At 36.4% G+C, this 124,842-nt stretch overlaps 2 protein-coding genes across 18 annotated transcripts; one reads left to right on the forward strand and one right to left on the reverse strand.

The window, feature by feature from the left end:
• Positions 1–361: 361 nt before the first annotated feature.
• On the forward strand, positions 362–51,715 carry CCDC66 (coiled-coil domain containing 66). Of its 9 annotated transcripts, XM_060631357.3 has the most exons (20): positions 2,091–2,155; positions 2,807–2,832; positions 4,772–4,817; positions 11,978–12,122; positions 12,203–12,422; positions 14,014–14,179; positions 14,359–14,466; positions 16,237–16,372; positions 16,969–17,070; positions 28,517–28,648; positions 29,263–29,513; positions 29,732–29,816; positions 30,889–31,050; positions 33,930–34,074; positions 34,825–34,911; positions 45,563–46,050; positions 46,884–46,924; positions 47,693–47,934; positions 48,123–48,247; positions 49,846–51,715. In XM_060631357.3, exons 5-20 carry the CDS (start codon positions 12,311–12,313, stop codon positions 49,930–49,932), a joined length of 2,469 nt encoding a protein of 822 aa, XP_060487340.3. In that variant the 5' UTR covers positions 2,091–2,155; positions 2,807–2,832; positions 4,772–4,817; positions 11,978–12,122; positions 12,203–12,310; the 3' UTR covers positions 49,933–51,715. The 9 variants fall into 9 exon arrangements, with proteins under 9 accessions (XP_060487332.3, XP_060487334.3, XP_060487333.3 ...); XM_060631349.3 differs by lacking the exon at positions 4,772–4,817 and adding an exon at positions 362–464 and having other exon boundaries at positions 11,978–12,422; XM_060631351.3 differs by lacking the exon at positions 4,772–4,817 and adding an exon at positions 362–464 and having other exon boundaries at positions 11,978–12,422; positions 29,326–29,513.
• On the reverse strand, positions 48,797–101,763 carry TASOR (transcription activation suppressor). 9 transcript variants are annotated; one of them, XM_060631340.3, is made up of 24 exons: positions 100,971–101,763; positions 92,662–92,807; positions 91,398–91,490; positions 90,641–90,713; positions 90,091–90,182; positions 89,279–89,413; positions 86,491–86,615; positions 84,337–84,368; positions 83,496–83,601; positions 82,624–82,727; positions 82,441–82,544; positions 71,818–71,890; positions 71,643–71,714; positions 69,534–70,235; positions 65,850–66,256; positions 64,357–64,498; positions 63,030–63,089; positions 58,769–59,580; positions 56,568–56,690; positions 55,626–55,785; positions 54,745–54,853; positions 53,081–53,259; positions 52,750–52,914; positions 48,797–51,871 (listed from the first exon to the last, which is right to left on the reverse strand). In XM_060631340.3, the coding sequence occupies exons 1-24, from the start codon at positions 101,296–101,298 to the stop codon at positions 51,339–51,341; spliced, it is 4,875 nt and encodes a 1,624-aa protein (XP_060487323.1). In that variant the 5' UTR covers positions 101,299–101,763; the 3' UTR covers positions 48,797–51,338. The 9 variants fall into 9 exon arrangements, with proteins under 9 accessions (XP_060487323.1, XP_060487331.1, XP_060487320.1 ...); XM_060631348.3 differs by lacking the exon at positions 58,769–59,580 and adding an exon at positions 59,636–59,703; XM_060631337.3 differs by having other exon boundaries at positions 58,769–59,703.
• Between the last annotated feature and the right edge of the window lie 23,079 nt (positions 101,764–124,842).

Raw genomic sequence — 124,842 nt, forward strand, 5'->3', positions numbered from 1 at the left:
CTCCCCAGGTCCCCACTCCCAATTTATTTCATACCCGAATAACCCTCTCTTACAAATATGAAATACGGGAAATGTTCATTTCCTAAAAAGCTTATACTTTTAGTTTTTCCATATTTTTGCCACCTCCACCTGAGCTGAGGCACTTCTCTGGGGGCTTCGAGTGAACTAGGGGCCGAGGGAGGGGGGGTGGTGTGCCTACAACTCCAACGAACGAAGATCCCCACTACCCAAGAACGAGGGCTAAGCGCCTGAGGCCAGGCTAACCCAGCGGGTCTCCCCAGTGGCTTCTCCCCGGTAGAGAGAGCACCCTCCAGCACGACTAATTCTGATTGGTCTGTTGTCCCAGCTCGCCGGCATCACCGTATCCAATGGGCGTAGCGCTTGTTGAGCGGCGGAGGCAACCGGCATACACAGGGGACCTGAGTGTTCGTGGAGAGAGCGAGAGGTCAGGCCATGAACCTAGGGTAAGCTGGGGCGAGAAGGGTGGTCTCTAGCGGAGACGGGGTGAAGCTAGGTTGGCCCTTGGAATCCTTCGTGGAACACCTTCCCGGCTTGCGCCGCCTCATACGGTATTGTTCGGCTGCCTGTGGCGGAGAGGGGACCAGAGGCCCGGGACGGCGTTTGTCGCCGCCGCCGCTTTTGCACAACGTTACTCGCTGTAAACCTGCCCGGGACCTCCTTTCCGCCCTCTCATTAACCTCACGGTGGTGAGGGAAGAGAGGCGGAAAGCAGTAAGGGCAGATGGAGAGATAAAGTTTAGTGGCTTTCCGGGGAGAAATCCTGGCCCCGGCCCTGGTTTTTTGCGCCTTGGGCGTCTCTGCAGGTTGTCGGAGCGCCCAGAGGCGTTTAACGCCCGTAATGCGGAGAACCGAGTCTTGAGCAACCGATGCATTGCCAGTGCTTGGCCCCTAATAGGCCCTCATTAAGTTTGTTGAGTAAAAGGGACTGTTGCAGGGAAGTGATGGTGAAGTTCATGTTTTAAGAAGATGAAAAGTTACCAAACTCAGACAACACATCATTTAGCAAATGAATTTTGTATCCTAGAATCTGTAGAGAGAAAAATAAATAAGACAGGCTGCCCCTAAAGGAGTTTACAGTGCAGTAATACTGAACAGACGTACTTTTCGGTTTCATTCTTTTATTTGTTGAGTTTCACGAACGTGTAAACATGGAGTATTCTAACCCTGCAACAGGGAAACTTTTAAAGTCCGTTTTCCCCCACTGTTTTAATAAAACAGGGTATTTTGATTTCCTCTACTTACCAACACTACAGTTTCGTGTTCCCAATGAGACTTTTTTTCAACCTTTTTTTTCCTTGGCTGATCCCGCTGGATTTAATTTTGTCTCTTAGACATCACATTTGTCCCCGTTGATGTTTATTGACCTACACTTATTCCTCCCTCACTTTTAGGAAACAGTGAATTAAATGTGGACTATTTTTATTTTCAGTGGAATTTTTATTAGGACCTTGATTTGTACAAGTTACCTTGGTAGTGTCTATTGTTAACTTTGTGCTCTTGCATAGGACATGCACAAATAAATTATAACAGCCAAAACTTATTACAGATTTATTGTTGTTATAGTAACAAAGTGTCAGTGTGCTCAAAAAGTAACAGTGGTGGCAATGTTACAGGCCACTTTCAGATTAATGATGTAGCAGGCCATAGAATGTATTAGTCATGAACAAATAGTAGTTAGATATGTTTTGCTACTTTAACTTAGGTGGAGAGTTTTGGTAACAGCATTTTTTCCAGTCTGGATTTATAAGAGTTAAATAATGGCATGATAATTGAATTCATTGCTTACCAGTAAAATACGAAGTTTCATGTTAAAGGTAATAAAAGAATTTATTTTTAATTAATATATTAATTAATAATTATTAATTATTTCCAAATAAGTTTCAGGAATTTTCTGAGTGTTTAGTTTTATCTTGGATTGAAAAATGATTTTAATTAAAAGAATGGTTTAATATTTACAATTCTTGTATAAATTGGGAAGAACGTATATATTTTCAAGATTCAAATGAGCATTTCATTTCTCTTTAAAACTTTGCTGTTTCTTAAAAATGACAACTTTCTTTTATTTTTCAGAGATGGTTTAAAGCTTGAAACTGAATTATTGGATGGAAAAACCAAGTTAATATTGTCTCCATATGGTATGCTGTGTTACTGGAAACCTAAAATGTTAACTTTTATATTCCTACCTAAAATTTATATGAGTTTAATGTACTTTTTGCTTATAATACAGTAATATTTAAATGATTCTTTGTAAAAAGCTGTTTTCACTTTTTCAGATTTATTTTTAGCCAAGTAAAGTCAGATTACATCACTGCTTACCACTCTCAGTATTTATTCATAAAACTTAATGTCCCAGTATATTTTAAGGTTTAGTATGTTGCCTAATGGATAATCTGGGTAAAGTTTGTGTAATTATGTTCTGTGTATATAAAGAATGTTGTTTGAGAAAATTAAATTTGTAGTAAGACCACAGTTGCTAAAATCATTTTTAGTATTAGTTTTAAAACTCAGTAAACTTTGGTAGTCCGCTCATTCGTATTCCTATTTTTTTTTTTTTTTTTTTTCTGATCTGTTTATAGCTTTATCTTGGAAAATAAATAGAAGTGAAATAGAAATTCTTGAACTATTCTGTAAAAGTTAGAACACTCAGACAGGACCTAAAGTTAATGCTTTTGGAGTTAATATTTCTATTAAATACCTTCTTAAAACAATGCTAATTAAAATTTATTTTGTGACTGCCTTAGTGTGTTTTTGTTTGATGGCCCAGTAATTATTTTTTTCTTTTGTAGAATGTAAATCAAAATATTCTGTGAAGGTAAGCCAAATGACCTGACCTGTATTTGAATGTAAAATGTGGTTTTCTTTACAGTGGTTTGAAAAGAATTCCTGTGAAATTATCATAATGGGTTTGGGATAATGATGAGGAGTTATTGTTCTCTTGCTTTCAGGCTGGTCCTTTCACAGAAATGGGATCATAATTTTTCAGTTTAAAAAGGTGTATAGAACATTTTTCCTCTACATCAGTGCTGCCTAGTAAATCTTTTTGTGATGATGGAAATATTCTAAGATCATTGTTTTCTAACATAGTAGTCAGCAACTAGTCATGGGTGGTTATTTAGCACTTAAAATGTGGCTAGTATGACTAAGGAAGTGAATTTTTAATTTTATTTAATTTTGAATGCAAATTTAATAGTTAGTACACTGGACAGTGCAGTTCCTAAGATCTTTAAAAATACATATTCTTTAAAATGAGAATATTTTTCTTTTCATATTCAGATTCCATTTTCCCACATCAAAACGGTGTATCTGATTCACAGACTCTTACATGCATTTTGCCTTCTCCTTTAAGAGATCATACTTGAGCTTAATGATAATTTTCCTTTTAAATTTTTATCAGGAACCCATAGTGACTTTTTCTACAAAATACAGTACCACTTTCAGTTTTTTGATATCATACTTTTCTTGTTCCCTATTTTTTTCCATGTTTAGATTAATATGAGCAGAAATTTTATCTCTTCCATAATTCACTGTAGCCCTCCTTTTTCCTTTATCATTGCAGCATCTTAAAGTCTTTGTGTTTCTGTGAATAGAGCTCAATTTGGATGATGTGGCACTTTTCAACTCTGAGCTCTTGATGGCTTTGCTCTTTTTTCCAGGTTTGATCAAGGTGAAGTTCCTTGAGTACCGAGCATAATAATCACTTCATAAATGGGTGATGATAATCAGTAATTCCACATGTTACCAGTAAAAATTATCTCTCTAAATATGGTATATTAGTTGTATACCTTGTGTGCTTTTTTAAAATCACAGAATACAAATTATATATTTTTTCCTGGTCCTGCTCTGTTAAAATATTGCAACTAATTATTTTTAAAAAAAATTTTTTTTTTAATGTTTATTTTTTATTTTTGAGACAGAGAGAGACAGAGCGTGAACAGGGGAGGGGCAGAGAGAGAGGGAGACACAGAATCTGAAACAGGCTCCAGGCTCTGAGCTGTCAGCACAGAGCCCGACGCGGGGCTCGAACTCACGGACCGTGAGATCATGACCTGAGCCGAAGTCGGACGCTTAACCGACCAAGCCACCCAGGCGCCCCTGCAACTAATTATTTTATTTGAGTCACATTAACAACTACAGCACCCCTTTTTTAGCTTTAGATAAAAAGCTGCTTGTAATAGTTGGTTTCCATCTTCCCTTGACCTCTGTTTTCTTTCACCTGTTTCTTCTTCCATCAATGTCCTTAATGGATTTGCTTCAGTCACCACATTTTGTGAAGACATTTCATTGTCTTTTTAACCAGCCTAGAACATATGGAGATCTCCTTTCATGCCTATAATAAAATTACTAGTCTTGGACTTTTGATAGAATCATCACAAGATTCTGTTATCAATCTAAAAATATTTTATTCTAGGATTCTTTTTTTTCCAGAGTAACTATGTCTCAGTCGATGTTGATCTTAAATTATTATTTACTGTCTTGGAGCAAATTGTTTGATTTTATTCCTCTTGCTTTTGAGACTTCAAAATACTGATGATGGTAACTATATAAGGTGATGGATATGTTAATTCACTTGATTGTGGTGACTATTTCACAGTGTATGCATTTATCAAATCATCTAGTTGTATGCCTTAAATATATACAGTTTTTAATTGTCAATTATACCTTAATAAAGCTGGGGAAAAAATTCTAATGAAACCTAAGTCTCCCTTCTAGATTGATTTTACTTGAAGGAGCTTCTCTTCCCTTATTTATAGGGGTTGCTGAGATCTTCCTCATTTCTTTCTTTGCTCCTCACAGAAGGTAAAATACAAAGATAGTAGTACTTATCTTTTTTTTTTTTTTTTGCTTAAATCTGTTTTTAATTTCCCAAATCTCATTCAGCTTTATGTTGGATTCTCTTTCCCATAAGTTATTCATGAATTCTCTCTTCATAGTGTTTTTCTTCTACTGGGAGAAGCTCCTGAGTGACTACAACACCTACCTACAGTTCTGGTTTTCCCTTTCCTCATAGGTTGAATTACTGTCATTGTCATAGTGTGCTCTTTAAACACAGCTGAACTGTCATCTTGTCATGATTAAGTTTAACACCTCTGTGGTCCGAGTACTTTTTAAATTTTTCAAAATCCCTTCTGCATTTTTTTAAATCCGTGGTAAGGAATATGAAGTTAAAGATGGTTACCAGTTTAATTTCTTAAGCTTTTAGGAAGAGAAATGAAAGAAATGTTAATGATTCAGTGTCATGAGTAATTTATAAATTCTAAACTCTTCTACTCGGGCACCTGGGTGGCTCAGTTGATTAAATGTCTGACTCTTTGGCTCAAGTCATGATCTCATGATTCGTAGGATTGAGCCCTGCGTTGGGCTCTGCACTGACAGTGTGGAACCTGGTTAGGATTCTCTTTCTTTCACTCTCTCTGCCCCTCCCCTGCTCTCCCTCAAAATAAATGAATAAACTTCTAAACTCTTACACTTAAAATTGTCACTTGGGGGGCGCCTGGGTGGCTCAGTCGGTTGAGCGTCCGACTTCGGCCCAGGTCATGATCTCGCGGTCCGTGGGTTCAAGCCCCGCATCGGGCTCTGTGCTGACAGCTTGGAGCCCGGAGCCTGTTTCGGATTCTGTGTCTCCCTCTCTCTCAGACCCTCCCCTGTTCATGCTCTGTCTCTCTCTGTCTCAAAAATAAAAAATGAACATTAAAATCAGCTGAAGAGCTTAAAAAAAAAAAAAATTGTTACTTGGGCGCCTGGGTGGCTCTGTTGGTTAAGTGTCTGACTTTGGCTCAGGCCATTATCTTGAGGTTTATGAGTTCGAACCCCAGGTCAGGCTCTGTACTGACAGCTCATAGCCTAGAGCCTGCTTCAGGTTCTGTGTCTTGCTCTCTGTCTGCCCCTACCCTGCTTGCACTTTGTCTCTCTTTCTCTCAAAACCAAACATTAAAAAAAAATTGTCACACATATTAGTTGAAATGTAAAACATTTAAAAATTTTTTTCATAGGTATTTCTACATGTGAGAAGCAGAATAGTGTCATGCTAAAGGATATACACAATATTAGTGTTAAGTAGCACATTTTATATTTTAAAATGTTACTTTTCTCTGATTCTTTCTAGCTTTGGCATCCTGGCCCCATATAAATGATAAAGTCAGCCAGTACTAAACAAATTCATTGGACATTGTATTATGAAAAATATTGATAGAATTAAAACTAGTTAAAAAACAATTTGGCTATGTAAAAATTTTGACATGAAGACTTGATCTATTTTGATCTATTAAAATTCACATAATCCAGTAAACACTTGGAATTATTTGGTCTAGATTGCTTTTTCTTAATAAGTAACCTGAACATAATTGAATATTTATTTGGTAGTTCATGATCTTTTGCTGCTTCCATTTATTGGTTTTGTTTTTTTTTTTTTTTTTCTCCCCTGCCATTTAGCTACAAAAGATAATCAGAATTGAGCTGAGTATATATTGACCTCATGCCACATCATTGCCCTTCCTGCCCACCCCCCTACCCCCATTTTGTTAAATATTTTTAGAAGATTTTTTGGTCTGGTTTTTTTTTTTTTTTTGTAAGTGAAATTTTGCAGGATAATTCTATTTAAATTAGATCGTCAATTAGTAAGTTTTTATTTAACAAGGATTTACTGAAGATGTAAAATTCTAGTAGAGTGCCATTCTTGGCTTTATTTCTTCTGTGATTGAAAGAAAGGAAATGAGCAAAACCTGGTCCTTGTGTTTTGGAAGTGAGGGTGTCAGGTAAATAACTCTATATTACAAGCAGAATATGATGTGTACTATAGTAGGATAATGTATACCACAGTAGGGTTGTAAAAGGCAGACAACACTGCAAAGAGCAGCCCTTTGTGGTTTGAGGAGACCAGGGAATGCTTCATAAACGAGGTGACATTTTAATTAGAACTTAAAAGATGAGGCAGATATTTATAGGTAAAGAGGTAGGGGAGTGTATTCTAAGTTCAGAGAAAATACTGGGCACAATACCAAGATAGAAAGCCTAATTTGCATTTGGGGAATAGTGTGTATCTCGGGGAAGTTTAGAACATAAAGCTTAGGGGAGGGTTTAGTCTTAAAGAGTTTAATTTTTTTTTTTAAATTTATTTATTTTGAGAGCATGAGTAGGGGAGGGGCAGAGAGAGAGGGAGAGAATCCCAAGCAGGCTCTGCGCCATCAGTGCAAGAGTCTGATGCAGAGCCCGATCTCAAGAACTGAGATCGTGACCTGAGCTGAAATCAGGAGTCAGACGCTTAACAGACTGAGACAGCCAGGCACCCTTTAAAGAGTTTAAATATATACTTAAAGAATTTGAACTTCCTTGATTTGTATGTAGGGAGCATTAAAGAATTTTTGAAAAGTGGAGTAGATACGGTATAATTTGTGTTGTAGGATAGGGCTTCGGACAGCCCTACAAAGGACAGATTGTAACTGAGAGACCATAGTTATGGGCCAAATATAGTCCAGGGAGAGTCATAAGTTCTTGAACATGGGTGGTGGCTAGTGAAATGGAAAGAAGGGGACAGAAATGACTTCAAGATATGTTAATGGCATGCACTGCACTTAGTTTGAATGAGCAACTGATTAGAGAAACAAAATGCTCAACTATTAGTGACCAAAAAAAGGCCCATATGAGTCAAAGAAGGGTGAGAAAGTAGGAGCTGTAGTTGGAGTCTGAAGTGGTAGGGCTCAGCTCTGTAAGCTACATGCAGTCTGCTAATAATTTGCTTATTCTACACAATGGTTTTCAAAAACTAGAGTGAATTGCCAGTATCTAAACATTGGAGAGTTTAATGTAAAATCTGTCATTTTTGGTTCTCTTGAAATACTGGATTCCTGTTTGGCAGTGTAGGCTGGTTCTGATGGTGACTGCCTCCTTTAGGTGGAAAAATGCTTTCAACTCATCTTGTTTCCTACCTAGCCTAATTTACAGTATGTATTCGAGTTTGCCATTTCTCACTTAGAGAATTAGTTATATTAAAGTAGCCACAGGGATGAGAGGATAAAAGGCATTTTACATTGTGGTACCAATTACATTGGTATTATCAAAAGCCTGAAGCTAGGAACAAATAGGATTTGGATGAGGTGAAGAGAATAACAAACAGATCTGTGGCTGATACTACAGGTACATTTTGAAAAGTCAGGTGAAATGTGAATGGCTACTTGGTCTAAGTGTGGTTGTATATTATATAAGTTACTGAAAGACCAGGAGAGTTGGGATATGATAAGCCGGGTGAAAGTCGTGGGGCATCTACCCTACTGTTTGACAGCAAATATCTTCTTCATTTTTACACCTCTAGTGCTTTTCTGTATTGGTGAGCACATAAAAAGCAACAATTAATAGTGATTAAATGGGTGTTGAATTACTTTCGGTTAATTGGGTTTACTGAAATGTATAATGGATTAATAGAGGAAAGGTATGAATTAGGCAGACTGTAATCTAGTAGTGTGGTAATGAAAACCTGAATTTAGGCTTATCATCGTGTAAATGGTGAGAAAAAGATATTTGAAAGGAAGAAATGACCAATACTTGTTCATAAGCCAAAGAAGACCATGAAAGAGGATAAAGTTAAAGATGACTCCATGCTTACTGGTCTGAGAGATTAGGACAACAGTGCCACAGAAAAAGGATATTTTGCAAAGGGGAATAAATATGGGGGAGAGAGATAATTCAGTCTTTAAAATAGTGTAGTTGAGGGTAGTCAACAAAAAATTCACTTAACACCTATTTTGTTCCACTCATTGTTCTGTACTGGAGCTATACAGTGGACAAAGTATAAAAAATCTCTGCCCTAGGGAGTTTACATTGGAAACAAATAGAGGCACTTGGGGTGGCTCAGTCAGTTAAGCGTGCAACTTCAGCTCAGGTCATAATCTCACAGTTCGTGGGTTCAAGTGCTGCTTCGGGCTCTGTGCTGACAGCACGGAGCCTGGAACCTGCTTCTGGTTCTGTCTCCCTGTCTCTCTGCCCCTCCCCTGCTCATGCTCTGTCTCAAAAATAAACAAACATTAAAAAAAAGAAGATTGAGTTGAATGGGCATACAGTAAGCAAAATATACAATGTCACAAGATGAAAAGTGCTATAGGGAAAAAGAGAAAGGGAAGAGGCACAGTCACTTTAGGGGCACAGCAGTCTTTGGAAAAGGGAGTGCTAGGTAGGTGAGAGTGTGAGGGAGAACAGGAAACCTGCAAATTTAAATCAGTTGTTCAGAGAAGACCTCACTGAGCCAGTGATGTTGGAGCAAAGATTTGAAGGAGGTGAGTACATAAACCATGAGGGAAGAATGGCCCAGGTAGAGGGATTGACTAATGCTAAGGCCTGAAATTAAGAGTCTTATTCAAGGAATAAGAAGCCCACGTGTCTGGAGGCTAAGACAAAATGAGATCAGAGAGATCAGGTAAGGGGATAAAATGTGAAGCATGCACAGATCATTAGGTCAGAGTAAGAAGTTCAGTTTTCTTCCTAAGTAAGATAGGAAGGCCTTAGAAGCTTTTGAAAAAAGTGACATGATGTGACTTTATCTACTAAGGTACCCTGTGGCTGCTGTGCTGAGCACAGACTGGGAAGTGAAGGCAGAAGTAGGAAAAGCAGGCTTTTAGAAATTCAGGCAAGAGCATTATAATGACTTGGAGTAGAGGGCACAAGAAATGTTCAGGAGTGGTCAGATTCAGGACATATTTTGAAGGTGGAGCAAAACAAGGTTTAATGATAAGTGTGGCATATGAGAGATAATTCCAAAATTTTTGGCATGGGTAGCTTCCTCTGAAAGGAGGAAGTTATTTAGGGGCATGTGGGAGATCAAGAGTTTGATTTGGGGCTTGCTGAGGCTTTTTTTTTTTTTTTGTGATTAAAGACAATTTTATTCGATCCTATCCAATCTGTGTGTGCACATACATATACACAGTCCATAGCAGACTTTGCAGGAATGTATATATTTCATTAAATGATAAATATGAGAACGTTTGGAAGTCCTGTGTATAATGTACTTTTGTCACTGTGAATTCTTTTCATAGGTTATATGGGGCATGCTGAGTTTTAAATGGCTATTAGAAACCCAGTGGAAGTGTTTGGATAGGCAGATGGAACCTTAAGCTAGGGGAGAGTTCCATCCTGGAGACAAATTTGGGAGTCCTCAGTATATGGATAGTAGTTAGAGCCAAAAGGGTAAATGAAATTAGCAAGTGAATGAGGTAACTTAGAGAAGAGATCCTGGGACTGAGCAACTTTAAGAGGTCTGGGGGAAAGGAGCAGCAAGAACCAGGATTGTGGAGTCCTGGAAGTGAAGTAGAGAAAGTGATTCAAAGTGGAAGGAGTTGGGGCCCCTGGGTGGCTCAGTTGGCTGAGCATCAGACTTCAGCTCATGATCTCACAGTTTGTGAATTTGAGCCCCATGTCGGACTCTGTGCTGACAGATCAGAGCCTGGAGCCTGCTTCGGTCTCTCCTCTCTCTGCTTCTCCCCTACTCATGCTCTGTGTCTCTCAAAAATAAATATTAAATTTTTTTTTTTAAGTATTCAAAATAGAAGGAATAATCAACTGTGTCACATGCTGATAATATGTTAGGATGAGGATCTGAGAATCAGTCACTGGATTTGCAACATAAAAGTTATTAGTGACCTTGATGAGTTTTAGTGGAGTCGTGTGGGTGAAAGTTTGTTGGGAATGGGATTATGGGAGATGAGAGGAGAAAGTGGAATCATGTATTTTTTAAGGTGATAAAAAATGATGTGATCCAGCAGAAAAGAAACAGTTGATTCAGGAGAAAGCAAAGAATTGCTGGAGAAAGATCCCTGAGAACGGGTTATATGAATATGTATGAATAACAGGAGTACAAGCAGGTTTGTATGACTCTTGATGCTGGTACAGATTTGGTGGTAGAAATTTCTTGAAGTTTTTTCAGAATGCTTCTCTGTAAGATTTTTAGTGAAATATTGATCAAGATTTTCAGCTGAGAATAAGTTATGAAAGAGAAAGTGTTAGGAATTTGGGAAAGAGGAGAAAGTTGAAATTGTTAAGAGTAAATGAATTTGGGAAATGTTTGACTGTAGGGTAGCATGTTGTTTGGGCTATGTATTTAAGGTGAAACTAAATATTGTGGCTTGGTATTTTTCTTCCTGAGTAGTGCAGGCACAGAGTAGGTGATGAAGAGTTAGATTTTACCAGTTTGGGGATTTGCAAAGTGTATGTCAGAGCAGGAGTTGGGAATGGAAGGCAATGGTGGTTTTGGTTGATTGTGGAATTTAAGGAAGGAAATGAGGACAAGAGGAAGGTAGTAGAATCAATAGATTATAGATCCCAGATGAGTTAAAGAATTATCAGAATTGGGATATGCAAGGAGAGTGTTGGTCATTGTGCCGTGATTGAAATTGAGACTATGGAGGGATTGCAAGTTAGGAGTAACAAGGTCACTATAAGATATCACTATGGGAATGAGTAACCGAGGTGGCTTGGAGGACAAGAGTAGAAGAGCAGAGTTCAAGGAAATGAGAGGCCAGGGAATTGGAAAAATGATCTATGTGGATATGAAAGCACTAATAATTAAGACAGGAGTTACGCTAGAGGGATGTCGACCCACAAGTTAAGTTATTCAAGGCATAACTGACCTAAGTTACTAATGCACAGGTCTATAGATACCTATAAAGAAAATTGGTAGTATGAGTGGTATAATCATGACATGAGATTCCAAGCTGGAGTAGAATGGAGATGTTCTACAACAGCTAGAATGAAAATTCTTCTGTATTCATTATCTTGAAATAAAGTAATTTCCGGTTGTTGATGAAGCTTTCAAGTAGATTTGCAAAGGTTAAATGTTATTTTCTCATGGATATAATCTTTTAACAGCAAAATGGAAAAAAAATTTAGAGGCCTGACATCACAGACAATATAAATAAAGATAATTGTTTGATTTTTCATGGGCTGTTATAAAGTATAAATTTCTGGTATTTTAACAGATGGGAAATAAGACCAAGATTGCAAAATGTCCATTAAGAACAAAACAAACTGGATACATTCTAAAATCAACACAAAATACTTGTATCAAGAGTGGAAAACTTTTGCAAAAGAAGAGAATGGGTTCAGAAACTTCACAGGCAAAAGGTGAAAAAAATAGTATGACTTTTTCACCCACTAAGGATTTATGCAAGCAGTATGTAGATAAAGACTGTCTTTATGTCCAGAAAGAGATTTCACCTGCCACCCCCAATATACAGAAGACTAGAAACACCATAAATACATCTATAGTATCTGAAGAGAAGCTTTGCCAAAAACACATCACAGCTGCAAATATGAAGAGCAGTTTGGTGTGTCTAACACAAGACCAACTACAACAGATTTTGATGACTGTGAACCAAGGGAATGGATCTATTTCCCTGATTGAAAATGGAAAGGAGGAAACATGTAAGGTTTTTTTTGAAGTTTTAATTAATATTAACTTTACCAATATGTACTTGTTTTCGAATTTCTCATTCATTGGATTTGATATAACTGTGCCTCTTAAATTCTAAGTTACTGTGTAACAATCTTTTAAAATAATTATTCTTTTAGAGAACAGTTTTCTCATGCAGAATTACCAATTCTGTGGACTCTAGAGTAAAAAAGCTATTGTACTTACTTTAGAATATAGAAGGCTCTACTTACATTAAAAATAATTATATTAAATGTTTTTTTTTTTTTTAATTTTTTTTAACGTTTATTTATTTTTGAGACAGAGAGAGACACAGCATGAATGGTTGAGGGGCAGAGAGAGAGGGAGACACAGAATCGGAAGCAAGCTCCAGGCTCCGAGCCATCAGCCCAGACTCCGACGCGGGGCTCGAACTCGCAGACTGCGAGATTGTGACCTGAGCTGAAGTCGGACGCTTAACCGACTGAGCCACCCAGGCGCCCCTATATTAAATGTTTTAAAAGACCACTATAGAATTTCTAGTGAAAATTGAGGGAAGCTTTACTTTGAATATTTGACTTGAGTTGCTGAAAAGATTTTTTTCCTGGCTCCTGCATTTTGCCTTCTTTGACCCTTAATCTACATTGAGGATTGGCAGCACTATCTTTTTAATCAATGTAAAACATAGATTTGGAAGGAGTAGTAGAGTGTTACATGTCTTCTGTTTCATTAGGGCATTGTGTTATGTTTTTAAAAGCCTTCCAGTTTCAGCTTTGAGCTAAGGAATTAATATGAGTAGAAATATTAAAATTTTGTTAGGCGATAATGAAATAAATTAAAATTAACAGTCACTAGAAAGAGGCCCCACAACTGATTTGGGGACAAGTTGGAGTAATTTACCTTCTCTTGGCCTAGATTGTTCTTTGTAAAATGAGGGAGCTGGGTCTTTAGAGGCTAGAATTGTAGCCTAGAGAACAAAAAATAAAAACTTACTATGCATAGTGAGAGATAACGTCAACAAAGTTGAAGGCAGAATTTGTCTAATCATGTATTGACCTGCATATTAAATATGCTTTCTCTTCACTGGGAAAACTAGCACATTGAGGTAGAATTAGAACAGTGTTTGAGCCAAGCATAGGAACCTGTATAAAACATTTGTAACAGGTATAACAGAGGCGTAGAGACAGTGGTCCATAATAAAGTTTTCCATTGATTTCCCAGCTAAATGAGAAGAATAAGGACAAGGTAATGAGTTTTTCATAAAGCTATTTGCATTTATTCTCCTTTAAGTTGTGATTTGTATTATATTATTTGTAAAAATATTATCAACAAGAGTAAATGGAGGGTTTTTGTTGTTGTTGCTTGTTTGTTTTCATATTTGACACAAGAGATTATATAGATGTTCTGGACCATTTAACCGCTGGGCTCAGTTTCCTTTTTTGACAAAAGGGAACGATAATACCTACTGAAGGATTGCTGTGAGAGGTAATTACTTTGGTAATGTTAAGGCAGTGTTTTTAAAGTGTGTAGCAGTATGCCAAGATAAGGTATTGTAATATGTGTAATTTTAGTGTTAATTTTAAAACATGCATTTTTACTCCGTAGGTCGGGGCAGTCTACATTTAAACAATATTTCTAATCAGCCAAATGACGAAAACGTTATGGGAGTACTCCAAAAAACTGAGGCTCTTTCATCTGTCCTAGATGAAAGTAAATCTGTTTTAAATAAAAATCAAGAGACATCTAAGCAGTATGAACAGAAAATTGCCATGTATGTAACTCCTATATGTTATTGTGGGGTCATCTGGTGAAAATGGTTCTGCTTTTCCTTGACTTGCATGTGAAATATTTACTGTGAAGACTGTGAGCTGTTTAAAAGTTTATTACTTAACATTTATGGGTAACTTGTATAGAAACATATAATAAGGTTTCTGTTATTTTTTGTGTTAGAGAGAATGCATGGAAACCAGCTGACATATTCAGTACCCTGGGGGAAAGAGAACGTGATAGAAGTTTGTTGGAAGCAAAAAAAGCCCAGTGGAGGAAAGAGCTTGGTAGGTAATTATTATACCTGTTATTATTATAGATTAGGTTGTGTCTTTTTGTCTACTCGGTGTGCACCAAAAGACCAGAGGTGAGCGATGAGCATTAATATCATTAGTATCATTCTGGAGCTCAAAGATTCCTAAACTTTTCTCAGTTCCTGAGAATCCATTTTCATATTTTTCTATTGTAGAAATCCTATGCATTTAATGGTTTTATTTAAAAATAATTGGGTTCGGAGCACCTGGGTGACTCAGTCGGTTAGGCGTCTGACTTTGGCTCAGGGCATGATCTCATAGTCCATGAGTTCGAGCCCCGCGTCGGGCTCTGTGCTGACAGCTCAGAGCCTGGAGCCTGCTTTGGATTCTGTGTCTGTCTGTCTGTCTCTCTCTCTCTCTCTCTCTCTCTCTTTCTCTCTCTCTCTTTCTCTCTCTCTCTTTCTCTCTCTCTCTCTCTGCCCCTCCCCTGCTTGCACTCTGTCTGTCTGTCACTCTCAAAATAAATAAACATTAAAAAAAAAAATTAAAAGAAAAGTAAAAGCATAGAGATGGGCTTCATCTTCCACTCAACTAGAGAGTCCTGTGAGGCAGTCATATCGCTGATGAGACAGGTGATATAGAAAAAGAGATAAGCAGAAGAAATTGGGAATGAATTATTTATGTTGGAAGTCAAAGTAGCAGAAGTTTGAAGAAATTAAATGTATGCTAACAGTATCTGAAAGTTTGGAGATTCGTTGTGTCTTTATATCATAATTTCAGCTTTAAATATTTTCTTTCAATACACATTTTGCTTATCAGACTGTAACACCAAACTTCTGAAGTAAGATGGAACTGCTTGGAAATGACTAATGTGTTTTATGTTTTATTACCTAAAAAGAGTTTACTTTCTTCTGTTAAGAAAGCACCTTTCTCTTTGCTAAAGTCCTGCTTTCATTAATTTTCTTGAAATTTAGATTTATACATCTCTGAATCTTTTTAAAGTTTATTTTTAAGAGAGAGACAACATGAATGGGGAGGGGCAGAGAGAGAGGGAGACAGAGAATCCCAAGTAGGCTCTGCACTGTCAGTGTGGAGCCTGACGTGGGGCTTGAACTCGTGAGACCATGAGACCATGACCTGAGCCAAAACCAAGAGTCGTGTGTTTAACCGACTGAGCCACCCAGGTGCCCCTATACATCTCTGAATTTTTAAGAACTATTGATTTGGGACCTTGTTGTTATATTAGTTTGTTAGATACAAGATTTTGCTTTTTCACTTTTCAGCGGTTATGAATAATAATGGCATTTATTACATACTTAATTTGTGCTAGGTCCTGTACTGAAATAGGCACTATTCTCATTTTACAAAAGAAGAAACTGAGTTTTACAAAGGTGAACAGCGATTTGCCCCGTTACACAGATAGGAAGTGGTTGAACTAGGATTCGATTACAGGGTTCTCTGAATCCAGAGGTCTCACTTTTCAATCTCTTTGTAATACCTGAGTGAACATTACAGGAAAGTAGAACTTCAGAATAATTAGCATGTTATAAAATACGTTCTGAAAAAATTGCTTTTTATTGCCAATTGTGATAAACATTTTTACATCCATCTGTGCCATACATAAGTTTGGTTCTGGTTAAATGTTTTCTTTTATTCCATATTTCTTAAAATTCTTCTCTGTTTTGTGAGGTAATCTCCCTAAAAAACAGTTTTGATTAGATCTGTGTTGGAATCTGCACTCTTTAAGAAGGTCATGATTTGTTTACATGATTTTTTTTTACAGTTTTTATACATTTTTTTAAAAAAGGACATTATTTACAGATGAACAGGTTGCTTTAAAGAAGAAAGAAAAAGAAGCTTCTGAAAAATGGAACAATCCTTGGAAAAAATTTGAAAGTGATAAAAGAATATGGGAAAAATTTCAAATTCTTGACCAGTCTAAGGTAAGAGTATAAAAATGAAGCATTTATAGAATATAGGACATCTTAATTTTACTTTTTTAAATTCTAAGCCATGTTCATATCATAAAGGTTTTTAAAAAAAATTATTTTTCATGTTATTTTATCTCATTCATTCATTCATTCATTCTGTTAGTAGGCTTCATGCACAGCATGGAGCCCAATGTGGGGCTTGAACTCACAAGAGTTCAAGATCTGAGCTAAGACCTGAGCTAAGATTAAGAGTTGGATGCTTAACTGACTGAGCCATCCAGGCACCTCTCATATCTTATTTTAGAACAATTTTATTTTGAATTTAATTATGACCTCAGCTAGGTTCTATTTGCATTCTGTAAATTGTCTTACTATATAGATGAGTGTAGAGGCCTGAGGCACCTCCTTCAGGCTCCTGTAAAAGAGCTCTGCCTTTTTTTAGGTGACCACAAAACACTGCCAGTGACCATGTGGTATTCACCACAAGGTTATATCAAACATAAGTATATACCAGGTGTCCCTTAAGTAGTGTTTTAGTGACCTTTAAATTTTGCCTAGGTTTAATATTATATAAAGAAAGTGTCCTTGTGTTTTCTCTTTGTTTTTAGACTTGTGCTAGCTCTTCTAGCATCCTGTCACAGTCTCCTTGTCAGGTAACAGTGGTCCAGGTTGATGGGCACCCACTAATTAGAGTTGGTCAAATTTTAGAGGTAAGTGCCATTACTTTGAATATATAAGCCTTTTAGTACTTGATCTCTATTTTCCTTGAAGGAGTGAATCTAAGTATTTTTATTTTATTTTAATTAACAGTTAATTTTTACTGAGTGCATTATGCTCCTTACATTTAAAAAAATATGAACTTTTCTTTTTTATATATATATAATAATTTTTCTTTCCTAGTGAACGTTTACAGTTTAACAAATGTGTTCTGAAAATAATGCAGTAACCTAAAGGGATGATTCTGGTGGTAGATGTTTTCAGCACTGGTAGATTTCTTATAGAACCCCTCCAGGTTAGATTGTGTGGCTTCCATGGCTGTTTGTTCTGCTCCATATAGGGCTGACTTGCCTACATCAAAGAGTTCTATAGTTGTTGATAATTTTACATTAACAAAAGGAATGAAATCTGAATTGTATTTTTCCACATTCCCAAAAGTACTTTGACTATTGAAAGGCAATAAATTAGTCTTGATAGAAGGCATTTTACAAAAATCTTAGTTTTGAAGCATAATTTTAAGTGTAAAGTTAAAGTGTAAAGTTTAAAAATTGATACATGCAGGGGCGCCTGGGTGGCTCAGTTGGTTGAGTGTCCGACTCTAGGTTTTGGCTCAGGTCACAATTTCCTGGTTTGTGAGCTGACAGCACATAGCCTGCTTGGGATTTTCTCTCTTTCGCTCTCTCTCAGCCCCTCCCCAACTTGTGTGTGCACTCTCTCTCAAAAACAAAATACTTTGATGCATGCAGATACTACTAAAAACTACAACTAAAACTGTTCATGAAGTTGGTAAGAATTAGTTGTTAGCTATTTACAGTTCAACATTAGGATTGAAGTATCTTTAATACTAAAAATGATAAGGTATTTTCAGTTACCAAAAAAATTTAGATTGAAATGTTAGTATATCATTTCTTACTGCTTAATTTTTACTATTTTTAGGTCATTTATTATCTGAGAGTAATTTATACTATGATTATTTTCTTAAATTTTTTTTAATGTTTATTTATTTTTGAGAGAGAAAGACAAAGCATGAATGGCAGAGGGGCAGAGAGAGAGGGAGACACAGAATCCGAAGCAGGCTCCAGGCTCTGAGCTGTCAGCACAAGCCCGATGCGGTGGTTGAACTCACAAACCGTGAGATTATGACCTGAGCTGAAGTCAGATGCTTAACCGACTGAGCCACCCAGGCATCCCTATACTATGATTATTAATGCAAATAAATAATTAGCCATTCGAGGTGACTTTTAGGTGTTTTTACATTTCGTATGTATTTTTAAATGACAGCGTGTGTCTTTTTTTTTATAATCCAAAAAACCAATAAAATTATTTATACTGTGGAGTCAGAGATGGGAATTGGGGTGGGAGAAGAACTAGAAAGTAAAACACACACTAAATGTAAGGCTGGACAACCAAGGCTTAAAGGGTATCATTATTCTCTTTTTTTTTTTTTTTTTACTGTTTAAATGCAGTTTTTATGCACTTATGTGTATGCATGTGGTAGGATATTGGAGAGATGCTGTTGAGGGGAAATGAATTAACTGTGTAATTTTAAAAAACCCTTCTTAAATATCTGAAAGCAGTTGGCTTCAGAAATCCATCCCATAGCCAGACTGTTTTACTATTAAGTTAACCTTTTTGTGTAATTAAGAGGAGCAAAAATTTGGTTGCAAGTAGAGTCACCAAGGCCAATTTTGTTAAAACATAAGGTAATGCATATAAAGTGCTTATTAGAACATTGGCTGACAAATAGCAAACACTCAATGAAAGTTTACTCTGTTTGTAACTTAAAAAGCATATCTTTTTGGAGTCCAAGGCTGTTTGGTGTCAGTTCTCTCACCAGCTTCCCTTCTTCTTTTTTTTAAGTTTATTTATTTTGTGAGAAAGAGCAGAGGGGCAGAGAGAGAGAATCCCAAGTAGGCTTTGCACTGCCAGTGCTGAGCCTGACTAGGGGCTCGAACTCATGAACCGTGAGATTATGAGATCATGAATCATCCAATCATGAGATCAGACACTTGGAACTGAGCCACCCAGTTGCCCCTACACTGTGTAATTTTAAACTGTTGTGTTTCTAAGAAATTTACTTCTAGCCTCAACTTTTTTGAGAACATCTCACCTCCATGCAGACTTGGCTTTCCCTAATCACTACTCCTTGCTGGGAAACCTATTAAGTGAAGGAAGTATATTCAAATGCATTCTTTAACATGGGGAAGAAAGGGAGGTTATCACTCTGCTAAGTTTCTTAATGCTACCACCATACTATAGTTCTGCATTTGGCCAATAAAAAATTACATGTTTTTTCCTTTTTAACCTTTTTTTTTTGTGGTAAAATACACAAAACATAGAATTTACCATTTTAATCATTTTTAAGTGTACATGTAGAGGGATTTAGTACATTCATTTTGTCAGTCAACCATCGCCACTGTCCACCTCCAGAATTTTTTCATCATTCCAAACTGAAACTATCCATTAAACAGTCACTCCCCATTTTTCCCTCCCCCTAGCCCCTGGCAGCCATTCTAATTTGTCTATGAATTTGACTATTCTAGATACTTTAAGTGGAATCACGTAATATTTGCTCTTTTGTGTCTGACATACTTCATTTATGCTGTTTTCAGGGTTCATCCGTGTTACAGCATGTATCAGAGTCTCATTCCTTTTTAAGGCTAAATAATATTTCATTGTATTTATAATACTGCATTTTGTTCATCCGTCCAAATGTTGATGGATATTTGAATTGTTACCCCTTTTTGGCTATTGTGGAATAATGCTGCAATGAACATTGGTATACAGACAATCTCTTTGAGGCTCTACTCTCAGTTCTTTTGGGTACATACCCATATGTGGAATTGCTGCATTGTATGATAATCTTATATTTAATTTTTTGTTAGGTTTTACCAATTTTAATTTGGTAACTTTATGTTTAACTATATTGTTTGCCATAGTTGTTCTACCATTGCACATTTCCATCAGCAGTGCACAAGGATTCTAATTTCTCCACATCCTCACCGACGTTTTTGTAATAACTGACCTAATAGGTGTGAAGTGGTAACTCATTGTAATTTTGGTTTACATTTCCTTAATGATTAGTGATGTTGAACATTTTTTTCATATGCTTATTGGCCATCTGTGTATCTTCTTTGGAGGGATGTCAAGTTTTGTGCCCATTTTTGAATTGGGTTTTTGTTGTCGTTGAGTTGTAGGCATTCTTTATTCTGGGTATTAATACCTGATCCGATGTATAATTTGCAGATATTTTGTACCATTCTTTATGTTGCCTTTTCACTTTCTTGATAGAGCCTTTTGATGCACAAAAGTTTTTAATTTTGATTAACTCCATTTTATCTGTTTTTTTTCCTTTGTTGCCTGTGCTTTTTGTCCCCTATCCGAGAAACCATTGCCAAATCTGATACAGAACTTTTCCCCTATGTTTTCTTCTAAGATTTTTGTAGTTTCAGTTCTTATGTTTAGGTCTTTGATTTACTTGGAGTTAATTTTTGTATATAGTGTAAGATAAAGGTCCAATTTTATTCTTTCACATATTTTGCATTGGTATCCAGTTTTCTCAGCACCATTTATTTGAAAAGATTGTCCTTGATGGTCAATCATGATGACTCAATGATGGTCAAAAATCATGTGACTGTATATGTGAGAGTTTAATTCTGGGCACTCCATTCCATTGTTCTGTATGTCTCTTTACGTCACTGTCTCACTCTTTTAATTGTCCAATCTTTGTAGTAGGTTTTGAAAGCATGAAGTATGAATTCTCCAGTTTTGTTCGTTTTTAAGATTGTTGTAGCTCTTCAGGCTTTCTTGAGATACCATAGGAATCTTAGGGTAGATTTTTCTATTTCTGCAAAATGCATCAAGTTTTTCATAGAGGTTGTGTTGAATCTGTAGATCACTTTAGGTAATTTTGACAATATTAAGTTTTCTGATTCATGAACACAGAGTATCTTTCCATTTATTTGTGCCTTCTTTAATTTCCTTCAGCAGTGTTTTACAGTTTTCAGTGTACACATCTTTTGCCTTCTTATTCCTAGGTATTTTATTTTTGGTGCTATTATACATGGAATTGTTTTCTGTCTTTCTTTCTTTCTTTCTTTCTTTCTTTCTTTCTTTCTTTCTTTCTTTCTTTCAAGTTTCTTTGCTTATTTTGAGAGAGAGAGACAACATGTGGGAGGGGCAGAGAGAGAGAGAATCCCAGGCATCATCACAGAGCTGAGCCCGTGCTTGTAAGAACAGCAAGTTGGTCCTAAGTAACATATATCAGGTGCCTTGTCCAACAGTTGGGAAATATTTTTCTCAGGCACACATGGATATTTACAAAAAGTGATTTGTGTTAGGCCATGAAGAAAGGCTCAGATAAAATTTAAATAGCTATTTTGCAGTGATCTCTGACTACAAGTAACTTAGAAGTTTTAGAGATTTAAAAAAAGGTTTTTTTTTTTTTTTTTAACATTTATTCATTTTTGAGAGACAGCAAGCATGAGTGGGGAAAGGGCAGGGAGAGGGAGACACAAAATTCGAAGCAGGCTCCAGGCTCCGAGCTGTCAGCAGCAGAGCCCGACCCGGGGCTCAAACTCACTAACTGCAAGATCATGACCTGAGCCAAAGTCAGACACTCAACCGACTGAGCCACCCAGGCTCCCGTGCAAAAAGAGATTTTTAAGTACTACATACGTATTTGGAAATTAAAAATCACCCTACTGAATAACTTGAGTAAAAAAATCATAGTGGAAATCACAAATACTTGGAACAGAATTACAGTGTATACGCACACATCAGAAACACATCATAAATTCAAGAGAAAGTGTATTAGAAAAGAAAATCTTTAAATGCTAGGTGTCTAAAGAAGTTAGAAAAAGAACAACAGAATAAATTTTTTTTTTTATGTGTATTTTTGAGAGAGAGGGTGTGCATGTGCACATATGCACAAGTGGGGGAGGGGCAAAGGGAGAGGGAGACACAGAATCTGAAGCAGGCTCCAGGCTCTGAGCTGTCAGTACAGAGCCCAACGCGGGGCTCGAACTCACGAACTGTGAGATCATGACCTGAACTGAGGTTGGACACTTACCCAACTGAGCCACCTAGGCGCCCTAAGAACAACAGAATAAATTAGAAGAAATCATGAAAATAAGGATACCAGTCCTAACCTAAAGCTGAAAGTTGCCTGTTTGGAAAGAAGTAATAAATCTCTAGGAAAGATGATCAAGAAGATAAAAATTATGAGTGGCATAATTACAGAGAGTAATCAGTAGTGAATATCTTATGCCAACAATTCTGAAAACCTTGGTGAAATGGAGAAATTACTATAAAAATTATAACTTAAAGGAACTGACTTAAAAGGAAACAGAAAGCTTGAATAATCCTGTTACTGTTAATGGTAGATCTAGTTAGAAAGATTTTCCCACAAGAGATGCAAAATGCCCAAGTGGTTTTACTAACAGTTTCTACCAAACTCTATTCACATGATCAGGCAGTAAAAATATGGAATAGCTCCCAATTCATTCTATAAGACTGTGTAAACTTGGTATTAAAGCCAGAAAAATACAAAACAAAAAAGGAAAATAAAGTTTATTTTGTTCAGGAATATATACCCAAAAATTCTAAAGAAAATATTCCCAATTAAAATTTAGTAATATACAGAAAGGCGATAATATATCATGACTAAGGCAGATTTTTACTAGGTAGTTAAGGAAATATTTTAAAATCCACAATAGGGAAGAGAGAGAGGGAGGGAAGCAAACCATAAGAGACTCTTTAAAGATAGAGAACAAACTGAGGGTTGATGGAGGGGCAGGGGGGAATGGGCTAAATGGGTGATGGGCATTAAGGAGGGCACTTGTTATGATGAGTACTGGGTGTTACATGTAAGTGATAAATCACTAGTTTTTACCCCTGAAACCAATATTATGCTATATTTTAACTAAAGTCTAAATAAAAATTTGGAGAAAAAAAATCCATTTTCTTATAGACTCCAAAATAAAATAAAATCCAGAAGTATATTATACGATTTTAATAACAAAAGAAAACATTTCAATAGGTGCAGAAAAAGCACTTGATAACATTTAACCCCAGTTAAGGAATTTCCAATTGAGTATTTAAAAAAACAAATCAAAACACTACCACATGTTGGAAAAACTGGATAGCTACATGCAAAAGAATGAAAGTGGACCACTTTCTTACACCATACACAAAAATAAACTCAAAATGGATTAAGGACCCAAACTTGAGACTTGAAACCGTAAAAATCCTAGAAAGGAGCGCAGGCAGTAATTTCTGTGACATTGGCCATAGCAACATTTTTTTTTTTTTTTTAGATTTCATCTCAGGCAAGAGAAATAAAAGCAAAAACAAACTATTGGGACTTCCTCAAAGTAAAAAGCTTCTGTATAGTAAAGGAGATAATCAACCAAACTAAAAGACAACCTACTGAGTGGGAGAGGATATTTGCAAATGACAAAACTGATAAAGGTTTAGTGTCCAAAATAGATAAAGCACTTATGCAAGTTCAACACCAAAAAAACCCAAATAATGCAATTCAAAAATGAGCAGAAGACATGAACAGACATTTCTCCAAAGAAGACATACAGATTGCCAAAAGACATATGAAAAGATACTCAGCATCACTTATCATCAGGGAAATGCAAATCAAAAACAGAAACGAGCATTGGTGAAGATGTGGAGAAAAAGGAACTCTCACGCACTGTTGGTGGGAATGCAAACTGGTGCCGCCACTGTGGAAAACAGTATGCTCCAAAAATTAAAGGCAGAACTACTATATGATCCAGAAATCGCATTACAGGGTGTTTACCCAAAGAATATGAAAACACTAATTTTTTTTTTTTAAATTTTTTTTTTTTTCAACGTTTTTTATTTATTTTTGGGACAGAGAGAGACACAGCATGAACGGGGGAGGGGCAGAGAGAGAGGGAGACACAGAATTGGAAACAGGCTCCAGGCTCCGGGCCATCAGCCCAGAGCCCGACGCGGGGCTCGAACTCACGGACCGCGAGATCGTGACCTGGCTGAAGTCGGACGCTTAACCGACTGTGCCACCCAGGCGCCCCTGAAAACACTAATTTGAAAGGATATATGCATTCCAGTGTTCCATTGCAGCATTATTACAATAGCTGAATTATGGAAGCAGGCCCAAGTATCCATTGATAGATGAATGGATAAAGAAGATGTGTTATATATGTACAGTGGAATGTTACTCAGCCATAAAAAAGAATGTAATCTTGCCATTTGCAACAACATGGATGGAGCTAGAGAGTATAATGCTAAGTGAAATAAATCAGAGAATGACAAATACCATATGATTTTACCCAAATGTGAATATAAGAAACCAACAAAGAAAAAAAAAGACAAACTGAAAAATAGACTCTTAATTATAGAGAACAAACTAGTGGTTACCAGAGGGGGGATGGGTGAAATAGGTGGAGGGGATTAAGAGTATACTTGATGAGCACTGAGTAATGTGTAGAATTGTTGAATCACTATATTGTACATCTGAAACTAGTAGAACATTGTATGTTAACTATACTGGAGTTAAAAAACAAAACCCTAAAGCTAACATCCTAAGTGAGAAATTTTAGAAGTATTCCATAAAGAGATAAGATGTTCAAATTATTATTTGTTATTGATTGGTCCTAGCCAGTATAGCAAGACAAGGGGACAAAATTAAGTCATAAGAACTGGAAAAGAAAAAATAAAATTGTAATGATTTTTCATTTATATAGAAATAAAACCTAAAACATCTATGGACAAAAAGCGAGGATTAATAATTTGAAAGGCCATAAAATTTTAACAAATTTCATAGGTTCAGATTACACAGAATATGTTACCTGATCACAGTGGAATTAAGCTAGCTATCAGTAACAAATAGTAAAAAGAAAATTTCCAAATGTTTAATATTTAAGCAATATAGTTCTGTATGAATGAAAAACAAAGTATATGAACTCTGAAAATGAAAATATTGCTTATAAAAACATGGGTTTTCTGTGCTTAGAGGTAAGTTTATAGACTTAAATGCATTTCTCGAAAAAGGAAGACTGGAAGACAAAACATTAATGATCTAAGTAATTCATTCAAGAAGTTAGAGAAAGAACAGCAAAAATTATACCCAAAACAAGTAGAAGGAGGGAAATAAGATCAGAGGGGATATTAGTAAAATTGAAAAAAAATATACAGAATTAAGAGATCAACAGTAGTCCTTTATAAAGGTGTTTAAATTGGTAAACCCCTTGTGAAGACTGGCATGAGTGAAAAAGGGGATACCACTAAAGGGTCTATGGACATTAAAAAGGTAAGAATGGGAGCACCTGGTAGCTCAGTTGGTTGAGCATCTGATTTCAGCTTAGGTCATGGTCTCACGGATCGTGAGTTTGACCCCCACATTGGGCTCCCTGCTGCCAGTATGGAGCTTGCTTCAGATCCTCTGTCCCCCTCTCCCTCTACCCCTCCTAAGCTTGTGCTCACTCTTTCTCAAAAATAAGCTTAAAAAAAAGGTAAGAGAATACATGAACTTTTGTCAGTACGTTAGAGAATTTATGAAAATGGACAAAATATTAGAAAAAACAAATTACTAAAATTGACACATGAAATGGAAAATCTTGGTGAACCTATTTATTAAAGAGCTGGAATCCATCATTAAAAATCTCACAAAATAAACCCAAGGCCCAGACATTTTTATTGGTGAATTCTTCCACATAATTAAAGTAGAAGAGAAAGCTTTTCAAGGTTTATGAGAGTGGAATAAACAAAACCTGATACTCAAAGCTGACAAGACAAATATTTTGATATGAAAACTTGACAGTACAAGAAAGAGAAGAATTTTAAATGGCACATCATGATGAGTTGGGTTTATTCAAGGAACACAGGCTGGGTTTAACATTCAGAAGTCAATGATACTCCCTTGTATTTTGAGGAATGACAGGTAGATTTAATCAAAGGGTTAAGATATAAAAATATGCTGACATCAAGGACACAACACTGGTGGCCCAAATGTCCACCAACTGATGAATGGATAAAGAAGGTGTGGTATATATTTATACATACACACACAATGGAATGCTACTTGGTGATGAAAAGTAATGGAACCTTGCTGTTTGCAACAATGTGGGTAGAACTGGAGAGTATTATGATAAGCGAAATAAGTCAATCAGAGAAAGATATCCTATGATTTCACTCATGTGCAATTTGAGAAACTCAACAGATGAGCATAGGGGAAGGGAAGGAAAAATAAGATAAAAACAAAGAGGGAGGCAAACCATAAGAGACTCTTAAATACAGAGAACAAAACTGAGGGTTGCTGGGGCGGGGTGGGAGGGTGGCAGTGGGTTAAATGGGTGATGGGCATTAAGGACGGTACTTTTGGGATGAGCACTGGGTGTCATATGTAAGAGATGAATCACTGGGCTCTACTGAAGCCAAGACTATATGTTAACTAACTTGAAAATAAATTTAAAAAGTTCTCTTTGGGGGCACCTGGGTGGCTTAGTTGGTTAAGTGTCTGACTTTGGCTCAGGTCACGATCTCAGGGTTTGTGGGTTTGCGCTTTCTCTCTCTCTCTCTCAAACTTTAAAAAGTACTCTGCGAATATTACTGTTAGATTATAAAATACATGGAGAAAATATTTGCAAATTACCTGATAAAGGGCTGTATCTAGACTATATCTTTTAAAACCCCGAAAATTTAGTAATTTTTAAAATTTCTTTAAGTTTATTTTGAGAGAGAGTGTGAGCAGGGGAGGGGCAGAGAGAGAATCCCAAGCAGGTTCTGTGCCATTAGCATAGAGCCTGACATGGGACTCAAACCCGTGAACCGTGAGATCATGACCTGAGCTGAAATTAAGAGTTGGATGCTCAACCGACTGAGCCACCCAGGTGCCCCAAGAGAAAATAATAATTTTAAGTGTTTCCTAGTAAGTTAGAGAAGTAAAACGAATTATTCAAGTGGTAAGGAAGTTATAAGACATCCTTGAGTAGGAAGTGGAAGACTGAATTAAAAACTGATTTTTTAAAAATTATTTTTTAATTTACATCCAAATTAGCATATAGTACAACAGTGATTTCAGGAGTAGATTCCTTAATGCCCCTTACCCATTTAGCCCATCCCTCCTCCCCCAGCCCATCCAGCAACCCTCTCTTTGTTCTCTATATTTAAGAGAAATGAACTCATTAAGTTTTCCATAGGGTTGTAAAGACACGTATACAAAACATTTTGTGAGTGGTTTTAGGAATTTTCAAGGGTAATTTTGACTTGTACCTAAAGTGAATAATTTGTAACTCGACTGAAATTTGAAACCACGTCTAGTTAAATCAGACTTAAACAGATGACAGAGTCTAAAATGATTGAGTGCCATGTTGAGAAAGTCTTGTAAGGAGGTAAAAAGGGACATTTGCTTCTTTTCCATTTTGATCTTCAAAATCATATTTCTACAAATAGAATTGTTGAATTACTTGAAGATAATGCTTCTTTTGAAGTGACTCTTTTAGGCTTAAGGAAATGTGACGGTTTTTATCTCTTTAAAACATGTAAGAATACATGAGATACTAAAATTTTTTCTTGTTGTATAAATATTTCCTTCCTTTAACTAAAGCAGTTTGTCAATTGCCATTGTTTCTGTTAAAAACAAAGGTAGAAAGTAGCATTATGAGATATATTGTGAGTGTAGTAGTCTATCAAGCTGTTTTTTTTAATTATGTCCTGCAGTTATTTCGTGTAACAGTACGTTTGTTACTTAGCTGGTGCATTTCAGGACAGTTTGAGTAGTATATATTATTTTCTTTTTGTTAGAGTATCCTAAATTTTCATAGATTAAGAAGCAACAACAAATTTTTATGCTACTATTTTAATTTTTGTTTTTTTCTTAGAATTCAAGGACTTAACCTAGACACAATATGTTTATCTTATTGAAACGTCATCTACTGTGATAAGGCTGTAGCAGTATAAATGGAAAAGAGGGATCTCTAGAGAGACATTGTGATTCAATAGAGAAAGCCTCTGGTACTCATATCTTCCTGGCTCTTGGTCCAGAGGCAGTATTTCCTGTGTTCTGAAGCCAGATGTAAAACAGTATTTTACATCTAACTTAAATGATCAGTAACTCCTTTCAAAGTCTAAATGAGACTATTAGGAAAAACTTTTAAAAATCTTATAATTATTTTAGAAAAAGAATTTTTTATTATAAAATTACTTTTTTTACATTTAGTTACCTTACTGTGTTCTCTACTTCTGTATGTTACAAGTATGATTCTAGAAATTGGAATAGATCTATTTAATTGTATAACTCAAATTTTTTTCTTTAAAATTATTGCTCCTCTTAGAGATCAGTGCCTTTCTGCTTAAATCTATATAAATTCTTGGCAAGATTTATAAATATAAAGTGGTTACAAAAAGAGAAGCGAACTTCAGCTAGTATCGATGACTCTTGTTTAGGAAGCAGTACCACTGGAGCACTCTTTCAATGCTGTGAAACAAGAACAGCAGAGAAAATGGATCGAAGATTTGAACAAACAAACAGAGGATGATCGGCAAAGAAAAACAGAGGAAAAAATTACATCTTCAAAGGTAAGGTGGCAAATATATGTGGATATAAAGGTGAAAAAAATAATTTCAAAGTCTTTAATCATAAACCTAAAAATATCCTGAAACTATTTGACAAGACTACACTATACAAATTCTTACACAGTTTTTCTTCTGAAACTTTTATCAAACACATTTAGTAAGTGTGATTTTGCATAGCTTCTTAAAACTAACTTCTTAGGAATTTCCTAATTCTTTGAATTTCTCATGTTCTTGAAGCTAGTTACCGAAATGTATATGGAATCAATAAAGAATGTAGTTTCATTAATTTTATTCTTATTCTGTTCTGTGGTAACTTTTAAAAATCGTGTATGAGGGGCGCCTAGGTGGCTCAGTCGGTTAAGGATCCGACTCTTGATTTCGGCTCAGGTCAAACCATGATCTCATGGTTTGTGGGTTTGAGCCCTGCATCGTGCTGTGCACTGACAGTGTGGAACCAGCTTGGGATTCTCTCTCTCCCTCTCTCTGCAACCCCCCTCCCCTACAGAATAAACAAATAAACATTAAAAATTTTTTTTTTTAATTGTGTTTGTTGTATAGGACTTTATACATGTGAACAATTGGAAAAATTCTTAGTAATTCTTACTTATCATGATTAGGGTGAGGAACATGACAGATGGACAATGCATTTTGGTTCATTAAAGAACTATCCTGCTTCTCAGTCTCAACTCTCCTCTCGGTCAACATACAACCAACCAGAGTACTTCTGTGTCTCTCCGGAGACTCAGGAACTGGCTGATATCAACAGTGTTTATACACCTATGAGTGGAAGCCACGTTGAACCTTCAGAGGAGGAACATATAGCAAAACCCCTTAGAGATACAACTATGGCAAACAGTCAGAAAACGAAGTAAGTTTATTCTTCAGTATTGATTGATGTTTAAGAAAGTCTGTGCTTTATTAAAAGAGCTGTTGTTATATTTATAATATGTCTTAATTGATTTTAGGTTTGGTATTTTTGTTTAAAGTATAAATGAATAGTGGATATATCTGAAACAAAAGTGATTTAGCACCTTGTTAAACCCACCTTTTGGGGGTTTTGAATAGCTAAAGTGTCTGTCTTGCCAGTTTTCTCCGTTCTATGACTGCTCTCTTGGACCCAGCTCAGATTGAAGAACGTGACAGGCGACGACAAAAACAGTTAGAACATCAGGTATTGCACTGTAAAATATTGTACTTTGCCTTAATAAATAATAGTCATAGCCAGTGGATGCCTAAATAAATGGCAGTTAAAATTTCAGTGTAAATGTGTAGCACAGGCCCTGTCCAATCCTGTGATAAATCTAATTCTTACTTCAACTGGCATTATATTAAAATTACATTCATGCTAAGAACTAGACAGTATCATGTAGTACAGCCAGCCACCTGCCTGCCAGAAGAGGTCTTTAATATGTAAGTTGCACATATGAAATGGCACTAAGTCTTAAGTTAGTATTGGTTATTTTTTTTCATTGGTTTAGTTCTCCTGAATTCTGCTCAGGATAAGAATTAGTTCTTTGTAAGGGAATTATATAGGGCATTGAAGTAGAATTCTGATTGAGAAATCTAGCAGACAACGTAAGAAAGGAGACTAAGATTTAATTTCTCTTCTAATTTTAGTCTAACACTAAAGGGACTTAAAATTCTGAATAATTCTTTAAAATCACTGATACATGAAGAATTCAGTTTAATTAAAAATGTTACTCTTGGGGCGTGTGGATGGCTCAGTCGATTGAGCGTCTGACTTTGGCTCAGGTTATGATGTCAGGGTTTGTGAGTTTGAGTCCTGCGTCGGGCTCTGTGCTGACAGCTCAGAGCCTGGAGCCTGCTTCAGATTCTGTGTCTCCCTCGCTGTCTGCCCCTCCCCCACTTGTGCTCTTTCTCTCTCTCTCAAAAATAAGTATTACAAACTTTTTTTAATAATGTTACTCTTAGTTTAGTGAACAGACATTTATAGAGTATCTGTTGCTTACCAGGCATTATGCTAAGCACTAAGCACTCAGCTGTTTCTGGATTAGTTCTTCTAACAGCCCTCCTGGGGTTAAAGAAAAAGCATATGTAGAACTTGACAGATGAGATGGGAGAAATAGATTGGGAATTTGACAATTTAACTTTACTTATATATGTAATGCTGTATTGTGTATCATCTGATACTGATAAGCTTATTTTAGGAATATAAACAAATGCTAAAAATGGATTTTTTAAATTTGTAACAGTAATTTGTGTCATTTATGATTTATGACCAGAAAGCTATCACTGCTCAGGTAGAGGAGAAACGCAGGAAGAAACAGCTGGAAGAACAGCAAAGAAAGAAGGAAGAACAAGAAGAGGAGTGTCGCTTAGCACGGGAGCGAGAAGAAATGCAGAAGCAGTATGAAGAAGACATACTTAAGCAAAAACAAAAGGAAGTAAGTATTTATATATTAAAAAAATTTTTTTATTGAAATACAGTTGACACACAATGGTAGTTTCAGCTATACAAAATAGTAATTCAGCAGTCCTGTATGTTATGTGTGTTCACAAGTGTAGCTACCGTCTGTCATCATACACACTATTAGGGTACCATTGACTATATTCCCTATGTTGTAGCTTTCATCCCCATGACTTATTCGTTACATAACTGGAAGCCTGTACCTTCCACTCCTCTTCACCCGTTTACTGACTCCATCCTACTACCAGTTTGTGGGGCTGTTTTTGTGTTTGTGTGGGGTTTTTTGTTTTGCTTTTCATTTAATATTTTTTAGATTCCACATGTAAGTGACTTCATATGGTATTTGTCTTTCCCATCTGACTTATTTTGCTTAGCATGATACCCTCTAGGTCCATGCATGTTAGTGCAAATGTCAAGATCTCATTCTTTCTTATGGTCGAATAAAATATAGAATATGTATACACCACATCTTCTTTATCCATTCATCTACCTATGGATACTTCGGTTGCTTCCATATTTTAGCTGTTGTAAATAATGCTGCAATAAACATAGGAGTGCATATCTCTCTTGTTTCCTCAGGCAGATACTCAGTAGTGGAATTATTGGATTGTATGGTAGTGCTATTTTTAGTTTTTTGAGGAAAGTTCATACTGTTCCGCAATGGCTGTACCGATTTCCATTCTCACCAACAGTGTATGAAAGTTCCCTTTTCTCTACATCCTCACCAACACTTGTTATTTCTTGTCTTTTTGATATTAACCAGTCTGACCAATGTGAGATGGTATAATTATGGTTTTGATTTGCATTTCCCTGTCGTTGAGCATCTTTTCCTGTGTTTGTTGGTCATCTGTGTCTTTGGAAAAACCTCTATTTGAATCTTCTGCCCTTTTTTTAAAAAATCAAGTTATTTGAGGTTTAGGTTGTTGTAGTATAACTTCTTTATGTATTTTGGATATTAACTCTTTTTCACATACATTGTTTATAGATAACCTTCGCATTCAGTAAGTTGCCTTTTGTGGATGGTCAGAAGTATTTTATTTTGATGTAATCCCAACAGTTTATTTTTACTTTTGTTTCTGTAGCTTGAGGAGACATATCTAGAAAATTGTTGCTAAGGCCAGTGTCCAAAAGGTTACTACCTATGTTTCTTTAAGGAGTTTTATGGTTTTAGGTCTCACAATTTAGATCTGTAATCCATTTTGAGTTTATTTTTGTGTATGGTGAAGGAAGTGGTCCAGTTTCATTCTTGTGCTTGTAACTGTCCAGTTTTCCCAGCACTATTTGTTGAAGTGACTTCTTTTTCCCATTGCATATTCTTGCCTCTGTTGTAGATTAGTTGACCATATTAAGCATGGTTTTATTCCTGGGCGCTCTATCCTCTTTGATCTCTGTCTGTTTTGTGCCATTACTATCCTATTTTGATTACTAAAGCTTTGTAGTATATATACTTCAAATCTGAGATTGTGATACCTTTAGTTTTGTTCTTCTTTCTCAAATTACATTGGCTATTTGGGATCCTTTGTGGTTCCATACAAGTTTTAGGATTATTTGTTCTAGTTCTGGGAAAAATACTATTGGTGTTTTGATAGGGACTGCATTGAATCTGTAGATTGCTTTGGATAGAATGGACTTTTAGCAGTGTTAATTCTTCCAGTCCATGAACATGGTAAAATTTACATTATAAATAATATTTTAGAGTAAAAAATGGATTTTTTTAAGCTTATTTATTTTGAGAAAGAAATCATGTTTGAGTGGGGGAGGGGCAGAAAGAAGGGGAGAGAGCAGCCCAAGCAGGCTCCATAAGCAGCGCAGAGCCTGATGTAGGGCTTGATCTCACACTGGTAAGATCATGACCTGAACCAAAATCAGGAGTCCGATGCTTAACTAACTGAGCCACCCAGGTGCCCCAGTGTCTTTTCAAAAAGAGTAGCTCTCTGGTTAGCTAGGAAAACATCTCTGTTAAGTGGCACAGACAGCATAGGTATGGTTGTGTCAAGTACCATGTCATACAGTGACATTTGATTGCCAAGGATTTGGGAGGTTTAGAGAAGAGCCTTAGAGCCTTTTCTCTGGAGCTGGGAGATGGGTCTAAGAGCCTGCATTTTCTTGATTTTTCCCATTTGCAGCCTTCACTCCACACTTAGCTGATGAAACAGCATATGGTCGGGGTTCTAATTTGATTACGTTGAATAGGCTGAGCTAACTACTCCTATGAAATAACTGTATACATGAAAAAAATCTAAGTATCGCGTGCTTGAATTGCAAGAAATGGCCATAAACCTTATAGGTTTTTTTTGTTTTTATTTTAAAAAAGTTTTTTAATGTTTATTTAGTATTGAGAGAGAGAGAGAGAGGGACAGCACAAGCAGAGGAGGGCAGAGAGAGAGAGAGGGAGACAGAATCCAAAGCAGGCTCTAGGGTCCGAGCTGACAGCACAGAGCCTGCCTGATGTGGAGCTCAAACTCACAAACTGTGAGATCATGACCTGAGCCAGAGTCGCTTAACCGACTAAGCCCCCCAGGCGCCCCGTATAAACCTTGTGTTCTACATCTTAATCTATTTTTACTCTTAATGGAATTCTGATGGAATTGACCATTGGTTTTAGAAGCTTTCAAAACTTTATTATAAATTTGAGTGGGTAAAAGTGTTCTTAAATTTGTGATCTAATACAGATAAAAAGATATTAAATACAGAGAAAAGATACTAAAATGTGAGCTTCAAAAGGGAAGGAACTTTGCCCAGACTGTTCTCCCAATATCTTGAATAGTGTCTGACACATAGTAGCTTATCTACTCAGAATTGTCAAGTCTGTACGTGTTTGATAATTGTATTTAATACCTTTGTGCACCTCAATAGGAAATCATGGCTCTCAAGACAAATGAGCTATTCCAGACAATGCAAAGAGCACAAGAGCTAGCACAGAGACTGAAACAGGAACAGAGAATCCGAGAATTGGCTCAAAAGGGACATGACACTTCTGGATTGATTAAAAATCTTGGCGGTAAGCGCTTCACTAGTATTTTACTTATGGGGTGCCTGGGTGTCTCAGTTGGTTGAGAGTCCATCCAACTCTTGATCTCGCTTTACCCCATGACTCACATTTCATGGAATTGAACCCTGTGCTGGGCTCGGTATTCTTTCTCTCTCTCTCTCTCTCTCTCTCTCTGCCTCTCCCCTGCTCATGCACCATGCTCTCTCTAAATAAATAAACTTAAAAATAATAAAATAATTAAAAAGAATTTTACTTACAGTATCTTTTGAAGATGCTTTTAAGTAATTTCTTATTTTTAGTGCCTAACACACCTATTAACTAAATGTTTTTTAAGGAATTTCAGACTTGGAGCTATTGGAACTCTATAATGCTTTTTTTACTTGAGAAATCACCTTAAGAGTATACTAAATGTTACATTTTCTAGTAATCTTAAATTCTCTTTATGTTTTGCTCGCAGTAGGGAAAACGTTTGCTTTTTTACCCAGTTTTTGGAGAAAAATATTAAGTGATCTCCCTAAAATTCAATAACAGATAAAAATGCAGGTAAGTTTTTGTAAGAAACTTTAGGATAGCCCTTTTAAATTTGTATTGCAGTGTTCACACTTCCTGATTACACCAAACGTCTTCTTTGTATTTAGTTGCTGCTATACATAATTTCTGTTAATATTTCTGAAGTGTCATTATGTTGGATAACATATTTCTCTTGTCAGTTAATACAAGTGGAATATAATGAATCTACTAAAAACATTTCAAATTTAGGACATGGCTTGGATGATGTCAGTGATAAAATGAATATATGTATCAACTCTACAACCTCTCCCAAAAAGGACACTGCTGTGCAAACAGGTATTTGTTTAAAAGTTGTGATTTGGTTTAAGATATACTTAAAATTAACATCACAGTTAGAATTAAGCTCAATTTAAAATTGAGCTCAATTTAAAATTCATTTAAAAAAATGAAAGGAATTCAAGGTTTTCAGTAAAAATAAGAAAATAAAGGGATCTCTTGGCTTTTCATTTCTTTGTAACAGCTTTATTGAGATAGAACTCAGATAACATAAAATTACCTCTTTTAAAGAATACAATGCAATGTGTTTTTTCTAGAGTACAATTAGAGTATATTTAGAGTTGTGCAACCATCTCCACAATTTTAGAACACTTTTATAACTCCAGAAAGAATCTCTGTATTCATCAGCAGCTTTTGTCCACTTCCTCCCTCCTCTCTAGTCATAGGCAACCACTAATCTACTTTCTGTTACTCTAGATTTGTCTGTCCTAGACATTTCACATAATTGGAATCATACCATATGTGGTGTTTTGTGTCTGGATTATTTCTTTGCATAATGTTTTAAGGTTCAGCATGTTATAGCGTGTACTTCATTCTTTTTTATCATTGAATAATATCCCATTTTGTGCATATACCACATTTTGTTTATTCCTTCATCAGTTGATGGACTTTTTGGTTAATTACACTTTTTAATTACAGATATGCTATGAACACTCATGCAGAACTTACGTAGACCTGTATTTTCAGGTTTCCTGGGAGAAAAGAGTAACATTGCTGAGTCATATATAACCAACTTTATGTTTAGCATTTGAGGAACTACAAAACCATTTTCCAAACAACTGTATCATTTTATATTTCCATCAGCAGTGTATGAAGGTTTCAGTTTTTCTGCATGTTCCCCTGCACTTATTTTCATGGTAGTGAAGTGGTATGTCATTGTGGTTTTGATCTGCATTTCCCCAGTGACTAATGATGTTGAACATCTTTGTTATGTGTTCATTTTAAATTTTAAAAAGTTGATAAGGTAATATCCATGTTGGATATTATTATCAGAGATCTCCATGCTTACTGTGAATCCTTTCCTCTTTATTTATCTTTCTAGGAAAAATTTTTTTTATATAATTTTTTTAATGTTTAATTTTGGGAGAGAGAGAGAGTGTGCACGGGAGCATGCGCGGGGGAGGGGCAGAGAGAGCGGGAGACACAGAATCCAAAGCAGGTTCTGGGGTCTGAGCTGCCAGCACAGAACCCAACATGGGGCTCGAACTCACTAACTGTGCGATCATGACCTGAGCCGAAGTCAGACACTTAAGCGAGTGAGCCACCCAGGCGTCCCTCTTCCTGGGAATTTTTTATGAACTTGCAGGAAACCCCTTTATCTTTTCACCTTTTTAAATTGAGATATAGTTGACATATAACATTTTTTCAGTTGTACAATAGTGATTCTATATTTGTATATGTTGAAAAATGATCACAGTAAGTCTAATTAGCAGTTTCACCATCGATTACAGAATTTTTTCTTGTGATGAGAACTTTTAAGATTTACTCGCAACTTTCAAATATAGAATTATTTTTAACTATAGTCACTGTGTTGTACATTACATCCCAAGACATATAACTGGAGTTTGTACCTTTTGACCGTTCACCCATTTTGCCCTTCCTTTTACCCCAACTGCTGCTCTTGGCAACAGTATCTGTACCTATGAGCTTCTGGATATATATATATATATTTTTTTTTTTGACTATGCGTGGTTTTTTAAGATTCCACATAGAAGTAAGATCATTATGCTATTTGTCTTTCTCTTTTTTCACTTAGCATAATACTCTCAGGGTCCATCCATGTTGTCACAAATGGCAAGATTTCATTTGGTTTTATGGCCTGATAATATTCGTGTGTGTGTGTGTGTGTGTGTGTGTGTGTGTGTGTACACACACTACATTTTCTTTATATTTGTCCGACACTTAATGTTGCTTCCTTGTCTTCACTATTGTAAATAATGCTGCAGTGAACATGGGAGTATATATATCTTTTTGAGTTAGTGTTTTTGTTTCTTTCAGTTAAATACCCTGAAGTGGAATTGCTGGATCATGTGGTAGTTCTACTTTTAATTTTTTGAGAAACCTTTGTACTGTTTTCCATAGTAGAAATGTACCAATTTATAATTCTCACAGTGCATGAAAATTCCCTTTTCTCCGCATCTTTGCCAACTCTGGTCATTTCTTGTCTTTTTGGTACTCCCATTCTGATTGGTTAAAGGCCATGTCTCATTGTGGTTTTTATTTCCTGATGGTCAGTGGTGTTGAGTATCTTTTCATGTAGCTGTTGGCCATCAGTAGGTTGTCTTTGGAAAATCATTCAGATCTTCTGCCCATTATTTATTTATTTATTTGTTATTGTTTCATTAAAAAAAATGTTAATGTTTATTCTTGAGAGAGAGACAGACAGAGACAGAGTGTGGGTGGGGGAGGGTCGGAGAGAGAGGGAGACACAGAATCTGAAGCAGGCTCCAGGCTCTGAGCTGTCAGCACAGAGCCTGACGCGGAGCTCGAACTCACAAACTGTGAGATCATGACCTGAGCTGAAGTCAGACGCCTAACCGACTGAGCCTCCCAGGTGCCCCTGTCCATTTTAAATCAGATTATGTTTTTGCTTTTGCTATTGCATTGTATGAGTTCTTTGTATTTTGGATATTAACCTCTTATCAGATTCATTGTTTGCAAATATTTTCTTCCTTCAGTAGGTTGCCTTTTCAGTGTTTTGATGGTTTCTTTTGCCCTTTGCTATGAAGAATGTTTTTAGTTTGATGTAGTCTTGTTTACTTTTACTTTTGTTGCCTTTGCTTTTGGACTCAGATTCAAAAAATCATCGCCAAGACCAGTGTCAAGGAGTTTATTGCCTGTGTTTTTATTTTTAGGAGTTTTATAGTTTTAGGTCATACATTCAAGTTTTTAATCCATTTTGAATTAATTTTTGTGTATAGTGTAAGATAGTGGTCTGGTTTCATTATTTTGCAATTGACTGTCCAGTTTTCCCAGCACTATTCATTGAAGAGACTGTCCTTTCCCTATTATGTATTTTTTGGCTCCTTTGTTGTCAATTAAATGACTGTATAAGCATGGGTTTATTTCTGGGCGCCCAGTTCTTTTGATCTGTATCTGTTTTTATGTCAGTACCTTACTCTTTTGATGACTATAGCTTTGTAATATAATTTGAAATCAGGTGGTGTGATGCCTCCACCGTATTCTTTTTCAAGCTTACTTTGGCTATTTGGGGTGCTTTTGTAGTTCCATAGAAATTTTGGCATTGTTTATTTCTGTGAAACATGCCATTGGAATTTTGATAGGGATTGCACTGAATTTGCAGATTGCTTTGGACAGTACAGACATTTTAAGAATGTTATTAATTCTTCCAGTGAGTATGGAATATCTTTTCCATTTTTGTGTTCTTCAGTTTCTTTTAGTAACATCTTATAGTTTTCAGTGTGCAGGTCTTTCACCTCCTTGGTTGAATTTATTCCTAGGTATTTATTTTTGATGCAATTGCAAATGGGATTGGTTTCTTAATTTCTCTAATAGTATTAGTGTATAGAAATGCAACACATTTTTGTATATTAATTTTATGTCCTGCACCTTACAGAATTTGTATTTTTCTGACAGATTTTGGTAGAGTCTTTAGGATTTTCTGTGTATAATATGTCATCTGCAAATAGTGACAGTTTTACTTCTTCTTTTCCAGTTTGGATGCCTTTTATTTTGTTTTTCTTGCCTAATTGCAATGACTTGGATTTCCAGTACTATGTTGAATAACAGTGGGGAGAGTAGACATCCTTATCTTGTTCTTTATCTTAGAAAAAACTTTCATCTTTTCACTGCTGAGTGTGATGTTAGCTGTTTACTTGACATATATGGCCTTATTATGTTGAAGTGTATTCCCTTTATACTCTCTGTATAAGAGTTTTTATCATAAATGGATGTTGAGTTTTGCTTTTTCTGCATCCATTGAGATGATCATATGATCTTTATCTTTCATTTTGTTAATATGTTGTATCTCATTGATTTATTTGCAGATGTTGGAACATCCTTGCATCCCTGGAATAAATCCTACTTGATCATGGTGTATGATCCTTTTAATGTATTGTTGAATTCTGTTTGCTGATATTTTGTTGAGTTTTTTGCATCTATATTTGTCACGGGTATTGGCCTATAATTTTCTTGTGGCATTCTTCTCTGATTTTGGTATTGGGGTGATGCTGGTCCCATAAAATGAGTTTGGAAGTGTTCCCTCTTCTGTTTTTTGGAATAGTTTGAGGATTGGTTATTAATTCTTCTTTGAATGCAGGGTAGAATTCACTAGTGATTCCATCTGGTCCTGGACTTTTGTTTATAGGGAGGTTTTTTTTTTTGTTTTGTTTTGTTTTGTTTTTTTATTACGGATTCTCCTTACTAGTAATAGGTCTGTTCACATTTTCTATTTCTGCATCATTTAGTCTCGATAGGTTGTATGTTTCTAGGAATTTATCCATTTGTTCTAGGTTGTCAAATTTGTTGGTGTGTAGTTGTTCATAGTATTATGATCCTTTGTATTTCTGTGGTGTCAGTTGTAATGTCTCCTCTTTCATTCTGATTTTTGAATCCTCATTTTTCTTGATGATTCTAGCAAAAGTTTGTCAGTTTTGTTTATCTTTTCCAAAAATCAGCTCTTAGTTTCACTGATACTGTCTATTGTTTTTATAGTCTCCACTTCCTTTTTTCCCCCCTCTGATCTTTGTTATTTCCTTCCTTGTACTGAATTTGGTTGGTCTTCTTTTTCCTTGAGATTTAAAGTTATGTTGCTTATTTTTCTTGTTTCTTGATGTAGGCATTTATCACGATGAACTTCACTTCCCTCTTAGAACTGCTTTTACTGCATCCCATAAGTTTTAATGTTGTATTTCCATTTTAATTTGTCTCGACATTGTTTTATTTCTCTTTTGGTGTTTGGACTCCTTAATTTAATCTCCACAGAATTATGAATTTTCCAGTTTTCTTCATGTAATTATTAATTTCTCGTTTCATATCATTGTGGTTGGGAAAACTGTGTGTAGATATTAATTGAAATTTCATGAATTTATTTTATTAAGACTTGTCTTGTGGCCTAACATGATCTAGCCTGGAGAATATTCTATGTGTACTTGTGAAGAATGTGTTTTCTGTTGCTTTTTATATCGAATGTTCTGAATATATGTGTGAAGTTCATCTAGTCTAACATTTAAGGCCTTTATTTTTTTACTTTCTGTTTGGATGATCTATTCAGATATATGTGGGGTTTTAAAGTTTCCTGTTGTTGTACTGCTGTTTATGCCTGTTAATACTTGCTTTATATATATACATGTATTTAGGTGCTCATGTGTTGAGTGTATAAATATTTACAAATGTTACATTCTCTTGTGGATTGACCTCTATCAGTATGTAATGCCCTTCTTTGTCTCTTTATTGTAGTCTTTGTTTTAAAGTCCATTTTGTTTGATATAAGTGTGGCTACCTTCAATTTCTTTTATTGTCCATTTGCATGGAACATCTTTTCTCATCCCTTATTTTCAATCTGTGTCCTTCTGAAGGGAGTCTCTTTACAGGCAGCATTTAGTTAGGTCTTATTTTTTTTTTTTTTTATCCATTCACCCATTCCATATCTTTTGATCTGGAAAATTTAGTACATTTACATTGAAAGGAATTATTGGCAGGTGTATATATATTGCCATTTTTTTCATTGTTTTCTAGTTCCTTTTTGCTTCTCTTCCTTTGTTTTGATGACTTTAATGGTATTGTTAGATTCTTTTCTTGATCTTTTGTGACTCTGTCCTTTGTGTATCTACTGTAGGTTTTTACTTTGTGGTTAACATTAGGTTTACATACAGTGTAACTTAGAACAGTGTGTTTTAAGTTGGTAACAATTTAAGTTTTAACATATTCTAAAGCTCTACATTTTTACCCCCCTCCCTCATATTTTGTTTCTGGTGGCACATTTTGCATCTTTTTATCTTTTGTATCCCTAACTAGTTATTCCAGTTATGGTGATTTTTACTACTTCAGTGTTTTTAAATTTTTTTTTTTAATGTTTATTCATTGTTGAGAGAGAGAGAGAGAGAGAGAGAGAGAGGGCAGAGAGAGGAGACACAGAATCTGAAGCAGGCTCCAGGCTCCGAGCTGTCAGCACAGAGCCCAATGTGGGGCCTGAACTCATGAACTGTGAGATCATGACCTCAGCCGAAGTTGGATGCTTAACCTACTGAGCCACCCAGGCGCTCCTATTGTTTCAGGGTTTCAGCCTTTAGACTGGTCTTATAAATGATTAAGCTACTACTTTTATTTTGTATTAATGTTTACTAGTGAGATTTTTAGTTTTCCATTTGTTGTTGATTAGTGTTTCTTTTACATTCCTTTTAAGTCTGGTTTAGTGGTGATGAACTTTTATGTTTTGCTTGTCTAGAAAGTAAATTCTTTAATTCTGAATGATAACTTTGCCACGTACATTATTCCTGGTTGGAAGTTTTTTCTTTTGGCACTTTGAATATATTGAGTCACTGCCTTCTGGCCTACAGAATTTCTGCTGAAAAATTTCATGTAGTCTTTAGGAAGGTTCCTTGTATGTAACAAGTTGTTTTCTCACCATTTTTAAGATTTGCTCCTTGTCTTAAAGTTTTAACATTTCAATTATAATGTATCTTTGTGATGGTTTCTTTGTTTTTATCTAATTTTGAATTCTCTGGGCTTCCTGTATCTGTATATCTATTTCTTCTCCAGGTTAGGAGATGTTTTTTTCTCCTAGAAGTTTTCTGCCCCTTTCTCTTCTTCCAGGATTCCATCATATAATGTGAATATTAGTCTGTTTGATGTTGTCCCATAAGTTCCTTGAGCTATCTTCACTTTTATTTGTTTTTGGGTTCACTGATCTTTTTTTCTGCTTCATCTTGTCTGCTGTACCCTTCTAGTGTATGTTTCAGTACAGTTATTCCTCAGCTCTGTGACTTCTGTTTGGTACTTTGATACTTACATTTATTTTCTTTTTGAAGTTTTCCTTGCTTATCCATTCTTTTGAGTTCTGTGAGCATCTTTATCATTACTTTGAACTCTATCAGGTAAATTACTTCTTTTTTTTTTTTTTTAAGTTTGTTTATTTTGAGGGGCACCTGGGTGGCTCATTAAGTTGGGCATCTGACTTTGGCTCAGGTCATGAACACAGGTCTGTGCTGGCAGCTCAGAGCCTGGAGCCTGCTTCAGATTCAGTCTCCAGCTCTCTCTGCCCCTCTCCCGCTCATGCTCTGTCTCTCTCTTGCTCTCAAAATATAAACAAACATTAAAGAAAATTTTTTTAAGTTTATATTTTGAGAGAGAGAACCTGTGGGGGAGGGGCAGAGAGAGGGGACAGAGGATATGAAGCAGGCTCTTTGCTGAAAGCAGTGAGTTTGACCCCTGTGTCAGGCTCTGTGCTGACAGCTTGGAGCCTGGAGCCTGCTTCAAATTCTCTGTCTCCCTCTCTCACTGCCCCTAGCCTGTTCATGCTCTCTCTCTCAAAAATAAATAAACATTAAAAAAAAGGGGGGGGGGATTGAGTGTGCCAAGACCGGGTCAGTGCCCTAGAGGGGAATATCTCAGTCAGCACCTAGATTCAGGCTGAGTGGAAGCCAGACCTTCACGCATCAGCTTTTAACGTATAAAAGCATATACAGTCCCAATAGGACCACAAGCAGAGGCGCACCTGGCCTCCAGAGCCAGGTGATCAAGGGGCACCCTGCACATAGCAGCTGCAGAAACCAGGGCACAAAACATAGAATCCCAGGCAACAGACATGTATAAGGAGATATTGGGACCGTGGAACAGGACAGAGGAAGAACGTGAAGATGATACCTGCTGGTTGGAGTGAGGTAGACAGGAGTGGATGGACAGGAGTGGATGGAGGAAGGTCTCTAAAGATAGCATCTGCCAGGGGTGCAGGGGATACCTAGAGTTTTAAATGAAGGTAATACTTGCCAGCCTCAGTTCCCTGGAACAGTATCCCAGCAGGTCCCTAGATGTGTGTTAAGTTAGATGCCTGCCCCTCACTTTATGTGAAAGAGGCTCATCTACTTATATTACACTCTGGGCACTATTGGCTATCTCTGCACTGGGCCTTGGGGCAAGTGAGTCTACACAACAACCCTTTAAAAGCCATTTCTTCCCTCCACTATAGCTTGGTGGGTCTCATGGGCATGAGCCTGTTGGCTTTCAAAGCAAGATGTTTTGGGGGCTCATTTCTCAAGTGCAGGTCTTAAAAGTTGGAGTGCCTGATGTAGGGTTCAAACCCATCGCACCTTAGGGAGCTGCTCTGGGTTACTAACTTACCTACTTAAGCCACTTGCTTACTTAAAATTATTCTGCTTATGAGCTCTTGGTATTTTTTGATACTTCACTCTTAAGCTTGAAGAATCTGGTTCAGTCCCATCCCTAGGTCCAGATAAATTACTAAGTTATATAAATCCTACACATTAAGGGAAAGTGAAAATAAGTTTTTAAAATAATGGAATTATGTGTCTTTTCACTGAGCAGCTCTAAATAAGGGAATTCAATCAGTCAGAGTCCCAAAATAGAATAATTCAAAATGGTTTATGTAGGAAGGGAGTATTTCCAAAGGAGAGTCAGAGATTCAAAGGAGAATCAGAGGTAGTGCATATATCAGATTTATGGGAACCAGAGAGGGTGCATGACTCTTGTGCTAGGTAGCAACTAAACTGATACCGGAACCTAGAAGACAGAAGTTGTGTCAGATGGAACTTTGAGGGCAATGATGAACTATGGTAAAGGGACAGAGTCAGCCTCAGGTCAACTAAGAGAATGAGCCAGTGGAGTAAATATCCTGATTTCATTCTGTTCCCTCCCTTTACTCTGCTTGTGAACCCTGTTGACTGAAGCCAGAGGATCAGGAACCCATTAATACAGTTCATACCAGTCAGCTTGCCAGGGTAGAAAAAGGTGTTAAGTGGGTACAGAGTGGCAAAAGAAGATACCCACTATGAGAGTGATGCAGGCTGGGCAGCCTTACTATGGATTGGTCCTAAAGCATGTCCAGCCTGGAATAACACACCCTAGTAAGTGTGCAAAATAAGAGAGCAATAGCTAGAGTTAATTTTTTTAAATGTGAACACAAACCTTTTTTCATGACCTAATTATGTATTTAAAGTTTTAATCTTGAGTGAAAGAAAACCTTTTAAAAGATTGTTCAACTGGTCCCATAGCTGTTACAGCTGAACACATCACTAAACATGTAAGTTGTAAAATTTCAGATGTTTTTTTGAGTGAACTGTTCCTGACATTGTGTGTGATTCAGGGATGATCTGCAGGCCGAGTATAATGGTATATGAGATCTATAGATCTAAATACACAAAATGCAATGTGACTTTTATCAGTAGCAACATTTCCCTAAAAATTTGGTTCCAAGGAGGGAGGTACAAAAGAAATTTTCCCAGCACTTTTGGGGTGAAGACAGAAGGACATTTTCCAGATCCTGTATATTTTTGTATGTTGTTAATTTCAAAACAAGTTACCAGAAAAGCTTAACATCTCAGAAGAAATTTTTTACATTGCTTTTGATGACACTTTTGTCAGTTACTCTTATAGGGAAAATTAAGAGTTTTGCTCAGAAATACACTTAGATGTAGAAGATGATATTACATACGGCTTCTGTATATTCTGAATGAAAACCAGGACAGTCCTGTGAAAAGTTTTGTTTAAAAAATGGTCTATTTTATGTGATGCTAAGAATGAATCAGCTTAAGTTTCGATCCATGCTGTGGCATGGGTGACCAAGGAATTATGCTGAGTAAATAAGCTGAGCATAGGGTCGGGGAGGAGTGCACAGACACACAAATATTACATAGTTCCACTTACGTGAGGAATCTAGGGTGGGGTGGACACATTCATAGAGGTGGAAAATAGAGTAGAGGTTGCTGGGGGTTGAGTGGAATGTGGAGTTACTGCTTAGTGTATACAGGGTATGTTTGGGGTAATGAAAGGGTCTGAAATTGTGCAGCCCTGTGGGTATGCTTGCTGCAGTGAATGGTACACTTAAAAATGTTGAATGGAAGATTTGGAGAAATTGGAACACTTGTGCACAGTTGGTGGTAATGTAAAATACTGTAGTCACTATAGAAAACATAAAGAATTTCCTCAAATAATTCAAAATACAACTGCCATATGATTCAGCAGTTCCCCTTCGGGGTATATACCCTGAAGTCTTGAAGAGCTATTTGGACACCAGTGTTACTGCAACATTAGTCATGATAACTAAAAGGTGGAAGAAATCCAGATGTCCCTTAACAGATAAATAGATAAAGTGTGGCATTTAGACACCTCTGATGGTATATATTATTCAGCCTTAAAAAAGGAGGAATTATAACACATGCTACAGCTTGGATGAACTTCGAGGACATTATCCTAATACGAAACAAGCCTGTCGCAAAAAGACAAGTACTGTAGGATCCTACTGACATGAAGTACTTAGAGTAGTCAAATTTATAGAAACAAAGTAGAATGGTGGTAGCCAGGAGCTTCAGGCAGGGAGGAATGGGAAGTAGTTTAATGGGTATAGAATTTGTTTTGAAAAAACAAAACAAAAAACCCTGTGTAATACCTTTGAGAAAAAAACCTAAATTTTGTGTTACAACAATTAAAATTAAGCCTTTGAAGTTTTTCTTTTTAGATGACTTAAATACAGGAATGTCCACCAATGCAGAATCATGCTGTGGATCAGTAATAGAGAGGGAAATTATAAATTGTTCATCCCCTGAGATTCCTGCAGAATTTAGTGAACAACTTCACACTAAGAAAGACAAACAGGAACTAACAAATCAGGATAAAGGAGCCAACTTAGAAAAAGAAAACAGTTGGTATAATGATCAGTGGAATGAATTCACAAGGACAGAGAAAACAAAACCAGTGAAGAAATGTCCTAAAAGGCCCGACTGGAATATAAATAAGCCACTCAAAAGGTATATTCCAGCATCAGAAAAGTACCCTAAACAGCTTCAAAAGCAGAGAGAAGAAAAAAAAGTAAGAAGGCAGATGGAACTGCTTAATTTGGTAGAAAGAAACAGTCCTGGACACCTCTCTCAAAATAGAGGGCCTTCACCAGTTCTTCCTTCATCTCAAGAAACTGAGCCAAGGTTCAGGTGGCATCTAATCAAAAAGGTAAAACTCCTTTGTCTTAAAATATATTTTGAAGTATGTATTGATGTTTCTAGATTGAAAACCAGGTTCCCCACATGCATGTTTTGACAAGGCTGTTCTGTATCTGAACAAGAGTTTAAGAAATGTGCTTTAGTTTGGGGCGCCTGGGTGGCGCAGTCGGTTAAGCGTCCGACTTCAGCCAGGTCACGATCTCGCGGTCCGTGAGTTCGAGCCCCGCATCAGGCTCTGGGCTGATGGCTCGGAGCCTGGAGCCTGTTTCCGATTCTGTGTCTCCCTCTCTCTCTGCCCCTCCCCCGTTCATGCTCTGTCTCTCTCTGTCCCAAAAATAAATAAAAAACGTTGGAAAAAAAAAAAAAAAATTTAAAAAAAAAAAAAAAAAAAGAAATGTGCTTTAGTTTATAAAGGATTGTTAAACTATGGCAAATCCATCAAGTTTTATAGGAACATAGCCATGTTCATTCCTTTATGAATTGTCTGTGGGTGGCTTAGAGTGGTTGCAAGAGACCACATGGCCCACAAAGCTAGAAGTGTTTACTGTCTGGCCCTTTACATAAAAACTTGACACTTAAACCCTGTCTAGATTAATGCTGTTCATTAAAATAGCTACTCAAAATTCTTGTTTATAGTCCATATTGACAGAGGGTAATTTTACAAGGTCACGTATTACTGTATTGGTTCCCTGTGACTGGAAAAATACAAAATCTCTATCCCATCATCCAGTATCTGTTATTCAAATATTATCCTCAGATTATTTCCACAAGTAATCATCAGAAGTATTTGTGGGTATATAAGGCAAATACTGTTACTCCTTTCTGCATTTATCTATCTTTTAGGAAGAAGATCCTCTGAAAATTAATTCTTTCAGCAAGGAAAGGTATGTTATGGACTGGATGGATTCCACAGCTACTTAGTGCTGTGTATATGTGGTAAAGAAATACAAAATATTTGCTGAGAATACAGTTGAGATGAAAACATGAGCATGTATGAAGTCAGTAACTGGAGGTCAGACTTCCACGTGAGGCATAGAGGTTTAAGGGATATGTGGCTGGCATTTTACCTAAAATTTGAAGGCCCAATTTGGACTGGGCCTAATAAACATCCTGGGTGGGAACGTAGGTAAGGTATTGTTGTCTGCAAACTTAGCTAAAATAGTTGGAATTTCCAGTTATGTCAACAGTGGAATAGACATTGTACTTGGATGAAAAAATGACTAGTAGGGATAATGAAAAATTCAGTTAACCAGTTAGGAGATTTAGATTGTTAGGAATTTGATTCTATGCCTTTGAACCAGATGGTTTAGCGTTCTGTCAGAATGTGGCTGTAATGAGTTTAGTTCAAATGGTAAGTATATTATTTTATGCTAAATTATCTCAGGAGAAACATTAGGCTTACGTTAACCCAGCTAATGTTGATCCCCCTTTTTTCCTCTATGCTGTATATATCCTTGCCAAGTAAGAACTCATCCTATTCTGTTGCTATTTAGGGAAAGTATCCTAGAACTCACTTCTGTACATAGTGTTCCTAAAGGTTTTACATTTAGGATAAATTGAAATGTGATTGAAGAGCAGATATGCTTACTCTAAAATACATAATTTTGCATTAAATCTTCTTAGTCCTTATTGTGCTTTTTTGAAAAACACAGGTCTCCATCACCACCACCAGTTCCAGTGGTGAAAAACAGAACACAACAGACTCAGACACTAAACAGTAATTATGAAAGAGAGAATCTGATCTTAGAAGGCAGTCAAACAGAAACATCACCTGGGGTTTCTGAACCATCCCATTTTATCCCCTATGTCCGAACCAATGAGATCTATTACCTTGATCCAGATGCACCACTGTCTAGGCCTTTAACCCAGGATCTTCAGTACCAAAATCCACATGGTAAGTAAATTCAAAATCCAAATTAATATTCTTGCCCTTAGCCAGGAGAGGTAGAATTTCCATTTTGGGGTGCATAACTAAATTTTTAATTGAATATGTAAGTTTATTAATGAATCCTTAGACTACTCTAAGATAGGGCTATATCATATTAGAGTTATATTTAACATACTACTTTCATCTGGCTTCAGACTGTGACCAAGAACAAGGACAGCTACTTGACTTTGGTGTCAGGGACCCACTTCTTAATCCTAACTTGTTGAAAAACAGGGATCGACAACAAGCAATCCTTAAGGGACTATCAGAACTGAGACAGGTATGATGAGCTTTTTCACCAAGTGTGGATGTAACTGTTTGATGGAGGGCTGTGTGTTGGATCTTAAGCAGGCTCCATGCTCAGCATGCAGCCTGATGCAGGGCTCAATCCCACAATCCTGGGATCATGACCGGACCCGAGTTGAGAGTTCAACTGACTAAGTCACTCAGGAGCCCCTGGAAGGCTGTATTTTACTTACTTACAGTGCCTAATTGGTTACATGATTTATGTCCCTTCTCCCACATAAAAAATTCACCTGTGTTATTAACCTTGAATGGAAATAAGATTTGCCATTTTTTTGGGGTGCCTGGGTGGCTTAGTCGGTTAAGCGTCCGACTTCGGCTCAGGTGACGATCTCGCGGTCCGTGAGTTCGAGCCCCGCGTCGGGCTCTGGGCTGATGGCTCAGAGCCTGGAGCCTGCTTCTGTGTCTCCCTCTCTCTGCCCCTCCCCTGTTCATGCTCTGTCTCTGTCTCAAAAATAAATAAACGTTAAAAAAAAAAAAAAATTTGCCATTTTAAAAATCTCTCCAGTATGAAATCATGAGACAGTTCTAATATTAAGACAATTTTATTGAATGGGGAAAAAAAAAAGCATACATTTGAAAGGTAAAACATGATCAATAAGGCCCTAAAACCAAAAGCAGAAAATACACAATTATGCTTTAATAAACTCTTAGTAATGCAGTTCACGTTTTTTTTAATTGAATGTATTGGCAGTGTTCAGAACAGAACAGTGATCCAAGTCCCAAAGAATAATATAATCCAGTGTGAAATTATACATATAACCTTACTCATCAGACTACATCTTTTCCTCCCAGACCAATTATTGTCAGATAAAAATAAAATCTGGTAACATACACACTATTTTAAGGCTATAACCTTTTTCTATCAAGAAAAATAAACTGCCACTTTAGAAGTGCCCTTTTCCATGTCCAGTCATTTGCTAATGCCTCTTGCATTTCAAATTGTTGATTGAACAGTTGCTTACTAGTTCTTTCTCACAGAGCTAGGAAATCACCCATACTAACAGAATTATGTAGAAAGTATCCTTCAGTTCTCCAAATGCTAGCTTTGGCTACATATAGATTGAGTTATGTCACAAGCAGTAAATATTTTCAATTTTCCTTTAAAGTGACAAGGCACTTAATAGAGGTAAAAGTTGTGAGGTCAAGAGGCAGGAATATATATGATTGTACACAGTGACCCACCTGTATAGTAGCCACATCTTATTTCAGCAGAGCCTTGTCTAAGCCACTAAGGTTAGTGCAGTCAAGATAAACACTGGATGTTTGGGGAGACTCCTTCAGTGTGTCTCATTACCATTTTAAGAGCCATGTCATTGGGGAGACTTTGTTTTACAAGTTAGTCATCCCTCTTGGTTTTTATGCTAAGAAGATAATCCTGGGTATACAGCATCCAAGTGAGTAAGTTTTTTGAGTGGTTCAAAATTCAACATGACAAGCTATGGCTGAGTAATGGAATTTATTATTATAGGTTTTCAAAGTAAATAGAATTCTGGGTTAGCAGGGCTGAAATGTAAAATAGGAATAATTTGCAAGTCTGCTGCACACCTCACTAACATATTAATGTGATTTCAGGGCCTTCTCCAGAAGCAAAGGGAGTTGGAAACTAATCTCATGCCTTTAGCTGCAAATCAAGAAGAGAATTTTAATTCTTCGTTTTAAATGTAGAAAATCAAATCCTTCACGTTTGTTGTCTCCTAAATTATAAAATGTGTTCATTGCATAACTGTATTTTCCAAATAACCTAGATTTATTTTAAAAATGCTTATTTAAAACTTGTACATTATGTAGTACAACACTGTGTGTGTATATATATATATATATATTTTACAATAAAACGGACATTTTTTGTAAAGCTTAGTAAAGAAAAAAAAACATTTCTGCTCTATCACAATCTAGGCATTTAAGTCCTGTAAAAACACTTTCCACTTACCTTACGACAGGTTTCTGACCTGTTCACAGACAACGTTCTTCTACACTTATGAAGCTTATTACTAAGATACCACTTAGGTATTTTGCTCTATAAAAAGATTTGAAAGGTTAGAACTCAGATTCTAAGTTCTTCTGAAGGGCGGGCCCAAAGGAAGGTCTGACTTAACACATCCCAACTTTTACTAGAGTAGCTGATTTGGTATTTCTTTTCTCTAAATCCTTTTTTTTCTTCTTTTCTTTTCACTTGTGGAAACTGCATTTTCAAAAACAGTTTGCATTTGTAATGCAGGCAGTTATTACCAATATAGTTTTAAAACTGATCGCCATATACTTTGTGAATTTGAAGTTATTTTTTAGAACAGCACTTAAGTGTTTAACACCTCAAAAAATATACTTACATTTTGCTAAGACTACCAATTTAAAAATCCATAGCAAATTTGTTCAATGCCTTTAATAAACAAACCTATCTTTTGAAATAGGAGACTGAATTTGATAAGTTAAATTTCACACTAAGCACTGAAAATTGTTAATTATCAAATACCCTCGAATAAAAGGTTGAGCAAAATTTTAGCAACAGGCAATTTTTACATGGCTAGGCTTAAAGATAAAAATAATGCTGCCTGGTATTAAGTCCTAGGCCTTAAATCTTGAGGTATTGAGCCAAATCCTGTAAATATTTATTGACATCACTGGCTTATACCTGTATAAAAACACTATACAAAAGCTTAAAATAAATACAATAGTTGACTGATATGTCATTTCAGCAAAAGTAGCTGGTATCCTGACAGAGGGGGGGGAAAAAGTTATTGTTTACTATGGTTTTGCAAATATCTAATTTTATGTATAAAACAGGCTTCAATTTGAAGTCTAAGTACAGGTGACATATAAATGTAAAACTTAAAAGTGCCAACATGAGATAATTCAAGTACAATATATGTTAAAAATATATATATTTATTTCAATTTTCAGATGCTTCAACTGTTACAGGCCATCATGATTTAAATAAAAGGAAAAAAAAACATTTGAGAAAGGACAAGAAACCTTTTGTTTAGAGAATGAAATATAAATTGTTATTTCACTTATAAGAAACAAAGTCCATAACAACCTGTTTCAAAAAAAAAAAAAAATTACTATAATTATTTCTCTTTTGAAAACGGCCTGGAAGAATCACTTTTCCCCCAACTTAATGGAGATGGAGATTTATCTCTATCCAAGCTTTGAGTATAAGCAGATAAAAAGTAATTTTCACTTTCTTGAGACTGACTTGATGAAAGGGCATATGGTGTCCCCAAAAATGTCTGATGAGTGAGAACGTTAAAATGACTAAACTGATGGGACATATGTAATTGACTGTGATAAACCTGAAAGCTGCTATATGCATCTTGTTCAGTTGAACTGCTGTTCTCTCCTTCAGAGCACACTAGAGCAACAGAAGCTCTCTCTTCAGAATCAATCTGACAAGTCTTATCTTCTAATAAACTTTTTTGCACGTCAAGAGACGATTGCAATTCAATTTGAATATTCTTATTTTGATCTGTTCCACGTGATCCTTTGGTCTCTTTCGCCAATATTTCTGAATGAAAATTGCTGCATACTTCTATTTGTGAGATTTCATCCCCTGAATCCAGAGACATATCCTCTTCATCCTTTTCATCGTTTTCTAAAAGAGCTACATTTAAAAAACAAAAAGTCCTCCTCTATTGAAATACACAATTTGTTTAAGTTTTAAAATTATACACTACTCACACAATATAACGCGTCAGGGTCTGCAAGTCCACAATCCCTTAAAGCTTGGTCTTCTGCCACAAGTTCACTTAGTCACAACACTCACACTAGGTGTGAATGTCCAGATAATCCGATGCTAAAAGCTTCTGCGAAATGTGTTCACGTTTAATGTTGGGAAATCCCAACTCCCAGCTCCAAAGGGGTTAATGTCAAAACAGCATCTAAAGTTATACGGTAATTCAGTATTTGACAAGACAAATAAAAAATAAAAATTTTGACATCTAGCTTCACTGGATTATGACTAAACCAGTAATTCTATCAAATGATCATCTCTGCTTTTCCTCAAAAACAAATTACATCTTTCATTTAACATAAAACCTGGAACCAAAGCAGAGTCCATCTCACAAAAGACTAAAGCTATGGATATCCCTTACTACCTTGTAATTAAATTGCTTTATACATCTGGGGAGATTTAGTAGCCCAATGCTAAATCCCCATTATCTGGTGTCCTCCTTTTAAAAATAGAACCCCTTTGCTGACAACAGCAGCCAATAAAAGCTTACAAACCCTCAAAGAGAAAATGCCTACTCTATAGTATGCAACACAGTAACTCTTAACAGCTTGTAGTGATTACAGTATAAATGAGCAGATTTTGTGGATGCTAAGTATAAAAATCATAGGTGCCTTGAAACACTTTCCCTGAAGCTATTAACACTGAGGGTGAGTAGTTTCAGGACAGGCATTTCGTTATATGAAAATGAAACAAAACCGTTCCTCTTTTTCTGTCTGCCTTAAAGAAAAGGAAAACTACTGAAAAGTTACCTGACTGCGACTCAAGATTCTCATTAGCACCAAGCAGTGGAAGGTTTTCTTCTGTGATTGAGTTGTGATAGCCCACAAGATTTTTAAAGTTTTGCATAAAGTCTTCAGTAGTTGCAACCACTATTCCATTATCTGTATAACTGGAAATCATCTTGATATTCTTTTCTAAATTAAAAACAAGTTTCTAGTATAAAACACTTGAAACTATACATGGACAAATGATGGTGCCTACCCCCAATCCCCATAAAAGTGCTCAACACCTACCACAGGCCCAGAAAATCCTTGCATCCACACCTACATTCACAATAGGAAGCTTAAGGGCGCTCTTTACCTGTTAAAAAGACTATGTGTCTTTGCTGTACGTTCTGAGCCTGAAGTCTGATGAGGCAATCCAATTCTGGTGCATTTCGAGTTTGTGAATCACAATTGTGGTACGACAGAATTTCAACCAGGTGCTTCTTCTGATAGACATTCAGAAGCGTCAACAGACTTAGAGCTTTAGCATTCAATCTGTGAAATTAAATAGTTCAATATCTGGATCTGCATTTCTACAGTATGGAAATTTTTGCTTCAAATTAAAACCATAATTTCTCAATTGAGGCAACTAATGACAACTGCACTGCTTAGTTCAGTGCCTAGTGAATGGGTTTCTCCTAGGGGAGAGAGGGGAGCAGGAAATGTGCAACCCACATGTAAGTCCAGGGGCTTTCTATGGGTGTAAAAGCCTGAGAGCCGGCTATTCAGCTTAGGCTAAAAAATCTCAGTTGTTTTACTTAATAAAAAACAACAGTTCCCTTTAACTTTACTAATTTAGAACTTGAATGAAGGACACAGAAGGACAAAAAATATATATAAATATCTCCTTCAAAAAAATACATGGGTCTAAGCTGTTTCTACACCTCCAAGCACAAGGCAACAAGTGGTAGAAATTACTGACTACTGTCAGGAAGATAAAGGTACTAACTTTGTACCAAAGTTACACCTGTGCGCCTCACTGTTATCTGGTATACAAAAGTAAGGCTTCACTGATGCCTATTTCACATGATTTGAAGATAAAACAAGTTTCAAAAGAGTGAATTACTACAAAAAGTTACTTTTCAGTTATTTAAGCCTGAATTTCCTTCTTAAGTGTACCATGGGATTAGAAGGTATTAGGGTATAAAAAAAAGTGTTTTGTAGTCTGTTTCAGAAATGCTGGCTGACAAAATGTGGTGTTTTTTTTTTTTTAATTTTGAGAGAAAAAGTGTGAGTGGGGGAGGGGCAGACAGAATCCCAAGCAGGTTCCACACTCAGCGAGGAACCAGACATGGGGTTCCATCTCACGACCGTTTAGATCACAACCTGAGCCAATATCAAGAGTCGGACAATTCACCAAATGAGCCACGCCAGCACCCCTGTAGAACAGAAGTCTTAGTCTCTCAGATCCCTAATTATGTAAATATACTATATGGACTCTCTAGTAGGAAGATACAGTATCCAAAACTCCTCTATCATTTGTGAAGCCTCTCAAGCTGACTAGTGTCCTAAGGACCACTGGGTATGCTAGAAATCACCTATTTCCATAAATGAATGTCCTAATCACAAATCTCCTTATGTCGGGATTAATCCTTGTCTCAGTATGTATGCACGTCACTAGATTAGCTGCCTAAATTAGTCCTCAGTTGGGAAAGAGTCTGACCTAGTTGGCATATACAGTTTGGTAAAAAAAAAAAAAAAAAAAAAAAAAATGCAGACTATTCCCTCTTGATTATTCTAAATCCCCAACTGGCAAAGATGAAAACCATTTTACCTATATACATAACTAGAACTTCAACTTAAGAAAAACTCTACCTAAATAAGAATACTACTTCCAAATAGGCTAGAATTATATCTACATTCCCTTATGGCTGGCTAAAGATACCTGTGAAAACTGAACAGCATCGATGATAATCTATAAACACAGAAAAATAAAATTTTAAATCAGCAACCATTATACAGTTATTTTTCAAATCTTACCTGCCCAATTCCTTTAGTTTTTTCTGAAATTTACAGTGGACTTTCCATTGCCATTTTCCTTCTGGAGTACTAAGTTCTTCGAGGAATGTCAAAAAATTTTTAAGGTTTTCTGTTAGAGGTAACAAAGTTCATCTTAAATTCAATAAATAATAGTCAATCCACAACTGAATTATGGAAGAAATTTTTGTTGACATTATACAGAAATGTCTACTTTCCTTTTTTTTTATTTTACTTTGTTTTTTAAAAATATATGAAATTTATTGTCAAATTGGTTTCCATAAATGTCTACTTTCCTATGTAGTGTTGCCCCCCACTTTTTTCCCTCTGAGGGAGACAGATCTATACATACTCTTAGATTTAAGAACATCTACATAAAAAAAAAAAGAACAGGATGATAACAATAACCAAGCAGAAGTGATACAAATGCAGTAGGAGCAGGTAGCCTTGCTTTATACCAGATTTAGAGGAAATTATTTGCAAAGACTAAGAGAAAAGAAATTTGAGGCAATAAAACCTCAAGAAAACGATGAAAATGTATTAGTTATCTGTGATTGGCAGAATGGACAATACATTTAAAAAGCATGAGTCACTGAGGTGACTGGGTCGCTCAGTCAGTTAAATGTCCGACTCTTGGTTTCAGCTTAGGTCATGATCTCAGTTTGTGGGATAGAGCCCTGCGTCGGGCTCTGCACTGACAGTGTGGAGCCTGCTTGGGATATTCATTCTCATTCTCTCTCTCCCTCTGCCCCTCCACTGCTCGTATGCGCTCTAGCTCTCTCAAAATAAATAAACTTAAAAACAAAACACAAAAGCATGAGTCATTAATCAGAAAAACCTAGAAAAGACAGAAGTTCATGCTCGAAAGAATGCACAAATCTTACCAATTGTGATAACTTCTGGATTTAGAATGGATTCATCAGACACGATAAAACCTCCAGATACAAATAATTCATTATATGTATGATTTTTAACATCATCCAGACTATCAACACCAGCAAAACTAACACAAGGGAGCTTCTTTAAAGTCACCAAGCCAGGTACCTATTTAAATCCCAAAACAAAAACAAATAAAAAATGAAATGGTTAAGACTCAAGTGTGAAGTGACCTACAGGAAAAGTCTAACAAAATGCACTACAGCTCATATATATTAGTGTGTTGCTTCTGGAAAGCCAAGCACAAAAATAATATTCCCAACATGTTCAAATACATAAATCAACATTTATGTACTCGGTGAATACCGTAAACAGAATGCTCTAAAGAAAAGGTACCTACAAACGGACTTGGAAACAGAATGATATAGGCCAACCTGTCTGGCCCTGTGAGTGCAGGCAGAATTCAGAGGGCAAGAGCCTACGGTACTGGAACAGTCAGGAAAGCCTTCAAAGGGTAGTAGGACTTGAGACAAGCTCAGAAGACTGGGTGGGGTTCCTCCAAATGCAACGGAAAGGGGAAATGATGTGGCAGAGAGAGGGTACAAACAGGTTTTACCTGGGACATACGAATGAAAATGACAATGTAAAGAGAGTGAACAGACCCACTGACATTCAAGGAGTCAGTATTCCTAGTCTTGATGAGTGACAGGGAGGGTATGGGACATGCCGCAATTTAAAATTTTGCAAAGGTACAAACTTGATCACAAACTGATTCACAGAAGGATCATTTAGGTCTCAAGCCCTAATCTACCAACCTTGAAGTTTTCTCTCTTTTCAGACCTTACAAGGATATTTTAAAAACAAACAGCTTTAGTCTCAAAGGCAGTAAGATTTTAAAATAAGGGAGTTTTTATAGCCAAAATAATAGTGAATTTGACTTAATATTCTACCTTGTGAATGAAACCTGCAATGTCTTCATTCTGAATAATAATCAATAGTTTATCTAATTTTGATCTTCTTTCCAAAAACTGTTCTGGATGACATTCTGTATTGCCTAATTTGATAAGATATTCCTGTTAAAGAAAAAAACTAAATCAACATTAAGAAGTTTTTTTTTTTTTTTTTTTGCAAATATCCATTTAACACTACAAATGCAAGATAAACTGGCAAGTGTAACTACTGTTCGAACACTAGCAATGATGACCTTATACTCTAGGGACCCTAGAGATCATCAAGTCCACTCTTCTTATAAACAACCTATAGCTCAGAGTTTAAGTGGCCAGTCACAATGTTACAATGCTATGCAGTGAAAACTAAGTAAATGTCAATGGTGGGTAATAGAAAGAGCCATAAGAACAATGGATTAGCCAGGTTCTTAATCCAGTTCCATTACTTATTCTGGGCAACCCAGAGTCCAATCATCAACCACTCCCTCACTCCCGTTTTCCACTCCATTTAAGGCAAGCCCTTGGCTATTTGCAGCAAGGTTGCCAGTATACTCCTTTAGTTATAAAGCACTTTTCTCACTGTAGCTCATTTAATTCACAACAGTCCCAAAGTCATTCATACAGAGCTTCAGCGTATACGATGGCATTCACATACTAGTTAGCCATGTCTGTCAAGTTTATACCTCCAGCCGAAATAGACCCTCCCATCTAATTAATACCTCCCTCCATGTTGGTGACATGGTACTACCTTTCAAAGGACACATGGTGGTAGTACAGGCAATTTCCTTTGCTCTTTGCTTGCTGGTGGAATCCTGAAGTCTGAGGTAAACTGCAGGGTCCTAGAGGTCACATTCCTCTTTTCACAGATACAGGAGCAGATTAATTTTCTCAAGATTGGCAAGGCTGGTTAGATAGCCATTAAATCTAAACCCAGCTTGCCTCACAACCAGTCTACTGCTCTGTTAAGAACAGTCTATAGGTGTCACCCCCAAAGAGGATGTTTTTGTGTAGCCCTAAACTAAATAAAGCAGCGTCTTCTGTATTATTAGATTATTAATTAAAGCTTCTGGGCAGATCTCGGAACAGCTTACAGTCAGGTAATGAAAAAGTAAATTACTGTCTGACAGACCAGCTTATAATTTTTGGTCTTTTTACAGTAAGAAGTTTTAAAAGCAAGTTCATTTTAGGTAAGACGGTTGAACAGTCGGATCTCATCTTTCCAAGAAATCACACTGAGCACTCTTCCTCCCTCTTCATTTCCATGCCATTCATGTTCTTATGGCTGCACTACATGAAACATGCTGACATCAAAGAGATCCCCAAACTGACAACGGCTCAGGACATGTCAGCAGCACAGAGTTTCTGGGCCACTGTAGGCTACAAGGCCCTTATTTATAGTCCTTTCTGCTTCCTCTAACAAAACAAACAGAAACTCATCATGGTAAGTAAATTCCATAAATGGGAGGAGGCATTTATTTTAAAACCTATGGTATTCCCTTAAGGAATTGAAATCCTGTAATTTAGTGAATGCTAATTGTTAATATGAAAACACTGATATAATTGTTACTGTGTTATAATTTACCTATCGTTACAGACACACGCAAATGTTTTTAAAAATCACATACTTGAAACACTAGTCTTACTCTGTAGCTTCAGTAGAAAAAAAAATACACCTTGCAGTGAGGAATCTTTCATGATTGGGGAATCTTTCAGGATCATCATGTTTTTTGATCAAAAAGGCTATGAGGAATCCTGACATGACCAGGGTATCAAGAAAATGCCAAAAGATTACATATATAATGATTAGGTCATCCCTGGACAGTTTTTTCTATCTGATTGATAAAAAAAACCCGTAAGAGGTAAACACTGATAGCTTCCTCTACTTCTCTTTATCTTTCCCTCCCCTTCATTAAAAACCCAAGTACAAAGCATTTAAAATCTCTGAATCAAGAGTTTAAAGGTATTTGCAGTGTGCATACAAATGGTCTTCAATACCACCCAATAAAACAAGATGTTAATCCTAAGATACTTAGATCACAGGCTCTAAATTTAATTGAACTTACTAGTTTTTTATTTCAGTCTGTATTAAATTATGTAAGAAAGTATATCATCAACATTTAAAAACAAAAACAATCCATTTTATAGGCATTAGACCCAACAAGACAAGTTTATATAGCATTACTATTACCTTCTCATTTAGTTACCTTTATTTCTTTACAGAGCACACTCTCTTCTTCTTCATGAATATAAAATTTCACAGTATTTTTCTGGACATCTTTCATGATTTTAACCAAACTGTTAAATACTTCAGGTTCTAACTGGCTTATAAAATTTGAAAGAGCTGGTTGGGCAGAAATGTTTACATCACTGGGCGATTTTGTTGTTTCTTTTTCTACTGGTTCCCGGACAATATCACCAGGTACAGTATGGTCAGAAGTCACCATTAGCTCTGTGGCATGGTGTGGCTGGTTCACTTCTACTTCGGTTAAACCCAAAGATGAAGAGGAATGCTGCTCACTGGAGTTGGTGTCTTTCAAAGGATCACTACAAAGTGGCTCAAGGAGCTGTTTATTGTTGAAGTCACTTGAGGAAATTGGGATGACAGGCTTTCCCAGAGGATTCAATGCTATCTTAGTACCAGAATCATTAGGACTGACTGGTGGCAAATTCCCACCCTTGGCTGATGCTTTGATAATAATAGTATTTAGTTTCTCATGCAAGCCATCTACAAACTCCTGTACACCAGCTTTGGAAGTCTTAGAATATATGAACTCAGAAAGCCGTTTCATCTTCTCTTGTGTTGAAAAAATAGGTGTGGAAATTCTACTGACATATGAAACATTCTTTTGCTTCAAAATCTCTTCTATCTTCCTAGAAAAGAGACTGTACTCTCCTAACACTGTCCTCTCTGTGGTTTCACTCATTGTTGGTGGCTCTGCTGCTGGCACACACTGCTCCTCCACTGTCACCACCTGACCTGTCAACACGTCATCCTCAGTGGTGCCCTTTAGTGTGTCTGTAAATGGAGAGGATGGAAACTGGTAATCAGAACTTCTCTGTCTACTTATTACCCGGGGGTCGTTAGGAAAGGCCTCCTGTGGTTGCAGACACACCAGTTGTTCTTCTGGTGATTTCATACCTATATAGGAAGAGTTCATTATTATAACAGCAATCCAAAAAAATAACACCTGAAAACACAAACTCATAAATAGGAATGTCAGATCAAAGCATATACTTAGAATTAATTACGTACTGGAATGTAGAATAAGAATCTCAAATAATGATGTGAACCCTATTTTCTAAGTGCCCTATCTATGGCTGGTCTTTGGATTTAGGTAGCTAGAGTGACAAGTTTGGATGTTATTTTCCTTGATTCCTTTTGAAGTGTTTGAACACATGCCAATTTGGAACTGGCAACAATACAAATTAAGTCATTTGCTTATTTCTGCTTCTCGGATCAGGAAAAGAAAGGCTCAAGAATATGGAAGAGGACATATTTCATATCTGCATTAACAGTTACACTCTTGAGATGAAGAGGTCATTCAGCTAACTACTGATTTTAATGGAACCATAACTCTGACTTTTGACAACCAGCACAATCCACAGATTATACTTTTTTCCCCAGAAATTCTAAATTCAAAACACAATATGGTTTTAAAACTACAGTTCAAAACAGACACCCTAAGTCCTTTTTTAAAAGGGGAAAATATGTTTAACAGCAATTTATAGTAATAATATTTTTAGGAAAAGAAAAAACAATCTTTGCCTAGATGATATTATACAATTTTATTTTTAATTTTCTTAGATCTTAGCAAATATTCCCCAACAAATTGCTGTTGTAGTCTACAAAATGGTACCTCCATACGAAGAAGTGCAGGCACAAGTGTAGTCTTCAAAACCACGGTACTTTAAAGATATAGTGAATTCCCTATTCAAGTTTGCACCTAGGTGTGGCTGCATGCCCTCTCCACACACATTCAGTTTGGGTTTCCTCATATTCACACTTTTCTAAGGGCTTTAACAGCATCAGCAGCTGTCAGCTTGTGACATTTTTCCACCAATCTTGGTATTTACCATGAGCCACTCCACCCATTAACTACTGCACAGACACCTGTCAGCAAGACCACAACAGGTCTATAGGTAGAAGGGGAACAAAATAACCAATGCACCAAGATAAGAAAACTATATGAAACTAGAAACCAGAAAATTCAAGTTCCATAAAATAACTCAGGAATACAAAACATCCTTCTTAAATTTGCAACATGGGGTTTAGTACACACACAAAATACATTTTAAATTCTATCTTACATAACAAACGGGTTGCAGAAGACTACCTATAATTTTTAAATTTCTGATTATGTATTATTTCAAGTGAAATAACCTGCTTCCCAAAATGTACAGCTGTAGTTCAAACCAATAAGCTTACACTTGAAGGGCTATGGATAAAAGGAATTTTTTTCTAAAGTGGAACAGAGCTTTAGGGGCGCCTGGGTAGCTCAGTTGGTTAAGCGTCTGACTTTGGAGCAGGTCACGATCTCGCAGTTCGTGGGTTCAAGCTTCACGTGCTTGTGCTGTGAAGCACAAGCTTCAAGCTGTTCAGCTTCTGTGCTGACAGCTCAGAGCCTGGAGCCTGCTTCAGATTCTGTGTCTCCCTCCCTCTCTCTCTGCCCCTCCCCTGTTTATGCATGCTCTCTCTCAAAAATAAATAAATAAACTTTAAAACAACAACAATAACAACAACAACAACTCTAAGGTCCCCTTAGTGGCTCAGTCAGTTTAAGCGTCCAACCTTGGCTCAGGTCATGATCTTGTGGTTCATGAGTTCAAGCCCCACATCAAGTTCTCTGCTGTCAGCACGGAGCTTGCTTCAGATACTCTGTCTCCCTCCCTCTCTGCCCCTCCTCTGTGCACATGTGCTCACACCCCCCTCAAAAATAAATATTAAGAAAAAAACCCCTCTAAACAAACCCTGCTTAAAAATGCAAATTATCATCACCTAATTCTATTTTGCACAAATTTCCCCTATATGATTCTAATTACTAACACTGACTTTATTATTTTAAAAAATGTCTTCATCAGCAAATGATTTAAAAGAAAAACACACAGATATCAAGAATAATGCATGTTTTCTACTGACATTCAAGCAATGCAGGATTTTAAGTGTGAGTAGTGAGTTCTCTAAAGGCAGCATCATTCAGGTATTTACACTATTAAACACAAAATATAAAGATGGGTATGCCAAATAAGAGGACTGCAGATGCTGAGGGAGCATAGGTGAAGCATAAACAAGATGCCCTGCTGCTTCTAATAAGAAAGAATTACTGACAGATAGAAAATAGATGAATTCCAGACATAATGTTGAGTGAAAGAGCCAAAAACAAAACAGGACATGTGTAGGTTCCATTTACCTTAATTAAGAACAGGTAAAAATAATCTATTGTGAAAGAAATCGGATTAGTGGTTACTGATGGGTCAGGGAGAGTACTGACTGGAAGCATACAAAAGAAAACCTGGGGTGCTGGAAATGGTCTACATCTCAATTTGGATAGAGGTAACATAAGTGTATGCACATGTAACAATCCATCGAGCTGTGCACTAAAGATTTATGCACTTTATGTCATAGATCTGTTATTCCTGTTTTGCTTTTTGGGGTCATCTTTTCCTAGGACAAAGACGTCCTTGAAGAAAACTATTCAATCTTTTTCTAATCCCAAAGAGAGGAAAACCATAAAGATCTACTAAAATTAAAAGTCACTTGGCTTTTCTTCAAAATTAAGAAAAAACAAAAACAAAAAAAACAAACCACTACTGAAGATTTCTGAAAGAGTAAGACACAACGAAATGGAAACAAAAAAGTCCGACCACCAAACTGAAAGCAAGAAAACAATGCCTATGCCCATCTGCAGAGATGTTCAATTGACTGATCTCAGACAAAAGAATAGGTCTTCTAGGAACCAATGGCAACTAGCTAATCAGCAACATCTGTAACTGTTTCTGGAATCCCAAAGTTTCCTAATCTCTTAATTACACTGTCTTATTTAAATAATTAGAAGAAGAACTGGGTCAAAAAATTCAAGATTAGGAATAATGTACCTAAAAGATAAATGTCTTAATCCTAGTAGTTTTTAAACTTAAAGAAACTTGAAGACTGCTTCTCACAGGATATTCTGCAGGAACAGATTAAGAAAAATATTCCAGTCTTCTGAAGTCGTCCTATCAGATAGAATCACACTATAGGTGAAGAAAACTTAACCTCTAAGAATGATTCAGTGACTTCTTTGAACACATTCTTTGTATAAGAATATTTGATACAAATCAAATGATTTAAATGCAAATATGAGATTGTCCAAATTTTCTGTCATTAACAGAACTTAATATGATGCCCTATTGATGGAGAACCAGAAATGCAAGTAGCAATTCTGAAGAAGGGCACATTGGGAAGAAAAGCAAAGGGAGCCTTCTCACCTGGTGTCTGTTTCTCACCATGTTTCCCCAGCTGGTCTTCTGGGCTTCTTGCATTCCCTCCTGAGGGAAAGCATCCATTAGATTTGTAGACTCTCTTCAGATATTGGTGATACCTATTAAGCACCTTTCAGACAACCCCAAATGCTAACAAATCCAAGTATTCCACCTTTTGCCTAAAATAATCCAGAAGGGTCATTCAGAAATAGCAAGGTGTTTCCCTTTCCGTTCAGGTGATGATAGAATATCAACACCTAGATGCTGTGCCTTCAAATGGCTCTGAACATCAACTATGAAGGTGCCTAAATGAGGAATGGTTAGGATAATCATCTTGAACTGCCTACTTTCTTATTGTTCCTCCTACTCAAGCCGATATCTCCAGCTCCTAAGTATCAGCTACCTCTCTACCATCACTCCTGAGGCTCTTGCCCCCTCTGGTAAGGTACTAAGTAGAGAATGTGCTAAAGCCCATGGAAACTCATCAAGTTTTAGAAATTCTTCTCAGAGTCCTTGGAGGCCTTAGTAGCTTCTGGGTCACAAGCCAGTCTACTTACTTTTTAGCAAAAAGTTATTTGTTTTTTCTTTTTAAAGTTTATATAAAGGTCTAGGAATGGAAAAGATGTGCCCTGGGAATATTTCCAAAAATGCTTAGCTTACAAAGATGAGTAAGAACTTGGAATATTAAGAGTATGTATATATGTGTGTATATATGCATGTGTTTGCACAGAGAAATTAGAATACTGCAAAATGATCTTTCAACATTTGCTAACCTACATGGTTCAATAAGCTTTCTAGGGATTTTTGCATTTGATAATTTTAGGCCATTCTCTACAATGACCTAATTTCTCTAGGATAATCTAATATTAAGAAATTTCTTTCAAATAGATGAACCTCAACATGCCCACTTCTCAGATGATAGCTTGTTACAGTGAAGTCTGCTCTAATAATTTGAGAAGATAGTATTTAATCCGCTACCCCAAAGACTATCATTTCATCTCTGTCACTAGCTCACCTTATCAGAAACTCCATTTCTGTCAACAATTTTCATTTGGAAGTCTGCATACTAACAACTCCATAGGAAGAGTAAGTATGTTTTAAATCCTTCTGATTTTATAGGCTGTTTTGCACATACTTGCTGATACTGACCAAAAACAGCAACACTCAATAATGAACAATTACATTGTTCAAAATAAGATACCAAGATGTCAGAGCCAAGTAAGATGAACCACCTAGTGACCCAAGAATGGAATCTAGAAAAGATGAAACCCATCAGGAAACTGGTCCCTAAGTAAAACCAAGCAAACCTAAGTCTCAGTATACTTGTTCTTACCTGTAATTGGAATCAGTTTCCAATGTATTTCAGTCTCTTCAACATCATTTGACTTAGATTGTCTGCGGAATCCATGTTCAATGGGAACAGTGGGACACAAACTGCAATCTTCAAAATTATTCATGCTAATTAAATTTGGATCCTAAAAATTAGAGTACATATTCAATAGCTTTCTTTTCAATTAATTTTTATGTCAAGAATAAACAACTATTTTCTTTCTTTCTTTCTCTCTCTCTTTTTTAAAATAGGCTCCACGCCCAACGTGGGGCTTGAACTCGCAACTCAAGATCAAGAGTTGCATGCTCCACCAACTGAGCCAGGCAGTGCGCCCCTAAACAACTATTTTTTAATAGCAAATCCACAAGCTTCAATCTAAACATTTTTTAATAGCAAATCCACAAGCTTCAATCTAAACATTTTTTAATAGCAAATCCACAAGCTTCAATCTAAACATTACAAATGAGTAAGATCAACATGACAAAGTTGTAACTCTCTAGTCTTAAATTTAAACATAATTTTTTCCCTCAAAACATAATTTGATGTTGATTTAGAGCAGAGGTTGGTAAGCTTCTTTGGTAAAGCACCAAATATTTTAGGCCTTGTGGGCCAGATACTCAGCTCTGCCACTGTAGTGCAAAAGCAGCCAGAGGCAATACCTAAGCACATGAGCATGGCTGTATTCCACAAAAAAATTTAGTTACAAAAACAGGCAATGGGCTGATGCTGCCATTGACCTGATTTAGAGTATTAAATATGTCAAGCAATGTTAAGAATTTAAGTTACATAAGTTACATACTTCCCCAAGTGGTCTCCTGCCATCAACCTCCTCTTAAAAAAAAAAAAAAATATCCTAAAACTGCATGGAGAAAGCCTGGGGACATGCATACAACTTTTATTCAAAGACAGGGAAGAAATACAGGAGGAAAGAGGAAATTAGAAATAAGCCAGTAGGAACATGGTGCTATCCTATTATTATTATTCCCCAGAGATACAACCCCTTCTTGGAGGAGATAAGGTTACTTCTCAGCTAGAGATCAGTACTCTCTAAGCCTGTATCATAAACAAACTGGATGTCCTGTCAAGCAATGCTGAGTCACTTCAGAGGTAATCCTAAAGGACACTCACTTTCCATTCCTATTTGCATGAAAAATACAAAGTACCTAGTCTTGTTTGTGACACTGATGTACAGGCTGTGGTCACCTCATCTGCCTCACTTTCGGATTCTGGTACTGCCAGTAGAAAACTAATCTTTTGAGGATTCAACTTTATATATAAGCCTATATACATGATTGTCTAAGCAGGAAGGAAAACAACTACATCTACATTTATCCCTCTGTAACAAGGATAACTTAGAAATACTATCCTGGATACTTTCATTGTAAATGTGTAATTTCTTTTTGAAACGGGGAAAAAAAACATTGAAACACAACTACATCCTCTTTCAGACACACATTCACAAAAGCAACAAAGGTAATCAAAAGACATATGCTTACTTCTTTCAAATGTAGTTTATGGTCAGTGCCTACTTCACTGGTAGAAACAGCAACAGGATACTTTAACAATGATGTATCAATTTCTAACAATGGGCTCTGAGTACCCTTAAAATGCACATTTTCAATTTTTGCACAAGTAGGCTGCTCATATTCTTTCTTATCTGCGGGAGAGTTCAACTCATACTCATGCTTTTGTCTCAACTCTTCATAGGCATCATCAGTGTTCAATCCTAAGGCTTTGTTGACTGTGTCTGTCAAGGATGCATCAGAATGACGTGCATTTGCTAGTGTTTCTGATAGCCAGTTAAACAGCCGATGGATGTCAGCAACACCGGAGTTAGAGGTATCTTGCTGCTGAGGTCTCAAATCAGCATCATGCCCAAGAGAGCCAATAGGCTGCAGAGACTCTGAAGGGAAAGAGAAAGAAAAACCATCTTTCAAAGTTAAGTTTGGAATGGTAGCATAAAAATTTAAAAAGTCAAGTATATTTAAAAATTATCATAAGACATTTGTGGGCAGGAATTCAATCAAACTACTGGCTTAGACTGTATAAGAATATCCATCCCTTTCTTTACAGATATGACAGGTTCTAAAATTTTGCACAAAACTAAAATTTCCCATAAATGAAAGCTTATTTTCATAATTTGAAAACTGTATTAATGGAGAAATGAGCTCAGACATGCTGGTAGTATGAATAATATATATTAATACCTGTACTGTATTCACCTTAAACTCTATTACCAAAACCCCAAAGTCTATCAAGTGACTTGAAAACTATATAAAATATTTGTATACTTGTAATTTTGCAAAATGTTAGGAAGATATGCAGGTTACATTTAAATCTACTAAAAAACAAACCAGGACTATACCTACTAGATTTTGTCTTTAAGATAATGACTGATATTCTTATAATCTAAAACCTTATTTTGAACGACTAGATTACTTAATTTCATAACAAAGCTACAAAATCATCCTGAAGAAATCTACACCAAACCTGCACTAAGAACAAAAAGCAATATGAGAGAAAACATGTTAAGACATGGTTCCAAGCAGATATAAATCTGGGTAATCTGCACAACCATTATATTTAAAGCCTGCAAAAGGAATAGATGTTCAAAAGTCCCATGCTTTTAATGCTGAAGGAGGGTAAAGCCTGAGTAGATGTCATGATTTCCAATTTAGGCAGACAGAGTATATATAGTGTACCATAGTATATATAATGTACCAAAAAAAAAGTTAGAAATAATATAGTATATACTGTATGATTCTAAATATATGAAATTATAAAATTATAGAAGTAGGAAAACTATTATATAGAGACAGAAAGCATTTCAGTGGTAGGGAGGGGTGAGATTACAAAGGAATACAAGGCAACATGTGGGAGTGATGGAAATGTTCTATATATTGGAGTGGTGGTAACATAGCTATCAAAACTCATCTTTAAACTGTACACTTAAATGGGTACATTATACATAAATCATACCTCAAAAAGTTAATGTGAAAGAGGGTAGGGAGGTTAGGAGATTACCTCTTATTAAATGAGTGGATTCACCATCAAATCAAGGTGAGGGTATTTTAAAAGTTAGAATCCAACCTTTAAATCTCTACTTTCGGAAATCAAAAATTAAAAAATCAAAATGACTAAAAAGAAACACAAATGAGGAACACCTAGAAATACAAGTCTGACTGTCACTTGTTCCGGTTTAACCTATCTCTTCTCCCTTCTCCCCTGCCCTGCTTCTCCTTCAAGTTATTATAATTAGCATGGCGTTCCCACCATTTTATTATTGATAAAGCCTATCACCCACAACTATTTTTTTTACATTTTTAACAAAATTAGTCAATTAACAGCTAAAACAGTACTGAAATTTAAGTATCTTGACCATTATGTGCTCAGTGCTAGGAAACACAGTCAAGTTTAGGAACAATGTTTTAAAGTCAGTCACAAGTAAGTTATGGATTAAACATGGATTAGTGAACTATGTAACTTTAGGGAAAATTATTTAACTTCTCTGAGATGGTTTCCTCATCTGAAAAATAAGAATAATAATGTCTACCACTCAAGAACTGAATGAGTCCATGAATGTAAAGCACCTGGCACATAGTAAGCACTTAATTTTCAAGATACAGGTCAACAGTATGAGTGCAGATCACTAAATGTCAACAGGTTCAGCACAGCGTAAGCTAAAGGAAATGAAAACCTTCAAGGAAAAGAGCCAGAAAGCTAAGGAGGGATCAAGCAAAGATATGAGGCTTGAGATAAATCAAAGATGCTTCATACATGAAGAAAGAAAGAGAAGTAAACTGCTGACCATGACGTATTCTGAGGAGAGAGATGAGCCCTAATCAAAGAACATGTGAAAAAAGAGTGGGAATCATGGTTATTCAGGCTGGACATGCCAGCCTATAAAAAAAGCTTTGAAAGACAAATACAGAAGCTAAGACTGGAAGATGATACTGAAATGAGTGACAGATGCTAGGAAAGCCAGCCAAAGGTAAGAATAAGATGAAAATGTTGGAAAGAAAAAGAACACAAGTCAAGTGAAGAAAGAACACTTGAAAGACTGAAAACAACAGCACTGGCTAAAAAAAACTTTATGCAATGATGGAAATGTCCTCTATCTGTGCTATTTCAATATGGTGGTATGGCTGATGAAATATATCAAGTATAAAGCATGAAATGAATTCTTACTTCATTTCGACTTAAACTTAAATAACAACACGTGGCTAGTGGCTACCATATGTGCAGGAAGAGAAGAATTTAAGGAAAGCAGGTAAGTAAAAAGTAACTGAGGATACAAACACAGATTGCTAGAAGAATAGTACAATAAAGACATTGATTCAAATTAGTTCTGAGACCCACTGAATGCGAACACATACAAGTAAAACAGCTTAGTAAGCAACAGGAATGGAATACTGAGATCTGCCATAATCAATAAGAACAGCAGCAGCATTGCAAAATTCAAAGGTGTCTGAACGCAAGGAACACATTTCATGCTTACTTTAGCAAAGATCTTAAAATTCTAGATGAAAAATGTTTTATATTACTTGCAATACTGAAACACACAGTTTAGGGTCTCTCATTTCTGTCTTTTACTGTCAACTAAAACAAAATAAAGAAAAATATAAAAAAAAAAAAAGAGAAGCCAAACATATTACTAGGCTCCTGGAGTGGAAAAAAAATGTGTATGCATCAAAGAAACTTAATTTTAAAGCTCAGAAGGTTCCTTTCATTAAGCAACATGCTAAAAGAACCCAATATTCAAAGTACTTTTCCAATTATACAATTAAAGGGATATAAAAGGACAAGAACTCCAATTAATAGAATAAGAGCTACGCATACTTTATTTTCCTCCTATCAGCCTAAGCTACACAATTCAGAAACCTGATGTCCTAAGGCAGTAGTTGGCAAATATTTTTTGTAAAGAACCAGACAATAAATATTTTAGGGTTCATGGGCCAAGCAGTCTCTGTCTCAACTCTGCCATTATAGCGTGAAAGCAGCCATATACACATAAATAAGCGTGGTTGTAGTCCATTGAAACTTTCTTTCCAAAAACAGGGGACAGGCTGGATTGGCTCTCAGGCTGTAATTTGCAGACCCCTGTACTAGGGGAAAGGACAGAACTACTTTAGTTTTGGTTGTTATTTTTATACTATATAAAAGCAACCTGATATTTTTACCTTCATATAGATGGCAATTTTCAGATAAATTACTGGTTTTGGCGAGCTTTCTCATATTTTCAGGTAGATCCTCAAGCTTCCTCTTCAAGACAGTTTTGCTTCTCATATCTTCTGTGTCTGAGTCCCCACCCACATTTTTTTTCCTACACTGAATTAAATTAATCAATTCTTTGACTCTATCCTTATCATAATCCAAAGAATGAGAGGACTTGTGCTTTCTAGGTATAATAGTTTCACCCCTTGAGTTATTTCGTTTTCCAAATTTCATTTTTGTACCATTCATTTCTTCTTCTTGGCCTTCATAATCTGAAAGTGGACTGAACTGTTGAAGTTTTCTATTTTCTTCAAAAAGCTCTTTTAATTTACAAATTGGTAACTGATACATTTCAGGCCGAAAAATATAGGCATGCAAACAATTATCAATATGGGATTTATTTTTTGGAGCTGAGTATAAGAATTTTTTATCATCTAATCGTGAATCGTATGGAAACATGATAAACTCTCGTTTACCTGAACCAAAACCTCGCTTAAAAAATTCATTTACATACTTTTCAACAACAGAATGAAAATTTATAGTATTCATATTTTTGAATTCCTTTCGACACTGAATCAAAGCAAACTGTAAAAACTGAGTTATTTTTAATACATCTGTCATGCTCTCATGTCTCTTCTGTGGTGCTGCATTAGTTGAACCTTTTTGTGCTGTAAACAAACAAAAAAGCAAACTATGTTAGCAAGCAATAAATTAATCAAATACAGATCTATATGTTGTCAGAGAAATGCATTCATTCATACATTAATGATGAACCAAACTAGAAGCATGTACCCTAGTACATATATGTAATACAGAAATAGATGAATAGCGTGCTTCTAAAAACAGGCCAATAAGAAATTAAAACTAAAACAAAATTGCAGAACATATCTGTAAAGGGAAAAACCCACTCATTGAAGATCTTCTTCATTTCCCATTGTCCCTAGGCAATTCAACTGATGGCAAGCAAAATGTAAGGAGAAATAAAGAAGCAGGGCAAGATATGAGGCTCCTAGCAAGAGTCCTGCAACCGATAGCAATGTCACTCCTTCCTGCTATACTGTAACAACTTTAACTACACATAAATGTTCTACCCCCATAAGCAGATATGCAGGCACCAAGTGGCTACAATTGAAAATGTCATTCTTGGGGCGCCTGGATGGCTCAGTCAGTTGAACGTCTGACTTTGGCTCAGGTCATGATCTCACAGTTCATGGTTTTGAGCCCCGCATCAGGCTCTGTGCTGACAGCTTAGAACCTGGAGCCTGCTTCAGATTCTGTGTCTTCCTCCTCTCTCTGCCCCTCCCCTGTTCACGCTGTCTCTCTCTCTCTCAAAAATAAATAAACGTTTTAAAAAAAGAAAAGAAAAGAAAAGAAAAGAAAAGAAAAGAAAAGAAAAGAAAAGAAAATGACATTCTTAATCTAACAGTGAAACCCATTAGTGGGACTTTTACCTTAATATAGCATTGAAGTATGTTCTTAGAAACAGTGAATAGCAAATTTTCTCTAACCTCAGTGTGAAAAATAGAACAAACTGAGGGCTGCTGGAGGGGAGGTTGGTGGAGAAATGGGCTAAAGGGGTGATGGCATTAAGGAGGGCACTTTTTGGGATGAGCACTGTGTGTCATATTTAAGAGATGAATCCCTGGGTTCTACTAATCCTGAAGCCAAGACTATACTGTATGTTAACTAAGTTCAATTAAAAAAAAAAAAAAAATCAGTGTGAAAAGCTTTTATAATTTTAAATGGCATAAATTTAACCTAGCACATGATTCTTTTATTGTTACTAAAATCTGGATGCAAAATTGAACTAAGATAAAAATATAAAACCCAAAAATCTAAGCTGTGGTATTTTAATAATTACAGCCCATGTTTATTTAGTGAAAATACTGATAACAACCAAATAATTTTTAATAGTTAAAAAAAAAAAACCCATGTCATATATAATGTGTTTTATTTTGCTAAGACCTCTTAATATTCCCAGTATTTCCCAAAATGTAAGAAACAAAATATTTGGAAAATTTCAATAAAATGTAAGTATCTATAAGTAACTAGATTTAGATACTCAAAGAACTTACAAGTAACTATGCCTCTAGGTTCTTGAAATAGAAATAAAGCATGCAGGACTCGAGACTTGGCAGTCTGATGTTCTAAAAAAAAAACAAAACAAAAAAACCAGAAGCCAAATTGATTAGCAATATGTTTTAACTAAAAATTTTAGAAAGAACTGTAAAAATTAAAGAGATCACCTACCATATGGAGAAACCATTTGACAAGGAGAGAGAAGAAATAGGTATCCTCGGTCTCCCAAAGGTTTAACAAGAACCTGCATTTTTGGAAGAGGGAACAAGTTGCATCTGTTTTATTATTACTCATAAGGCAAAGACATAGCAATTTCTACTAATTATAAAGAAAACAATAAGTTATTGATCATCTTTCTTTAGGAAAAATAATTCTACTAAATTAAAAGCTCTACTCTCTGATTAACAGAATTCCAATTGAATAAAAATTACTTAGTTCTCAGAATGAAAACAAGAAATTACTACTGAAAGAATTCCTCTAATTAACTGTGAAACCAACTTGCTGATTTTTCCTTGAAGTTAAAATGCAAGGACCAAACTAAAGACTTCAAATATCTTCCTCAGCAATTCAAAAGACCTATTATTAGTTGCCAAGGCAGTGTGTTGGATGTTGGGGGTATAAAACAACTATAGCACAAACATTGCCTTTCTGTGACTACAGGCTAACCTCAAATGAAATGTGTTGCTATAATCTAATGTTTTCACATAAAGAACACATTTCACATCTAAGTCAATTTCCCTTGCCAGAAGTAACTTCAAAGATAAGCAACACAAGAGCCTTGAGAGTAATTTATAATTGGATGGAGAGAGTAACACAAGAAATGTCAATAATTAGTCAAGATAGAAAAGTTCTCGAAAAGATTTATAAAACAACAGAGAAAAACTATAATTTATTTATGGTTAGAAGAGATGCCAAGAGCATACTTAAGTTGGATGTTGAAGGATGGGAATATTGCCAAGAGCCTGAGATTATGGGAAGAACATTTCAATAGAGGCAACATCATGAACAAAGGCAGAATTATAATTGATGAACAGTTTGCAGGCATCAGAGTACTTATGACTGGGAAAAGGGTAATGACAGATTATGACAAACACACAAATCTAGAAGAAAAGATCACTGGCTCATTTGTAAAAAGACAAGGATGCCAAGTTAGCCAGGAATGCCCTCAAGAATATATCCTTTTGAACGGGAGTTCAAAAAACAACAAAAACTCAACAGCACTGTGCAGGAGGGGGAAGAAAACAATGTAATGCAAAGAAACTTCAGGAGCTATTGTAATTGTTCACAATACATTTTAAAGAAAGGGGAAGTAAAGGAAGAATTAAGCATGACAGTTGCACACAAACGAACTCCGGGCTCTGAAAGGAAATGTGTGCTACCTAAATTTGTATTGTAAATTTGTAACTATTCCAGTAAACAAAGTCTGTGTAAGAACGCAAATTTAAAGGACAAAAAGTAACTGCTATCAATTTACATTTAATAAAACAGTGGTTTAGGGGAGCTTGGCTGGCTCAGTCGATTTAAGTGACCGACTCTTGGTTTCAACTCAGGTCATGATCTCACAGTTTCCTAAGTTGGAGCCCTGCCTGACAGCACAGAGCCTGCTTGGGATTTTCTCGCTCCTTCTCTTTCTCTGTCACTCCCCCACTTGCACTGTCTGAGTCTCTCTCAAAATAAATAAATAAACTTCAAAAAAAATGTTTTTTAAATAAAATAAAAAATAAAAATACCGTTTGAATAGCCAAAAGTAAGGTGGAAAATGTACCTGCAAAATTTTTGTTTCAGATTCAACCACTTTTGTCCAAAAATGTTTTATACATCCTATATATTTCTGTTAACATTTTACCCAACTCCGGGTTTGTCAGAACAGGAAGTTGGGAAGCATGAGTAAGATTTTCATGTTTTGTGGTAACTAAGGAGAACCATTCTTTTTAATGTCTCACCCCACTCCAAGTACCAGGTTTTTAAAAATTCCATTGGCTCTGTGGCATAAAGACCCTCCTTGTCTTTTAAGGGGCTTCAATGTCCCCAGAGTCTCATGGAGCACAGGGACTCTATACCCAGCAACACCACTCAAGCAGACAGAGGCCCTAACAGTAGTATTTTTGCCCTTTAGCTCCAAGAAATACTTTAAATGCTATAGGAAAGCAAACACCTGTTAACTAGGTTCTCCTACTACCTCGATTACACCTTATTGTTTTCTTCCCCTCAGAAAACAATATTAACCCAGTCATTAATTTTTATTACTCAATTCTACTATTTTGATTTTCCATATAAATATTAAAGGTAACATGGTACAAAAACAAAAATGTGTTGGGGCGCCTGGATGTCTCAGTCGGTGGAGCATGTGACTCTTGATCTCAGGGTTGTGAGTTCGAGCCCTATGTTGGATGTGGAGATTACCTAAAAAGAAAATCTTTAAAAACACACAAACACACAAACAAACAAACAAAAGTGTGTTAATAATATAAAACATCAAGCTCACAACCTAGGAGGAAATAAGCTACCCTAAGTGAGATTTAGCAGAAACAAGAGATTCAAACGGCCAAGGGCTTCAAAGTGGAATAACAAATGTAATATATAACACAGGTATGAGATGCTTAAAGAAATAACTGATAGAACTGAAAACATTCACATAAAAATTGGTACACAGATGTTCATAGCAGCTTATTCATAACAAAGAATAGAAACAATTGACAAAATGTGGTATTATCCATACAATGAAATACTGTTCAGCCATAAAAAGGAATGAAGTACTGACATGCTACAACATGGATGAACCTTAAAAACATTACGTTGAGTGAGGGGTGCTTGGGTGTCTCAGTTGGTTAAGCATCCCCGACTTCAGCTCGGGTCATGATCTCGTTGCGCATGGGTTCAAGCCCTACGTCGGGCTCTGTGCTGACAGCTCAGAGCCTGGAGCCTGCTTCGGATTCTGTGTCTTCCTCTCTCTCTCCCCCTCCCCTGCTCAACTCTCTCAAAAATAAATAAACATTAAAAAAAATTTTTTTTAATTACGCTGAGTGAAAGAAGCAATGCACTAAAGGCCACATACTGCATGATTCCATTTATATAAAATGTCTGGAATAGACAAATCCATAAGGACAGAAGTAGATTCATAGTGGGATTGGAGGAGGAAAAAATACAGAATATATGGTTACCAGGTATGAGGTTTCTTTTCTTTCTAGGGTGATAAAAATGTTCTGAAATTGGATAGTGATGATGGCTACACAACACTGTGAATCTACTAAACATCACTGAAAAGGTGTACACTTAAAAATGGCTAGGCATGGGGCACCTGGGTGACTCAGTTGGTTGAGCATCTGGTTCTTGATATAGGCTCAAATTGTGATCTTGTGGTTGTGGGATTGAGCCCCGTGTTGGGCTCTGTGCTGAGCATGGAGCCTGTTTAAGATTCTCTCTCTCCCTCTCTGCCTCTCTCCTGCTCACACCCTCTCTCTCAAAATAAATAAACAAACATCAGTCAGTTGAGCATCCAACTCTTGATTTTGGCTCAGGTCATGATCCCAGGGTCGCGGGATCGAGCCCCATGTTGGGCTCCACGCTGAGTATGAAGCCTGCTTAAGATTCTCTCTGTCCCTCTCCCTCACTCACATTCTCTTAAAAAATAATAATAAAAATAGAAATGGCTAAAATGAAGCTTATTTCAATATACCTCCTGAATATCAGAATAGAACCTCCATGTCCTCAATAAGTATTTCTAAAAAATATTAACAAGAATCTATTTAAAAAGAAAAAAAAAACGACCAGGCAGGTCTTAAAAATAAGCAAATACAACTTTTAAGAAATCAAAAATATTATGTGAAATTGGAAACTCAACGAATGGATTAAATAACAAACCAGACACAGCTAAAGACAGAATTTGTAAACTAGAGGGTAACTATGATGAAATCACTCAGAATGAAGCAGAGAAACAAGTAGATGTAAAACACAAGAGAAGTTCACAGACATCAAGAACATAATGAAAAGACCTGACATAGGATGCTCTAGGTTCCTAGAAAAACAGTCTACAAAGAATGAAGGAGAAGTATAATCAGAAAGATAATGACTGTATTATAGAAATGCATCTATAAATCCAGATATCAAATTATACCAAGGTGGATAAATAAGAAATCTATACCTAGATATAGAGTTGAAAAACACCAAAGACAAAGATTAAAAAAGCAACCAGAAAAAAATGACGACCTACATAGGAACAATAATTAGACTAAGAACTGACCTCTCAACAAAAATAGAAGCCAGAAGATATTGTAATATAGTCAAAGCACTAAGAGGAAATAGCTGTCAACCCAGAATTGTGTACCCAGAATCTAACAAAGAATACACTTTTTTTGGCAAATCTACAGAGCATCTACAGGGCATGTTCAAAAATTGACCACAAAGTTGGCTTTAGATCAAGTATCAATACATTTCAAATAATCACCACCTGTTTTGATTATAACAATTAAATGGGGAAAAAAAAAGACAAAAGTATTCTTATATATTTGGAAATTTAAAAACAATCCTCTACATCACGTATCAAAATAGAAAATCATAATGAAAACTAAAAAGTACTTAGAACTGAATGATAATGAAAATCCTACATATTAAAAGTTGTGGAATGCAACTAAAAGAGTACTTGCATTGACCATTTTTCCAACTTAAGAAAGCAGAAATAAAATGAACCTCCCAAAAGTTGAAATTAATAGAACAGCTAAAATTAGGAAAAGAGTAAAACAAAGATATAACAGAAGGTTAAAACCATAATTTGGTTAAGATTAAAAAACACACAAACCCCTGGTGAAAGTGACTAATAAGGGAAGGCATAATGAAAATATTATCACATTATAATGCTCACAGCAGCTATTAATAGACTATTTAAATGACTATATTGCAATAAACTCAAAAACATAGAAAAAATGGACAAATTCCTAAAAAACAAACAAAACCATAATATATCTAAACTGACATAAGAATAGAAAACCTGAGAAGTTTAACTATTAAATTGAATCAGTACTTTAAAATCATCCAGAAAAACGAAGGCAGTTTTGTAATTAAGTGCTAGCCAACATCCAAAGAACAGATTATTCTAATCATATGTACAAACATCTCTTACAAAATGAGGAATACTATTCAACTCAATTCTGAGAAGCTAGTGTAACTTTTAAGTTTTTATTTATTTATTTTGAGAGAAAGTGTGTGTGTGCACTAGCAGGGAAGGGGCAAAGAGAGAGGGAGAGAGAATTCCAAGCAGGCTCTGTGCTGTCAGTGTAGACCTTGATGCAGGGCTCAATCTCACCAGGAGATCATGACCTGAGCCAAGATCAAAAGTTGGACATTTAACTGACTGAACCATCCAGGTGCCCACTAGTATAACTTTGATACAAAAACTAGACAAGAACAAGATTGCTGGTCAATCTAACTTATCACAGATACAAAATTTTTCAACAAAACATTCACAGATCAAACCATACATTACAAAAAAAAAAAAAAAAAAAAAGTGAAGTTGGTGTTCTTAACTAGCAATACAAACATAGTTAAATACTGGCAAAAGATAAATGTAATTCATCTTCTAAGTCTACAGAATAAATATTACATGTGATAGTTAATTTTGTGTGTCAACATGACTGGGCCACAGGGTGTCCAGATATTTGGTCAAACTCTATTCTGGCTGTTTCTGAGAATATTTTTGGATGACTTTAACACATAAGCTTTCCTGATTCTCCAGCTTGGTGACTGCAAATTTTGGAATTTTATGGGCTCCATAACTGTGTGAGCCAATTCTTTATAATAAATCTCTTTCTATATATGTACATCCTATTAGTTCTGTTCCTCTGGAGAACCCTAATACACCTTGTTACCAACTTGATAAAAGCCAAAAACAAAAACAACAACAAAAAATGAAAAAAGCATTAAAAAAAATTCAAAACCCATAGTGGTTAAAATAATGAAGGAAATTTTTAAACTGATAAAGGTATCTATGAAAAATCTACTACAAACTTCCTACCTAATGGTTCATGTTAGACATGTTCTTTTTAAAATCAAAGACCAGAGAATGCCTCCAACTACCACTTTTATTCAACATTGTACTGGAGATCCTAGATTACACAGTAATACTAATACAAGAAAGAGAAATACAAAGCTTGAAGACTAGAAAGGAAAAAAAACTAATGTTGCTTCCAGATAATAAAATCTATATAGCAATCTCAAACAATGTACAAAAAATAAATTATTCAAATTTCATACTCTGATCTAACATATAATTAATACATAAATATCAATTACATTTTTATATACACAACAAACAGAAAATGTACTGAAATGGAAAATACTGTTTACAATCACACCAAAAACAATTAAATGGCTGGGGATAAACCAAACAAAAAATAAGCAAGACATGTACCCAGAAAATTATAAAGCTCTACTAAAAGAATACCCTAAAAGAGTAAAGAGATAATCCTGTTCATGGATAAGACAGTAACATAAAACACATCAATTCTCTCAAATTTCATCTATAGATTAAAAAAATCTCAATAGGGCTTTTTTTTTGGGGGGGGGGGGGGGAGGCACCTTAAAAGCTGATTCTAACATTTTTTGCATAAAGCAAAGCTGAGGGGAGCCTAAGTAGCTCACTCAGTTGAGCAACAGACTCCTGATTTCAGCTCATGTCATGATCCCAGAGTCATGGGATCCCACATCAGCCCAGAGCCTGCTTAGGATTCTCTCTAAAATGAAAAAAAAAAAATTAAAGAAAGAAAAAAGCAAAGCTGATATTTAAATATTTGAAAAAAAGTTCCATCTCAAATAGCAAAACAGTTCCCAAAAGAGGCAGTTGACTCTACCTCATATCAAGGCTTCTCGGTGGAGAAATGTTTCAGGAACAATTTGGTATTCATATTGGGGAAAAAAAATGAATACTGGATTCCTATATTATATCACACAAAAACAAAACAAGCAAAAACCTATTTATTTATTTAAAGACCTAGGTGCCAAAGGCAAAATCATAACATATTCAGAAGAAAACACAGGGGCAATACCTGTAAGATCTAGGGGGTAAGGAAAGATTTCTTAAAGTCACAAACAGTGCTTAACATTCAGGCAGATAAATTTAAACACACTGAAGTTAGGAACATCTGTTCTTCAAAAAACACCAGGAATAAAGTGAAAAGGCAAGCATAGATTATGAAAAAAAAAATTCTAGCACACATAGCTCAGTATTAGGACCCAAAAATGTATTAAAAATTCCTCTAATAAGTAAGAAAACACAAGGCAGGGGCACCTGGGTGGCTCAGTCAGTTAAGCATCTGACTTTGGCTCAGGTCATGATCTCAAGGGTTGTGGGTTGGAGCCCCACATCAGGTTCTGTGCTGACAGCTCAGAGCCTGGAGCCAGCTTTGGATTCTGTGTCTCCCTCTCTCTCTGCCCCTCCCCTGCTTGCTCTCTCTCTCTCTCTCTCTCAAAAATAAACATTTAAAAAATTTTAAGAAATAAAATAGTAAAAAAAAAATAATAAAATAAAAACACAAAGCAAACAATAGGCAACTGAATATGGAAAGAAATACATTCATAAATGAATGATCAACTCATCATATTTCAGGAAAATACAGGCTAAAATCACAGTACAATATATTTTATACCAACCATACTGGCAAGATCATGCCACAGTCTGACTATACTAATAACCGTGAATTTACGAGAACTTGCTGGTAGTAAGGGATATAAATTGGTACAAATATTTTTTTTAATTGGTACAGATATTTAAAACAATATGACATTATCTTGTAAAGCTAGTCATGTAGAATTACGATTCAATGATTCTACTTATCGATAATAAATCTAATATACTAGATATATACCCAAGAGAAAAAATTTTTGTACATGTCACACTGGGAGATATACAGAAGAGTGTTCACATCAGAAATAACGTTCAAATTTAGTGACATATATCATTTTCCTTTATATTAAGTTAGGTTTAAGAATTACTAACTTATCACCAACCAAAAGAAAGCTCAATATAATTTTACTTATATTACAAATCTCCTTGTGAGGAAATAAAATTTCCCTAATTTCTCTGTGGTCCTCCAAAACTAGCCTTCTGATACACAAAAAAGTAAATATACAGATAGGGAAATGTTTGCATTCACTTCCCCCAGAAATATTTTTTTTTTTTTTTAATTTTTTTTTTTTCAACGTTTTTTATTTTTATTTTTGGGACAGAGAGAGACAGAGCATGAACGGGGGATGGGCAGAGAGAGAGGGAGACACAGAATCTGAAACAGGCTCCAGGCTCCGAGCCATCAGCCCAGAGCCTGACGCGGGGCTCGAACTCACGGACCGCGAGATCGTGACCTGGCTGAAGTCGGACGCTTAACCAACTGCGCCACCGAGGCGCCCCTTCCCCCAGAAATATTTTACTCCTCACATACTTTAGAGCCAATTATCTAAGTAACTGCTCTGATCCAAAAAGATAATTAAATTTCTTATCTCCCTGAGAGTGCCACGTGGGTACACAAGAGGAACAAGAGGTTACAGCACAGATTAGTTCCTATGTTTTAAGTTCCAGAGGGCTGAATGTATCCTGAAGAGATTTTACTCATTTACCACAGTATTGGAGTTAATATTCATCACATTTTCAAGGAGAACTTCCCAGAAGGGGAGGGAGACAGTGGCCTTCTTCCCTTATAAGCAAAGAAAAGTAATTTTTCCTCATCCCTTGCCTGTGGAATATCCAGCCACCTGCACAGGATTAACAGACCTGTCTTTCCTTGGGATGCCCTAAGGCTAAGGACTAGGGGGCAAAGGAAGGCCAATATATTTACTACTGTGAGGTATTCACTAAATCTATCTCTGATTCAGAACATTTAGTGTGCATATTCAAGATAAAACTATTGAGAACTCAACAGTCCCCAATGCATCTCCCATCTTCATTAGAACTATGAAGAAAGTAGCCATAGTTAGAATAATTCCCAATGAGCTTGCAGGAAAAGGGATAGCTATACAAAAATATCTCAACTCCATTAGACTCAAGTAGTATACCCCTGCAGAATGCTCATGCCCTCTAAGACATAGGATCTTACTCTATTTCTTAACCCTGAGAAAACCCAGTCCTCTAAGAATCTAATATAGTACTTGCTCAGGTGAAGAATAAGATACCAGTATCTTCCTATCCCGAGTCTCACTATTAGAATGGAAGATACTGTAATTTTCTGATAAACTCCTCATTGTCAAGATTCTCAATACTCATTCTCTGAAATGGAAGAACTGAACAGATTTGGATAACCCAGTATCTCACCATACCCAAACCTACAATCTGAACTTTCACTTTCTGAACTCAGGAATTAAACAGATTTTGATGTGAGGAATAGTTGTATTAGGCAAGCTTTCAGAAGAAAACAAGAAATGTAAATATAAGAGTATATTCATAAGTGGCGAATGTGCATCTGTCCATATGTATGTGTTATAAGATGCCCAGTCCAAAGATTTCCAGCTGGTTAGTCAAAAAATTATTGTTAGATGTCCACCAATTCATAAGTATATAAACTCTGCCTATAAATTTTGTACACAATTTGACTCTGCCACTCTAAACAATGGATGGGTTAAGAAAATAAATATGCATACAACAAAATTCTACATAACCATTAAAAATGCAGTTGCCAGTTCTGAAAATCATTGATAGTAACCTCCATTTGACTACCTGGAAATTGAGGCTCAATAAAATGAGTAAAAAGAAGTTAACTGCTGAAAAGCTTTTATCACATGGCATACCTGTGCAAATTCTTCCCCTACTGAAATGTCTCATCAACATTTAAAAGTGAACTCATCTATCTCAGGTTAACTGAAACCTTGGAATAACCCCTCTCTGTAACCAACTCCTCTCCTTCAGCAGAACTACACATAATAGCATGTATTCATCTTGTTCTTTCCTAACCCCATCACAACTAATGCCTGACCTAAACCCTCAATCTAAACTCAATAAAATCAGTATCTATTATTGGATACTACCTAGTAAACAGCTCTTAAATCAGTCTCTTCTTATATCATTGTTCTTACCTCTCTCCTCTAACCCACTACCACCCTCTAATGTAATGCTACTTTCCTGCCCATCTCGCCTCTTTATTCTCTACAGAGTAACCAAATAAATTTCCCAAACACAGATCTGATCATGTTGTATACACAATCAAAAACACATCCTGCGCTCCCTTTAAAACCAACTGCTCTTAGGATGACACCCAAAATTCCAAACATTTGAACACTGCCTACACAACACTGCAGGACACAGGCCCCACCCCCACAACTTTTCTAGTCTCAAGTCCTACCACTTTCCCCCAACTACTCTAGTGTTCCTTTCTCTTTCAACCTCACCAAGCAATTGTTCTGATGATTCTTCAAATATGGCACAGTCCTACTGGAACAAACCATATCTACATGAGTAACTCCATTTATCACTCTGTATATGATCCAGAGAAGTCCTTATCTCATTCTTTTTGGAATTATACACCCTGCATAAGAAAATATTCAATAAATATTTGTTGTCACAATCACAAAATACAATAAAGATACTTCATGGAGAAGACTTGCAGAAGGTCTAGTGTCATGGCTTTAAAAAAAAACAAAAACAACAATGACGACTACTAAAGGCCATAGTAAAATGGTTTACTAAATAATATCAACAAAGACAGAGACCCTATGGTACTCTGAGGCAAAAATGAAATAAATTGAAATATTAATATGATCACTTATTCAAACACTTATTTCTAAGGGAGAATGAGGAACATTTTAAAACCTTTCACTCACAAGTTTTTCTTTCTCTAGTTTTTGTAGTAAACTCTCCATGTTACTTCCAATTCTTGTCTTTTCTACAACTTCATAAAGGCTGCAATACATTCCATTCTTCAAAACTGACATAAGAAAAAATACAAGGTAAATATTCAAATCAAATCTGCTTCTTATATATTTTAATAAAATTAAATTACTTACCTTCACTTGGACCTAAGTATGTTTCCTTATAAAACAGCGCCGGAGGGATTTTCTGTTTCAGATGATCAATACTCATAACTGTTTCAACATCTAACTTTTCGGGACTGAAAGAAAATTGAAAAAGTATGTTTGCCTCACCTGTATTTTTAACTCTAGCAATGTTATCTCCTTTCCACCCACAACATACTATTAATATTAGACTTGATTCTAAAGAGGATTGGAAATGGGAAGCCCAGATATATAGAGAAGTAGATAGGAAGACTGGTAATATCACCAACCTTCCATTTTTAAGCCAGAAGCTAATCTTATACACCAATTTTCCTAACCACAAAGGATTAAAGGCTGTCCTTTTATTAAGACAATTTGAGTATGAATCCTGAAAGTAATCATCAAACATTTAATGAAGGCCCATAATGTTTGGGTGGTAGCAAAAGATCATTTTAGACCATTCTATTCTAATATATGCTGCACAGGACTGAAAACAGTCTATAAATTTTAACTTACCTCACCACATCAAAGAGGTTTCCAACAAAGAACTGATAACTTTTAAGTCTACCATGTTCAAATTGCTAAATGACAAATATATCTAATTAGGATAAAACTTTGAAAAATTACTTTTAAAATTTAAAATCATTCATAAACTTTTATGCTATAAATGTATATGACTACTTAGCCCATTCTCAAACCAAGATAGAAAAGCAGAGGGCCCATTTTGCCAACTGTGTTTCCCAAGTTATCAATCTTTTAAAACAAATCGACATTTACATTGAAGTTCTTGTGGACCAAAGCAAAATTTAAATATAAGAATAAAAAGCAAAAGAAGAAACTATATTGAGCAACCGCTAATTGCTATTTTCTTATAATATACTTACAGCTTGATAGGCAAAAAAGCACGAGTGGTTGACCTCAGAGAAATATAACACAAAAGCTTTCCTTTATTTAAAAGCTGTCCTTTCCACAAGGTGTAGTTAAATTTGTCTAAATAAAAAGAATGATATAGTTCAGTCTCTAGCAGCCCAGAAGCAAATACATGTTTACTACAAATAAGGGAAAAACATCTATGACAACAAGAAATAAAAATCACACAAAAAACACCCATGGCATTGCTATTTAGGAGAGAGTTCAAATAGGATTTTTGTTTCAGGGATCTTTTCCCCTACAGGATTATTCCAGCTGCAAAAAATTAACAAATTTGTCTAAATGTCCTCATATCAGACAGTTGAAGAGCAAAGACCAAGCATTTACTGCCTTCTTATTTCACCCAAAGGAGACTATCTTACTATATTAAATCCAGTTAACTACACAAATCACAAATCCCCACAGCATCTCCTACCCTATCTACTCACTTTCTTTTCATTGTGGAGAAACTTGATGACAGAAAATGTCAGTTTTGCTTTTAATCTTTTCTGTGTCTTCTAAATCCTAAACTTCTGATAAATGTATTTTAATTATCTAAGTTGTAAAGCTTGTTTGTTTACTTTTATCAAAGTGCTAAAATCCTTTGGTTTACTCATAGTTTCAGCAGCTTCTAAAGAAGACCTTATGCTTGGACAACCAAATGTTGATGCTATATCATAACATGGCCTCACCCCTTTTATCATACTTTGCAGATTTTTGTCCATTATAAAAATAAAGTAAAACACTAATTTTTTTATTTTATGTACTTATTCTTCCAATTTATAAAACTAAAGGAGAATAATAAAAGAATCTTACCAGTGTTTCTATCTGCATTGAAACTGTTAGATCTACAAGTTTTAAAAAGAAAAGAAAACATTACTGATTGGTAACAAGAAAGTTAACATTCAGGATCTTGACATAAGCACTATTTCTAATGGCATAAGGTACAAGAAAAATTAAATCCTTTTTATCCAAGTGGGAAATACATATGAACTACTTATTACATCCAAGTCTATATGAAGAAAACAATTACTTACTTGGCTCAAATTATCATATCTGTCCAAATTTATGGGAGCTATTTTCCCCAAAAATAGTCATCAGAAGAAAACAGAGTCCATTAAAGTCTCTGTGAATTACTTTATTTTGGTGATGAGATTTGAAAAAATAGCCTCAAAATACACTTAAATGTATTTATTCATCATTCAACAAATATTTACCAAGTTCCTATTATTTACCCGGCACAGTTCTAGATAACAGGATTACCAGGATGAACAAAGCCCCTGCCTTCATAGAGTTTACAACCTCATGAAGATTCCAGGCAACAACCAAAAGTAGTATATAGTTTACCAGATGATGGTTTTAAGTGAAACCAGAAAAAGAGAAAGCAATAAGGTTATGGGGTTAAAAACAAAAATCATGAAAGGCCTCACTGATAAAGTCACCTTTAAGGAGAGATCTGATAAAGGTTTTTAGTGTAAACAATGTAGCTAATTGGGAAAAGAGAACAGTAAATGCAGAGGCCCTGAGGCAGAATGATTCATAGCAGCATTTGAGGTATAGCAAAGGTGTTCAAACAATGCTCATTTTTAAATGATACGGAGACCAAAAGATAGAATCAAAGAAGAGGCAAAAAAAAAAAAAAAAAAAAAAAAAAAAAAAAATTAACACAGTTACAATTCCTGGAGGTATGACCTCATAATTACTAAGTGGTGGATGTCTTTTAAAGATTACTATCGAAAGGCCCTATTGTAAATTTATCATGGAAATCATAAATACAGAGCCACAAGAAAAATGAAAATCACAAGTGTCTGGATAACATATGAACTGCTACTTATGGCTATGGATGGATGGTTACCAGGGCTATTTGGTGACATGAAATAAGTGTGCTGGATCTCAAACAACTTAAAGAAAGACAAGATGATTTGATCTGGAAAACCAACGAAAAGGTTGCCCTCAAAAATGTGTTTCATGATATGTGGCTTTTTAAAAACAGTATTTCTAAATTAATAAGGCTCATACATAACTTTAAACAGACATTTGACCATTTCACCTACATCCCTATACATTTACTTATTCAATTTTACCAACATTTTTTCTGGAATCACCACATGGGCGAAACAATAAGGGAGACTACTTTGCATTTGGTCACTTTGTATTAAAGCTTATAAGAAATCATCAGTGGTACTCAACTCACTGAAAATCAGAATCACCTGGAAGCTTTTAAAATTACCAATGCCTAGGGAGGGCTAAGTTCGTTGATTTCGGCTTATGTCATGATCTCACAGTTTGTGAGATTGAGCCCCACATTGAGCTCTGCACTGACAGCACAGCCTGCGTGGGATTCTCTCTCTGCTCCTCCTGTCTCTCAAAATAAACAAACATTGAAAAAAAATTACCAATGCCTAGGCTCCTTAATACACATTTGATTTAATTTGTTTGAGGTAGGATCGGGGATCTTTTGTAGAAGCTCCTCATTTGTAGGAGAGCTAACACACAAAATTTCACTTTTTTTTAAAAGCTGCATTTTAGGGGCACCTGGGTGGCTCAGTTGGTTAAGTGTCTGACTTCAGCTCAGTTATGATCTCACGGCTCCTGGGTTTAAGCCCTGCATAGGGCTCTGGGCGGATAGCTCAGAGCCTGGAGCCGTTTCGGATTCTGTGTCTCCGTCTCTCTCTCAAAAATGAATAAACATCAAAAAAAATTTTTTTTAATAAATAAATAAAAGCTGCATTTTACTCAACTATGCAAACCTTCAATATCAAGAAAAAAAGGGTTAACTGGTGAGGTTTAAGTAAATTTTAGTTGCATATAAAGTACATTTTTCACACTCTACTTTCACAAGTCATCATAAACACTGTGCATCTAATTAGTTGCAAGACAAGAAAAAAAATGGGAAGAAAACAGTGTTCTAGGCCATGCAGGATATGTAAATTAGTATTCTGAATGATGTCTAAAACTCACGAGTCTTACCTTGATGAAGGTACAAACTTCGGAGTTTGTATATCATCTTTGTAAGTAAAAGATACAACGGCATATGGACACACATGTCTTGGTCTTCGCCTGAGTTCATCAAAGATATACTCATAAAAATAATACTAAAAATAAGAAAATGAAAAATTAACTTCTATAAAAAGACAAAAAGGTACAGAGTAGAATCTTTAGTTGCCTGACTTTAGAGAAACATAACACCATTTAAATGTCTCTAACAGGAAGTATCTTTAAGCACTGCTTGTTAATTTATTTAAAATAATTTGCACTTTATATTCATTTTATGGTATAAAATATTCTGCTTCTATCTATCTACCTACCTATCAATCAATCAATCAATCATGCCAGATCAATCAATCATGCCAGAGCACTAATAGGTACTTGAAAAAGTTATTACTAAAGAGCTGAGGGCTCAGTATGTGCAACAAATTTCCTCATAAAAATGTTACAAATGGACATTTATAAGCTCCAAGTCAGCCCAGAAAAGTCAATTCAATCCAAAAAGTAAAATGCTAAGGACACAATCTCAACCAAATCTAGTATTCTGTTCATTATTTCAAAAGAAAAATATATTCTTGGCTCTAACCACAGACTAAGCAGAAAAAAGGAGTTAGAAGAGATTATGAACACAGGTGACAAACGTCCCCTTCACCTATTCACAACATTCATTAGGGTTTTGTGACTCACAGACTAGTGATTTTTTTTCTTTCTTTTTTTTTTTTTTTTTTTTTGAGAGAGAGAGAGAGAGTGAGCAGGGGAGGGTCAGAGAGAGAGAGGGAGACACTGAATCCGAAGCAGGCTCCAGGTTCTGAGCTGTCAGCACAGAGCCTGACATGGGGCTCAAACCCACAAACTGGAAGATCACGACCCAAGCCGAAGTGGGACACCTAACCAACTGAGCCACCCAGGCACCAACCCAGACTAGTGATTTTCATTAAAAAGAATGCCCTGGTTTATAAACAAAGCACTGTCCTTCAAAGTTTATTCCCTTGGGAAACTACTGATTTTCAATATTGTTGCTGCTCTAAAAATGCCTGGAAATTTTTTGGAAACATCAAGCCAGTTTACAAGTTCTGCTAGAAAAACCTACTGCTTTAAAAAAAGGGTGGGGGGGGGGCACTGGGTGGCTCAGTGGTTAAGCATCTCTTGACTTCAGCTTACAAGGTTCCTGAGTTTGAGCCCCACATCCAGTTCTGCACTAATGGCACAGAGCCTGCTTAGAATTCTCTCTCCTTCTCTTTGTCCCTCCCCCACATTTGCTCATGTGCACGCTCTCTCTCTCAAAAACAACTATACAAAAAAAAGGAAGAAAAAGAAAAGCCTATTGCTACCTTCTCCAACTACTGTTCAGAAGGCAAACAAACAAGTCAGCCCAGACATCTTTGGTGAATATAATTTTTGCTGAAAGCCCCCAACAATATGTCTTGCCCATTCAGAGTCTTCAAAAAGTCAACTATACACTTCAATTAAAAAAAAGTTTCAAGGATATGGTTGGCTCAGTCAGTACACTGTGTAACTCTAGATCTGGGGTTTATGAGTTCAAGCCCCACGTTGGGTGTAGAGATTAAGATTAGTTAGGGGCGCCTGGGTGGCGCAGTCGGTTAAGCGTCCGACTTCAGCCAGGTCACGATCTCGCGGTCCGTGAGTTCGAGCCCCGCGTCAGGCTCTGGGCTGATGGCTCGGAGCCTGGAGCCTGTTTCCGATTCTGTGTCTCCCTCTCTCTCTGCCCCTCCCCCGTTCATGCTCTGTCTCTCTCTGTCCCAAAAATAAATAAAAAAAAAAAAACGTTGAAAAAAAAAAAAATTTTAAAAAAAGATTAGTTAAAAAAACAACAACAACAACAAACCACAAAAAAAAACACACAAAAGCTTCACTCACACTCACAATTTTTTTTTTTTTTTTTTTTAAGGAGCTGGGTGTGAAGCCTGCTTGAGATTCTCTCTCTGGAGAATCCTGAGCCTCAGAGAATATGGCAGCAATGGCCAACACCATGATTCACCTGGTAAAACATGAGGAAAGGACCTTGCTAACTTGTCCCCAGACTCCTGACCCATCAAAACTGTACAATAAGAAATTTGTGTTGTTTTAAGCCACTAAATTTGTGGTAATTTGTTATGCAGCAATAAAAAACTAGTACAATGAAACAAACAAAAAAAGGTTCTCTCCCTTGACCCTGCCTGCGCGTGTGTACTTCCAAAAAAAAATGACTAAAATTTGGTAAATATTATACTTTTAAGTACCTGTAGTTTACTGTATTATCAATTATATCTGAATAAAACTTGCACCTTAGAAAACTCTAAGTTTGTAGTCTTAGAAAAATGTTAAAATAAAAAATATCAAATCAACAGTGCAAAATTACATCAATTAAGGTAATTCAAGGGGCTTCAACTTTACCTTGAAGAATGAGTAGTATTTTATTAGACAGGATATCTTTCTAGGCCAGGATCTAGGCCAAGAGAAGCCTAGGCTTCAAATAAAATGAGGTTTACTGAGGGCAGCAATCATACAAAACATCAGCTTGGAAGGAAGAACTAGACTAAGGAATGTATTACTTTGTTAAGTCTGGGGAGCCACAAGACTTAGGTTTCTGAATGGTCTTGAAAACACTGAACAAACAGTAGTGAGAAACACTGGAGTCTGGTAGTGTTATATGGATACCAGAGGTTAGACTGGTGTGGTGGCAGAAGGTACAGAAAAGGAGACATTTTAAAGGATTTGATGACAAAACAGATATGAAGTCATTAACACTGAAATGAATCCAGGCACTTACCTGGGTAAGCTCATAGGCTCTGTAAGCCAAAAGTGATGTAACTCTATTGGCATTCTTTGACACGTGACATTCATGTTTCGGCGTTGGGTCCAAAGCACTTTTATTTAATATAGATTCCAAACTTTTTATTTTACCCTAAAATAAAGAAAACCTTTTAAGTCCACCTAACCTAATTTATACCTCTCTGAATACAGATCACCTATGACAACAGTTCTTTCCTTTAATACCTGGTAACACTCAACACTTTTTACCAATATTGAAGCAGTAAAAAGGAGTTAACCATGAAAAAAAAGTGCTGTTTGAATTTAATAACAAGGAAATAGAAAAAATTTTTTTTAAATGTTTATTTTTGAGAGAGAGAGAGAGAGAGAGAGAGAGAGACAGACAGACAGACAGACCACGAGCAGGGAAGGGGCAGAGAGAGAGGGAGACACAGAATCCGAAGCAGGCTCCAGGCTCTGAGCTGTCAGCACAGAGCCTGACGCGGGGCTCGAAACCACAAACCGTGGATCATGACCTGAAGTCGGACGCTCAACCGACTGAACCACCCAGGCGCCCCAAGGAAATAAAAATTTTATTCACAACACTGTTCATTAGCCTAAATGACATTACCAGTTGTATTACCCTCTTCATTCTTTTCTTTGGAAAGGAAGTCAAATAGATTAAAGATGGCAAACCACTCTTCAAAGTATGTTTATCTACTAAATAAAGCAAGCATCAATTTTAATTTAATCAAACTCCTAAAGACAGAGCCAACTAAAATCCAAACCAAATGCTGTCTTTGATATATGAAATGTAAAAGTTAAAATTACCTTCATTATTTTAAAAATAACAACATCGCCCACTGCCCCAGCTTCCAAAGGGTTAGCTTGTAATAAATCAGCATACTTAGAAAGATAGATACCTAGTAAAGAGGGAAAAATTAAAGAATTTGAATAAGGGCACAAATACTAAAAAGAAAATTCAAACATTTAATCTAATGATGAGAGAAAAAGTATGACAACTTAAAAAAAAATGTAATGACAGTAAAGACAGTGGATATTAATCCAAAGCAAAACAAACAAAAAACAAAACCTAACCACAAAACTACAAAAAAACCTGTGAAACTATCCAAATTTCTCAAAATCACCAGGACTGAGTTAAAAAAATAATAATCTTTGATCAATTTGAAGTATGCAAATCAGAAACAAAGGGTAAAACTGGTTTTACGCTGCATAACCTCAAACTATCCTCCTTTTTCTGAGAACGTGACAAAGCAAACATGAATTTAATTATAAGGACTGCAACAAAAACATGTTTAAGTGGCAACTTAATAGTAGATAAATGAAAAAAAAAAAAAAAAAAAAAAAAAAAAAAGATTACCCATGGAAGGACTGCCAAGAATGGTTATTTTGGACTGGCCCACCTGTAATCCTTTTTCACATATGCTTTGCACCTAAACAAACAAAACACTTCATCTTGCAATCATAATACATTTAAAACATGAAAAGATAATTTATAAACTTGTTTTAAATAAAATACAAGCTCCTAAACCCTGTAAGTTCTACATTATAGAAATTTTATACACATGACAATTTATGACTAAATATCAATGTGAAACTGGCTTATGCTTGCAATGTAACCATAGCAGATATCCATTTTTGTTTATACTAGGTGTGACAGATACTCAGAATTCATGCCACTTGTATATACAAACATTCCCTTTTAAAGAGAATTAGAACTGGCAAAACATTTAAAGAAAAAGTAACTCCACCTACACAACTTTAATTAAAGGAGACAAAATAGCTCCTAGTACATATAATCAACAATACATATAAACAACAATATTAAAGATAATCTACTTTAATAAAGAGAAAATTATTATCAAGCACATCCTAGGCAAAGAAAATAGGTTTGGTCAGAGAAAAAATAAGCACATTTGAAAAATAAATTACATAACAATGAAATATCTTGCTCTACTAAATCATTTCTTCCACATATATATCCACTTACACATATCATTTATAGTAAAATGTAAAACATTAGTTTATAATTACCAAGTGTATTGTTCACACTGCAAAATTAGTAACTTACAGTGGAAACATCCTCAAATTGTTTTTTATAAAAGGAGTTCACACACCTGATATCGATCAACCATAAGAAATGCATAGGATTCCGAAAGTTCTTTATCCAAACGACCATCAAACTTCAGTTCTCTTCGCTTTTCGGTGAACTAAATAAAATAAAATCTGTAATAACTCCTTAGCATGTGATTATGTCTTTCAAGCTAATAGCTTCAGGAATTTTATTTCTAAGACATCCCAAATGTAACCAAAGCAGAAATGATCTTTTCTCTCCCTATAATTTCCATGCTTCAATTAATTTTTACCCCATTATAACTAGCTCTTTATACCTTGTAATAATCAAATAAACATCTAATATCTATGAATTTTAACTAAATGTCTACTAAAATTTTGCCATATTCCAACTCTCCCACAGATTTTTAAGTTAATAGTTACCTTTGCATCTCTCATTTTACATAACATGGTACACTGCATAAAGTAGGTGGTTTAATAAATCTCTGCAGAATGGCCAACTTCTGGACTATAAACTCAATTAGGACAAGGAAAAATGTTTTCTTTATAACTACATTCTCAATGCCAAGTACATAAGATGTACTCCATATATATTTCCTGGATAAAAGTGACATCCTCTAAGTATAACTCAACTGCAAGTCACCCAAACTGCTTCCACTTTTAGATACAAGCAAATGGATATACATTCAAAATATGGAACATACATCTAAGAGATTTACATGCAGTATTCAGGCCATTACTGATGTTCAGTAATTAAAGAATTATTAGACAAAATTTTCATATAAAGTTAATAAATAACCCCTATCACACCATAAAATCACATCAAACTATCAAGGTTTTAATTTTCTCAAGTAGCCAGTAACTTCAGGGATTCCTTCGAAGTTCAATTCTGGTAGCACTGGGTTGACCACTTTACAAAAGTACAAAATTAATAGTAGTTCATGTGCATTAGAAAGCAACAAACACAAAATATTTCTAAACATCTCATTTGTATTACTGCAGAATTCCTCATTCTGGCTTTTCCTAAAAAGGTTTATAATCTACATGAAACTTAAATTTACTATCTTACATACTTAACTATTCCCCTTTGATTACATTTTTTTTTTTTAAGTTTTATTTATTGGGTGCCTGCATGGCTCAAACTCACGAACCGTGAGATCATGAACTGAAGTCAGACACTCACTTAAACTGAATGAGCCACCCAGGTTCTCCCAAAACTACCATTTTTAAAGAAAAGGAACATAAAACAACTTCTAGGCTATTAACTGGTTATGAAGAATCTTACAATAAGTACTATTTAAAACTTACCTCCTTTTCCAAAAGTTCATTATGTATCAAGCAAGCACGTTTGTAGTTAAAATTTGTTACTGAGGTTGGTTCAAGGTAAGATGAATGGAGAATATTTAGAACGTCTTCAAATTCTCGAGAGCCTGGAGTTAATGGCTGAAAAAGTGCTAAAACAAAACAAAACAAACATTAATTTTAAGATTATTCCTTCTTAAGTCTAATTTCTTAAACTTTTGCGGGCTTACTATAACTTTTAAATAAGGTTGAAATAAGGCATCAAGGCTAATTTTGTGATATTCAAAAGAAACACATATTAACGGAGAGAAAATAAAAATCAATTGCCTACATTGTTCAGTTCCTTCAGCAATAAGTATCTGGCCGTTACACATGCACGAGCAGGTTACAATTTTGCAAACCTTAAGAATGTTACATCAGGCAACTTTAATTGCATAAAGACTCTCATAAGAAAGAATTTGTGCATAAACTCAACTTGTCTCCACTCCTTTTTTATGTTACACTGAAATAGGTCTAGGACCATTTACTTGAGCAAACTAAATGCTTACAGCATAAATGAATGCATAAAAACATTTAAGATACTTATGTATCTATATAATAAAACTATCCTACCTGGTTTTTAGTACTGTTAGAATAAAATACACTGCATCCATTGGCTTCTTGTATTACCAATACAAAGTAGTGGGACATTATGAAAGCTTAGTGAAATGGAAAGATGTAGAGCTTTGGAGTGAAGCATGGACACAAATATCAGATCCAGCATTTACTAGCTTTGTGGAAGTCCCTGGGTAAATCAATTCACTTAACCAAAAATAAGCTCAGTTCTCCTACCTGTAAGAATTCATTCCAGCTATCCTAATAACCACTAAATTCTACATGCCACACATGATACAATACACGGAAAAAGCTCTAAGCACAACATCTGTTGTTCAAGTAAGACAATAAAAGTTTTTACTCTCCACACCTACAACTATTCCACAACCCATTTAATTTTTAAAATACATGGGGCGCCTGGGTGGCGCAGTCGGTTACGCGTCCGACTTCAGCCAGGTCACGATCTCGCGGTCCGTGAGTTCGAGCCCCGCGTCAGGCTCTGGGCTGATGGCCCGGAGCCTGGAGCCTGTTTCCGATTCTGTGTCTCCCTCTCTCTCTGCCCCTCCCCCGTTCATGCTCTGTCTCTCTCTGTCCCAAAAAATAAATAAAAAACGTTGAAAAAAAAATTAAAAAAAAAAAAATAAAATACTTAAATATCCACTTGTTCTTAGACCAGTGGATTACTGGTCTAATAATTTCAAATTTCCACTTCATGCATGAAATAGTTTAACTTAATAATAAATTTCAAGAATCTATGTACATAAAATTTCCCCAAGCCAAAAAAGGAACTACTTATATTTCACTGTATATAGAAGTATTCATTCATAGAACTTTGTTATACTGTGTTACTTTAATTTCTTTTGAGGTACTATTTCTAAAGAGTCAATAAATTTCATGGTCAAAATACTTTTAGGCTACGACTAAAAATTGTACGTACTCTTAACAGTACTAGACAACAAATAAGATATTTTCACCATATTTTCTAAACATACTATTAGGCTTTAAAGGACATGTCAAATGACATATCCATCCATCCATTCACCAAACCATGTATATTATTACAAAAGTGTCTGTAAAACTGTAACGTGTGTATAAATGTGTATATCGATGACAAAATGTGTATATACGGTGCCCACTACTTTGGGGTCACACACTAAAATAAAGAAATAAAGCCAACATAGTTATAATGCAATGAAGACACTGACTAGGGTTAATCAGAAAAAAAAAAACCTCAAATAGAACAATTAAACACAAAGTGTCCTATAATCAAATTTGTAGCAGATGAATACATTCAATAATCTACTGTTGTAACCTCTACTGTTGTAACCTCCACCAGAGCCAGAACCATATGTGCTTTATTACCCTACCTTTATCATATGCCAGTAGCTAGAACTGTGAGCACTGGACCCAAGTAAGTTGAATAAGTAAGTTCGTAAAGAAAGTGAGAATAAACTTTCTCAATGATTTTTATACTGAGGGGTGCCTGGGTGGCTTAGTTGGTTAAACAGCTGACTTTGGCTCAGGTCATGATCTCATTATTCATGAGTTCAAGCCCCACATCAGGCTTTCTGCTGGCAGCACCAAACCTGCTTCAGATTCTCTATCCTCCTCTTTGCCCCTCCCCCACTTGCCTTCTCTTTCAAAATAAACTTAAAAGTTTATACTGAATACAAACATATTCTACACCTACCAAAGTATCATTGCTGTGTCATCTTAAATTAAGTCCCACAGATTCAATAATTCAGTAATATGTAAAACAAAATATAAGCTCTGAAATAAATCCTCTTAAGTCAAATCAGTTTTATAGAATAGGAAAAAACATCTTTGTGACTGTCCCCAACTAAATTGGGAAAAACTTGGCAAGGAGAACAGCATGTATTTGGAATAGTCTTTCACATCCAAAATGGGTTAAGCATGATTTCAAAAATTGGGTTTTATGCACGATTCCTTTTTTTGTTGTTTCTAAGTGACTTCAGACATCTAAAATGCTCCTTCCGCAAAAGTTTCATGTGGCTTTAAACTTCTATGAAATCTTACAAGTCTACATAAAGCATTTTCCTTAGTTAAGCTGTCCCAACACTATTTTGACTATCAATCTAATCATATGGGGGAAATTTCATCATATAAGTTTATAGAGAAATTAACATTCCAATTATCAGAAAAGTACTTAACATTTGTTTCATTCCAAAGCAATGTCCTATAGTCATGTCAAGTGTCCTCAAGTAGACTGCCAGTGGGGGGAAAACATTCTTGTGAATGAAAATATAGAAAAAGATGCCTGTGTCCTAGTTATTTTATATATCAAATGATTCCTTTGGCTTTACTAGTTAGGCCAAAGTTGTAATTTCTTTTTCCTCCCAGTTTTCATTTCTACAAAAATAAAATTATGCTGTTAACTCTTTTTAAGGATTTCAAGTCAAAGTGCTGGTAATCATAATTAGAAATTTAACAAGTTTTTGTTCTGAATGTACATTCCCTAGTAGCCTATTTTGTCCTTAATAATCCTCTTAACACTCCACATCCCATGGTCAACATATCCTATCACTTCTCTTAAAGAAAACATGTATACATCATAATCTTAATTATAGGCCATTATTTGAGGCAATTAATAAACAATCCTGTGATTATCCAAATGGGGAACAGAACATTTTATGATAATTATTTCACTTATGAAAAGTCAGTATCCAATATATTGTTTTCTGGATTCTGACAATTACTGAGTCTAACCATTAGTGGGTCATTATTACTATTTAGATAACTATACTAAGAGCTTTACATGAATGATCTCATTTAATCATTAAAACCATCCTTAGTTCAATTATACTCATTTCACAAATGAACCTGAGAGCTAACAGCCAATATGACCCAAGGTTGCATAGTTGTGAATAACAGGGCAGGTAGGATTCAAATTCAGGCTGCCTAGCTCCAAATCTTATATCCTGAACTCTAAGTAGAAGATATATATATATGTGTGTGTGTGTGTGTGTGTGTGTGTGTGTGTAAGAGCTGAAACTGATCATTACAGAACTGGGAGAATAAAATTGTTTCTTCATTTTAGACCAAGAAATCATATAGAACACTTAGACACAGAAAATTAGGTATTAAAGAAAAAGAACTTGATGTCCAGGATTATGCTCTTTCTACCCTCTTATGTGTCTCTTCTATCAAATCTCATTTTTCTCATTTTAATAGAGCCAAAAGCCAACGTGCCCTTTTTAGGGTTCTAAAGGTTAACAGAAGTAACCATAGTTCCTCCACACACCGAGAAACACGATTTTGCTTATTTATAGGATTTCCATAACATACATGTCAGAAATGAGTTGATGTACATAATTTACAAGGTTCCTTACGGACAAAATTGATAATAGATGTTTTATGGGACTGAAGAACAGATTTAAAGACATTAGGAGATTTATAATTCAGACAAGGAAAATGGATCACAAAATTAGAACTAGAATTCAGGTCTCCTGACTCCACACTATCCATACTATCATTAAATATTTTTGACTACTGGTAGCATACAAATATATATTGAATTTAATGTTCTATTTAAGCAGTTGGAATAGACATAAAATTTAAGTCATGCAACAGCTTTGTTCCTTTGTCAAAGAAACAATTTTCAATTACTTTTACCAATTTACTTAGTGTAAATGCCAATCTTTATGTTTGTATTACGATTTATGTATATATGTAAAACAAAAACCCATCTATACATATATGTAAAAATAAGCTAAACTTTTAAAAGATAGACCACTATTATCAAAACATATAAACAGCCAATTTGAAATAAACATTCCAATTTAAAGTAACTAATTCATGGAAGAAAAGGAAATAGCCAAGAGTAGGCTGCAGATCATGTGTGTTCAATTCTCTGAATCCATCTCTCTGATGTCTAGCCATTTGTTCCTTCCAATAATTTATTTGAAAGATATTTTAAAAATCACTTTTCTCCAGTCTAATAAAATTGCTAAAGACATAATGCTTTAGGAATGGACGTTTCATCTCTAAATCAAGATTGAACACAATATAGAATTAAGAACGAATCTGCTGGCAGAGAACTAGAGAAACAAGTACAAATATGACTAAAACTAAAAACTATTGACTTTTTCTGGCCCAGGGAATAGGTCAAAGAAAATTTTACTTACATTACTTAAAATTGATACACACCTATCAAATGTTTTATGTGGATAACTGGATTCTGCCTATACTTCCCTGCTTACCTGTAAATAGGGAAATCTGTGGTACTTAGAACCCAGTCATTCATATACAACTACTGAAACACGATGCAAATTTCCTTAAAGGAAACTTTGCTCCAAGTCTTAAAAAAGACAACTGCAAATTCTGTGGGAAAAGATGGGTGCTGGGAAGGAGAATTAGCCATTAACTGTGCTAGCCTAGACCAGTATGGACGCAGGTGCATGAGAAGTTAGTCTTGTGTCCTACAGAAAAAAAAACATTGACCAATAAACACTTTCCAGAAAATGAATCATCACTACTTCATGTCCCAAGAACTTTGGAGGGAAAAATTATATCAAATTGCCAATTTTAATTTACTTTTAATGACTTATAGTATTAGATTTTAGGGTAAAAGAAGGCAATAGAGAAACATCTACCGACAAAATCCAATTGTACAATTTGGTTAAATATAAGAACAGTGCCTCTTTACACTATAGAAGAGCCCAGCCAATAAACAACACAACATACATCAAAGAGTAAAATTTTACCCTCCCAGTCAAGTTAGGTCATTTAATCTGTCACCACAGATTAAATGTGTTAATTTCATAATGAACATAATTTCTGAATCTCAAAATACCCCAGAGATGAATACATACTAAATATATCTAAGTTTAACATAGGTTAAAAAATTTAATAGGTCAAATCAAAAGCTAACAAGAGCACTTATATTACAAAAAAAGAAGTCTTGCTACAGTTTGTGTAATGATAAGTACTGTACACCTAAATTCAAATTCCAAGTTCAAGTTGGAATTTGTGTGACCTTGGGCAAGTTATTTAACTTTTCAATACTTCGGTTTCCTCATCTGTAAAATGGGAATAGTACCTACTACATAGAATTTGGTCCACACATGTAAACTGCCTTAAACAATGCCCACAACTTACTAAGCACTATAAAGTGTTTGCCACTACCATTAATTAGAATGGCAGTATTCTGCATGTTATGCTACTGTCAAGACAAGGAAACGAACTTTGAGTCAGCAAGCTATACTCACATATATCTGAGGTACCATAATCAAGTCATGTTAAGTTTCACTGGAAACGCACAGTCACAAGCAAAGGTCTGCCATATTAAAATATGAATGCAACAGAATCTTTGATACTGGAAGGTTCAGAGGGATCTCCTGAAAATGATTTAATAGTCATGATAAAAGACTCCCGTGACCACAACTAGTATCTAGCCACATCCTATACATAAAGTGATACCTTTCAAGCCTTTCAAGAGGCAAAGATTTGGGGATGAAGTGCGAAATTAACAGTACCTGCTATACCATTTCTAATAAAACTTTCTTTTTAAAATAATGAAAAGTTGAATTTTTCTATTAAATTCTATCACCAAGCACTAACTTCTTTCAGTTTGGATAGGATAAAGTCCATGGTGGTAAAATACCTGCTTATTTAAGTTTTAAAAGCTCTAGTTAAGTCGTTATTGAATTATTTGAACAGCTGCTGCTTAGTGCATCAATTATTTTCACTAAATATGAAGAAAGTCCAGTGTGTTTTATTTTCCTTAGCTATAACTTCCCCAAGGTTGACAACCTTTTGCCTCTACATGAAAATGGAAAACAAATTTTCCCCATGGAGCATCAGACTCGGGGGAGAAAACAGCTAGATTTTATATTTCCTAATTCCTCAATTATTTCCACTTTTAGTGTGTTCAAATAAAGTTCTATTTTACAGCAACCTCTAGATTTACCTAATTAAAAAAAAATACATGTAAACAGTGCCTTTAACATTTCCTGGTGACTTCCCTCATTTCAAACCAAACTATGAGGCTTTCTACACCAATATTCTGGTCCTATCAAAAGTTTTAAAAGATGGTACATCCATTGTTTATGGTGTAACATAAACCATATTCTTGGGCACTTAAAAATGAAAGAAAAAAGGAAAGAAAAGAAAGAAATAGAGGAAAAAGGAAAAAATGGACTTCAAAATTTTATCAAGCTAGGAACAAGAGAAAAGTTCAATCTCCTACCTCATAAACCAGAGGCCACGTGAATGTACTTCCAACCTATTCTCTAGCAATTGATTAATTTGGGAAGAACATCTAACTTTCCTCATATAGGCCGTACCATAAATCTTGACTAAATAAACCAAAATAATGGACAGCCTTGACCTTTACAAATATCCCCTTGAACTCTAAAATACATTACATTAATTCACCTAAAAGATATTTCTAGAAACATTCCTCATGCTAGTGGGCAAAAGGTAACTTCATCTTTGTCAACATGGTTTCTGACACCAAGGATTTCCTTGGTTTTCTCATCCAAAAAGAAATTAAGTTTGATTTTATTTGTATCTTCCTGATACAAGGCTCTAACAATTTCAGTTGTGCAAATGGAGGTGGTTAAGCACATGGAAAAAAGAAGCACATGCTTCAATCAAGATTCCAAGTCTACTAAGACTTTAATTACAAATAAAAAAGCATTCTGCAAATAAAAAATTCCTATTATTTCCCAAAGTAAATCATGAAAACCTGAACCATGAGGTAAAACAAAAAGAGACTTTAAGTTGACTAAGTCCAAATCACTGGAGAGTCAAAAACAGTGTAATAGAAAACCGTAATACTACTTTTGATCTCCATTAGAAATGTGTCCCAATATAGCATTGTTTTAAAAACGTAAAAGTAGTTCATGTAACTATTCCCATATTGGTTCCAAAAAGTAGACTGGCCTTAAAAAAACCAAAAAACAAGTGACTGGCCTTAAAAAAACCAAAAAACCAACTTAAGTTCTCTCATCTGCAAGATCAAGTTGGTGACTCTTGGGCATAGGCTAACTTCTATTTTTTCCATAGGGAAATTACTGCACCAAGAACCTACCTTCCCATTCTTCTCAAATACAAGAGAAAACATACCAAAGTTTGGATTTAAAGAGAGACCTATTTTAATCTAACGCTTGAACAAGGGGGGAAAAATCTACATGGAAATGAAGTGTGATGGAAGACAGCAGTGTGCATGGATCACATCTAATGGAGATTTCTAAACAAGGGGAGACGCTGACATCAAGCAAATTTCAAGTAGACACTTCTAGCTGAAGAATTTCCATAGGGAGAAGCACTTGTGGTCCTCTGAATGCAATGGCCTTGGAGAAAGCCCCAGAATCCACGGCCACGGGCTATTTCCAGAGTGAGACTTGTCAGAAGCATCCTGAGGAGGACACACCAGCTTCTGTGCCTTCAGGGGTTGGGAGGGAGGGGCGCCGAGCACCATCTTTCCTCTCTGGGAGCTGCAGCCTTACGGACAAGCTTCAAACCTGAGCTACTTCCAACTTCCACGGGGAGAGGGGGAGCAGGGGAGCGTGGTTCCACCGCTTTCCTCTCGCACCAGGCGCAGCAGCTGGGTGGCCGTGGCAGTGAGGGGAGAGGCGGCTGGCGCTGCATGCGTGTTTACGTGTCTCGGATGGGTGTGGGAAGAGGAGACAGAGAGGTTCTAATGAAAAGATGGAGGGGAGAGAGAAAGAGGGGTTGGGGGAGAGGGGAAGCACCACCTTTCTTTTCTCTGCTCTTCCTGGGGATCTGAAAACTCCTCCTAACGGGTCTTTCGGGCTCTTCGGGGCCTTTGGGCACAGCGGCCGCGCCCGCCTCAGACGAGTCCTGAGTCTGCTCGTGGCTGACGCTCGGGGCGGCCGAGGCCGCTGCTGTCTCCTCAGGCCCGGCGCCGCCGCCGGGCTCCGCGATGCTGAGGCCGCCGCCGCCATTTTGTGGGGAGGACTCAAGCTCCGGAAGCGCCTGCTTCATCTCGTCGTCCCCGCCGCCGCCACTTTCCCAGCTCGCGTCCGTCGGCGGAGAGGCCTCCGTCTCCCCAGCAGTCGCCATCGCGCCGGCGTGAAGAGCTCCGGGAAGCTTCTGCCGGCAAGGTCGGCGGGGGTGGGGGGAAGGGGCGACGGGCCGGCCTCGCTGCCGAGCTGCTCTCAGCCCACCCACCCCCTTCCCCCCGTGGCCGCGGACCCCGGTCCCGACCCAACAGCCTCTCCGGGGCCCCAACGCCGACGCCCCAACCGTGCCGCCCGCCCTAGGAGCCGCTCCTCGCTCGGGCAGTTCTTCTGCCGGCCCCCGCCACTCAACGTGCTGGCGTCGGGGCCGGGAGGGGGCGGGGCCGTCGCGGGCCTCTCCGCCAATGGGGGCGCGGTGCCCGCCTCCGCGGGTGCGGATAGACAGCGTTGGGGGGCGGAGCCTCGGGGCGCCCGAGCCCGCCAAAAGGGGCGACCGCAACGCCCTGCGAATACCTCGACGCCGCGGACCGCTGCGGGGTGGACAGGGCTTAAGGCGAGCTGCGAGTTCTCGGACCGCGCCTGGCCAGCGCCGCTGGCGAGGAAGGCGCGCCTGATAGGTCCCGTGAGCTCAGGCGTCGCCTGTCTTAGCGAGATAACGGCCCTTCCCCCCCGGCACGAGTTCCCTCAGCCAAAACAGGATTCAGCCAGTGGATGCAGAATGAACCCGGCTTTGTGAAGTATTTGCGTGCATAGATAGACCTGGAGAGAGGAGATAAGATAGTAGTCTTACGACGACGACAGCCTGAAAGCCTCTGGGCCCAGTGATCTGCCTTGACCACCGGATCTACATCTTTACAATATATTACTCTCCGCATCCCTTTTTATCTTAAAGCTTTAGAACCAGTGACACGCCTCCAGCCAGCAGACAATACCTGAGACCCTTTAATGTGACTTCACAGCCTAGTGTTAACTGGATTTGATTCTGGGGAGCTTGAAGGGAGGGGGACTGCTGGCTTTTAGACTTTTCTTCTTTGGTGTTTTCAGTTTTCCTGTATTGAGTATATATTAAAGAAAAATACAAAAGTTTGCAGCCACATTAAAAAATATACAGCAGGTGGTCGCTCTCCTTTAAAACAATTTGACCGTCAAGTGGAAGGCAGTTTAAATACTTTATGCTAACTAGATTGAAATTACCATCATGAGTTATCTTGAGTACAGTCAGTATTTACAGAGTGCTTTCTGTATACCAGGCACTTTATCTCCATTGAATCTTCACAACAACAGGTATCAAGAACACACTATTTTACACAATTTAAAAAGTGTTGCAAGACATTGAGCAATTTAAGTTAATAAAATCAGAATTTGAAGGCAGGTCTATTTAACTCCGACATAGAGTGCTTGCACTTCACAGCTTCTCTAAGACTTAATCTTCACAGCAATCCCGCACCTTTATGAATTTTATGGATGAAGAAATGAGGATACTTTGCTCAGAGTCTCCAAGCAGCAGGGTCAGAATTGGGACCATATCTCCATTTTCAAACTCCAACCGTCTCCCAAGCAGTTGGCTGACCAAACCTATAATTATAATAAAACCCTAGGCCTTGCCACATGGCTAGTACTTAAAGAACATTCCCAAGGGCAACAGGAAAGTTGGATTCCTGTGTCCGGTTAAATACCATCCCAGCCGATCTTGAAAAGTTAATCATGCTTGCCCAATATATTTGCATCAGCTCAGTAAACCATAGTAAAGTGAGTTTAAAACAGTCACTCCTTTTAGTAAATAGTTAATGTAAAAACATTTTTAAATACTGATGAATACACGTGGGGCTATGTTGAGACAAAACGCTACATTATTTTAAGTTAAAAGTAACCTTTAAACTTAGGGAAAGAGGCTTCACTTGATATAAATGAGGTTACAGAAGATCAGACTCAGATGTTGAGGTCTCCAGATGCTGTCTTTTTTGTTGGTTCATTAAAGGCATCCCTGCAAGCTCATTCTTATCAGATCAAAAGATAAGTAGGAGCTAACTGCACACTGGTGCCATTACTCAACTAAGGCTTTCTGCATTTGCTCAGCAAAAGCCATTCTATTTGGAAAGTAGAAACCCTTAGGCTATATATAAGGCAAACGTGCTGGTGCTGGTTGTTGGTAATGAGTTACCTAAAACTAAGGCCAGAGAAACCATTCGTCTTCCACAGAGATTGAATCTTAAATTTTGTGAGATCAAAATTTTTTCCATTCCAAATTATTTAATTTTTTTTTTTTTTTTTTTTTTTTAGAGAGTGCAAGCTGGGGAGGACAGAGGGAGGGGGGAGAGAGAGAGAGAGAGAGAGAGAGAGAAAGAGAGAGAGAGAATCTTGAGCAGGTTCCATGCTCAGCATGGAATCTGACATGGGGCTTGATTCCACGACCCTGAGACCACAACCTGAGCCGAAATTAAGAGTTGGACACTCAACCCATTGAGCCACCTACGTGCCCCTAAAAATTTTTTTAATGAATTTACTATTATATCTCATAAGGTAAAAAAAAAAAAAAAAAAAAAAAAAGGAAGCTCTAACATAATCTTAACTATATATTCAGTTATTGTACATAGCAAAAATGTTTAGGTTTAGCTGGGTCACATTACTAATATTCAATATTAAAAATACTTTTTAATTGCTTATTGGGAGCTAAGCACTGCTATGTGATGAGGCTATAACTCTGAAGCAAATGGACGTGGTTACCTCCTTCAAGTTTACAAATCAGTGGGAATATATGTAAAATTAGGATCTATGGTGATGACTAAGCAGAGACCTAAAGATGAAGTAAAGTTTCAGCTACAAGAAAGGGATAGAGGGGGCATAAATTGGCTAAATCCTACCTATCTCAGGAAAACTAACACAGTAAGATAGAGAGGCTATCCATATGTATATTTATGCATATAGATATCCAGTATATATATATATATATATATATATATATATATATATATATTTGGTAGGGCAAGGCAGGGGAGGGAGAGAGGAAATGCAAGGGGATGAGCTACTACAGAGCACATGGTTCTAGAGTAAAGACTACCAAAGGTTAAAAGTATAAAACCTATGTTGCCCCCATCCACAGTAATGAACAAAACAATAACACAAGGAACATTAGAGAACAATAGGAGACAGTATATAATTAAATATCCAGGCTGATAAAGGGCAAACGGACCTAGCCTTCCGTAGGCCGAGAATAAGCTATGACCCATATAAACTTAAAGGGACTTCAGAACATGAGATGGTGAGGTGAACCTGTGTTTGCTTCAGGCTTTCATAGAAATACTGTTGCTGTTCCCTACATTAGTTCTGCCTAAAACCACATTTGCTGAGTTACTGGAAAACAAACCTTCCCTTTTAATTGCTTGTTTGAGCTTCTGTAAACCTGCTTGGCATAATCGCGCTTCCCCATTTTCAGTCATCACATCCTGTTCGAACTAGATAGAAGGCTAATATTATAAACAACATGATTCATCATTCAACTAGCTAGAGTCAGGCGCCATATTTCAAAAGCCTTTAGGACTGTTTGATTGGAGCCCGCCCTCTCCAACTGCCATCCTTTGCGATTCAATTGGTCGATGTAGCCTTTATAAGAAATTTCCTAAGCTTGTTCGGAGCCAGACGTTCGGGACCTGTTGTATTTCCCTGTCTGGCCTGGCCATAATAAACTTGTTTCGATCCTGTTTTTGCTGTCCGGAGTTCATAAGTGATCGCGACCTACAACACAGGGGTGCTAGGTGGCCCAGTAGGGTGAACTCCTACCTGACTCTTGATTTTGGCTCAGGGCATGATTTCAGGATTGGTGGGATGGAGCCTGGTGTCAGGCTCTGCACTGACAACTCAGAGCCTGGAGCCTGCTTCGGATTCTGTGTCTCCCTCTCTCTCTCTCACTGTCCCTCCCTTGTTTGTACTCTCTCTCTTAAAAATAAATAAATAAATAAATAAATAAATAAATAAATAAATAACTGCATTCACATTTTAAAACTTGGAAACATAATAACCTACTTCAACTTCTCATTTTAAAAATAAAGAAAGACAGTGGCCCAAGATCACATTGCCAGCTAATAAGACTTAACATTTACTGTGCACTTTCTATGTATCAGGCACTGGTATAAAAGTTTTACATGTATTGTCTCATTAATCCCCATGAAAAGCATTAATGTTATCCCTATTTTGCAGATAAAGAAAGTGAGGCAGAGTTGTTAATAACCAGTATATGCTAACTTCTTTTATCAGTGGTAAAATAAAGTCCAGATACAATTTCACCTCCCTTCCTCAAACAGTACTTTAGTTTTTAAAAATGTTTATTTATTTTTGAGAGACAGAGAGAGTGAACAGGGAAGGGTCAGAGAGAGAGAGAGAGAGAGAGAGAGAGAGAATCCTAAGCAGGTTCCATGCTGTCAGCTCAGAGCCTGACAGATGCATAAACCTTTGTTCTAGCAATTTTACTTCTAGAAATTTATAGTACAGCTATACACATTTTCATTCAAAATGTTTATTCGGGCATATCTGTTGTTGTTTATAATGGGATATCAAGTGTTTGTAGTAGGAAAGGATTGGACGCAACCTAAATATCTACCAATAGGATATATCCGCACAATGGAATACTATGCAGCCACAACAAGGAATGAAGCACTGGCACGTTACAACATGGATGCAACTTGAAGAAAACATTATGCTAAGTGAAAGAAGCCAGCGATGAAAGGCCACATATTGTATTGCATATCCATTCATGTGAATGTTCAGAATAGGCAAATCCATAGTAACAGAAAGCAGATTGGTGGTTACCAGAGGCTTGAAGGGGGGGGGGGGGGGGCAGGGTGGGTGCTGGGGAATGAAGACAAACTGCTAATGAGTATGGGATTTCTTTTGGGGGTAATGAAAATATTCTGAAATTAGATATGATGATAGTTGCACAACTCTGGGAATATACTAACAACCACTGAATTATACACTTTCTAAATTTTTATTTTTATTTTATTTTAAAATTTTTAAATGTTTATTTTTGAGAGAGTGAAGGGGGGGTGGGGCAGAGAAGAGGGAGAGGATGGAAAGCGGACTCTGTGCTGACAGCAGACAGCAGGATGTAGGGCTCTAACTCACAAACTGTGATATCATGACTTAGCTGACTGAGTTACCCAGGTGCCCCACTTTTTTAAAGTTTTTATTTATTTAAGTAATCTCTATACCCAACATGGGGCTCTAACTCATGACCCTGAGATCAAGAGTTACACACTCTTCTGACTGAGCCAGTCAGTTGCCTTGAAGTATACACTTTATTATTTTTTCGAATTATACACTTTACAAGGATGGATTTTGGGGTGCCTGGCTGGCTCAGTCCATGGAACATGCAACTCTTGATCCCAGGGTCATGGGTTCAAGCCCCATGTTGGGCATAGAGCATACTTAAAAAATTGTTTTTTAAAAAGGATGGATTTTGTGACTTACGAATTATATCTCAATGGAAAAAAAAAAATAGAGGACGTACTCATTCCCTGAGGACAGAGACTCCAGGCAGTGGAGACTTTCCTGTGCTGCTGGCTTTGATAAAGCAAACTGCCACGGGTTCTCCAGCTGCCAACACTTGAGAGCACTTAGAAGCAAATTCTTTCCTAGTGAGTCTCCAGGTGAGAATGAAGCCCAGCTGACATCATGATTTCAGCCTTGTGAGACCCAGGCACAGAAACCGGCTAAGCCATGCCCAGACTCTGTCTTACAGAAACTGTGAGATTAATACATGGGTATTGTTTTATGCCACTAAGTTTGTGGTAATTTTGTTATGCAGAAACGGAAAACTAACATAGAGGCTACAATATACTTGGTGTTTTCTAAGTGCTTTGCATATGTTAAGCTTATTCAATTTTCTCAACTTTATGAGGTAGGTACTTAAAACAATTCCTTTTTTGGAATGAAGTAGCTCATTATGTGCTTAAAAAAAGCAAGGTACAGAACAGGATGGATAGAATGGTAGTAGCATTTGCACCAAAAAGGGGGAAATACAGTTAAGTATATGTACCTATTTGCATAAAACTTTTGTGGAAAGCTACATGAGTAATTAGCAACATTGGTGTCCTATGGAAAGGGACTAGGTTCTGAAAGAAGTAGGAGAGACTTCACACCCTCTCATACTTTAAAGCATATGAATGCATCCCTTACCCAAAAAATTATTTTTTTAAAAAGAAAGGGAAAGAAGGTATAGAAAATCATGCTCAGAAGCTGTCATTGTCATTAGCAAGAGTAAAACTAGTATCTCAGTAATCATCCAGAAAGCCAATACAGAGATTTTAGAAGGGTCCTTATGTTTCAATCTAGAGGAATTATAGACTTCCACATGCTGATCAAAGAAAGCTATTAGGTAAGTAAATAGTTACAAGATTCACACATAGTCAAACAGAAGCACCACTAATAGTACTTCTGAAGTAAAAAAATCACTAATAAGATGGATAGTAACAACATTCCCCTAACATTTGCAAGGCAATTTTCATGTGTCTTTTTCAGGTAATAGATGCTGCTTATGATCACACATACCTTGAAACTTCAAGGTCACACAGCTAAGTTTTTTTTTTTTTTGACATGCCCATTGAAAAGCAGCAGTATGGAAAGATAATGAACACCAACCAACAAAACCACCACTACCAGATTCAATTCATAGAACTCCAAGGATCTTAAGAGATTAATTAGTCCAACCCATGTCTTTATGAATAAAGACAGTATTACAAGGCAACTCCATTGCCTATTCAGATGCATCAAAAAATATGAAAGTGTCATTCCTTCCATTACACTTCAGATAAAACAACAATTCTTCCATGGAATCTTCTTTTTCCAAAGTGCTTATCCTGTTCCTCACTGACGAGATATTTCTTGAGTGTATCCCAAGTAGGTATAAGAAAGACCCTGTTTAACACACACACACACACACACACAACACAAAACAAACAACAACAAAACAAGGGAGGCTCCCGCGGCGGGGGGGGGGGGGGGGGCTCAACTGGTTAAGCATCTGACTCCTGATTGTGGCTCAGGTCACCATCTAACGGTTGTGAGATGGAGCCCCACATCCGGCTCTGTGCTGGGCGTGGAGGCTGCTTAAGATTTTCTCTCTCCCTCTGCTCCCCCGCCCCCGTATCTCTCCCAAGGGGAAAAAAAAAAAAAAGACCCTGTAGTTTGACGACAAATTTGTTTGAAATTCATTCATGGTTGATGTCTGGAAGGAAAAAACATCCATGCAATGAAGAGAAGTCTCAGTTGAAGATAAGAATATAATTAGGGATGAGCAAGTATGCAAGTATCTCTTCAACTACACAGCTGACTCTGGTAACCACAAGTATCGACTAAACCCAGGAATCAAGAGCTGTTACTAAGTTTACTAAGTTACTGTTAAGTTTTTGTTTCATTTGAGTCGAACCCTTCTAAGGCTTCTGTTAAATTTAATACTATGGATGAATCTCACAGGCACAATGTTAAATGAAATAAGTCAGATACAAAAAGAGTGTGTATAGTATGATTCCACTTATATGAAGTTCAAGAACAGGCAAGAATAATCTATGATGATAAAAGAATAGTGGTTTCCTTGTGTGTGGTGGGGAGAGGGTGTTGATTCAAAGGAGACATGAGGAACTTTCTGGAATGATGGAGATGTTCTGTATCTTGATTTGGGTGATTGTTACACAGGGTATACGTATATAAATATTTATTGGACTGTACACTTTACAGTTGTGCCTTTTACCCTATGATGTTATTCTTCAAACAAAAAAACAAAAATGAGGGTTCTCGTTATTCAAGGGATAAAGAATTCTTCACGTGGCCCATATTGCCTTGCTGATTCTTCTTCTTCTTCTTTTTTTAAATGTTTTGCTTATTTTTGAGAGAGAGAGAGCATGAGCATGGAAGGGGCAGAGAGTGGGGGGGGATAGAGGATCTGAACCGGGCTCTGCGTTTACAGTAGTGAGCCTGATGTGGGGCTCGAACTCACAAACCATGAAATCGTGACCTTAGCCGAAGTCTGACGTTCAACCTACTGAGCCACCCAGGCACCCCGAACCTTGCTGATTCTAACCCTTATCTACCATTCCATCTGCACTCCTCTTCCCTAAGCAGTCTGGCACACTTGCCAAGCTTTCCTTGCCACATGATCAACCTTAATGTGCTATTTCCTCAGTGTGGTGTGCTCTTCTTTCTCGTGCCTCCCTCTTCCCAATTAGCTTCTGCACTTTCTTTGGCTCAAGCTTCACTTCCTCGTGTAAGCTTCCTCGATCGTCTAGATTGGGTTCCCTGTTTGGTGCTCTCATAGAATCTTGTTTCTTGCACTCAGACTATTACCACTTCCCTCAATCTGCAATTACTCCTTCATTTGTGGGATAATTTAATTCAATCTGTCTCTCCCATTAGACCCTATGGTCTGCTCCATGGGCTGAGGGCAATATCTGGGTTTGCTTACCATGGTATTCCCAGGGCCCGGCACAGTGCTTGGTACAGAGTAGGTGTTTACGAAGTATGTTTTGATTGCTGAGGACAAAGAGTTGCATCTGGTATTTTCTTGCTAGAAAATTGCTAATATCTCACACAACCTGATTTGGGTTTACCCCATTAAGTGTTTACTGATATATCTGGCTTTATGCAAACTGGATCCATTACATAAGAATCTAAATTTACCCAAAATAGGGGCACCTGGGTGGCTCAGTTGGTTAAGCATCCAGCTTTGGCTCAAGTCACGATCTCACGGTTTGTGAGTTTGAGCCCTGCAACAGGCTCTGTGCTGACAGCACTGAGCCTGCTTTGAATTCTGTCTCCCTTTCTCTGCTTCTTCCTGCTGTGTCTCTCAAAAATAAATAAGTAAACATAAACAAAATAAATTTACCCAAAGTATAAATTGAGGTGTGTCTAGTCAATGCCCTTTGAACATTGTATACAAATTCAAAGTGCCTTGTAGTGCATTTGAGAAGACAGGTGAACTTCACCTGCCAAATCCAAGATTTGTTTAAATCCAAAGGATTTGACAGTTGGAAGTGATGGTCATGTCCTATCTGCTGGCTGACCAGTACAGACCTAGTCATGAGATCATTTATACCACTGCAATTTCCACCTGAAGAAAGACTCAGATTTATACTAAATTTACATTGTAGAGTCTCTAAGATGGAGGATGGTACCAAGGAAACAAGTCACACAAAGAGGAAAGAAACGTTCCAGAGGAAGTGGTACATTGCAAGAGTGCAAGCAGTGGTGAAATGTGTGAAAAAAAAATTTAAGTTAAAAAGTGTCTTTGCTTTTATGTTTCTTATAACACAGGAGGGCAAAAGAACGTCGTGTAGGAATTGATGTTTTCAGAATAAAATGCATCTCACCGCTTAGTTTGGAAGAGTGAATAAATTAGAAGAAAAGTAGTAAGACAGAAAGAACATTTGAATAACTCCTTACGGTTTGCCACAGGCTTCATTCTCTCAACAAATACTTCTTGGAATCCTCTCTGCTACCAGGCCCCAGGCTGGGCTCCTGGGCGGACAGCTGAAAACATCCATCCTTAACCATAGGCTCACAATCTGGGGCTTCCCCTTGCCATATTGAATTTTCACAGAAGTTGCCAGAGAAACATTTCCACTTTGGGCAGAGGGGGAAACGATGGCTTAGTTGTCTTGCTGAAAGAAACACCACTGAGAAGAGATAGAGCAGCAGTCAAATTTGCGTCTCCTAACTCAGATTTCAGGCTTTTGGAACCTCACGAAAAATTCCACTTGCTTTATGCCTCTAGTTTGCTGATCAAGGCTCTCAAGAGATAAGAAACAGGATGAAGTACAGCCCCATTTTACTTCGGTCACTCTCCAATGTGTCAGTTCTCTCCCCTTTTTTGTCTATTCTTCCAATAGGAAACGTTCCACCAAATCCCTTACAAACACAAGCTTCTTTCATTTTTACTTGTTTCTAATGGCACTTACGGATTTGTAGATGGTTTTTAGACAGACAGAAGCAAATTACTCATCCAGTTTCCTCAACTGACCAAAAACTGAACCAAGAATTTTCCCTTTTACATCACATGATTCAGATTATTCCTTTATTATTTGGAACTTCACAGTACCAGCAGGGGATTCAGACTGACTTTAACTTTGGACACTTTCTCCCAATTCATAAAAGCCTAGTAACAAAAGATGCTTTTGACATGACCTTTTGCTACACAGTAAATACTGATTTTAAAAGAACATTAGCAAATGCCTATCAACTGATAAACAGGTGAACAAAATGTTGTATACTCCATGCAATGGAATGAATACTAAAGGATGAAGAATTGGTATGTGCAACATAGATGAACCTTAAAACCTATGCTAAGTGAAAGAAGCCGGTCACAAAAGGCCATGTATGGAATGATTCCATTTACACGAAATGGCTGGAATATAGGGAAGCCTATAGAGACAGAGGTACATTTGTGGTTGCCTAGAGCTGGAGGAATGGGTGAATTTAGGGGTGAAAGCTAAAGGGTATGGTTTCTTTTTAGGATGATGAAAATGTTCTTAAATTAAATGTGGTGATTATGCTAAAGACCACTAATTGCATGCTTTAATAATTTGTTGGTATGTGAATTATATCAATAAAGCTTTTTTGAAAAGGGAATTGACAAAGTGGTCCAGTAATAACTTGGGGGAAACACTTTTTCAGGCACATGATGTAGGAAGTTATTGTGACCTCCAAGCAGTGCTTACTGGTTGACTTACTTGCTTACTGGTTACTTACTTCTGTGTTGACTATGTAGAGATAGCTGAGTAAGCAATTTTCTATGTTTTCTCTTCAAAGAAAAAGGAAAAACACCAGATTCTACCCATACAGCAGTGGCATAATGCAAATATTACCTCTGAAACATAGTCTGGGTCAATTAAGGCAGCAACAATTGACATCTATACATGTCTATATCCACCCATTATAATATGTGCATATATAAGTAGAAAAGTGCTAGCTGTGTCTTTTTTGATTTTTATATTTTAAATTTTCATTAAAGTTAATTAATATTAACTCCTATAAAAATAACATTGAACAGAAGTCCTCATGAATTATCAATATAAAATATTCCAGATTATTTTCCCAAAAAATCCATTTCAGCTATTGAAAATAAAAGTTAGATTACTGTTTGGCTTTAAATATTTTATTTCAAATGTCCTTTCTCATTATATTCCCAAACATGCAAAAAAGCCATGTTTTTCCCAATTATTTTTCCATTTAATGTAAAAAAAAAAAATCCTGACTAGTTAGAAGAGATTTGTAAAAATAAAGCTTTACAAAAAATATGTCCTAGAGTTTTGGTACCCCCCTGTGGCTCTATATAGATAGGCAACTAGTTATTATAAGTTTTCTTCTAAGAAGTCTTTGGGGAACCAGCCAAGTTTAAATAGGATAATTGGTAGGTCTATAGTTGCAATTTACATAAATTATAGAAACATAACACCAGACGTTTATCTAATTGAAGAAAATGTGGTGTTTAGTTACTTGTCTAGAGGAATCTTGCTTGTGGTTTGTGCCATTTGGTGATCAGTCCATTCTCTTGAGAATCTAAATGTGTTTCTCTGGGGACAGCATATGGTAATAATGTTTCAAATTCATTTTGCTTTACTTTGCAAAGGCTCAAAATGTATATTAAATATAAAATACTATTTATATACATTTCTTTAATAAAAATTGCATTAAAACAATATAACCCTATAAGTCCTTTCAAGATGTTTAACCACATTCCTACTAGAGATGTTAGTTACACTCACCATTATGTGTTGCTTTTTCTTTAAATGCTAACGAATTCATCACTCTCCTAATCAATTTGCTATCATAGGTCGTATGTCCTTTAGTTGAATTTCTGTTTCCTATTAATATAATAAGGCGTGTAAGACATTTAATACTGTCAAATTTTTCCAAGTATTTCTTGTGCTCTGTAAAGAGCATTTCTACAAAAAGCATATTCGACAGATCTTACATTTTTGCAGAATTGCACACAAGACAATGTATCCCAGATATTTAAGCTTCATAAATTATGCAAGCAAAGTCCTAAGTCCCTATTTCCTACCTAAGATGTCTGAAGTGGAGTCAAATTGCAAGTTTTTTGTTTGTTTTTAAATTTTTTTTAAAAGTTTATTTATTCTCAGAGAGAGCATGTGTGGAGGAGGGGCAGAGAGAGAATCCCAAGCAGACCCTGTGCTATCAGAGCAGATTCCTGATGTGGGCTCCATCTCACAAACTGTGAGATCATGACCTGAGATGAAATCAAGAGTTGGATGCTTAACCCACCAAGTCACCCAGGCATACCATACTGCAAGTTTTAACATACAAGCATATCTCAATGTCTCAAGCAACCTTCAATCACAACCTGTGTACAATAACCCAGGAAATTTGTAAGGTAGGACAATGCCTCATACCCTCACACTGGGACACTGATAATTTGGAGCTTACCACTCTCATGTCACTGGTGCTTATTTGCTAAACCCATTTAATTATTTAGCGATTCTTTATTGAACAGTTTGTGTTTGCCAGGAACTGTATCTGATGCAGAAGATTAAACATAAGATGTAGTTCCTGCTCGTAAAGACAATAAAGCAATCAAGCAAAGGAGACAATCTAGTCGAGACTCACTCTAGCAAAGGCCAGAGAGGAAGAGGAAGTGAAGTGGCAGGGAATTCAGGGAATCCAGGTAGAGAGGACAGTGAGAAAAAGGGACAAAGATACTAATGTGAGAAGCAAAAATGTTTATGCAGCAGGGAAGCACAGGCGGCTCTTGTTTTGGAATACAGGGTGAGGCGGGAATGCAAGAGGCAGGCTGAGCTGAATCACAGAAAAAGCTCATGTGCTGTATTAAGGAACTTGGACCTAATCCTGACGGCAAGAGATAAAAACCTAGTGACTTTAGGTAGAGGCTGACCCAATCAGATGTGTATTTGAGGCAGATCATTCTGGTTCTTGTTATAGAAGGTGGATTTTAGGGATATAACATAAAGGCAGAAGACCAGTTAGGACACTTTGCTAAAATCTAGGTAAGAGATGGCTTAGGACCTCCCAGCCTTGGTAGTTGTCGGCCTAGATACAAACCAAGGCTTGTGTTACAGCGTGAGAGAATTTCAGAGGGAAGAAGTAAAGAGATGGAAGAAATCAATAATAGTTACTAAGGAAGCTGTTGCTGTTCTCCCTGCCACCATATTCCTTTTTTAAAAATATGGAATCTAGAATTCCCTGAAAGGACCAAGTAGTAAACCACGAAGTGATATTGCCAGGTGTTTTTAAGTAAGCTGTATAAAGGATGAGAACACTTCCAATTCATTATTCAGATGCAGAAGACCCTACAATGCTTCACAAATTTCAAGCAAAAAACATCCCCTATGAAATAGTATAAGGTATTTTCCCTATTGGAATTGCATAGCAGAGGACCATAGGGTTTGAAATGGAGTGATAGAGCACGAAAGTTTAAGAAGAGCAGCTAGTAAGAAGACTGAATGGGTTAAGATTTTCTCGTTTCATTCTAAGGCTAGATTCAGGTGGTGTCTGGTGTGTCAAAATTAGATTACGTAACATTTAAAGACACCCTATTGTTTTTATTTATTTATTTATTTATTTTTGAGAGAGAATCAGAACGCAAGCAGGGGAGGGACAGAGAGAGAGAGGAAGACACAGAATCAGAAGCTGGCTCCAGGCTCCAAGCTGTCAGCACAGAGCCCAATGCGGGACTTGAACTCACCAGCTGTGACATCATGACCTGAGCCAAAGTCAAATGCTCAACTGACTGAGCCACCCAAGCGCCCCTAAATACACCGTATTGTTTTTATTGTAAAAATAATTTCAGTGTTTAGAAAATAAAATTTGAAGCAGACACTTGCAGAATGTCTAAGGCTCTTTTTTTTTTTAAGACACTTTGGTTTTGTTTTTGTTTTTTGTTTTTTTTTTTTTGAGTCTGGAGCTCGCTTCGGATTCTGTTGCGTCTCCTGCTTTCTGAGAGAGAGCGTGAGCAGGGGAGGGTCAGAGACAGCTGGAGACACAACAGAATCCATAGCCAGCTCCAGGTTCCTCGGAGCTGTCAGCACAGAGCCCAGCTCCAGCCACGGTGCTCGAACTCACCAAACGTGAGATGATGACCCCAGCGGAAGTCAGACGCTTAACCGTGGGAGCCACCCAGGTGCCCCAAGACACTTTCTTGAAGATCCAGGCTCTGAGAACAGAATCTATCATTGGGCTAGTAAATAAAACACTTGATGCTTTTTAACCAATCCTTTTGTTGCCCCAAACCAGACCTTTGGGAGCATATACATAAACCTTCCAGCAGAGGGCAGCAAAAGTTCACTAAGCTGTTTTTAAAAACCTTAGCCACTTTTTTATGTTGCTTAACAATATTTTTTAAATATTCAGCAGAAGAGTATGTGAATATATATATGTTTATATATGTTCATATATATGTTAGTTTGTCTTATATCTAAACTTACATCTTACCTGATATACAATATATATATTAGTTTCTCTCATAGTAATCATGGAATTACAGTTAGGCAGAATGGAATTCTTTCCAGAGTTCTGAGACTGCTGAAGGCTCTTGGATGGATAGGACCTAAGACAATAGAAGGAGGGAACCAATATGAGCCACAATATCTTGATGGGATCATTTGCTGGTGGTTTGCCAACTCTTTTACGAAGGTCATGGTTTAAGGTACAGTGGAATTCTTATGTAGGTATGTATGTATATGAATATAAGTATTCATTTCCCCCCTCCTTGCCTCAATGGAATTCTTTTAAAAAATATATTCTAACTATGTGTCTGAATTTCCTTATTGTTAAAAGGTAGATAATAATAGTAGCCGTACTTCAAGGGGCTCAAGATTAAATGTTAGTGACAGGAACAGTGTTCATTGTTTTTTCAAAAGTTTTTTAATTTATTTAATTATTAATATTATTGCTAAATTATTACTTAACAATATTATTTATTCATGTATTTGCTTTTATATTGCATATAATTACACATTAAAATATATTAATAACATAACAATAGTATAATATAATATATAAAGATCATAAATACTTAATACTTTAATATAACATTGTAAATATATAAATATATTACAATATTTGTTACCATATGTAATAATTAATTTTTTCTTTAAATGATTAAGCCTAGCAAAAAATTTACCATCTTAACTATTTTTAAGAATATAGATCAGTAAATCCACATTATGTGCAACTACTCTTCAGAACTATATTATCTTGCAAAACTGAAACTCTGTACCCATTAAAGAACAATTTCCCTTTCTCCCTCTCCTAGCTGATAGGAACCACCATTCTACTTTTTGTCGCTATGATTTCAACTATTTTGGTTACCTCGTATAAGTGAAATCATACAGTATTTGTTTTCTCATGATTGGTTTGCTCACTTAGTATAATGTCCTCAAGGTTCATCCATGGTGCTGCATGTGTGAGAATTTCCTTCCTTTTCAAGGCTGAATAATATTCCATTGTATATGTACCTGGTATATTTTAAAACAAAAATGTTTTAAATGATTTTAGGACTCCTGATTCCAGTCATACTGGAACAACTAAGATCAGACTTGTCCTCCTTGTATAAACAACTAGGAAATTGGACAAAATATGTAAAACAATGGTTTTAAGACATTACACAATAGGTAGTATGGATTGTGATCTCTGAAAGAAGGGAAACAGAAAGTTAAGCCCTACAGCCACCTCAGACTTTTGTCTAGAGGCAATTCCCCAGCATGTATGTGGGGAGGGAAATGCAATCAGAGCCCAGCAGTCTTCTCTGAGTTGAAAATTTGAGAAGGCCAAGCTGACTGAAATTTGCAAGTCAGAATTCTAGAGAATAGGGAGCTGTGCAGAAAGAGACCCAGAATTCTTACTCAGATGTCCCCTGACCATGCACGTGTAGGTGAAACTTCATAAGGCTGAGTGAGTTGTAGTTGTAAATTGAGTAATACCCAGAGCTGAGTGGAGAGATGTGGGAAAGTCAATTAACCCAAATCCTCAAGTCAGTAGTAAGACTGAACAATTCCCAGAGTAAAAGCCAATTTACACCTCCTGTAGCAAAAATTAAAATAAGCCTTAAAAGGATCAGATTGTTCTATAATTAACTTACTTGCCAGCCGGAACAGAGCCTAACATTCTATAAAGGAAAACAATAAAATTCAGACACTCGTAATGTTCACTATTTGATAAAATATTACTAGACATGCCAAGAATTAGGAAAATGTTGATTCATAACTGAGAAAAAAAAAGCAATAAAAACAGACATAGAAATTATACAGTTGGTGGGACTAACAGATAAGAATATTAAGGTATCTATTATAACAATGTAAGCATATGTAAATAAAAATATGAACACAATGAGGAAAGAAATGGAAGATACATAAAAGGACCAAATGGAACATCCTGAGATGAAAAATATAGTATCAGAAATTAAAATTTCTCTAAATGGCACTAATAAGATTAGACATTGCTAAACCCCAAAATAAACTAGTGAACTTGATTACCTAGCAATAGAATCTACATGAAAGAAAGCCCAAATTTTTAAAAGACAAAAAATAAAATGAATAGAGCCTCAGTAACCTGTGGGAATACATGGAGTGATCTAATATGTGTGTAATTGGGGGAATCCCTAAAGGAAGGGAGTACAAAAAACTTTTTGAAGAAATAGTGGACTATAGTTTTCCAAATTTTGTGAAAATTATAAACTCAGAAATTCAAGAAACTTAGTGAACCCCAAGAAAGTTAAACACATTCACAGATACAAACCATAACAAGTCATGTCATAATCAAATTGTCAAACACCAATAATTAAGAAACAATCCTAAACGCAACAACAACAACAACAAAACAAAGAAACACCCCTGACCCTCACCACCACATTCTACATAAAAGAATAAGATAAGAATTACCACAGGCTTCTTGTCAGAAACTATGCAAACCAGAAAATAATGCAACTTCATCTTTAAAGTGCTGAAAGAAAAAAAATATATCAGACTAGAATTCTATGTCCAATGAAAATATCCTTTAAAAACTAAGGCAAAATTAGGGGCCCCTGGGTGGCTCAGTCGGTTGAGCGTCTGACTTTGGCTCAGGTCATGATCTTGTGGTTTGTGAGTGCGAGCCCCACATCGGGCTCTGTGCTGACAGCTTGGAGTCTGGAGCCTGCTTCGGATTCTGTGTCTCCCTCTCTCTCTGCCCCTCCCCAACTTGAGCTCTGCCTCTCTGTTTCTCAAAATAAATAAAGATTAAGAAAAAAAAAAAAACTAAAGCAAAATTAAAGACATTTTCCAACAAAAACTGAAAGAATTTGTTACTAGTAGACTGCCAATAAAAGAAGTTCTTCAGATTGAAATAAGATGATAACAAAGGAAATCTTGATATACACAAAGGAAGTAAAAGTACTACAAATAGTAAGTAAGTGCATAAATGTAACATGATTTTATGTAATTTATTTCTTTAGAAGATAAATACCTTTATTAAGAAAAAATGACAACACATTGTAGGGTTGTAACATAAGGAAACAAATGTATAACAACAGTAGCACAGAGAATGGAGAAGGGGAAACGGAAGTGTACTGGTAATAGTTTCCTAAATTATAAATGAAACAGTATAATATTATTTCATGGTAGACTGTGATAAAACTTAGGATAAGGTTGTGATAATAATCACTACCAAAAGAGAGAGAGAGCGAGAGAGAGAGAGAGACAGAAAGAGAGAGAATAATTAATAAGCCAATAAGGGAGATAAAATGAAATATTAAAAAGTACCAAAATAAAGGTAGAAAAAAGGAAAGAACAAATGCTATGTAAACAAAAAAAGTAACAAGATGGTAGACCTATAATGAAGTATATTGATAATTACATTAAGTATACAGGGTATAAAACCTCCAATTAAAAGACAGAGATTGTCAGGCTAGGTTAAAAAAAAAAAAAGTGAGACCCATAATGCCTTTTGCAAGAAACCTATCTAAATAAAAAGACATATGGATTAAAAGATGTGATGACAAAAGGTATATATGCACTAATCAGAAGAAAGCTAGAGTCGTTATATTAATATTAAAAAGAGACTTTAGAATGAGGAACATTACCAGAGAGAATGAGGACATTTCATGATAAAAGGGTTAATTCATCCAGCAGATACAATAATCCTAAATGTGTTTGCACCCAATAACAAAGCTTCAAAATACATACACAAAAACTTACAGAACTAAAAGGAAAAACAGATAAATCCAAAATTGTACTTAGAAATTTGAATGCTTTTTGTGAAAGTTTATTTGTTCATTTATTTATTTATTTAAAGTGCAAGTCAGGGAAGGGTTGGGGGGGGGGGGTGGTGCGGAGAATTCCAAGCAAGCTCCACACTATCAGTGCAGAGTCCAATGTGGGGCTTGAACTCATGAAGTGAGAGGTCATGACCTGAGCCAAAGTTAGATGCTTAACCAACCAAGCACCCCAGGAGCCCCTGAATACTTTTTTAAAAAAATTAATTGATATAAAAGTTGGACAGGAAACCAACATTGATATAGAATACTTAAACAGCACTCTAAACCAACTTCAACTGATTGACATCCTACCCAATGCTATCCAAGTTCACATTCACTTCAAACACACATGAAACATTCACCAAGATAGACCATATGTTGGGATATAAAACAATTCTCAATAGATTTATAAGGATTAAAAATGATACTCTAAGGGGTGCCTGCCTGGCTCAGTTGGTACAACATGTGACTCTTGATCTTGGGGTTGAAGGTCAAGCCTCATGTTGGATGTGGAGATTACTTAAAAATAAAATCTTTAGTATATGTGCTGCTGAAGTGAGCACAAAAATAAAATCTTAAAAACAAAGAAACAAACAAACAAAACACATGGATTCCCAGGAGAATTCTACCATATATTTAAAGAAGAGTTAATACCTATTCTTTTGAAGCTGTTCCAAAAAATAGGAATGGAAGGAAAACTTCCAAACTCCTTTTATGAGGCCAGCATTACCTCGATTCTAAAACTAGACAAAGACGCTATTAAAAAGGAGAATTACAGGCCAATATCCCTGATGAACATGGATGCAAAAGTTCTCAACAAGATACTAGCTAACTGAATCCAATAGTATATTAAAAGAATTATTCACCAAAATCAAGCAGGATTTTTTCCTGGGCTGCAGGTTTGGTTCAATATTCACAAATCAATCAATGTGATACACCACATTAATAAAAGAAAGGATAAGAACCATATGATCCTCTCAATAGATGCAGAAAAAGCCTTTGACCAAATACAGCATCCATTGATAAAAAGCCTCAACAAAGTAAGGATAGATGGAACATACCTCAACATCATAAAGTCCATATGCAAAAGACCCACAGCTAATAGCATCCTCAATGAGGAAAAACTGAGAGCTTTTCCTCTATGGTCAGGAATAAAACAGGCATGTCCACCTTCACCACTACTATTTAACATAGTATGGGAAGTCTTAGCCTCAGCAATCAGACAACAAAAAGAAATAAATGGCATCCAAATCAGCAAGGAAGAAGTCAAATTTTCACTATTTGCAGATGACATGATACTCTATGTAGAAAATCTGAAAGACTCCACCAAAAAAATTGCTGGAACTAATACATGAATTCAGCAAAGTTACAGGATATAAAATCAACACACAGAAATCAGTTGCATTTCGGTACACTAATAATGAAGCAACAGAAAAAGAAATCAAGGAATCAATCCCATTTACAATTGCACCAAAAACCATAAGAAACCTAGGAATAAACGTAACCAAAGAGGTAAAAGACATGTACTCTGAAAACTGTAAAACACTTAAGAAGGAAATTGAAGAGTACACAAAGAAATGGAAAAGCATTCTATGTTCATGGATTAGAAGAACAAACATTGTTAAAATGTCATTACTACCCAAAGCAATCTATATATTTAGTGCAATCCCTATCAAAATACCACCAGCATTTTTCACAGAGCTAAAACAAACAATCCTTAAATTTGTATGAAACCAGGGGCGCCTGGGTGGCTCAGTCAGTTGGGTGTCCGACTTCAGCTCAGGTCATGATCTCGTGGTCCATGGGTTCGAGCCCCAAGTCGGGCTCTGTGCTGACAGCTCGGAGCCTGGAGCCTGCTTCCGATTCTGTGTCTCCCTCTCTCTGGCCCTCCCCCGCTCACACTCTATCTCACTCTCTCTCTCAAAAATAAATAAACATTAAAAAAATTTTTAAAAAAATTGTATGGAACCAAAAAAGATCCCAAATAGCCAAAGCAACCCTGAAAAAGCAAAGCACAGCTGAAGGCATCATGATTCTGGACTTCAAGCTATATTACAAAGCTGTAGTCATCAAGACAGTATCGTTCTGGCACAAAACAGACACACAGATCAATGAAACAGAAGAGAAAACCCAGAAATGGACCCACAGCTATATGGTCAATGAATCTTCGACAAAGCAGGAAAGAATATCCAATGGAAAAAAGACAGTCTCTTCAACAAATGGTGCTGGAAAAATTGGACAGCAACATGCAGAAGAGTGAAACTGGACCACTTTCTTATACCATACACAAATAAATTAAAAATGGATGAAAGACCTGAATGTGAGACAGGAAACCAGCAAAATCCTAGAGGAGAACACAGGCAACTGCCTCTTTGACCTTGGCCATCACAACTTCTTACAAGACACGTTGCTAGAGGCAAGAAAACAAAAGCAAACATGAACTATTGGGACTTCATCAAGATAAAAAGCTTCTGGATCACAAAGGAAATAACAAAATCAAAAGGAAGCCTATGGGATGGGAGAAGATATTTGCAAATGACATTTCTGATAAAGAGTTAGTATCCAAAATACATAAAGAACTTAGCAAACTCAACACCCCAAAAAACAAATAATCCAGTTAAGGAATGGGCAGAACACATGAATAGACATTTTCAAAAGAAGACATCCAGATGGCTAACAGACACATGAAAAGATACTCAACAACACTCATCATCAGGGATATACAAATCAAAACTACAATGAGGGGTGCCTGGGTGGCTCAGTCAGTTGAGTGTCCAACTCGATTTCGGCTCAGGTCATGATCCCAGGATTGAGCCCTGTGTTGGGCTCCCTGATAAGCAATCTCTCTGCTTGAGACCTCTGCCCCTGTCCCCCTCGTGCTCTCTCTAAAATAAAATTAAAACCCCACAATGAGATATCACCTCACACCTGTCAGAATGGCTAAAATTAACAACACAAGAAACAACAGGTATTGACGAGGATGTGGACAGAGGGGAACCTTCCTGCACTGTTGGTGGGAATGCAAACTGGTACAGTCACTCTAAAAAAACAGTGTGGATGTTCCTCAAAAAGTTAGAAATAGAACTACCCTGTGATTCAGCAATTGCACTACTAGGTATTTACCCAAAGGATACAAAAATACAGATTCAAAGTGGTACATGCACCCCGATGTTTATGGCACATTATCAACAATAGCCAAACTACAGAAAGAGCCCAAATGTCCATTGACTCATGAATGGATAAAGAAGATGTGGTTATTGGATAAAAGAAGATGTGGTGTGTGTGTGTGTGTGTGTGTGTGTGTATACACATATATATGTATATTTCATCATATTCCATATAACCATTCCATATAATGGAATATTACTCAGCCATCAAAAGAATGAAATCTTGCAACGATGTGGATGGAGCTACAGTGTACAGTATTTTGCTAAGCAAAATAAGTCAGGCAGAGAAACACAAAGACCATATGATTTCATTCATATGTGGAATGTAAGAAACAAAACATGAACATATGGGAGGGAAAGAAAGAGAGAGGGAAACAAACCATAAGAGATTCTAAAGATAGAGAACAAACTGAGGGTTGATGGAGGGAGGTGGGTGGGGAAGGGGCTAGATGGGTGATGTGTATTAAGGAGGGCACTAGTTATGATGAACACTGGATGTTGTAAGTGATGAATCACTTGATTCTACTCCTGAAACCAATGTTGCAATATATTAACTAACCAATATGTTAACTAACTGTAATTGTAAATAAAAAATTGAAAAAATAAAATAAAATAGAAAAAAAAAAGGATACTCTAAGACCAAGTAGTGTAGATCCTAGGAATGTGAAGCTGGTTTAATTTAATGTTAGAAAATTAATATAATTCATCACATTAAAATAAAAAGGGGGAACCATATGATCACCTCAATAAATTAAATAACTTTTGATAAAATTCAACATGATTCAAGATATAGAAACAAGCAAAATAATTTCTTAGCAAATTAGGAGAGAGAAAACTTAATCTGATATATTCAAAGGACCTATTCAAAGACAAAAATATATATAGACAAAAAACATGTCCATTGATTGAAAGACACAATATTATTGGGGCACCTGGATGGCTCAGTCGGTTAAGCACCTGACTCTTGACTTCGGCTCGGGTCATGATCTCACGGTTCGTGAGTCTGAGCCCTGCATCAGGCTCTGTGCTGACAGGTCAGAGCCTGGAGCCTGCTTTAGATTCTGTGTCTCCCTTTCTCTCTGCTCCTCCCCCACTCATGCTCTTTCTCTCTCTCAAAAATAAATAAACATTAAAAATTAAAAAAAAGAAAAACACAATATTACTAAAATGTAATTCTCCTTGAATTGATCTTAATTAATACAATACCAGTCAAAATCTCAGCACGTTTTTTGTAAAAATTGATAAACTTACTCTAAAATTTATTTGGAAAAAAACAGAGGATTTAAAATAGCCAAAGTAATCATGAAAAAACAAGAAAAAAATGTTTAGACTATCCAATTTTAAGAAGTGCCATAAAGCTACAAGAATCAAGGCTATGTAATATCAATGGAAGGATAGTCATTTGCAAAGCAAAAACTCGATAAAGGACTTGCTTCTATAATATATAAAGAGCTCTCAGAACTCAATATTGAGAACACAAATAACCCTATGAAAATGGGCAAAATATTTGAACAAACACTTCACAAAAGTAGATATGAGGATGGCCGATAAAGAACATGAAAAGAATCTCAACATTATTAGTAATTAGGGAAATACAGTGAAAATCGCTATCAGATATGGTGACAAGCCTACCAGTATCATGAGAGAGGGAGAAACAGCTAAACAATACCATGTGTTTTTGAGGACATAGAGTAACTGAGATTTACTCCTGGGAATATAAAATGATACAATCATATGGAAAATAATTGAGAAGTTTTATTTTTTTTATTTTTTTTAACGTTTATTTATTTTTGAGACAGAGAGAGACAGAGCATGAACAGGGGAGGGTCAGAGAGAGGGAGACACAGAATCCGAAACAGGCTCCAGGCTCTGAGCTGTCAGCACAGAGCCCGACGCGGGGCTCGAACTCACAGACCGCGAGATCATGACCTGAGCCTAAGTCGGCCGCTCAACCGACCTGAGCCACCCAGGCGCCCCAAGAAGTTTTTTGTAAAGCTAAATGTACCCCATCAATTGTACTAATTTACCCAAAAGAAATGAAAATACAGATCTATACTAAGACTTGCATGTGAATGTTTACAGCAACTTCGGTTATTAGCCCATCAACATGTGAATGCATAAACAAATTTTGGTATATTCATATCATAGAATACTATTCATCAACAAAATATTGATGGATATATACATTCATACATGTATCTACATCCATATACTCCAATAAGAATGT

The sequence above is a fragment of the Panthera onca genome, chromosome A2 (genome assembly GCF_046562875.1).
Source record: "Panthera onca isolate mPanOnc1 chromosome A2, mPanOnc1 haplotype 2, whole genome shotgun sequence".
NCBI lineage: Eukaryota > Metazoa > Chordata > Mammalia > Carnivora > Felidae > Panthera > Panthera onca.

Coding starts and splice junctions, on each gene's coding strand:
- CCDC66 (XM_060631349.3), top strand. Junction 29,514..29,731: donor GCAAACAGTCAGAAAACGAA/GTAAGTTTATTC, acceptor CTGTCTTGCCAG/TTTTCTCCGTTCTATGACTG. Junction 29,817..30,888: donor AAAAACAGTTAGAACATCAG/GTATTGCACTGT, acceptor ATTTATGACCAG/AAAGCTATCACTGCTCAGGT.
- TASOR (XM_060631337.3), bottom strand. CDS start 101,298: ATGGCGACTGCTGGGGAGACGGAGGCCTCTCCGCCGACGGACGCGAGC. Junction 90,183..90,640: donor TCTTGGCAGTCCTTCCATGG/GTAATCTTTTTT, acceptor CCTCTTTACTAG/GTATCTATCTTTCTAAGTAT. Junction 84,369..86,490: donor AAGTTTGTACCTTCATCAAG/GTAAGACTCGTG, acceptor TAAAACTTGTAG/ATCTAACAGTTTCAATGCAG.